The sequence below is a fragment of the Cibotium barometz genome, chromosome 50 (assembly GCF_041138505.1).
Source record: "Cibotium barometz isolate CiBa-2024 chromosome 50, ASM4113850v1, whole genome shotgun sequence".
NCBI lineage: Eukaryota > Viridiplantae > Streptophyta > Polypodiopsida > Cyatheales > Cibotiaceae > Cibotium > Cibotium barometz.
The window spans coordinates 20,916,861-21,061,039 of record NC_141095.1 but is presented as its reverse complement, the minus strand read 5'-3'; the positions used below and the strand labels follow the sequence as shown (position 1 = coordinate 21,061,039).

General features: G+C 43.4%; 2 protein-coding genes across 5 annotated transcripts; one reads left to right on the top strand and one right to left on the bottom strand.

Moving 5' to 3' along the window:
- The first annotated feature begins 30,294 nt into the window (after window positions 1-30,294).
- Window positions 30,295-88,392, top strand: LOC147609925 (hyperosmolality-gated Ca2+ permeable channel 1.5-like). 4 transcript variants are annotated; one of them, XM_086787322.1, is made up of 11 exons: window positions 30,295-31,023; window positions 57,761-57,910; window positions 58,009-58,144; window positions 58,314-58,415; window positions 69,449-69,568; window positions 69,654-69,734; window positions 69,914-70,254; window positions 70,522-70,767; window positions 79,820-80,144; window positions 87,432-87,665; window positions 87,790-88,392. In XM_086787322.1, exons 1-11 carry the CDS (start codon window positions 30,707-30,709, stop codon window positions 88,036-88,038), a joined length of 2,301 nt encoding a protein of 766 aa, XP_086643448.1. In that variant the 5' UTR covers window positions 30,295-30,706; the 3' UTR covers window positions 88,039-88,392. The 4 variants fall into 4 exon arrangements, with proteins under 4 accessions (XP_086643448.1, XP_086643451.1, XP_086643449.1 ...); XM_086787325.1 differs by lacking the exons at window positions 69,654-69,734; window positions 69,914-70,254 and having other exon boundaries at window positions 30,297-31,023; window positions 70,522-70,547; window positions 70,708-70,767; XM_086787323.1 differs by lacking the exon at window positions 69,654-69,734 and having other exon boundaries at window positions 30,297-31,023.
- A 46,630-nt stretch (window positions 88,393-135,022) lies between these two features.
- On the bottom strand, window positions 135,023-137,466 carry LOC147609924 (F-box/kelch-repeat protein At2g44130-like). Its single transcript, XM_086787321.1, has one exon. It carries the CDS (start codon window positions 137,349-137,351, stop codon window positions 136,302-136,304), a length of 1,050 nt encoding a protein of 349 aa, XP_086643447.1. The 5' UTR covers window positions 137,352-137,466; the 3' UTR covers window positions 135,023-136,301.
- Between the last annotated feature and the right edge of the window lie 6,713 nt (window positions 137,467-144,179).

The following is a 144,179-nucleotide window of genomic DNA, read 5'->3' as shown; positions in this document are numbered from 1 at the left end:
ATTGATAAATGGGCTAATGAATACCGAACCTTAGATTGGAAAGAGATTCGGGAACTCACGTGGAAAGGACAACCATTATTCATGGAAGTGTTCTCAACAAATATAGCCAAACCAGGAGAGACAGCCTTTCTTGGAGAAACTGTTGCTCCTCCCCTACGAGAGTTCACTAGAGAGGGACCTTCAACATCTAAGTGGACCACTGCTAGTAGCCCAACTCTAGCACCAAGATATCGTCCTACACCAAATGTGCGACCACAGGTCACACCACACCAACATCTTTCTCACTATAACAATCAGAGGGTAGGGGAGTCAACTCGGCCTCCCATTAATGCACCTCCTGAAATGCGGGTGACAAGATCTTTGGAAGGGTTTGGTGAGGCTGGTAATAGGGTACCCACACCAATTTTGGAAACATGTGGACCATCTTTCCAAAGAGAGGAACAATTCCCACTGAGAGTGAGAGGCCGTAGGCCCTATGACGAGTATTCAAGACAAGTAAGGCCATCAACTCTTCAGAAACTGGTAAAGAAGTATGAAGGGTCGGGAGATCCATACGATCATGTAGCAGCATTTAGGCAAGCAGTTCGAGCTGAGCAAGTGGCTGATAAGCATACTCAAATTGAAGGATTTGGACTCACTCTTGAGGAAAAAGCCCTGGCTTGGTTTCAGGCATTAGAGGCTTCAGACAAATCTTCTTTACGAGTTTTGGAAGAGAGATTCATTGCTGCTTTTTCCTTGATGGGAATACAACATGACACGGTAGCACACATCTACTCTTTCAAGCAAGGCGAGAACGAGAGTGTTAGAGACTGTGTAAATAAAATGAAGCAGTACATTAATCGTTGCCCAGAGGATGAGAAGCCCGCCCAAAGTCGATTAATTTCTCTCTTCTTAAAAGGACTCAAAAATTCAACACTGCATACACATCTCTATGCGAAGAAGCATACAAATTTCAATGAGTGTTGCCATGATGCTATGGATTTCACCGATAACTTCAAGTTCCAAGTTGGTTCTGGCCCAGAGGTGAAACCTAGAGATCAGTGGGGTGATGACCAAAGTTCAGGGTCTAGCGCGCTAGTAAATCCAGACTAGATAGCTAACCTAGTACTACGGAGATTGGGACAGACCTATCGTCCACCCTTGCAGCCACAACAACAGCAGCAGAGAATGAGGAGTGTACTTCCTACAGGTCCTCATCTTTGTGGAGCATGTGGCGGTAACCATAAAACAAAGGATTGTAACACCTTTTCTCCTCTAGTCACAAACCAACCCACAAAAAAGTGGTGCCAAGCCTGTGCTTGGAACTTTACCCATACCACACAGGAATGCACTCGCATTGCGAGAATGAGACAGGAACGTGAGCAGCCAAGGGGTGAAGTGGCTCCACAAATGTATCAACAGTATACTAATTTTGAACGTAAGCCACCGATGGCACAAGAGCAAGCACGACCTGTTCTTGGTGCTCAACCTCCTGCTCCAGGGACTGCTCCTGTGAGGGTTGTCGACTACGACAATTCAAATATGTGTAGAGAATTGGTAAACCCAGGCTATGTGGAGGAGGAATATGTATCATATTCATCCAAAGAAAATATCTTTGAAAGCCCCGCATACCCAAGCCCAGCACTGGACGTTCAACCCCAGGGGAACAAAACTCTTTAATGTTGCTAGGCGGCTACCAACCTAGGACTCCAGGCCCCTCAGGTCAATGGCAGCCAAGGAAAGTAGAGGCCAAACCAATGGGCCCCTGTTATGAGTGCGGAGAACCCCATTGGGCTCGTGATTGTCCACATCGCTCAAGGCAAGCATCTCGACCCAATATAACAGTACAACAGTTTCCACCAATTGAAAGATATTGTCTAGGGTGTTGTGTAGAACACTTCCCAAAGGATTGTCTGCTGAAACCACATGAGGAGGGCATCTCTCAACCAAAGGTCTCACTCAACCTTGTAGGGACAGTTCCATCACCACCTTCATCTGAGAATGAGGATGTCGTGCCACTTAGAGTCATGACTAGATCACAGACACAAAATTCCGAAATGCAGACTGATGAGACACCTCGAACTAGGGATGCAAAGACAAATCTAGTGGTCAAGACCCTACAGTCCAATAGAAAGAAAACCACTCGGAGGAAGAAGAAACGAAACAAGCAAACTAAAAGTACATCCACTAGTTCTCAAGAAGCCTCTAAACAAAACATGAGGGATAAAACTTTTACATCCCAAGAAGTGCATGAGGAACATCAACCTCAACCTGAGCCTAGTGTTAAACAAAATGAGGCTAGTACGACTGAGGATAGTTCTGGGGGTTCTGTTTTTGTGGATAAAGTGAATGAGACTCTAGAGGCCATCATTGATGCTCATAGAAGTCGCATTGCAGCTTTATTTGAGCTACCCAAGAAGCTTCAAGAATACCCAAACCCTCGTGAGGAGAAGATCAATCTAGCTGTACATCAGCAACTTATTAGGGAAGCTCAGTCAATACTTGAGGGACCACCACCACCTATTCCTCGGGGCCCAACCTCTCTTAAGCCAACATTAGAAACCATACCAGAAGTGTCATCAAGTCGGGAAATGAAAAGTGAGCTCATTTCACAAGCTCATAGCGAAAGGTCTGCACCAATTGACACCCAATTGAAAGGGGGTAATATGCCACCACCTACCTTGTCCTCCCATGCAATGATGAAGTTATTGATGCTAATGAGGACATGGCAAATGAGATGTGGGCCGCAGTTCATGAGAAAGTTCATGAGAACATGTCTTCTATTAGTTCGCCTCCATTCTCTGAGGTGGATTTTACCAGGGGCACGGAAAATAAATTTAGACACCCAAGCATCCAGGAGGAAGTTCAAACAATTGTTTCTCCTAGAAGTAAGCAGACAATGAAAACCTTACCATCATATCTGGGAGATTATGAGAACTGTTCTCAAACCTTGAGGATACCCTCCATGCATAAAAGGTTGACAAAGGAGAGGGATATGAGTATGGTGCAAGCTATTTTGTCAGCACCAGTGGCTTGTACCTTACCTTTGCTTGATTTGATTAAAATTCGACCTGAGTTGTGGAATGATATTGCCACATGTTTGTCAGAGCAGGTATTGCTACAAAAGGGTCACCATGAGTGTACTATAAACCCTGAGACAAAACATTTTATGCCAGTTCCTATCAATAAAGTAGGAAAATTTTGTGAAGACGATCAGGGAAATGCTACCCTCCCATTAGAAGTGCGAAAAGTATCTTCAACTGCAATACTTGATAGTGGTGCAGGAGTGGGCATTGTGACAAGGTCCATTTGGGAAAAGTGGGGCAAACCAGCTATTAGGAGTACCAGGATGCGCTTGCAGCTAGCAGATGGAAGCTTAGAACATCCCCTTGGGTTGCTTGAGAACATATTGGTCACCACATGTGGGATTGAATATGAGCACACCTTTGCAGTAGTGGATTTTGGAAAACATCCAAACTACAAAGTGATATTGGGTAGACCATTCATGCGACAATTTAAAATGATTCAAGATTGGGGATACGATTATTTGTACCTCCGACATGATTCTGTCATCACAAGGGTCAACCTAAGGAATCACTCATATCGTGATGTAACAAGGTCTCCAATAGATGAGTTTGATTCTGCTTCATCTGAGGGCTCAAGAGTTACATTGTCCGATGGGTGAGAAGATCTATGGATGTGTGGAGCCTCATGTAGGGATTTCAACACTGAGAGACTTAAGGGTAATCGAAGTGTATCAGATGAGGCATACATTCCACAACCCTTCCCTGAGCATTTAATTGATCCATTAGAATGGAGTCATGTCCTTGCAACATTATCGACATGTGCTTTACCGAAGCCAATTCAATTTTGTGACTCAGATGGATATGATATTATTCCTATACGAATGGTACAACGACGTGCCCTTCTAGATGATTTGTACTATAAAGATACATCCACAACAGCTATGTATGTCGAGGAAGTCTCAGTAGAGGACTTAACACTCGAATCTGCTAATGATGCTGATAAGGAAGATGGATGGGACTCTGATTTTAATAATGAGGTGACAATCCCTGAGGAAGAGTTAGGAAAGGCACGCCTACTCTTGAGAGGAAGGGAGGTTCAAATAGAGATCCCTCGAAGCCGACCTAAACGTAAATGCTGTAAGAGCCATAAAAGAATCCGTAGACAAGATGAGCGTGAACAACAAAAAGAAAAGGAGGAGTCTAAGAGTGAAAACTCTCGACCACCACCTCACTTCTCAGGAAAGAACGGATATCTATACTATGTCCAAGCACAAGATAGTATCAAAGACCAAGTCAAACGATCAGATGGATTCCAAGCAGGGGAAAAGCTAACAACTGTTAGCAAAAATCGTAAAAAAACGAAGAAACAAAAACCAAAACTCACGTCTAAAACTGATTCAAAAAAGAGTGTGGGAAGTGCAAAGACAACGACTGAACAAAAAAATCCGATGCAAGATAGCAAAGGAGAGCTCAAAACCGCATGGTCTTCAATGAGTGAAGACTCAAGTGGACAAGAACAAGGTCTAAATGTTCCTCCTAATTTCACACAGTACACTCTTCAAGATCGGAAGATTGTTCTTCAACAGCCCATGCGAGAAAAACCAAGCGTGCTAGGGGTTTCATACGATGGTCCAGAAGATGCAAAAAAGATTGATATTGCTAAGGCAGGAGAAGAGCCTCGCTATGTGTGGATTGCCACAGACTTGTCCTTAGATGAGGAGAAGTTATTAATACAAACAATAAAGGAGTACCGCAATGTTTTTGCTTGGAGTTATAAAGACCTCAAAGGAGTTGATCCAAGCATATGTCAGCATACAATTCCATTGCGAGAGGATGCAAAACCCTCCAAGCAACATCCTTATACCTACAATGAAAATTTTGCACGGAAGATAAAGGAAGAAATAGACAAGCTCTTAGAGGCAGAATTTATCTATGAGATTGAACACACTGAATGGGTCTCCCCTATTGTAGTGGTGCCCAAGAAAAATGGAAAACTTCGAGTATGTGTAAACCTCAAGAAGGTAAATGCAGCTACTGTGCGTGATCATTACCCACTTCTAATCACGGATCATGTTCTGGAACGAGTTGCAGGGAAAAAGGCATATAGTTTCTTGGATGGATTCTCCGGGTACAATCAAGTGTCAATTGATCCAAAGGATCAACACAAGACAGCCTTTGCTACTGAAGATGGCATCTTTGCCTATCGTGTTATGCCATTTGGTCTAACAAATGTACCAGCAACCTTTCAGCGGTTAATGAGTCATGTATTCAAGGAGTACCTTAGGCAATTTCTTGAGATTTTCATGGATGATTTATGTGTTCACTCACAAGAGCGTGATGATCATATAGAACACCTGAGACTTGTGTTTCAAAAGTGTCAACTTTATCGTATATGCTTGAATCCTGACAAGTGCAAATTCATGGTAAGACAAGGGAAAATTTTGGGCCATATTGTTTCTCGCAATGGGATTTCAACAGATATGGATAAAATTGATGTCATTGTCTCATTACCTCGGCCTATCAACCCTAAAGGGGTACAAACATTCATGGGACATTGTGGCTATTACCGTAGATTCATCTACATGTATGCAGTCCTAGCCAGACCGTTATATGCTCTTCTTGTAAAGTTTAATTGGACTGATGAGTGTGAAGAATCCTTTGAAAAGTTGAAGCAAGCATTAGTGACTGCACCCATTTTACGGGCACCAGATTGGAACCAAATCTTTCATGTCCATATTGATGCTTCAAACTTTGCAATTGGATGTATTTTGGCTCAGTCGGGAGAACACAATAAGGATTTCCCAATCTCATATGCTAGTCGACAGTTGAACAATGCTGAGAAGAATTACACCATAATAGAAAGAGAAGGATTGTCCATGATATATGCAGTGAAAAAGTTTCGCCATTACCTTTTGGCAAACAAATTCGTATTTTTTGTGGACCATCAAGCATTGCTATATTTGGTGAATAAACCTTGTGCAACTGGAAGGATTGTGAGATGGTTTATCATCCTTCTTGAGTTTGATTTTGAAGTGGCAGTTCGAAAAGGAACAACTCATCTAAGGGCAGATCATTTGTCTCGAATAACCTCTGGCGAAGCTCCTGTGGGTGTGGATGATGATATGTTAGATTCAACACTTTTCCTTGTAGAGACAGCTCCTAAATGGTCTGAATCCATTTTAGAAATTTTGACAAGTGGGCAGATACAACTAGCGGGTCCTAATGTGGACCTATGGCGACCATTCACATTAATCTCAGGGAGATTATATCGTCAGGGTAATGATGGAGTGTTGAGGCTTATACCTAACCCCGACCAATATGAGGAGATCTTGGAATGGGCACATGCGGGTATCGATGGAATCCATGCATCAGCTACTACTTGTGTGCGACGTATATCTCAAGATGGGCAATGGTGGCCTACCATGCATGCAGATGTTGAAACATTTGTTCGTAACTGTGCTTCATGTAAAATTCAGAAGCCAATTCATAATGTCACATTATTCCAAATTTCAACTACACCAAGTTGGAGTAAGTATATTGTGGACTATCTTCAGCATGGTCATTTGGATCAAACAATTCCTAAACATCGAAAGCAGGCTATTAAAATTGAAGCGGCAAACTATATGCTGATAGAGGGCCAACTCTACAAGAGGGGCAAGGATGGCAACTTACGCATGTGTGTATGTGAAGCTGACTATCTGAAAATCTTAACTCATGCACATGCAGGTGTTGGGGGTGGACACTTTTCTGGCAATACCACAGCTAAGTTGATTAGGTGGTCTGGGCTTTGGTGGCCAACCTTACAAATGGATGCCGAAGAATATGTGAAACGTTGTGACGATTGTCAAAGGACCAAACCTCCCATCACAAAGGACAATATGCCATTGCGGCCTATGTTAAGCACACGTGCTTTTGCAAAATGGGGTATTGATTTTGTCGGTCCCATTAAACCTCCAGCTCATAACACGCATGCAGAATATATTATAGTCGCAACCGACTATTTGACCAAATGGGTTGAGGCAAAAGCAACAGTCAAAAATGATGCCAGAACCACAGCCAAGTTCTTGTATGAGTACGTGTTTACACGCTATGGCTTACCTATTGAGATCGTTAGTGATCAAGGTGTACACTTTGTAAATGAAGTCATAGAATTTTTGCTTCAAGAATTTATGGTAATTCACAAGCGTTCTGCACCCTATCATCCCCAGACCAATGGACAAGCCGAGAGTACTAACAAGATTCTCTGCACAGCACTCACAAAGATTGTTGAGGGACATAGGACTGATTGGGAGCAAAAGTTGCACTCAGTTCTCTGGGCATATAGGACAGCCTATAAAACATCTGTGGGCACAACCCCATTTGAATGGTCATGAGCTTTCACAATGCGTTGACGAATTGGAAAAGCTTGATGAGACCCGCTTATTGGCGGTAATGGGGATGTATGCCGAGAAGAGGAGACAAAAGCAATGGTATGATAGAAATGTAACAACTGGCCGATTCAAAAAAGGAGACCTGGTGCTCTTGTACACACTTAAGAAACATAAGAGAAAGCTCAAAAAACGTGGCTTAGGACCGTTTGTGATTAATGAGCTTACCCCAAGTGGTGCAGTGCGTTTAGAGACACTAGAAGGTGAGCAAATGCCTAACTTCATTAATGGAAGTCGTCTCAAGAAATACAATGAACCATTAACTGAAGCCATGCTTCAACAGATGCATGCTGCACAAACACGGAAAGAAGCACTTGACCTACTTAAACGTCAGGCTCAAGAGGAGGCTAAAGCTAGAGTTGCAAAAGCCAAGGAGCATCGCAAAGCTTCTATGTTAGCCATACAGTTGGCTACTGATGAGCCATATGTCGATCCATTCAATATTCAAGTGTGCCTTCATCTTCATGAGACTACCTACTTTGTCTCTGCCTTAATTGACTCTGGTGCAGATTATAATGTTCTCTCGTTTGACACCTGGATAGCCTTGGGTCAACCACCACTTGTGCAAATTCCTGTGGACCTACGAAGCTTCTCAAGAGAAGATAACCCTATAGAGGAAAAATGTGTCATTATGATGACCATTCAGGATCACCAGATGTCAGTGCCCTTTTATGTGGCACGTAAGTCCAAGGCAGTAGTAGAGGTTGTTCTCGGTAGATCGTGGTTAAGTGCTACCAATTGCTCATTAGATTGGAAGAATAGACAATACAAGTTGCAAATTGATTCTGATTGCATCTTGGGATCTGCTACACCACGAGCTTTATCGTGTCAAAGGGGTAATGTTTCTACCTTACCCAACCCACAATCCAAATCTGCTCTTGAAGCTCCAAAACAAATGATGTGGATAATTGATGAGTACTCAAGTGAGGGCCATGGCTGGTATGTTCCAACTACTCTAGTTGCTGCTCAAAGAAGGCCAGGTAAGAAGGAATTATCAATGTGGCTACCCAAAGATGCGTACAAACTTGTACCATCTAGTCCAGTTGCTAAGCCTCTTAAGAAGCACATCATTTCCAAGCCTAAGCCTCGGATTGTTAATCGATGGGTCCCAAAACATGTTCTTAAAGCACAAGGCTATTATGAGGGTGCAATAGCAATTTGGCTTCCAAAATGCCATGCTTTGGCAGGGGTTAAAGAGTGTTTTTCAGAAAGATTCCAAAAGCCACCCTTGATTGTCTATATCAGTGGGTGCAAAAGAAATCAAAACAAACTCTTCAAGAAAGGAAAGGTGGCTGTGATAGCACCTACAAAACTACTTGTGTTGATCTTCCTAAAACATGTATTGAAACACCGGTTGTCCCGATTTCTCCTTGTTACACAATTCAACCATCAACTTGTGTACCTACGACAAGTCCAAATGAGTCTCATTTGAGCATAGGTTCTAGCATTTCAATGCCTAAATCCTCTTATCTTGCTCAAATTCCAAGACAATTGCTAAAGTTTCCACCGCTTAAAAAGGATATACCAAAAACTAAAGATAAGGCATTAACACTACAATTAAAGCTCTTTGGTAAATCAATGTTTGAATAATGTAGTTCCTTATGCTTTTAGAAGATGTGTTCTCTTTGAGATAATCTTGTTTTTGATTGAAATTGTCATGATGGATATGAGTGTTCTAAATTTCATTGTTCTACGTCCAGATAACTCCTGATGGATATTTGGCGAGATACATGTCCACCATGCATTGACCCTGATAGTACTCGACCAGATCATCGCGGGGGTTATAGTGCTCCTCCGTTTCAAACACATTCTAGGTACTTCTATGCTCCCTTAGGTGAAAATTGCTGTGGGCATCACTTTGTCACATTATTCTATCAACAGCATCACCCATTTCCACATTGTCAAGAGTGTGCACGGCTTGTATTAGAAGAAGCTTCACATATTTGTTGGATATGCCGCTCTTACTTTAGACGATATGGCACGGGCTTAATGAAGCAAATTGTGGGAATTACACCCCAATGCCATAATCTTCTTAATATGAGAATACCAGAGAGAGGACCAAATCAACGTAGATTACCTGAGGAGGTTCAAGCACAACAATGGAGGGATACAAGCTTAAATGACTTGCAACCACCGATCTTGCAAGCCCTCCTTCCCCAAGCCTCCACATGTCAATATTGGATCAATATGAGTACCTACATTGCGCAGTTCCAAAATCAAAACTGTCTGATTAACCTTCCCATAGAACCAATGCCATATTTTAGTGAGGAAGCACTCCTTCCTCTACCACCTTCTCCAGCAGCCGGTTTTTGTGAAGGGTTGTCTCTGCATCCTGAGGAAATTGATACCATCTTTCCAGAAGACGAGGACACGGATCCACCACCAGCGCAAGGGTAAGTTCAACGACTCCACAATAAGATCGACAAGCCAGGGCACTTTTCTCCCACTGGGTTTTTCCCCTCGGCTATATTCGGTGTTTGGCACCAATGGCAAATTTTAGTCTTTTCTTTTCTTTTCGTGTTTGTTAATAAAAATTTTGCAAAAATCTCCGTAAAAAACAAGAGCATCAAACACGCCCCAATAGTCCACCTATCGTGCACACAAATTAGGAAGGGGAGAGACATGCTACGCCTACAAAAATCAAGCAGGAGCAATCTGCACAAAATTAGCAATTCATCAATGCAAACGAACAACATCAACAGGGCACTACAACAGGTGTATTCAAATCTTAATCTTTATTTCTTTATGTGCTCTTATCTTTCGAATACATGGTTTGCATGTTCACACAATGTTGGCTGCTTGAAGTTTTTGATTAGTTGTTAAAATATGGTGAGTGAATTCTAGAGTCTTAGAAGACTTAGGAAAAGATATTTCTATCTAAAGACAGTGTAGGATATATACCAAGGGAATATGCCAAGTTCTTATGCTTTCAAGGTATATTAGTTATCCCTAGTGGTAGCTACCTCTTAGATATGAGCTAGGTGCTAGGAGTAATAAAAATTTATAAAAAAATTATACCCTAAAAAATATATATATATACAAAGTAAATTGAGACATGATGTGTCTACAGCCATGTGGAATGCTTGGTAGGACCTGGGGTTGTCTTAGCACCTTGGGGCCGATGCCTTGGTTTCCATGGGGTGAACACTGGTGTCTAAGAGCTTCAGAAAAAGACCTTTGAGGAATCTATCACCTTGATAGATGTTGGTAGGACTCTGGGGTACACTATGGGCCCTCGAGACCGATGCCCTCATCTTCATGGGGTACTCCTTAGGTCATAAAAGAAAGAAAAAGGGTCTGTCGCCCTTGAGATACTTAGCGGTCTTTAGATTCTCTTGGTGGCGGAGGTCTCTTGGCCATTGCTTGGGTCTCTTTGGGATGGAACCTTAATCTTTATCACCTTCTACACACACATCAAAGAAAAAAAAAAGAGAGAAAAAAAAAAGAGTTCCAATCACCTTTGCTCATATTTAGGAGTAGGTTTGCCACTTAGGAATAACTTAAATACTAGTAGGACATTGAGACTGCGGTCATAACCGGCGGTGTACAAAGCACACTTGCCTTTGCATAGCATTATCTACCACTTAAGTCTCACTTTGACTAGTCTTTACTCACCTATTTTAGTACTCATTAAAACTTTAATCAGCCTTGCACTTGTATGCTCACGTGTGAAATTATCATTGCTAGTTTTTCTTTTCTTTTCTTTTTTTCAATAAGAGACTTTACTTGTATCCATTGTTTTTTTGTTGCAGCTCTTGCTACTACCGCGCTCGAGGACGTGCGCAAAATAGGAAGGGGGGAGTGTTGCATGACGAATGAAGATCAATACAAGGATGCAACAAAAAAGACACTTAGGGCTCTTGAAAAGAGTTCCAAGTTGTGGATGAGTGTGGGAGTGGGTTTGACAATAATCCCACATGGGAACTTTTGGGAGTTTTAGAGTTTTTGTATAAAAAGTGGCTCATTTGAGAGCTTATGGACACATTGGGAAAACTCATGTTTGAGCTCTCTTGAGACTAGCTCTCCCTCTTCTTCCATAGAGGTGCAAGCTCTTCTCTCTCCCCATCTACATTGTTGTAAGTTCTATTCTTTTGTTAATTCAATGCAATGAGTTGATATTTGTCTCTCTTCTCATGTCAATTCTCTAGTGTGCATGTTTCTTATTGATAGCTTCAAGGATTGTGTGCATGCTAGGGAAATGAGTATTTGAGAATGAAGAATGCTTTGATCTTGTGTAAGCAATAGCTAAGCTTTCTTCTTGTTTGGATGTATGGATGAGTGGAATGTGGAGTTGAGTGAGCAATAGCAAGATTGAGCTTGTGTGTGTGTTAAGTCTATGTCAATAGTAGTAGTATTCCTAGCATTCTCTCCATCAAATGGATAAGCTTTTGTGCACCGGTACGGGTTGAATCCCTAGCTCCGAAAGGGATGCAAATCCCATTGGATTGAGCTAAGTGTGGATCATACTACTCTTGCTACAAGTGAGAGAGTTTTTCCGTCTCTCCAGGTATGGTCTAACTAGTCTCACTTCTGGTCTAGTTGGTCTCAATGTTGGTTCCAAACCGCCTTCTAGTTATGTGAGTGCAACCATGTTTACATGTATAATTTTGTTTTAAAACCTTTGTTTGAGAATTTGCTCGGAAAGCGGGTCAATTATTTAGGTTGACCTGCTTTATCCCTAGGCTATTTTCCTATCCTTGGTTTTTCTTGATTTTTATTTAGTTTCCATTGATGAGGAGGTTCTTCTCGACTTTCTTGATGATCTAAAGGAGCTAGTTTTGGGACTAGCATTGATGCAGATATGCAGGCTCTCCTTTGAGTCTATTTTCATTTAGTTTATTTAGTTTCCATTGATGAGGAGGTTCTTCTCGACTTTCTTGATGATCTAAAGGAGCTAGTTTTGGGGCTAGCATTGATGCAGATATGCAGGCTCTCCTTTGAGTCTATTTTCCAAGTTCTAGATGTTCATGATTCAGATCTACATTGTTCCATGGTTTAGCCTTCTATGTATGATGGTGATGATCACATTCACGTGATCTCATTTGATGGCTCTCCATGTTCTTAGGGTATTAATTGTCATGTTTATCATGTTGATGTTCATGATTCAGATCTACATTGTTCCATGGTTTAGCCTTCTATGTATGATGGTGATGATCACATTCACGTGATCTCATTTGATGGTTCTCCATGTTCTTAGGGTATTAATTGTCATGTTTATCATGTTGATGTTCATGTGGTGATTATGGAGTTTTTGCTTTCTCGAGAAACATGATGGTGCTACTCTTATCGATGATGAGATGGGCACGGTGATATGGTTCTAGTCCTTTATGATCATGTGCAGGATGTACATGAGGAGGATGTTCCAAATACAAGGAATACAATTCTTTATAATAATCATGATGCTTATTTCTTAGATGATTATGGAGTTTTTGCTTTCTCAAGAAACATGATGGTGCTACTCTTATTGGTGATGAGATGGGCATGGTGATATGGTTCTAGTTCTTTATGATCATGTGCAGGATGTACATGAGGAGGATGTTCCAAATACAAGGAATACAATTCTTTATAATAATCATGATGCTTATTTCTTAGATGATGATATGTTTTATGATGTTGTGTGTGAGTTAGAGCAGGATGATGCTCTAAATGATGCTTTAGTGGAGGATCATAATTATGATCTTGTATCTATGGTGGATCATGGTGATTCCATGGTGTTTTCTTTGGAGGATGATCCGACCATCCATGCTTGCTTGTGCAGTGTTGAGATCCTATTATGTGGCATGCTTGCTTGATGCAATGCTGAGATCCTATTTGGCATGGTTTTATGGTGATGGTCTTTCACCATGTGCTTCATTTTTCCACAGTGTTGTGGTGTTGTGCCATATTGGGCACATGTTCCAACCGTTGATAATAGGCTATTTTTGGCGTATAATGTAGATGATGGTACTTCACGCACATTTTTATGTTTCACTTCATGTCTTTGGAGTATGGATCTTCTCATTGATGCATGGTTGACCATATTCGTATTGTCTGATATAGCATGGTGTCATGTGTACATGTTGTGTACACAGCCTTGGCATGACTTTATGCTTTTGGGTTTGAGTCGTTGGATTTTCTATCCAATCCATTGGGGGTGTGCCAAGTGTTAGCCACGTATACACACTCTTGCATGAGCATGGGAACTCGAGTATGGGAGATCTAAAGGGAGATTGACTGGGCTTCACCCAAACCATGTCCATCATTGCTTTGCCACCTCATTCTTCTCCACTTTTGACAATCTATATAGAGGTTTGTTTTATGGGCTAGCGTTAGGCTTAGGTTCTATCCCATGATCAATATCCTACTTAGCATTAGTCTCAAGTTCTATCCCATGATCAATATCCCGGTTGGACAATTAAAATACATCCTTATACTCTTTCAATAATCGGACCATCCCATAATATGTAACTTTTGTCTCTTCAACATTATTCTCATATTTACAAAGGTATATCACATATAAATGTTCCATTTTATTAAGCTCTCTTGAGTTGAGTTCCATTAATCAAGCTCAACTTAGACACTTGATTTCCTTGTAATGTAAGACTTTTGTTACCATGCATAAACTACATGTAACCTTGCTACAAGTTCATGGTACCAAGGCTTAAGAGCCAATCACATCCAAAAATGATGTCAATAGGACCCATGTCAAAATACTAGCAAATTAGCTTTACATATGTAATCTTGTGAGAGCTCCAAATCCACATCACAACACACCATTGTGAAAGTTCCATTTGCCACTTAAATTTCATGCAAATTTGCCAAAGATTTGGGCTGCACATGGAATTTATATTAACAAAGCTATGTGTAATCCCACTATCAACCAAAACATGAGCCACCCTTCCATTAATGCATGCTTTGAGTCTCAAGGTACATGCACCCTTACAACCGGCATACGAATCATGAGATAATGAACATAAAGTGGTCTTCATGCATGGATTATCACTAGTACACATAGGTGTGCGTAAGTCATCATCATAATCACATGGTTTATATAAATCATCATCGGGATCAAAACTCCCCATCTGGCTCATGATCATGATCATCGTTTGACAATGTCTTGGCAAATCATTAAACAATTCTCCACCCTTCTCATTGTCCTCTTCAATTACCTCATAAAGCACCATGTTAAGAGTTACATTCCATGTTTTGTAAGATTTGGCATGACTTTTATACCACTCTTCACCACACTTGTAGCATAAACCTTTGCTCTGTAACTCATTTTTATACGATACTCCTTTATAAAATTGCTCTTATTATTAGCACCATTAGTAGGATTTCCATCACCATAAGAAGGCTTTTGAGAAACATTGCCGAAACTATAATTTGTCTTTCCACCACCAGTACCATAGAACATGAGGGAAACTTATGTATGTAAAAGTAGAATTTTCATTCTTTGTAGACTTTCCATATGTGTTGGAGGGTAAATCAATCTAGTAACTACCTCTATTTGACCATGTGTGTGCATAGTTCTCCTCATATATTTCTATCAATAACATGGCCTCTTTGAGGGAAGTTGGCCTTTGTGCTTTCATGTCAGCCCCAATGTTCATTCTTAGCCCTTCGATGTACTTAACAATCTTGAAGTTCTCACTAAACCCATCCCATCAATATGTAGCACAAGCTTTAAAATTTTGTGGGTATAGCCCTTGACACTACTTTGCCTTTATTCCAAGTCATCCCAATCACACACTAGCAATTGAGAGATAAAAGCCTCTATTATTTAATCTTTGAAGGCATTCCAAGTTGTAATGTCATATCCTTGAGATTATAGGTTCCTCCACCAAGCATGGGCATATCCTTCCAAAAATACAAGGCATCAAAGTAAACCTTTGATTTCTCACATCTTGGATTCATCGTCCAATTTATTTACCCACTCTTCAAATTCCTCATTTGAGGTGGTTTCATCATTGACCTTTGCCAAAACAACTTTTTCCTTTGCTCCTTTGAAGTCCTCTCTCCTATCATGTGCATTGTCCTCATGCAATCTATCATCATGTACACCATCTCCATGAAACCTTGAGAAATGTCCTTTGTGACTCCGATTTTGCCATCATAATGAGAAGATTCCCTTTCCCTTTGGTGATGTGAATTTCCCACCATGGATCATGTGGCAAATGTGGCTAATTTTCCTTATTGCCATAATCAACCTTTTCCGTGTCTCCAAAAACTAAGCTTTTTGATGGCCTAACATTATCTCACATGTCTTGCTTGGGTTGGTGCATCCCAAATTTATGAGAAACTCTCTCCTTATATGAGCCTCGCAAAGGAGTAGCACCTTGGCATGTTGGAAACCTAGCATCTTGGCTTGGTTGTGGCTCCATTATTGAATTCACTTCTTAACCGACATCTCACTCTTAAAGAGCTCAAGAAGTTGATCTTGAAGTTGGGATTTTTGTTGATTGAAGTTCTCCATTATCGAATCCATCATAGATAATATCATTAAAATTATTGTTTACATATCATTGGTAATGGAAGAATCAACATTTGAATTTTGTACACCCGCTTGGTATGTACATTGCCTTCATTTGCATGTTTAGCATTACCCACATTGGCATGGGCATTGCCTTCATTGGTATGCTTAGCATTTATGCATACATTATCACCTTCATTTTAAAAATATTGCACAACCTAACATCATCTTTATACTCTACATTGTAATGTTCCATAAGCTCTTGAAGTATGTTCAGATTCTTGTGAGCTCTACCTATGTCCAGATTCTTATGAGGTCTACCTCGCAACATGGTTGTGCAAATCTAAGATGACCAATGTAAGGTTGTTGGAATTTAGAGATCTAAGGCTTGTTAGAGGCTCTTGGTACCTATTTTCCAAATATGCACTCCTTTTTGTTTCAGTCAATGGTCTATATCCTCTATTTTGACTATAAGGGAAAAGTCAACTATTTTAAGTTGACCCATGAAACGACATAAAAAACAAGAGGTATTTAGCTTGAATGAAATTTCTTTTATGGGATTTTAAACCATGTAAACCATTCAACTTGAGTCCGCAAAGATTTTGATTGAATTAGGGTTTTATGCTCTATCAAACTGTCTCTCGTTGACCTAGAATTCGATTTTCAATTGGCGAGGTTGATGGCTCATCTATAAAACTTCCATACATGAGACCTCTTCAATGCCCATCTTTGCCTTTATTCATGAGCATCGCATGTGAACCAAGTATGTGATGAGGATAAGTTTTGGAGTTTGTTGATGACGAGGTTAATCTTCCTCCATATGTACCTAATCCTCCCATGTGAACCAAGTATGCGATGAGGATAAGTTTTGGAGTTTGTTGATGATGAGGTTAATCCACCTTCCTACAACCCTCTTGGCTGCTCTTTCACCTCTAGCCAAGAGTACCTCACAACAATACTAAATTCTATGAAGTTGGAATTGAAAAATGTGATGTAGAGATCTTGCAAATGAGATTTATAGAGGAATTTCACTTAAAATGCTAAGCATGTACTCATGCTTCTTGAGCAATCCATTCACAAATTTATTTCCAAACTTTTCTTCTTCCAACCATGTAGCTCCCATGTAGCTCCATCGAGGCTTGCAAATGAAAGAAATCAATCTATGGCTATGTATAAACCAAGATCTTATCTAATGCTTACAATGAATGCCTCTTCTTACAAGAAAAATCACATGTAAAACATGCTTAAATCTTGCCAAATCTTGATGATTTAGGCAAACACCAAAATCTCCTTTAATATGTGGATGCCAAGGCTACTATATGAATCCCCAAAACATTGGATGCATACAAGAATTTTCAAGTTTACCCTCTTCCATCTTGGCCCCTTACTTCTCTAGTCAAAACAGTTTGTAGAGTTTGCTCGACACCATTAGAGGCTTTACCTTATCTAAGTGATTCACAACAATAGAGCACTAGTTTCTTTCTATGAGTTATTCATAGTAATGGAGCACTCACCATGCTTGCTTTACTTACCTCAGTAATCTCTTTTGATTACCTCATCATATGGGAATGCAAAGTTATGACATGCATCGCTGCCTACTCTTTAGCTTTCCTAAGATCAGGTAATTGACATTCCTAGGAGTAGGCACTTGGCCTTCTAGGAATGCTAAGGCTATGATATGCGCCATTGATCTCGCCATGGTTATTACTAAACTGGATTTCAAACGAAGGCTACTCGTCTCGCCAATCAATTTATTGTGATGATCCTCTAAAGGTGAGCAAGGGAAGGTGAAAAAGAAGCTTGTCTTCTCACTAAATGCAAAGATTGTGAAAAGAAAAGCCTGCCTTCTCCACTAAATGTAATTATGAACCTAACTCCAAGATCTTGACAAAACTGCATCCATTGATATTTTAAGCAAGGGAAAAATGATCAATACACCATGGAATTTCTATCTAATGGTAGATCTAGGGTTTGGAAGCCTCACACATGAAAATGGGTTGGGTTTGAAGAATCTCAAAAATTTTCAGAAACTTAAAAAATTAAGTAAAAGAAATTGATCATAACATAGATGCTCTGAAACCTCTGCAAGAAAGAGAGGTTACACTCATAGCTTGGATTACACACATACACTGTCTCATGAGGGAGAAGGTCACCATGGAGGCTTGCTTGAGCAAGAAAGTGATTATTAAATAATTAGTGATTTTTAATTAATTTGATTAGGGCTTATACTTATCTTATATACTCTTGCTATTTTTCACACTCACTTATTCTCTTGACCCCATTTGGCCATGCCTATGGCCCCTTTGGCCCTTTATATACTCTTGCTATTTTTCACACTCACTTATTCTCTTGACCCCATTTGGCCATGCCTATGGTCCCTTTGGCCCTTTATTTACAAGGCTTGATCAACTTTACAAAGCATGTGAATTTGCTACATTATAATATCACAAATAATAATTAAAAAATATAGATTTAAAAGGATAAGATTGAACATATTCTTGATATAATCTACTTCTAAATCAAAACATAATCAATAGTCATGGTTCCTTGTAAAATCATATCATAGCTAACTCAAAAACCAAGCAATATATGATTAACGCAAGACTTTATTCTTACTATCATAACCAGCTCAAAAATGTTACACAACTAATGTGCTTAAAATAGAATCCATAACCTTACAGAAACCAAGTAATGTGTGATTAAAGTAAGACTTTATTCTTAGCATAAACAACTTGAAAACATTACACAACTAATGTCATTAAATAGAACCCCTAAAATTAGAGAAACAACAGGAGTACTTGATCAACTAAATGGCATGTAGAATCAACTACAAAACGAAAGCATAGTCAAATTAATAACTGAATATGCAACTAACTAAAGTAGAACTTTATTCTATAGAAACAACATGCAAGCAACATAATGGTTTTTGAAATTAAAAAACAATACCAAGTTTAATCCACTTCTAAACCAAAATGTAATCAACAGTCATGGTTTCTAGTAAAAGAGAAAAACAATAATAGATCCATATAAGGTTTGCACAACAAAGGAGGAAGATAATAACTATTCTTCCTCATCCTCGTGTTGTAACGCTTGCAAGAAACTTTCAAAATTTGAATATCCTTGTCAATGCATAAGCAATGACAATACATTTTCTTGCACATGGAAGATACCAACCTTGATCGGTAACAAACTCATGTGCAAATGTGGTTGCATTATTAGCAAGCTTAGTGGAAAATGTATTCCACTCAGGGCATATGCTAGAACCAATAAGAGCCACTCCAAGAGATGTGAAAAAATCAACCACAACTCATAATAACTTAGCACCAGCTCTTTAGGTGAAAACTAGAAGAGAGAGGAGTAGGTTGTCCTAGAATATAAGATTGGCCACATTCTTAGAGGGCTCACCTCTCAATGTGAGATTTTTGGCATCCACTCTAAAGAAGAATTTTATAACATTGAAGAGATACAAAAAACATTCAAATGATATAAGATTATGTGTATTTGCATAGTGTGTAGTGTAATAGTTATATCTAGTGTAAGTAGTGTGTGTGTGTGTGTGTGTGTGTGTGTGTGTGTGTGTGTGTGGACAATGAATGTAAACAAAGGTACTAATATAATCAAGAGGTCATGTTCATATGGATCAAATAGGCCAACCAAATTAAGGCCATCTACTCTCATCATCAACATCCACATATGTATGGCCATGCATCTCTGTGGCCATGCATCTCTGTGTACATCAAACACAATGTCTTAGTTGAGAAACTCTATGATTAAGAGACAAGTGATAGACAATGAAAATCATTACTTTCCCTACAAATAGATTCATTACCTCCTACATCACCTATCGTGCATCTCCTCCCTCTTCTTCTTGTCTCTAAATCTATATTTTATTTTTGGTGTTTCTTTTGATGTGAAGGTAAGTCAAGTGGGTGTGACTTCTCATCTCTCGAGGTGGTGATGACTCCTATTCCTCACGTGAACATGATTTCTTCATAGTAGATCCCTTTCATGTGACACTTTATAGATTCCTAGTTTTCATAAAATCTATATATATATATACCATATTAGAAATATATATCAAGATACAAGAAAATTACTTAAAGATAAATATCTAGAAACTCTTACGTGCATAGATCTCATCCTCTGCTTCAAGTATCACTTAAATTGGATACTCAATCCATCCATATCTAACTAATCATATATTTCAAATGAGATTTTGGGAATGGCCCAGCATGAAATAGTGAAAGCAACCACCTATTTTATTTTTTATTAGTCACCTGAGTACCAATCATGTGCCATGAAGGAAAGAAGCACATTTAATGCTTATAACCACACTGACACGTATATAGAAAGCTTCATTCACCTACCCATAGACCACCGCTTTGAGCTTTATACAAGCTCATGTTTCTTGTCACGATTTGCAGCACGTTTCATATCTTTTACAAGAATCATGCACCTGCAAACATCTTTGCTCTTTAAAGAAAGTGTCAATGTGGAGCATTAAAGAGAGCAAACAACCCTTTTTGACTGCAATAGTGCTATTGATCTCTCTTGAATTCCACCTTGGTGCCCAACCCACCAAATCATGGACTCATATAATAATGCCATCACTCCATAGATCGTTAGGTGGAAAGTGAAGCTCTTGTAAATAGACACGAAGTTGTGATCTAGGATTAAGTTAAAGGCCATCTAGAAATAATACTTACCACCACCCTACTATGTGTAATGACATGATGGATAACATCCTTATTACAAGAGTCATCTTCAATATACATGTCCACATAGGGACATTGATGATAATTAGTGATATTGTTGGTCACATAGTTTAGGATCTTAAGCACATGCTTGCTTATGTGCCAAAAATCTTTGCATGGATGAATAGAGATGGAGATTATGTTGGGCACATGAGGCTTGATACAATGCTGAGAGGTGGCATTGGTGGAGGAAATCCATGATTGTGTGTGGTATATTTTTCCTAAATCATCTCAGAGTCTTTTGGTTCCTAAGAAACCATTGAGAATATTCTAGTGCATAGATCGTAAGAAAGCTTCATTGTCTACTTACAATGCATCTTTCTGTATCAAACCATGCCCTCACTATGATGAAGTCACATTTCCTTTGGCATCATGCTTTATGCCATCACACCATCACATGGCTGCAAACTACTTCAAGGCATGACGGTAAAATGCTGCGAGGACAAGTTGTATTCATGATAGGCTAGCTAGTAGGAAACATTTGCTAGTACCTAATGTCCTACCACACGCATGTAGGCTAGGTTGGCCTCTGCCAATACAAGCGTTTATGACTCTTAGGACCACACTTGTATCACATGTGGTAGCCTTAGGTGAAAACATTTAGCATATGACGGGGGGACATTGGTTCCTTTTGGCTCATATTCTACATTGAATATCGATACTTAGCCCAGGTACCCCATACATGAGATACTTTATCAATACTTTGTCGATATCACCTTCCATTAGTAAAGTCCTACGTATGTCCCAAACCTTGAATCTCATATTAAATATTCCTTTGATTAGATTTGGCTACTTTAGATTTTACACAAATTCTATTTTACCAAGCTTCTTATGGAGGCCCAGAGAGAGATTGAGGCTAGTTAGAGTCCTAAGTATTCCACAAACTTGTTATCTTTTATGACTTTGATTAGACTTGGCCACATGAGTTGTTACACATCTTTTGATTTTCCATGTACTTGACAAGGTAGCTTGACCTTACACACTTGAAGTCTAGGGTCTCCATATACTGTGCCAACAATGTAGCCTAGTGGTTCACTTGCATTGGTGGCTTTTGTGGTGATGCCCTAAATCATGCTGTATTCACAAGATCTATGTGCACAAGATTGAGGCTAGTTAGAGTCCCAGGTATTCCACAAACTTTTTATCTTTAATGACTTTGATTAGACTTGGCCACATGAGTTCTTACACAACTTTTGATTTTCCATGTACTTGACAAGGTAGCTTGACCTTACACACTTGAAGTCTAGGGTCTCCATATACCATGCCAACAATGTAGCCTAGTAGTTCACTTGCATTGGTGGCTTTTGTGGTGATGCCCTAAATCATGCTGTATTCACAAGATCTATGTGCACACTTGTTCGGTGTTCCAATCTTGTTATAGCTACAAAGTACTCTTTTGATGGAGCATTAGAATCCTTTAACAAGACTCCCTTGGCTCATCTCATCATTCATCACTCTTATGTGCACACACATCTTTCACCTAAACTATGTTATTTACCATCTCATTTTTGGACATTTCTCTTGCCCCATGTGCTTTTATGTCATCAATGTGGCCATGTATAGATAGTGAGGTGCACCATGCATCCTAAACAAACTTTAGAGGACATTGCTGTAGCTGTTGGAGGGAATCCATTGAGGTTGCAACTACACAACGTGCCATAAAGTAGTTGACTACTCTTGAGCATAGGAGCTCATGCGAGCTCTTCTTTGGGTGCTATCTCTTATCCTAGTGTAGTTGTTCCTTTGGTGGTGGCAAATAGCACACTCTCGTGGGATGAGAGCATCACAAGGAAGGATATCAACTAACTTGTGTGTGAGGAGTGGGAGGTACAACTATCGATTGTGGCATAATTGTCATGAGAAGCTCATGCAACAATGTAAAGAGGAGCTAGAGGGGGCCACCTTGAGGATATTTTGACTATAAGGGCAAGCAAGGGTACAATGGCAACTTCTACACATGCACCCATGATGTAGTAGTAGGGAAATAGTATTGATGACCACCTCATTAAGTGATGTAGTAATAGAGAAATAGTATTGATGACCACCTCATTGAATGATGTAGTAATATTCACCTCATTGAGAGGAGGTCTCCATAAGAATGGATATTTCAGCTATGTAGAGTGTCTTGTAGTGATTAAAAGTGGCTTGCATATTTCTTTTTGGCCAAAATCATCCATTGAGTGTTGGCTTGTAGTTTCATTTTTATAATCTTGTTTTGTTTTACTATGTTTTAGCATGGTTATTATACACATTGGCATTTATTATATTAAAGCATGTGCATATTTTTTGGGTTAATCACAAGTTGAGAATGTTTTGCAAGGGTTAGGGTTTTACCAGTAACAATTTAGCCTTTGGGTCTAGGAATCAGGGTCTTGGTATTAGGACTCATGCTTTAGACTTTAGGGTCTATGATCTCAGGTATAAGGTTTCAACGTTTTAGGTTATGTGAGGCTAGGGTCTAGTCTTAGTATTTAGGGTCTAGAATCTAAAGTCAATTCAAGGTCTAGGCATCAAAATTTAGGGTTTATAAAAAAGTAGGATCTAGGTTTGAGGGTTTAAGGCATAGGGTTTAAGGTCTAAGGCATAGGGTTTAGCATTTAAATGTCTAGGGTCAAGGGTTACGATCTAGGTTATAGGGTAAAGTGTTTAGAGAATATGCATTTAGGTCTATGGCTCAGGGCCTACTCATAAGGATTTAGTGTTTAAGTTTTAAGGTTTAATGTCTAGGGTTTATGATCTTGGGTCTAGGGTACAAGATCTAAGATTTAGGGTCTAGGCTTTAGGAACAAGGGTTTAGAGCTTAATGTCTAGGGTCTAGGCTTTATAGTTTAGCCCAAGTTGGGATCATGATGAAATGTGTTTTTATCATTACTAGTTGGGTGACCCGTGCTCCACACATCTCCAACCTCCAAAGTTAAATTCTACCCCAACCTCCTCTTCCCAAACCTCCAAATTTGTGCCACATATGGTAGCTTTGTGAAACTCTTTTCCAGATAATTTAGAGATGCCATGTTGGCATTTTTGAATGCAATGTTAGTACTTTAATAAGAAGCATGTTCAATCACAATCAAAATATGAGTGATTTTTGAATGTTGATATACCTCTCTTATGTGCAATGCAAAAACAGAGTGATTTTAAATGTTGAAATACTATACCTCTCTTATGTGCAATGCAAAAACAAGAGTGATTTTTAATGTTGAAATACTATACCTCTGTTATATGCAATGCAAAAAAGTAAAAAAAAGTATAAGATATATTTTAGCGCTTCAAATAAAGTCTTTAATCTAGATCCTTTACCACTAGTCTCGTAAGGATCTAGTCTTAATGTTAGATCCTTTACAACTAGTCTTATAAGAAAAAAAAATATTTTTGTAACTATATCATCTTAAAGAAATTCCTTCTAGGTAAATACTCTCAAAGAAATTCTTTCTAGGTAAATACTCTCAACACAAGACTCTAGATTGAAAAAAATATCATGAACCAAACACATTTACAAATTATAATCATTGTTAGGCACTTCAAAAGCAACAAAAATGTGCCACATGGCACATTTTAAAGAAAGAAAAAGCTCACTAAGGGATACTCCCCCCAGCCCTCTCCCTCCCAAAAAAGCAAGAAGCATTTTGAAATGTTCAAATGCTATATATCTTGGAAACCATGCGTTGCCACACCTCCCAATGATGTGTCGTGATACCACAACATGAATGGACAAATGGCTAGCCAACATATGTGCTCAGCGTGCTTTCTAGAGCCGCTAGCACCCCTAAAGGCACACACATTTGCATGGATTTGCGGAGGCTTTGCCATCCTTGCCTAACCGACCCACTAGTCTTCCACAAAAGATAAGCTTGGGGGAGTTGAAGGTAGGAGAGGTCTCTTTCGACTATATATACCCTTCCATCTTCCACATTGTCTATGCATGTGGGATTACTTAGCCTCCCTTTTACCGTCTTACAATCCCCACTACCCATGCGGGATTACTTGGCCTCCCTTTTACCGTCTTACAATCCCCACTACCCATGCGAGATTCGCACCTCTGACACCCCCCTCCAATCCCAGTAGCTAGGAAAGTGGCCCGGGACCATGAACTGAGGCTTTGATACCATCTTGGAAACTAAGAGCCCAATGATGTGTCGTGATACCGCACCACGAATGGATATGTGGTTGGCTAACATATGTGCCCAACATGTTTTTTAGAGACACTAGCACCTTTGGAGGCACGCACATCTTTATAGACTTGCGGAGGCTCTAGCATGCTAAGGTAAGTCCCTACTATACCTAACCAACCCTCCAGTCTTCCACAAAAGATACATTTGGGGGAGTTGAAGATAGGAGTCGTCCTTGTGGACTATATATACTCGTTCATCTTCCACACTACCATTGCATGTGGGACTACTAGGCCTCCATTTTCCCATCTAGCAATCCCCACTACCCATGTGTGATTTGTACCTCCAATAGCCCCCTCCAATCTAGCAAGGAGGGAAGTGGCCAGACCATGAACCGGGGCTTTGATACCAACTCTTCGAAACCAAGAGTTGCCACACTGCCCAATGATGTGTCATAATACCACAACGTGAATGGACAGATGGTTGGCCAACATATGTGCCCAACATGCTTTCTAGAGCTGCCACCCCTAGAGGCACACACATCCACATGGACTTGTAGAGGCTTTAGTATGCTAAGGCAAGTCCCCACCCTGCCTCACCAACCCTCTAGTCTTCCACAAAGACATTCTTGGGGGAGCTAAAAATAGGAAGGGTCCCTTTGGACTATATATACCCTTTCATCTTCCACATTGTCTTTGTAAGTGGGATTACTTGGCCTTCCTTTTCTCATCTTGTAATCATCAACAATGTACCCATGCAAGATTTGCACCTCCAAAATAATATACCCTTTATGTGTATTATAGGGAAGTATAAGGTACATTTTAATGCTTTAAACTAAGTCTCAAATCTAGATTTGCACTCATGATGAGAGATTTGCACCTCCAACAATATACCTTTTATGTGTAATAGAGAAAAGTATAAGGCACATTCTAATGCTTTAAACAACTAAGTCTCAAATCTAGATTCTTTTATTCCTATGTAGACCTTTACACTTTTGTTTTAACTTTTTTTTAAAGGGCTTTTGCTCTAATGCTTTAAACAACTAAGTCTCAAATCTAGATTCTTTTATTCCTATGTAGACCTTTACACTTTTGTTTTAACTTTTTTTTAAAGGGCTTTTGCTTTGCCTTTGCACTAGTACAAAAACAAAAGAAGTTTTTAAAACCACCTCACTAAAAGAAAAAAATGATTATGGCTGTGTGCTTCGAGATTATTCCCCAAGTAAGAGATTCTAGGTTCCCAACGTTGCACAACAATGATCTCATATGGATCATGTTGGTTTCCTAGCTTGGCATGCCATCAAGGACCCCCCCCCCCCCCCCCCCCCCTCCCTCAATCTCTCTCTCATGTTTCATGTGCAAGCAAATGGTGTCCAAGTCATGGAAATTAAAAGCTAGCAACCTCTTTACGATTTTTTTTCGTGGCCTTTTTTTGGTTATGAGGAATTTATTTGTCAATTTTGTAACTAGTTTGCTAGTTGAATAGCTAGAAAACCAAACTAGCAACCCCTTTTTTTTTGTTGCAAGAAAATTCGTTTCTTTAAATTGCACCCCTTAGGAGGGGTGAGCTGGGTAGATTCACCCCCGCCCCACCCCACCCCACCCCAACAACTTGAACGTGGAAACAAACCCTTAGAAAAGACAGGAAAAAATCCATCATTAGGTGTGACTACTTGGACAACCGATAGGATCTGTTCTTTATTAAATTAATTAATTAATAGGCGTATTACCGCGTATAGACGGTAATCGAACACTTTCACGAGTCGGCCAAGACCAAACAGAAGGGTCCACGCGTAGCTTTCTCCTTTCCTCGCACATAAAAAAACGGACAACGATGTGCCGTCCAAAAGCTGTGCACAATAAAAACACTAGTTATTTAATGCCTTAGAAATCCTCACAAAAATTTCAAAAAATTTATAAAAACATCCTCGAGGCTCGTTTGGTAGTACCCAAGTACAGCATTAATCTTCATCTTTTATTGAGCCAACGGCAATATTGATGTACCTAAGGTTCACGATTAGAATTAAACATAAATTTTCTTTTTCTTTGTCTATAGAGACGGGTTTTTTTTTTTTTTTTTGGATCTTTGTGTTGTGTGCTTGAGTGTTTTTTCATACCACCCGTCAACAGCCAGTGGGTCTATAGAGACAAGGGTATATTTAAGGTTCACGATTAGACTACTTGTATTAACGTTGACTTCAAAAAAATCTTGATCAAAGAACTCATCGTAAATTTTTAAAATTACTCACACCCCTTTTTAAATTACTCACACACCTAAGTGGGTCTTGCCCCTACCCCCATATTTACATCCTTGATGAGCACTTAGGCAACACATGCCTGACCTTTATTTACATCATTGCTGAGCAATTAAGCAACACATGGGTGTAGAGAGGGAGATTCGAACTCAGGCAATCAAACACTCTACCAACTGCACTACAATGCCCATATTTGAACTCGATCCATCTAGAGCCTTGTAAAATTGCTTACAATCAAATTTTGAAATAACATTGTATGAGTATAATAAGATAACCTTTGATGAAGAGATACCATAGGATCAGTACTCTTGATTATTGAGGTGACCTATAATTAAATGAACTTACATTGTAAAATTATTAATCTATGACTACACACTTGGACCTTGGTGTATCCATTGCAAATAACATAATCTCATCTTAGAGCTGCTATTTTTCTACCTCTGTCTTCTGCAAATAACATAATTTTTGATGGTTTTCAGCAGGCAATACAAAGAAGCAAGTACATCCCATGCACCCTTAGAAGAAGTGCATATACATATACATATATACATATATATATACATACATACATACATACATACATACATACATACATATATGTATGTATATGTATATGTACATACATACATACATATACATATACATATACATATACATATACATACATATACATATATATACATACATACATATATATATATATATATATATATATATATATATATATATATATATATATATATATATATATACATACATACATACATACATACATACATACATACATACATACATAATATATATATATGATACCAAGTGTCACGAGATCGGCGGAAACGGTCCCGCGACGCCTTTGCCGCACGCGGCCTTCCACAGTCCATGCTTCATGAAACGGCTCCATCGGCCCGTCGAGCGCGTCTCGTGCGTTTTCCTTGCGGGTCTCACCGATCACTTGCGTTCATGCCCGGCTCGCCTCCCTCGGCCTCGTCTCGGGTCTTGCCTTCCATCCAAGATCCGCCGGCCCGGCCACGTCTCGGCCCGTCGCGGCACGGCACGGCACGGCACGGCTCGCCGGTCCGCCAACCAGCCATTTTTCCACCGTTTTCGGTCCCATCATCGTCAAGGCGGGGAGGGCAACCCCCGGGGCACTCGGCACCCACGGAACCTCGCCGGCACCCGGGAAGGCATAATGTTTTTCATCACCATTTTCGGTCCAATCATCGTTAAGACGGGGAGGGCAACCCCCGGGGCACTCGGCACCCACGGAACCTCGCCGGCACCCGGGAAGGCATAACGTTTTTTTACATTATGCCTTCCCGGGTGCCGGCGAGGTTCCGTGGGTGCCGAGTGCCCCGGGGGTTGCCCTCCCCGTCTTAACGATGATCGGACCAAAAATGGTGATGAAAAACGTTATGCCTTCCCGGGTGCCGGCGAGGTTCCGTGGGTGCCGAGTGCCCCGGGGGTTTGCCCTCCCTGCCTTGAAGATGATCGGACCGAAAACGGTGATGGGACCGAAAACGGTGGAAAAACGGCCGGCCGGCGGACCAGCGAGCCATGCCGTGCCGCGACGGGCCGAGACGTGGTCGGGCCGACGGATCCTGGATGGAAGGCAAGACCCGAGACGAGGCCGAGGGAGCCGAGCCGGGCATGAACGCAAGTGATCGGTGAGACCCGCAGAGGAAAACGCGCGAGACGCGCTCGACGAGCCGATGGAGCCGTTTCATGAAGCATGGACTCTGGAAGGCCGCGTGCGGCAAAAGCGTCGTGGGACCGTTTTCGCGCCGGTCTTGTGACATATATATATATATATATATGTATGTATGTATGTATGTATGTATGTATGTATGTATATATATATATATATATATATATATATATATATATATATATGTATATGTATGTATGTATGTGTATATGTATGTATATATGTACATACATACATACATACACATGTATGTATGTACATATATATATATATATATATGTACATACATACATGTGTATGTATGTATGTATGTACATATATACATACATATACACATACATACATACATATACATACATACATATATATATATATATATATATATATATATATATATATATATATATCATATAGTTATGTATATGTATGTATGTATGTACATATATATATATATATATATATACATATATATATATATATGTATATATCATATAGTTATATACACATTATACTATTTATAATATATATATATATATATATATATATATATATATATAATTTATATACATACATACATTTATATGAACGGTGTACATATGCGAACGTATATGTCTGTGCGGGCATGTAAATTTTTTTATGCGGACATTTTTGTGTTTATGCGTGTGCACGTGCATGTGCATGTGTGTGAGATTGTGTGCATGTACACGTGCAAATGTGCATGTGCATTTACATCTATGTATGCATGTGTGCCTATCGATGTGTGTGCACGTGTATTTGTGTATTTCAGTGTGTGTATGCTTGTCTATATATGTAAGTTTATATGCATGTATGTGTCAACCTGGTAGTGCCCTATGATGAAGCCAATTAAAAGCTAGCAACCTTTTTTACATTTCCATTACCTTTTTGTGGTTGCAATGGTTTTTGTCAAACTTGTAGTTCGATAGTTGGAATGTCAAATCAACAACTTGGCACCCTGATTTTAGCGTAGCACTCAAGAATTTCTAGTGGGTGGGGAATAATGGTGGTGGATAAGGTGGCACCCTTTCTCTTCCCAAAAGCAGGTTCTGTTGTGGGCGACGCCTCCCCCTCATTCCACAAAAGGGATGAAAAAATTAATGTGTATTGTACTCCTGTGAAAAGAAGGAATTTTCTGTGAAAAGAAGGAATTTTCTAGTGTGCACTTGCCGGAGGGGCTCAACTCATCACAAGCCCTGACACCGTAGGGTTGTGTGTGTGAGTGGCATAGGGTTGTGTGTTGACACCGTAGGGTTGTGTGTGTGAGTGGCATAGGGTTGTGTGTGAGTAGCCCTGACACCGTAGGGTTGTGTGTGTGTGGCATAGGGTTGTGTGTGAGTAGCTCTGCTACATCCCCTTCTGAAAAAAATGCCTTTTTTTTTTCTTCCGATAATTAAACCCGTTTGCCAATTGGACAACACGTGGAAACGAGCCCTTAGAAAGGCGGGCCACTTCGAATTAATTTAGAGAAAAAAAAGGAGAAAATGAGCTGGGTCGGCAAAAGCCAAACAGAAGGGTCCACGTGTAGCTGTCTCCTCGGCCTCGATTATATCATACACGTTCGAAATCCTCACAAAAACACACATTTCAAAAATACTCTCATCAGTTCGGCTGCCCTGCTAGCCGTGTTTCCTCGTATTGAACGCATAAAAAAAAAACAAAAAAGATTAGATTGTACCGAATTAAGGTCTTGAGAGAATTAATCTTCCTGTTTAATTGAGCTTTGATCCACTTCACAAATTATAGCTTGAGCATTAGGATCAAACATCAACTTTTTGTGTCTGATAGAGCTTTGATCAACTTCACAGAAAGTATACCTAAGGTTCAGGCTTAGGTTATGCTTTTATTACATTGTTTTTTTAAGCTTGATCCATCCAGGGCCTTGCAGTATTGATCGCAATCAAATTTTGAGAACTAAGGTTACATTTGATCAAGAGATCCTGCAGTTAATTTCTCGAGATAACCTATGATCAAGGAGCTTAATTTAACCTATGACTACGCTCTCGGACCTGGGTGTGTCTGCTGGAATTAACATAATTTCAGCTATTATTTTTCTGCTATTCTTTGCTATTCTAAGGTTGCAACCGATTAATGATAGGGTTTATTACCCTAAGTGGTACATTAAGCACATCAGGCATGAAGACAAGGGAGGTACTGCGAGGTCTATATCGGCCATAGTGAACTTGGACTGGAGAGTCTACATCCACTTCTTGGACTGGACCAAAGAGGCCCTCAAAATGCCAGAGCCCGAGCTCATCGACCATGCCGGCTTTGATTCTGCCATCTACCTCCGCATCTACCTCCTCGGGTCAGTACAGTCTCTGGTTCAAAAATAAATAAATAAATCTGTATTTAGGAAAAAAAGGATTATCATTATTTTAATCAGGACATTTAATTTTCTTTAAGAAAAAAAAGACAAACTCCCCTGGGCTTGCCTTTACTTTTAAATCATGAAAAACAGAATTTATTTTTCGATTGAGCATTGATATAAATATATAAATAAATATTTAAAAATAAAAATAAAAATGCATTCACAAATTCACAAGCACATCCATGTATGTACGTGCGTACGTACATATGTATGATGTATGTATCCGTATGATGCATGCTGTATAATTTAATTCTTTACTTTTAAATTAAGAAAAACAGAGTTTATGTTACTGAGTGAGTTTCCATATAAATGTTTAAAGAAGTTTTTTTTAAAAAAAGCATTCACAAGTACACACATACACGTATGCTTGCTTGTGCATATACGAACATATGTATGTATGCATGGGATGCACACATGTGTGCATGCTGTATTATTTTATGTACATGCACAAGTGCATGGAGAGAGAGAGAAAGCAATCAAAGCAAAAAATAGATGGAAACTTGGGGGTATGCCGAGAAGACACTGATGGTCAACAATGAAGGCATGATATGTGAAAAGCCTGATAGGGTTGCAAAGCTATCTCATGTGCCGGGAAGAGGGTGGCTTCCTCCTTAGTCTCAACATCATCCATATCCATACTGTGCAGTGTGCATGTTTGCAGCTCTCGGTTCTCACATGAGGCTCTCCCTGCCTTCATGTGGAGCCTATGCGATGACACCCGGAGGCGGCCTATGGAGATCCTTAGTGAATGTGACATGAGTTTAAGGTAACCTGGCATCTGAATAAACCCATCCATTGTCACTTGATTTTTGTAGAGGCTCATCCTTGGCTGATGGCTTTATGGAGTCTGCCAAATGCCATCTCTGATTCTATTGGGTTCTTGCTCGATCATGCATAAGGCTGTCCAAAATCTGAAATGGTGGCAAAGAATCTATTGAGGAGGGGGGGGGGGGGGGGGGGGGGGAGGGGGGGAGGGATGGGTGTGTGTGTTGTTTTGTTGTTTAGGAATTGTTGAAAATGATACAAAATGTCTAGTGCAGAGCCTTGCTAGTAAGTTGTTCATTAGATGGCCCCTTCCTAGCATGAGCCTTGGAAGTATCTCTTCACTCTGCAAATTCAGGTTTGTACCCCTCACAAAGGTGGAAGAACGAGGTGGATATTCATGGATGCCCACATTAGGCTCCCCTTTTCTCCTCTGATGGTAGTAACCATCAAAGCTTGGTGACATACCTGAGCATCCCTCTAAGGGGTTCAAACTTAGGACGAGAGAGATATGCATCCCATCATGTGCCTCTTGGCTGGTTTTTTTTCATTTAACTAATGGAAGGATCTTCTCTTGGGAAAAAAAAGCCAATTAATCACATATTAACGCAAAGATGCTTAACAAACACAGCAGACAAGAGAGAGATTTGGCCTAATCTACTCTGCATTGATATGACTGTAAATTACAATGAATCGAAAAGAAAAACAAGCGCTTTCTTAATGATGATGTGGATGATGCCTTTAATCAAGGCCCTTAAGTCTGCTAGCTGTCTCCGAGCACATGCCTAAACTCTCCATGAATGACTCTTAGCCCCTTGCCCTCTATTTATAGTGTATATGGGATGGTTGGCTGGCCTTTAGGGTTGGTTGGTTACAATGCAAACTAGTGCAATGGGGGTGAGGCATCGGTCTTCGTTCACTGGATCAAAATTTGTGTGATACGTGAAGAGGAAGATCCTTTTAGGACCAAGTGGAAGTGGATTACTGGCCAAAGCCTGGAGAGTGGCTTCTGTGGAGTCAAAGCCTACTTGGCAGAAGCCCCTACCAAGTAGGCGTACATCCTGGAAATGTACGGTCAACTCCGTGGGTAGGGCTGCAAGGATTCAGTCTCGCACTTGAGAGTGGGCAGGTTGGGATCCATAAATCCGACCAATAAGGTTGTGCTTAATTTTTTCAATGTCAATATGCAAGGTGTGGAGTTCGTATTCTGAAAAGTTTAAGGCTCTTCTAGCCAAGGGGGGTAAGGAAAGATTGTTGGCAGAAGCCATAATGCAAATCAAAGATGGAAGGCTCGACTAATGTATTCCATACTGAAGGCTGTGGGCAGGAGGAAGGGTGGGAAAAGGGCTCCGCGCAGAGGAAGGCGAAGCAGGAGGTCGGCAAGAGGAGGGAGGTGGATAGGAGGAAGAGGCAGGCTTGGAGAAGAAAAGTGCAGAAAGGAGGAGGGAGGTGGATAGGAGGAAGAGGCAGGCTTGGAGAAGAAAAGTGCAAAAAGGAGGGGGGCGAGGAGAATGGCAGGCAAGAGAACAAAAGCATAGAGAGGAGGGGGAAGGTGGGTGTTAGCAGTCATCTCTTGTCGGTATATTTACGCCAGGGCCTCTGTCGTGGGTGTGCCTGCCCGATTTAGGTGTTTTCTCATTTTTCCCCACTCTCCATTATTTTCCCTATTTTTTCCCCATTTTTTTCCCATTTTTCTGGTGTGGGAGGCACTATTGGACCTGTCGGCCGTACTAGATGTTGGCCGACTGGTCACTGGCTGCCCCGACTTTCTCTGTGTGCTGGCCGACTGGCAGATCTTGGCTGACTGGAGGAGGATCAGGTCGTGGGCTGATTTGCTGCTGTCGGCTGTCTTTTCATCAGGCCGACTGGTTGTTGGGGCTATATAAAGTGGCCCCTTGGCCTCCCACACTTTGTATTCAGTATTCGGGTTTTCTTGTGTATATAGCAGAGTTATACGCTTCTCTCTCTCTCTCTCTCTCTCTCTTCTCTGCGTTTTTCTTCTGTGCACTTGCTCTAGTATTTTTTTAGATCTTGTCTTCATCTCCGCTGCATATTCTGACATGGTATCAGAGCTCTAGGCTCTTGGAAGATCTTGGGAACTGTGTGAGCAAGAGGGGGGCTGTTTTGTTGCTGATTGGAGGACTGTTTTGGGCCGTACGGGAAGAGGAGAAGCAAGCGGAAGGGCTGATTTGCTGGACAGCCACTTGCAGGTTTAGTTCTTCATTTTTCCCACCCATCCTCCCTTTGCAGTTACACCCCCGCAATGGCAGATTTACTTGAGATGGCTGAGAAGCACGTGAAGATCCCGACACTCCCCACGTTCCTAGTGGACTGTCAGTTGGATGAGAACAACTATGGCATATGGAAGGTAATGATGGAATCTGTTTTGGAGTCTTACGACCTTGCAGATTTCATTGTTGTTGGGGTTCCACGGCCGGAGTTAGAGGAAGGGGAGTTACCCTCTATTCGGAAGGAACATGAGGCATAGGCACAATTATGGGATCATGTCAATGCCAGAGTCCGTTCTTTCATTTTCCTCAATTGCACACCACAGGTAATCAATCATATCAAGCATATAACGTTGGCCATAGGTATTTGGCAGCATTTGGCTTCTCTCTACAACAGGGTATCGCCCATGAAGAGGATCTCTTTGGAAGTTCAGATGCGGGTGATGAATCCTGCAAAGTCGTTGACGATGCAGGAGCACATCAACAAGCTACAGGCTCTTCAACAGGAAGTTCTCCAGGCTGGGAAAGAGATATCATCGGAGGATATGGCCATAACGTTGCTGTCACATTTGCCCTCTCAGTACTCAGCATTTTACTCTTCGTTGATTACCAGTGGTAGGCTCAGCACCATCACATGGGAGGAGCTTGTGCCCTTGGTCTTGGACCGTCTTGGACCAGGAGGAAAGATTTTCGAACCCTCCACAGGGCGGAGGTTCTGAGGCCTTAACTGGCAGCCAATGGTCGAAAGGCCGGCATAACAAAACCAAGGGCAAAGGGAAGGCTTCATCGGAGAAGTCTTCTGAGAAGAAGCCCGACTCAGACCGAGGGAAACTGAAGGCCGAGAGGACCTGCAATGATTGTGGCGAGAAAGGCCACTATTGGAGGAAGTGTCCAAGCGGACTGGAAAGAGTGTTGATTCTTCAGCTTCAGTTGCAAAGACTCCAGCCTTTGTGTACTTAGAGATGATGGACACGGATGCTTCATCTTCTTCGAGCGAGGAGGCAGTTGGCTTCACCGCAAAGATACTTGGGAATGAATTCTCGATAGTGGTGCTCCAGGCACATGACTCCTTCCCGTGACTTCTTTCTAGATATGAAATGGTAGTCAGGTCGCATTTTCATTGGCGACAATTCCACAATTCCGATACACAGTGAGGGCCAGATGGAGATCATTCCTGATGGCAGAGGGGGTAAGCATTCCTCCCGTGTTCTTTATGTCCCAGCACTTGTTTTTCATCTATTGTCAGTGCATGAGGTATGCAAGACTGGCCTCCGGGTGGAGTTTGAGGAGCATTCTGTTGCTCTATGGGACCGCCAGACTGGCCAGGTTGTTTGGGAAGGCGGCGTGGAGAATGGTATATACAAACTCTCCGCACTCTCTTCCGTGACAGGTTCTCAGGTTGGTGAGTTGTGGCACTTTCGGTTTGGCCACTTAAATGTGGATGCGCTGCGGCGAGCTTTCCGGGACCAGATGGTGGTTGGCTTGCCAGATGTTGGAGGCCTCTCTGAAGAAGGACAAATTAGTTGAAGCCGTACGAATGATCGAATGTGATTAAGAGAAGGCAATCATGAAGACTTGTGTGGACCTATGCAGATAGCATCCTTGGGAGGTTCTCTATACTTCATGCTGCTTGTTGACGATTATTCCAGATTCACATGGGTCTATTTCCTTTCTTAGAAGGACCAAGCTTTTTCTCGGTTCAAGGAGTGGCATGTGATGGTGGAGAAAGAGTCTGGCTTGCAGGTGAAGACTCTCCGGGCTGACAAAGGAGGTGAATTTTCTTCTAATGCTTTCGTGAGATTTTGTGCGGAACATGGCATCAAGAGGGAGCTGGCCAATACAGGTTCGCCGTCAGAGAATGGAGTAGTAGAACGAAAGAACAGGACTGTGGTGGAGATGGCGAGGACGATGCTGGAGCATCGTGATCTTCTTCGTCCACTTTGGGGAGAGGCTGTGGCTATGGCTATCCATATCCTTAACCGGTCTCTGACGACTTTAGTACTGAACATGACTCCCTTTGAGGCATATTTTGGCAGGAAACTTGATGTCTCCCATTTCCGTGTGTTTGGGAGCGATGCGTATGTTCACATTCCGAAGAAGCAAAGGGGGAAGCTCGACTCTAAGTCCCAAAAGCTTATATTTGATCCAGAGAGGAACGAGATTGTTGTCAGCAGGGATGTGGTCTTTGATGAGCCGCCACTTCTTGGAGACCTAGAGGATTCTGATGATGATTCCCAGTCTATTGTTGCAGCTGGACGACCTTAGTCAGTTTAGGAGGTTGAGACCGTAGCTGGAGTTGAGTCCCCGCAGCAGCGGGAGGCTCCACGTTGTGTTCGAGTACCCAGGTGGTTAGTGGACACTCTTCGGGAGTGAGGTGTCATGGAGCTTCCCTCCGAATGGACCACAGAGGACGACCTTGAAGATCGCACACAGAGTCCGTGAAAAAAGTCATTCAGCGGAGCTTTTACATGTAAACTATGCTTTGATGTCTCCTATCATGCGGGACAAAGAGCCCACTTCCGTCAAGGAAGCCCTTGCACAGGATACTTGGAGGAAAGCCATGCAAGTGGAACTGGATGCCATCGAGAAGAACAACACTTGGGAGTTGGTACCGAGTGTAACATGCGGAAGCTTTGGAGAAGAATCGGTAACTTCAATACTCAGAATTTAGCACTCTTTTCACGACGGAAATTAACGCACAAACTGAAAGGAGATGTGCAGAAAATAGAGAGAGAGGGAGAGATGGAGAGGACACAGTATTGGGTCCCAATTACCCTCTGTAGGGCCCCCACCACGGATGGTGTATTTGCTTTATTAGAATGATGTGAATCTGAAAAGAAAATACAGAATTCTTGACCTTTCTTGGCTGGGAAATCCTTGCCCTTGACCTTCAGTTCTCCACCTCTTTGCTTAGCAACTCCCTTGGCTTGTCTAGCCCTTGATTTGCTTGAGCTCTTGGTGAATAATGAGATGAATGAATGGGAACATGGGCTCTCCCTTTTATACTAGCCCAACTACAGTAGTTGGCCAGCATAGAACTAGGCGGCCAGCACAAATGTCCCAATACTTGTGAAAATTCAGCAATAAATGCTAAAATAAATCACCTAAAATGCTGCGCATTATTCCAAACTGGCTGGGAGGTGATGCGCCTGCTTCCAGAGTGCTGGGCATAGCCTTTTCCCACATTCCAAGGGCTGGGCAGCCTGTATGGGCTGCCCCATACTTGCCCTACAGCCATGTAAAGGCTGTAAACTCCTGGAATCTGCCTTATTCTTGCCCTAGGGCTGTCCTACAGCCCCTCCATGGCTGGTGGTTTCAGCCTGGGCCTTCCTGGCCCTCATGGGGGTGGTTCCACACCATTCCCATGCCCACACTAAGATCCGGGGTAGCCCTATTGGCTGGCTCCTTGTCCTAAACACTAAGTACTCAGTGATCTGGCATCCGGTACCATACCAGATACACAGAATCATTGACATCATTCTAGAGGGAATTCATTGACATCCATAGAAGGTATGAGAAATGAAGAAAGTGGAATTAATACACAATGGAAAGCGGTATACAAAGAAGAATCCATTATATTTCCAAAATCAACTGTATTTACAAGAGGTCCCTGAGAGGGATGTATACAATCACCTAAGGTACTATACTGGGTGTTCCTATGTTGAAAAGAAAAAATATGACTAGACCAATCTATCTGGACTTGAAGAGTCTTAAACCACTCAATCCCTAATAACAAGTCTACATGTTCTAGGATCTGGATTGGTAGCATCTCCACCTTTCGATCCCATACTTGCCGACCCGCAGGTAGGCGTACCTCATAGGTATGATCGCTGGGTGTCGTATCAAGACCCAATTTCTGCACAAGTTTGTAGTTAACAAAGTTGTGTGAGCTGCCAGGGTCTAGAAGAATGTGGATTCTATGGCCATTCACTTCTCCATAAACTCGGAGAAGATCATGCAAGCCAAAAACTTTAGAGTTGAACAAACAATCAGAACATGTACTAGAGCGAGAAAGTACAGTAACTGATGTACCTTTCAAAGACAACTGGTTAGTTGTCTTTGGCTTGGGTCCTGTGTTGGTCTTTGCACCCTTTTGCTTCGGGCACTCGTTACTACGCATGTGTTCTTTTTCTTCGCAGATGAAACAACGTCCCTCCTTCTTGAGCTTCAAAGCTTTAAGGAGACGTTTCTTCTTCGCTAGTGTCGAACTTGAATTCTTTGAAGGTTGGTCCGAAGACTTTCCTTTAGTCGAGTTAGCTATTGGTGCAGAGAACTTTCTTTTGTGCTTGTTCCCTTGCTCGGTAACGGGGTTAGACTTGGAAGAGACCATTGTATCATCATAGATACGAGCGGAATGAATGGCCTCGTCCAAAGTTTTGCATTTGTTATTTTTAACTTGTAAGCGGTATGAGTTGGATAAACTAGCTACAAAGAACCCCAAAAGAGTTGTGGGATCCATCTTTGTAGCTTTCATCTGCAAGTCCCTAAATTTCTGGAGGTAGACCTCATAAGTGAGGTTCTGCGAGGTCATGATCAAAGCAGTAAACCGGGCAACATCATAGTCATCCTCTTTCTTGAGGAATTCTTTCTTGAAGACGTCTTCGAACTGTGCCCACGTCGTTGGCTTAGGGTTGAGTTCCTTCCACCAAAGCAAAGCTTTGCCTGAGAGGAAACCTGTTGCTAACTGGATCTTTTTCCCATCGTCATATGGATGGAACTGAAAATGGACTTGCGACTTATGTAGCCAAGTGTCCACTATCTCCTTGGTACGCTGCTTTTTCTCGCCCCCAAACTGTTTCGGAGTAATGTTGGGGCAGATGCCAAGGTATCCATACCCGAAAGAGTAGATAGGGTGGTGGTCAAAAGAGAGATGGAGTTCTTCAAAGCCTGCATCTGCGCGGCGATTTGTGCTTGACGTTCCGAAGAAGAAGCTTCGAGAGCAACTTTAAACTCTTGGAAATCTGATTTTGACACATAATCGTCGAAAAGTTCGGCATCGGTATCTTTCGTAGCTGGCAGGCCTTCACGTTCGATAAGGGGCTCCAACTCGGATTCTTGGGTCAACATCGCGAAGAGGGCAAGGGGAGAGAAAATTCGATCTTGCACAAGAAAAGTGCTAGAGAACTTGAGAGCTTGAGAGCTTGAAAACTTGAGAGATGTGTGGCAAGAAGCCCGCTTAAGGGGAATATATAGGCTTCCCCAAAAGCAATCTTGAGCTTTTGCTTTTGTGTTAAAAAAAAAAAATAATAAAAAAATAAAAAAAAATATATATTTTGTTTTCTAAAAAAAAAAACACCTTTAAGCATTAAGTGGGTCTTTAACCCCTTTACTAAGGTTTAATCCAAAGAAAACGAAAGCAAAGCGTATGTTTTGTTTTGTTTTAAAAAAAAAAAAACAAAAGCTAAAATCGGACGCTGGTATGCTTTCGCGTTTTTTCCTTCGCCCACCTGAATTTAGTGCCACCTGTCGCCTGTGTGGGCCTGAAGTCGCCGCCGATTGCTGCGTGTGCCTTCGGCTGCTTGTGCCTGCCTGTGCCTAGGCTTGGCCACGTCGATTGCCCATGTGCGCTTGCGCCCGCCTGGCTGGAGCTGTCGCCTACGCACTGGTCTTTGCACACGATTGTGTGCCTCTGCGTATTCTTGGCCGACTGCAGTATGCCTTTGCCAGCCTGCTATACAGTACCCGCCCAGGCTGCGCATACAAGCATTACACAACACGGCTGGCGACCTTCTCTCTCTCTCTCTCTCACAAAAGCCGACATGCTTTTTGTTTTCTCTCTCTTCAAATTGTTCAAACAGTTGCACAAACACATCCCTTCTTCATTCTAAACAAACAACCCTTTCTAGACCACCATCTCCATCATCACGGGTTTCTTCAATGAAAAAGCAACATACTAATCTGAAAAAATAGCAGTATGCATAGAAAAAACAGCAAGCTTCTTGAACTCATACCTTTTCTTCGACCTCATCTTCTCTACTTACCGACTTGCTCGTTCATGAGGCATGCTCTGATACCACTGTCAAATCCCCATAGGGTCTCAAGGTAGAACGCTCTTGATACGAGACTCGAAACCTACAAACAAAACAAACAAACAAGAAGGGGGTGCAAGCCTGACTCACCTCCCAACCTCGACAGCCGTGGGCAAACCCACAAGACTTGGTTGTCCCCACCGAGCCACGAGTTGAGCTAACTAGATGGACGTACCGACCAATCTCTACCTCGTGACGTCCCATACCGCCACGAAGCTACCCTCGCGGGCCTCGAGACTGTTGCCGGCCTCGGCTGCATGAAGCAGGTGCACGTCTGCACCAGATCCAGGCTCCTGACCATAGAGCTCTCACAAAACACGCGAGACTCTATATGACTAATGACTTACCTTGGCCACCCTTTTATAGGCTCTTGGCCCGTCATCGGGCATCCACACTTGGGTGCCCGCTCGTCCATACTTGGGTGCCCGCCCGTTAGTCTATCCCTAACTCAGCTCGCCAATCAGCTTGCCTAGCTCCAAGCTTCCCCAAGTGTGGATGCCCGTCATTGGGCATCCACACTTGGGCGCCCGCTTGTCCATACTTGGGTGCCCGCCCGTTAGTCTATCCCTAACTCAGCTCGCCAATGAGCTTGCCTAGCTCCAAGCTTCCCCAAACCTCGAAGCTAGTCTTGTGTGCGTGTAGCACACGGTAGATACACACTGTGCACATGACACCACTTCTTCTTGGGATTGGAGATATGGTAGACCCAGAGGGGTTTTTTTGTCTCTCAGCAGTGGTATGTTCATGAGTTGCTTGAGGCCTTTGGGATGGAGAACTGCAAGCCTATTATGTCGCCAATGGATCCAAACACGAAGCTGACAGTGAATGATCCTTGTGAGCCAGTTGATGCCTCTCTGTATTGAAAGTTGGTTGGTTCATTGCTATGGCTGCTGAACACTAGACTGGACTTGAGCTTTTCTGTGGGGCTGTTGAGCTCATTCATGCAGACGCCGTTGAAGTCTCATTGGGACGCAGGATTGCGGATCTTGCGGTATCTGCAGGGGATGAAGGATCTTGGACTCTTTTACAAAGGAGGGGGTTTGATGGATGGAGTCAGACTCCAAGGATGGAGTGACTCAGATTGGGGAGGATATCCAGGCACGAGGAGATCCACATCAGGCTACAGTTTTCTCTCGGCTCAGGAGCGGTTTCATGGAGCAGTAAGAGGCAGCCAACTATTGCCTTGTCATCGGCAGAGGCGGAGTACCGGGCTCCTTGTGGTGCTGCTTGCGAGGTTGTGTGGCTGCGGAGGTTGCTTGGCGAGATTGGGTTCCCGCAAAAGGAGCCCACAGTCATCTAGTGCGATAACCAGAGCTGTATAGCTATTGCTCGGAATGCGGTCTTCCATGCCCGGACCAAGCACATAGAGGTACAATATCACTTTGTTCGTGAGAAGATCTTGGCTGGTGGCATCTTGCTTCTTTATTGTTCGATGGAGGACAATGCGGCGGACCTCTTCACGAAGTCTCTACCTCAGGCTATGCTCCGGCGGCACTCCAGCAGCTCACTGGGGTTGGTTCCACATCCAGGATTTGAGAGGGGGTGTTAGCAGTCATCTCCTGTCTGTGTATTTACACCAGGGCCTTTGTTGTGGGTGTGCCCGCCCGATTTAGGTGTTTTCTCATTTTTCCCCGCTCTCCATATTTTTCCCTATTTTTTTCCCATTTTTCTGGTGTGGGAGGCAGTATTGGACGTGTTGGCTATACCAGATGCTGGCCGACTGGTCACTGGCTGCCCCGACTTTCTCTGTGTGCTGGCCGACTGGCAGATTCTGGCCGACTAGAGGAGGATCAAGTTGTGGGCTGATTTGTTGCTGTCGGCTGTCTTTTCATCAGGCCGACTGGTTGTTGGGGCCATATAAAATGGCCCCTTGGCCCCCCACACTTTGTATTCAGTATTCGGGTTTTCTTGTGTATATAGTAGAGTTATACGCTTCTCTCTCTCTCTCTCTCTCTCTCTCCTCTGCGTTTTTCTACTGTGCACTTGCTCTAGTATTTTTGCAGATCTTGTCTTCATCTCTGTTGCATATTCTGACAGTGGGTATAGTAGGAGAAATGCACAGCAAAGAAGGGAGGGATGGATTACGGCATACAGATAAAAGTGGGGGCGAGTTGAATGGCTGGCAGGAGCTGTTGTGTTAATAAAACGCACAGCTATGAGAGAGAAGAGGATAGAGAGAAACACTTGATTGCATGAACACACACACACTTGCAAAAGAGCACACTTGCACAAGAGAGCGAGATAGAGCACAAGGGAACTTGCTTCAGCTTGATTGCACTTATAAATAATGTTGCATGAGGGTCCTTTTATATAGGCACTAGACCTAGTCTCAAAGTGAGTGCACTAAAGTGTCTTGACACTAGCTTTACACTTATTTAAGAGATTGTTCACATGCCCATAAATATAACACAATACGTGTGTGCTCCGATGTCCCCTCAAGCAGGCTCACAAGTGGAGATGCACCATAAACCCTACATTCAATACTCCCTCTTAGCTCCACTACCAATGACGCGGTAGAAGTGAAAAAACTTTTCCCTCTGCTCTGGAGTTCATGCCTCATTGCACATCATCTCCCAGATGAGCTATCTGAATCTAACCTATTGCCTTAGATCATCATGAATAGCTCCAATCCTCCAAAGAAGACAATGACTGGTTCTTTGGGAGCGAGCCATGACCAAATCCAAGTGTTGCCACCCTTGATCTCCTCAGCACAAACATTGCCAATGAAGACCCCATCCAGATAACAAGGGAGAATCAATCTCCCTCTTCCTTCCACATCTCCTACTGGACCCAAGAGATGTAAAAGGCCAGCTCAAGTGGTGACACATCCATATTTTCACTTCCTTCATGTTGGCTTTGGATATTTTAAAGCATGCAGAAGGGGCCCTTGTCAATTGGTATAAGTCTTGTAGTTTTTGCTCCAATGGCAGGCATGTTTTGTATTGGGGATCACATCTTGTTTTCAGGCAGGATGTCAATGCCATGATGAGGATATAATTCAGGATGTACTGAATGAGCCAGTGATGATTCTGTTGGAAATAAGTGCACACTAGGTGTATTCTTTTCCTAGTCTAGTATAAACTTTTGTCTTGAGTCTTGTGTGTCTGCCATGTGGCATCTTATTTGTCCCACATATCAGCGTGGCTACTATCTCTTGTACTACACACCTATATATTGTGGGTGTCACATCATAAGAAGTATCTAGCTTGTGTCTTGTCTACACTCATCTCAAGGTAACTCTTTATCCTTCAATCTTGTTCTTATTTCACTTCTAGTCTTCTAGTTTCTAGCTCTTGTTTCCATATTTTTACATGGTATCAAAGCGAGGTTCCTCCTAGCCTCTTCAGCCCATTGCCTTCATCTCAGCCATCGGGCTGTCCTTATTCAAAGTTTTCGTGGAGCTGCTACTGTTATCTCTCTTGGAGCTGCTGCTGCCCGTCATATTGGAACTGCTACAGCCTGCTGTACTGATACGACAAGCTCCATATCACTCCCATGAAGGGAGAAGGCTTTGTATTTTCCTCCAATGAAGGGAGGAGGCGTTGTTTTTTGTTTCTTACAGCTTTGTAATAATTTCGTGGAGGTCCCATGGGCCATTTATCGGCTCCCAGAGGACGATAATACATTCTTCTTCTTCTTCTTCTTCTCTCTCTACTTTCTGCACATCTTCATTCAGTTTGTGCGTTAATTCCGTCGCGAAAAGAGTGGTGATTTCTGAGCATTGAAGTTACCGATTCTTCTCCGAAGCTTCCGCATGTTATAGTGGTATCAGAGCCTACTTCAAGTGCAAAGATTCAGCAAAGAAACCAGAATTTTTTCTCGCTCGTGTGGTTGGTTTTCAGGTGCTGGTGGACTACCCCTTTCGGAGTGACTCCTGTCCCTCAAAGGACGGTTGGTTTTCAGCCTCCGGAAGCCTCCGGACGTGTGACTTGGTTGAACACAATGCTAATCAATACACTTAAATACACTAAGATTTGAAGGACACTTGCTCAAATACAAGAAGTAAATTGTTGAATTGACAAGAGACACACAATGAGCCGGAACGGCCGATCCCTCCCTTGAGTAAATTGTATTACTATTGGAGAAATTCAATACATAGCTTCACGGGCATCCATTACCAAATCCTCCATGCCAATGCATATGAAATTCAGCATTTAGAAAACAATGGTATTTCGATGTAGATCACCAAGGAGCTGCCTTGATGCCCGGCCCGACTTCAGTGCCCATATTCTCTACCATTGGCTCTATGTTCTACCAAGCAAGGTAGCAACATCTTCAAGAGCACATAGGACAAGAGAAACACTACACAGGGCGGCTAAACAAGGAGTCCTGCCCTTCTACTGAATAAGTAATGACAACACATTGTCCAATTAGCTTACCAGTCTTCATAGAAGTTGTTGCAAGCGGAAGCCTTCGCGTTGGAAGCTTTAGAAGTGTTGATATCTTCGATTTGCCGCAATCCTTCGCGACAAAAGTCTTCAAGAGGATGAAGGGAACCCTGGGAAAGCTTCCCCTATGGTTCAACTTGAGAAAGGAAGGCTGAAATTAGGGTTTTCAGCAAAAAGACCAGAAATTACAGCAAAAATGAGAGCTGTTTTGCTGAATTTCAATCATTGGGAGTGAGTAGGAGAGTGATTAGCACTTGGAAACACTCTTGGAAGCTTGGAAAAACACCCTAGCAAGTTGGGTATAGCTATGGAGAGCTTGGAAATGGAGAGAAATGGTGGAAAAACAGAGTTTTCAACCTCCAAAAATCCTCATGAAGAGAAAACACGAATTTTCTCTTAATAAGTAAGTGAATTGGGGTCCAATCAGGTGAGGGGACATGGGGAGATGCCCATTTATGAGTAAAAAGGGAGGATCAGGTCCTGGACATTGAGTCTTGTCCGCCTCGGGACTTCAGTGAGTGTGAACTTGGAAGCGGTCATAATTTATAAGTGACTTTTGGGCGCCCAAACTTTAATGAAGTGGGAACGCACTCACTTATAAATATTGGCTAAGTCCTAAGGGCTATTTGAGCCTAGATTGGGTAATACTTACCACCTGTTCACATGCCACACAACCATGTCAGCAGACAGTTTCACATGCACGGTTCACAGGCGGGCGTCCCCTAGCCCGGAACTACACATAGGTCATGCAGGCATGAAAACAGCATGCAATTTCATTTGCAGGCAAGCACATAAAGATGCTATGCAATGCAGCATTGGCATGAGCAATTTCCGTTCATAAAACCATATAAGACCAGGCGTTTCCAGGCAAGTATATGCGATACTAGACCCAGTGGAAAGCCAATCCTCCAGGCGTTTCCGGGCATGTACACAAACGCACAAGTCCCATCGGAAAGCCAAGTCCTCCAGATATTCCGGGCATGATAACGTCAAGTCCCAGCGGAATATCATATCCAACTATACAGCATGACACGTGTCAATCACATGCATAGGCACATTCCATAAGCCATGGACACCAATCCAATATGTACATAGTGTGAAAGCAAGAGTGAACCATTCGGGTGGCCAAATGGTGACATTCCCCAATTAGCATCCGTATGATACAAATCACGCATGGTAGACAAGTCCCCATGAGAGGCACCCGAGATAGCTGCTGCATACGGCTTTCGTGACAATGCATCGGCCACTACATTCTTCTTTCTCGGGGTGTGCAAGATCTGAAAATGAAACATAGAGAGGAAATTGGCCATCCTCATATGCTTCTCTGATAACTTAGTTTGAGTAAGAAAATACCTCAAACTCTGGTGATCTGTCTTCACAGTGAAATCAGCCCCAAGAAGGTAATGTTTCCATATAGTAAGTGCATGAATTACAGCCAAGAGCTCTTTCTCATAAATGCCAAGAGATAGCTCTGCATCATGTGATCTACGACTCTCATAAGCCACGGCATGTCCCTCTTGATTAAGGACAGCCCCTATGCAATCTCCAGATGCATCACATTCCACACAAAAAGGCTTTTGCAAATCCGGAACGATCAACACTGGACCATGAGTAGTTGCATCTTTTAATTTGAGGAATGCATCTCTCTCTACATTAGTCCATTTGAACACGGCCTTCTTCTTTGTCAAATCATGCAAAGGAGAAGCAATCCATGCAAAGTGCCGAATGAACCTGCGGTAGTAAGAGCATAATCCAAGAAAACTACGGATCTCATGCACCGAACTCAATTCGGGCCAATTCCGAATTGCATCAATCTTTGCATGATCCATCCGCACTCCATCTTTGGACACAATATGCCCAAGATAATGTATCTCTGACAAGAAGAAGTCACTCTTCTTTGCACTTATGAAGAGTTTATGCTTATGGAGCTCTTCAAAAACAATAGCCAAATGAGCTTTATGCTCTTCTTCGGTCTTCGAGAAGACTAGGATGTCATCAAAGAAGACACCTGTAAATTTCCTGTACCCACAGAATATGCGATCCATCATTCTATTGAATGTAGCCGGGGCATTTGTAAGACCAAAAGGTATAACAAGATACTCATAAAGCCCAAATGCTGTCCTGAAAGCAGTTTTGTGTACATCCTCAGGCACTACACGCACTTGATGATATCCACTCTTGAGATCAATTCGGCTAAAGCATGCCGATCCATCCAACTTGTCAAGGATGTCGTCTATGCGTGGAATCGGAAACCGATTCTTGATGGTAAGCTTATTCAAAGCTCTATAATCCACACACATACGAAAGGATCCATCCTTCTTTTGAACTAAGAGGACGGGTGAACAATATGGGGAAGAGCTTGGCTGAACCAAACCCTTCTCAAGAAGCTCATTTACTTGCTTCATGATCTCCTCTTTTTGGGATGCACTTACATGATAGGCTGGCCTATTAGGTGGTGAGCTACCCGGCACAAGATTAATGCGATGATCTTCCGGTCGTACAGGTGGTAACTCATTTGGTAACTCATCAGCAAAACAATCATTGTGCTCTTGCAAAAATTTCAGCCTATCATTACAAAGAGTGTTTACATGTACATCATTTTCCTCAACAGGATCTCGTACAAAAATCAAGTACGCAAAAATACTCTTTTTCATTACTTTCTTAATTTGTACATGAGATACAAGGGGAATGGTATCACCCTCTTCACCACCATCAATTACATGTTCTTGGCCTTTATGCATGAAGGTGATCCTGTTAGTCTTGTAAGCCTTGCACGGATCAATACATGTATGCCAAGGCTTTCCAAGCAATACATCACAGCCATTCAAAGGCGCCACAAGAAAATTCTCATGATCCACATATCCTTGAATGTGTATGCGCAACTTGCCAAAAATAGGCATGACTTGCACTTCTCTACCAACAAAGGCAGCCCCTGCTTCAATTTGAGGACCCATGTCCTCCACTTTAATACCCAAAGCAGCTGCCATCTGAGTGGATATGAAATTCTCCGTTGCACAATCATCAAACATAAACAAAGCGGGCTGATTCTTGAGTTGTCCCCAAGCTTTGCATACAACCCTATCTTTGCTATCATGTGAAGTGTTGCCCTGCACATCCGGAACCATATGCACATTAGGCGTCGGTACATTAGCATTTTCAGCTTTGTTCTTCTTATTTGGGCATGCTCTTGCCATGTGCTCAGTGCTGCCACAAGTAAAGCATTTGCCTTCGCGCATATATTGCTTCTTCTTCTCAGCACTAAGACCAAAGTTTGCCGGCTTATAAGGGCGCTTTTTAGCAAACTTATTTTCAGCTTTTGGACCTGATTTGGCTTGGTTTTGGTCCCTTTTAGGTGGCTGTCCATCATTTTGCAGGTTTTGGACAACCCTCTCTTTGCCTTGAAATGAGGGTTTAGCCTTATTGGATCGACTTAATTTGAGTTCCAATTGCTCGGTGGCGGTGGCGGCTGCGATAAATTGGTGTAAGGTATGACCAAGATACATTTGTAATCCCGCTTTGTACACGGGTTGCAATCCCGATTGAAACCTTCTCTTCCTTTCTGCCTCGGTGACATGCATAAATGGAGACACCTCCAAGAGCACTTTCCAAAACTTTTATACATATGCATTTACCGATTCCCCCTCATTTTGCTTTACCCAATCCCACTTCATTGTTATCTCATTCAATGCATTGGGAGGCAAGAATTGAGCATAGAACCTCTCCTTGAACTCTTCCCATGATCTAACAGGATTCGGTGAGAGCTTCTCCGTGAGCCACCAATGGGCAGCAGTGTCTTTCATGAACATGCTTACATGCCGGATCATGGATTTCTGAGTGAAATCCTCAAAAGCAATATCAAACTGGGCAATAAAAGCAAGTGCCTTTGATGCATCATATTCCCCATGATATGTGTCAAGCTTCACAGATTTGTCTCCGGCTTTGAAGTCACGAGACTTTGATGCATGTGTGTGCATCTCAACATGTTTTCCCCCATGTTTGTCCATTGGGACAGCCCCTGTAACTGGCATCATTTTTGGACCAAAAGGTGATGCATAAGGCATAGATACATATGTGCCCTGTAAGCATGAGGCATGGCTGGCCCCTCAACATGCATTGATACATTTTCAGCCATGGCTTCTCCCTCACGAGCACACTCGAAGGCATGAGTGGCATGAGAGATACGCGGAATACCTGCACCAACAGAAAATTGCAGCCCATGTTGCATGTGTTGTGCATGCAACACATGTACATTTTCAGCCGGCAATGGCATTTGACATACATTTTGACCACTGCTATAAACATTGTATCCTTCACGGGCTACATAAGGTATTCCTGCATGGCGTGAAGTCACTGATTGTTCCTCTCCCATAGCATGGAGATTTATCCTCTTAGACATAAGTTCTTGTTCGGGCACTAGTGGGGATTCCAAGGCATGTGGGATGGTTGCCTTTTCTGCATAGGCATCCTCGGTACGAGCCAAGTATGCACGTACTGCATCCCTCGGTTGCATGTGCAACTCTTGAGCCATCATTGCCATAGCATGATCCATATAAGATTCAGCTTTCTTGGCCTTCAAACGATCATGTACCAATGGATCCTCGCGGCGATAGAGATTCAATTGTTCTTGTTGTGCATGGAGAAGAGCCTGCATACGAGTAAGTTTAGCCCTCAAGACTATGGACTCTTCTTCTTGCATCTTTTCTTTGCCACAGGACGGCTGTCCCACATATTCATGTTCCCTGTTGTGCACCACATGAGTTTGCTCATCCTGTAAAGCATTGGAGGCATGCATTTCATTGTCCCTGCCTCTTGTATTAGCATCTCCAACCTTCATTGTATGGCTGTCCATAATGTTCTAAGTGTAGAGATAGCTAGTGTTCACGGTGATCGTCTCTCACGATAGAAGTGAAAGAGAACCGTATGCTCTGATACCAATGTGACTTGGTTGAACACAATGCTAATCAATACACTTAAATACACTAAGATTTGAAGGACACTTGCTCAAATACAAGAAGTAAATTGCTGAATTGACAAGAGACACACAATGAGCCGGAACGGCCGACCCCTCCCTTGAGTAAATTGTATTACTATTGGAGAAATTCAATACATAGCTTCACGGGCATCCATTACCAAATCCTCCATGCCAATGCATATGAAATTCAGCATTTAGAAAACAATGGTATGTCGATGTAGATCACCAAGGAGCTGCCTTGATGCTCGGCCCGACTTCAGTGCCCATATTCTCTACCATTGGCTCTATGTTCTACCAAGCAAGGTAGCAACATCTTCAAGAGCACATAGGACAAGAGAAACACTACACAGGGCGGCTAAACAAGGAGTCCTGCCCTTCTACTGAATAAGTAATGACAACACATTGTCCAATTAGCTTATCAGTCTTCATAGAAGTTGTTGCAAGCGGAAGCCTTCGCGTTGGAAGCTTTAGAAGTGTTGATATCTTCGATTTGCCGCAATCCTTCGCGACAAAAGTCTTCAAGAGGATGAAGGGAACCCTGGGAAAGCTTCCCCTATGGTTCAACTTGAGAAAGGAAGGCTGAAATTAGGGTTTTCAGCAAAAAGACCAGAAATTACAGCAAAAATGAGAGCTGTTTTGCTGAATTTCAATCATTGGGAGTGAGTAGGAGAGTGATTAGCACTTGGAAACACTCTTGGAAGCTTGGAAAAACACCCTAGCAAGTTGGGTATAGCTATGGAGAGCTTGGAAATGGAGAGAAATGGTGGAAAAACAGAGTTTTCAACCTCCAAAAATCCTCATGAAGAGAAAACACGAATTTTCTCTTAATAAGTAAGTGAATTGGGGTCCAATCAGGTGAGGGGACATGGGGAGATGCCCATTTATGAGTAAAAAGGGAGGATCAGGTCCTGGACATTGAGTCTTGTCCGCCTCGGGACTTCAGTGAGTGTGAACTTGGAAGCGGTCATAATTTATAAGTGACTTTTGGGCGCCCAAACTTTAATGAAGTGGGAACGCACTCACTTATAAATATTGGCTAAGTCCTAAGGGCTATTTGAGCCTAGATTGGGTAATACTTACCACCTGTTCACATGCCACACAACCATGTCAGCAGACAGTTTCACACGCACGGTTCACGGGCGGGCGTCCCCTAGCCCGGAACTACACATAGGTCATGCAGGCATGAAAACAGCATGCAATTTCATTTGCAGGCAAGCACATAAAGATGCTATGCAATGCAGCATTGGCATGAGCAATTTCCGTTCATAAAACCATATAAGACCAGGGGTTTCCAGGCAAGTATATGCGATACTAGACCCAGTGGAAAGCCAATCCTCCAGGCGTTTCCGGGCATGTACACAAACGCACAAGTCCCATCGGAAAGCCAAGTCCTCCAGATATTCCGGGCATGATAACGTCAAGTCCCAGCGGAATATTATATCCAACTATACAGCATGACACGTGTCAATCACATGCATAGGCACATTCCATAAGCCATGGACACCAATCCAGTATGTACATAGTGTGAAAGCAAGAGTGAACCATTCGGGTGGCCAAATGGTGACAGGACGTCTCCCACATAGATAGTGGATTGTCAGATTGCGTTCTGAAAAGGAAGTGCATTTTCCTGCTATGGCGAGCTTCGACGACGAGAGAGACCAAGAACCATGGGACCAGAGTGCACCAGGTAGCCCAGCTAGGGCACCAGGCTTGAGTGTTACAGACATGTTCCAGCAAATGATGCGAGCAATCGTAGAACAGACAACCAAGTTGGACGAGCAGAAGGTGCAAATCTTGGCTCTGGAAAAGCGTACCCGTTCTACAGCGTCGCGTTTTCCATCTCCTCCTCCCTCTCCTTCCGTACCCTAGATTCCAGATCCTCGACACAGGGACCCTTTTGCGGGGTCACAACCGCAGCCGAGCTCTTTGCTCGAGTTGCAGATGCGTGCATTGGAGATCCGACAACAAGAAGACGAAGCCATGCGACGCGTGGAACACGAGCGTTACCTCAAAGCTTTGGACGACAGATTGACACTGGCGGCGCCCTCGAATCATTTTCTCGAGAAAATGAACTTCAGTAAGTATAATGGTAAACTCGACCCCACAACTCTTTATTCATGGTTGCATCAGTTTGAAGCTTACTTTGCCAGAGTTAGAAAAATAGATACTGACAGAGTGATCTTAGCCAGTTGGTACTTGGAAGGTGAGGCCATTCCTTGGTGGACTCAGTGGACTCATGCCCACACCAGATTAGGTATGGCAGCTTATGTGTGGGACGAGTCTGTCCGCGCCCTTAAGCAGCGGTTTCTACCGCCCCACTACCTTGAGCGACTCAAAGACGAGTTCAAGGGAGCGCGTCAGAACGCGCAACCAGTCCTTCAGTTTGCTAATATAATTTCGACTTTATGTCTGCAATTAGGTTTATCTGATACGGACAAGAAAGTGCAGTTTTTGTATGGCCTTGACATGCAAATCCAATGGGAGGTGCGTATGTTTAGGCCAACCACCTTTGAAGACGCACTCTCGCTTGCGCAAAGTGCAGAAATGAAACATAATGGTGGCAAGTCCAATACTTCCCAGCCTGCTTCTCCCAGGGCTACCACCTCGGGGGGCAAAGGCCAGAACCAGACGGGGTCTTCCCCAGGACAGAGCGCGGGAGCCTCTAGCTCCAAGAACTCGAACAATGCGTCTAAGCTTACTCCAGACCAGAAAGCGGAGGCAGGCAAGACAGGTAGCAAGTTGAGTGCTAAGGAGCTTTCTCAGTACAAAAAGGGAGGGTAGATGTTTCTTTTGTTATACAAAAGGACATACTTCTCGGGATTGTCCTAAGAAGCCTCCAAAGTCTGCCGCCGCTGCCTCCACAGCTTCCGTGGTGGTGAGCTCAGCTCCCACACAGACCCCAGCGGCTACCCCTTGTTCTTCAAACCCCGGTGCTTCAGTTGGAGCAATTATTAGTCAGGAGCTCGAAGATAAGCAGAAGGGGCCCATGACCAGGAGTATGAGCGCAACGAATTGCTCAAGTCCTTTGGCTACATAGGTGGCCAAAGAGTCGTTGTCTTGTTTGACAGCGGCAGCACGGAGGATGTGGTCACGGAACAGGCCGCTAGGCATGCCCGTTTCGATCTGATTTCGGTGGACAAACAGGTTGAGGGTTTTAGCACAGGCATGACAACGAGCGTCAAGTATGAAGCTCTAGGTGCTAAGTTAGTTATTCAGGGCATAGAGTTTGTGCGCGATTTTATGGTTGCCCCTCTTGTAGGAGCAGACATAATTTTGGGTATTCAGTGGTTTCACAAGTTTCTTCTTGATGTCAAGTGGGACAAGCACACGTTCTAGATCAATCGGAATGTGTCAAACGCCCTAGTGACCATTAAGTGTGAGCCAGATTTTCTGAACTTTCCGCTCGTAAGCCACTTGCAGGCTAAGCGAGCAGTCAAGAAAGGCGCACAGTGTGCGATGATTTACATCCAGACAGCCCAGACGGTGGCCAGTGCCCCTAAGAAGTACTCGGTTCTCCATGAAAAGTTCCAGAAGATTTTTCCTCCCTCCCTAGCCCCCCCTGTCCAAACCGGAGGACCACAAGATTGACCTCCTCCCAGGCTCGGAACGCCCGAGCAAGTTTCCATATCTCCTTTCCAAGGCAATGGAATCGGAGTTGGACCGCCAACTCCAAGAATTGTTGCAATCTGGCTTCATCCGCCCCAGCGTGTCGCCATTTGCAGCATCGATCTTATTTGTCAAGAAGAAAGATGGGTCTTCCCGTTTGTGTGTCGATTATTGTGCACTCAACAAGTTGACTATTAAGAGCAGATTCCCGATGCCTCGAATTGACTATATTCTCGAGAGGCTGAATGGAGCAAAGGTGTTCTCGAAACTGGATTTAAAGAGTGGGCACCACTAGGTGCGGATTGTGGAGGGGGACATCCCCAAGATAGCCTTCCATACGGAACGGGCCCACTATGAATTTGTGGTCATGCCATTTGGCTTGATGAACGCCCCAGCTACATTTAACCGCATGATGATGCGTGTTTTCCGGGATTTGATTGGAAAGTGTGTTCATATTTTTGGACGACATACTGGTATTTTCAGCTACGGTTGAGCAGCATGACGTTGATGTGGAGAAAGTCCTTAGGTTGCTGGAAAGCAACGAGCTCTACGTCAATGGAAAAGAAGTCGGAATTTCATCTGTTCTAGGTGCATTATTTGGGATACATATTTAGTGCTGAAGGCATTTGACTTGATCCGGCTAAAGTGGCCGAGATTGTCAACTGGGAAGTACCTTAGACAGCCTATGACACTAGATCCTTTGTGGGTATATGCCAGGCATACTCCAGCCACATCGACAAGTTTTTTGACCTCTCGGCAGATCTCACTGATGTGCTAAAGGGAGTGAAGACAAGAAGGCAAAAGATTCGAATGACTCCACGAGCGTTGGAGGCATTCTAGAATCTCAAGGTGGCTTTATCAGAAGCGCCTTGTTTAGCACTTGCCTCGTGGGACGAACCATTTCAGGTGATCACCGATGCGAGTAACATCGCAATTGGAGGTGTATTGCAACAGAATGGTCATCCAGTAGCTTACATGTCTCGTAAGTTATTGCCCGCAGAGAGAAACTACTCAGTCTATGATCGTGAACTCCTCTCAGTTATACAGGCCTTGAAACATTGGAAACATTTTTTGTATGGCCGTGACTTTGAGGTTCGCACTGACCATCACGCATTACGCTGGATTCAGACAATGCCAAGTGCACAGTGGAGTGATCGACAACACCGCTGGAGTCAGATATTCCAGCAATTTGGTGGTATGATTGAGTACCTTCCAGGAAAGGCCAATCCAGTGGTCGATGCTTTGAGCAGGAAGGGACAGGTGACTACGATTCAGACCACTAGACTTGATCTTGTTGGTATAGGACTAGATGACATGAAGCACATGTACGCGGATTCCGAGGAATTCTGTACACAGTGGGAACATGCATTGGATGCCACAGGACCATGCCGTTAGTTAGGGTTTGCGTTTAGAACAAGGGGCTAGCCCGGGTCTTTGTGTGGGCATGGGGATAGTGTGGAACCACCCCCATGAGGGCCATGAAGGCCCTGGCTGAGGGGCTGTAGGACAGCCCTAGGGGCAAAGCTAAAGGCAGATTTCAGGAGATGCAGCCTTTGTGTGGCTGTAGGGCAGGTATGGGGCAGCCCATACAGGCTACCCAGTCCTCAAGAGGTTTGCAAAAGCATTGTCCAGCCATCCAGAAGCAGGCGCATGATGCCTAGCCAGTTAGGAAAAAAACGCTTCTTTCAAATTTACATCATTCTAATAAAGCAAATACATTGTGTCCTCTCCATCTCTCTCTCTCTCTCTCTCTCTCTCTCTCTCTCTCTCTATTTTCTGCACATCTTCATTCAGTTTTGTGCGTTAATTCCATCGCAAAAAGAGTGCTGATTTCTGAGCATTGAAGTTACCGATTCTTCTCCGAAGCTTCCGCATGTTACAAGATGGGGAGATGAGCATGTGGGCGAGAGGCGAGGAGATGCAGGTGGGTGTTGTTGGGACTCCTTGTGCCCTCCTTTTTAAAAGTGTGCTTCTTCTTTCTTTAAAAAAAATTCCCCAATGATCTAGAGTTTAAAAAAAGCTTGTAAATTTTTTAAAAAGCTTGCACACGGAAGCTTGGGCTCTCTCGTGCTTGCTCTCGCTAGAGGGATCACACTCGTACGACCGAGGACACCATTCGAGGTCTTCAGATGCCATTGAGTGACATCGAGTGGTACGAGTGCGAAGACCAAGTGTCCTTCATTGTATTGTTACATTCGAGGTCTTCGCACTCGTACCACCGACTCCACTCAAGAGCAGTGCTGCAGGAAGCGGCAGATTGACGTGGCGGCAGTCATTCAACCTCCCCATGCTATCTGAATGGATGCACCTCACCCTTCCACTGGGCCAACAGGGACTGGACCAATGTGATCTCGAATTAGAGCTCACTCACCTCCCCACCTTATCTTCCCACAACACAGAGGAGGTGATCGAGTTACGTGACCGGGTGGCGTAGCAGACCAAGGATCTTGTCTCTTTACGAAGCAGCGAACGTGGATGCCCTTGTATAGTCTCTCCATCATCTCCAGTCACTTCTCAGTGGATCTGAGACTTCTTCATCCACTGGGGTACCTAGTTTTACATCGGGTAGCACTCAGAGCTTTCCTCCCACATGAGGAGGATCTTTAGTTTTTTATTATTATCATTGTATATACCATCTTTTCATGATGTCACTATTTTTATTATTGTACCCATCATCTTTTTTGATGTATTAACAACATAGTGCATCTTTTCATGCAGTAACACTCTCTTAGTTCACAGTGCTTTTGTATCCTCCTCACCGAGGACGGTGAGCATTCTAGTGGTGGGCTGTTGCTCCCTTTTGATGCTTTTGATTTGATCACCAAAGTCCTCCTTTGATGTGTTGCAGCTAACGGCAAAAGTTCAACCTAGAGGAGTAGTCCTTGACACTAAGAGCACACACATGAATAAGCAGATTAGAATGGAACATAACACAGTTACAAGATTGACAAGAATGACAAGAATACTGGAACAACACTTGTATCACTCCAAGACATTGTTACATGTCCTTCATTGTATTGTGCGCACCCAGCAGTGAGTCGGACGACACGGGCTGAAATAGACAAGTGACTACAGCACTCGAGGTTAAGGATAGGATGTAACATGAAGGATGAAGCATGAAGGACATCCTCAAAGATGAGCTGAGAGGCCATTTAAATGATTCTTACAAGACGTGGTGCCTTCAATGTCGGTGCGTGCCTTCAATGTCGGTGCGTGCACCTCTCGTGGTGAGCTTCTATTTCTGGATAAGTCCAACGAATGCTCCGGGATGGTTCCTCTAGCATTGTGGTGATCCACTGTGGCAGTGTGATGATGTGACAGTGATCTAGTGTGATACCTTGAGATGGTCTGGTCCAGCCAAAAGAGTAGTGTGGGCACACCCTTGGTGGCTACAGGTCGCCCCTTGAGATGATATACCAGCTTCAAGTTGTGCTTCTTTGAAGAGAATGAATCAAAAAGTGCATTTGCCCCTAGGCATTTGTCCCTAGGAAGAGCCGTCAAGGGTCTTGGTGCTCTGCTGCTTGAGGGCCTGCATCCCTCCTAGCCAGCGTGCGGACAACTCAGAGATCTTTTACAGGTTAGCCTCGTCATCTCTTCCTTGCCTTCGAGGAGACCCCATTTTGGTGAGATTGGAGTACTCTGGCCTCCCAAGCCAATGTTTCATATGCAGGCAGATGGGACATCTGGCTAGAGCTTGTCCTTGTCACCAGTCCAAGCGACCACCTTTGGTGGTCCCCAGCTCAGTTTATCCTCAGGGTGTGGCATTGTCTCCGGCGAGGCAACACAAATGCTAAGGGATGGAATACCGGCCGCACAAGCGAGGGCCAAAGTGGCAGTGGGCGGGGGGGGGGGGGGGGGGGGGGGGGGGCATTCCATCACTCTCCCAATGGCTCCACCAATCACCGGGAGAAGAGGAAGGTATTCCTTCTTGAGGCCTGGGAAGCACACTGTCACGGGAAAGATTGAAACGCCAGCCATTCCTTGGAGCACCTGTAAAGATTACTGATATTCATCCTTCGGGGCATGGCTACTACTAGGTTGAGTTTGACTCACCAGCATCAAATAAAGTCATGCAGTTGAGCCCCGTTGGACTGCGTACGGACCAGACCTTCTTAGTGAGGAGGCAGCACAGCTTCGACCCCATATCCGACCCAGGCGGCTACCAACAATCTTGCACACCAGAGTGGAGGCCTCTAGGGATGCAACTGTTGAAGCGAGGAGCTGGAGGTCTACTTCCGAGAAGGGTAGGCAAGGGACGGCGGCCTCGTTCGGGGATGACGGAGCGGCTGCCATGGAGTCCTCCTAAGGGGTGAAGACCAGAAGAGGCCGAAGCTTGCCGAAAGGTAAAATGCCCAAGAACTGGAAAAAACTGCCTGATGAGAACGGAGGGGACTAGGTGGGAATGGAGAGGTGAAGCCGAAAGGGAGATGGGGGCCCGCCCAGGGGGGGGGTGTGCACCAATGGCAGGCGCAGTTCGAGGGGGGGCTCTCACAGCTCAAAGCTCCTCGACTGGTCAATTTTACCTCTTTGCACTTTTGAACTTCTATTTTCTTTAAGCTTTCCAAACCTTAGAAATTCTTTGATGGCTGTGGTACCTTTTGTGTGCAAGAACTCTTTCTGGATTCAAGTTATTGAAAGAAACCAGTGTAGCATGAATTATGTTACAAATTGTGTTTTTTCCTCTTATAGGCTCAAATTGTTCACTCCCATGTTCCTATTGGGAGCTATAGTCTTCTTTCCTGTTAATGGAACTGGGGGCAATCTTGAAGATCCGAACAAGTTCCTCTTCAGTGACATTGACAAACTGTCTATCAGCAATGTGAAAGATGGGTCTCAAAGGTATCGTTCACAAATAATTTATTCTCTTCCATTTCAAAGCCATTTTATTGTGTTTATGTGTTCTAAGATGTTCTTTCCCTTTACAAATATAAGAGAAGATTATGGGCCCATGTATGTATATCATACATATTCACGGCATGGATTTGTGGAGTGCTTTACAAGGAGTATAAGAAGGTAATGCTAATGCGGCTACGCTACAATGATGCCCAACGCCGACGACCAGACCAATTTACTGTATGTCAAACTCTGGAGCCTTTGTCTTCTGTTTAGCCTTTAAGGTTTAGATAGATGACTAAGAGTAATGCCCCATGATCTATGTTGTTTTTTGTGAGTTTGTAAGCTGTTTATACTGAACTTAAGACGTACTATCCTTTGTTTGATTCACAGTGTTCATGTTTTGCAGGTGTTAGTGAAGAATATACCTGTGGATCCTGATGAGTCTGTCAGCCTCCATGTTGAGCACTTTTTCAGGGTTAACCACCCTGACTACTACTTATCACATCAGGTTTTCTACCAATTAAGTTTTATCTATAAAAAATATCTGATTCTTGCATTCACGTCAAGGACGTCTTATTGTATGCGTTTGTTTGTCTTTGTTTGAGCACTTTTTCAGGGTTAACCACCCTGACTACTACTTATCACATCAGGTTTTCTACCAATTAAGTTTTATCTATAAAAAATATCTGATTCTTGCATTCACGTCAAGGACGTCTTATTGTATGCGTTTGTTTGTCTTTGTTTGTGGTCTATGAATGACAACCTTCAAGCTTCCATCAAAAATTCATTGCTTTGTCTAGAAGAAAGCTTGCATGGCTCTAGTAAACAGACGATTCTTCCAATGGGACATTGTGGTGGAGACCTGATTGAAAGCTATAAGATGCTTTTGTCGATCACTCTTGACCATATTGTCAAAGAAGGGGGTGGTCAAAAAGGCCTTTGGATAACAATCCATCGGGGATCCACTACAAGTTTGTTGAGTGGTGATAGGAAGCAGGACACAAGACAGCTCATGGTGCTCTCCAGACAGATCCCCAGGTAGTTAGACAGATGGCTGTTGACTTGTACTTCTCTCTATACGGCTGACCCCCTACCTGATCCAGATGTAGAGCTCAGTACAGAATTTGGGAGTACATAGTAACATCAGAGATGAGGAGACACTTGGAAGCCCCATCACGACACTGGATCTCAGGATGACACTTTTTGCTTTGCCAAGAGGCGAGTGCCCAAGTGACGATGGCTCCTTTTATCAATACTGATTGGGATTCCATTGGGGATACCATTATTTCATCCGTTCAAAAGATTTGGGACAGCAATGTCATGCCTCCCTCTCACTCAGAGATTCATTTATCTCATCCCCAGAAGGGTGGGGGGGGGTGCGGATAGGATCCTCATTTTCTAGTGGAGGTCTATTACCCTTCTTGGCCTTTCCTACAAAATTCCAGCCAAGGCAGTAAGCCTTAGACTTCAGCCCTCCTTCTTGATCTCCTACAAGACACTTAGACAAGATTTGTACAGGGAAGAAGCATATTTGACAATATCTTCACTTTAGGAAGAGTTGAATGGGTGGGGGAGAGTCATCAACACTTGGTCATTATCCTACTTGACTATTAGAAGGTCTATGACAAGGTGGACTAGAGTTTTTTGCAGGGAACTCTATGGGCTTCCTTTTTCCCCCCCAAGAAAAGATCCTTCCATGAGTACCAAAAATGCAGCCAAATTGGCTTAAGTACATGACCCAGTCTCAATCATGGAAGACAAGAAAAACAACAGGGGACAGAGAGGGGCTCTTCTTCGCTGGCTGGCTGCTCTCGGAGGAAGGCTATCTCATACACAATGAGGGGGAGGGGGGAACAACTAAACAGGTGGGCTGTGATGCCTAGTAACCTCATTGCCTCTGATCCTGAGAAAAGGACCGTTGCTCCAAATCCAAAGCCTCTTGGCTGGAAGCTGTCAATAGTTGCTTCCAAAAACCATGGAGGAAGCATGTGGGGATGTTGTGTCTGTCAGTGTGTTGCTACTGTTGCTGGCATACTGTCAGGAGCATCCTTGGGGGTGAAGTGATCATGCCATTGCCACGCACTAGGATCCCACTGTAGACACATCAGTGGTGAGCCCTCCCATAACCATAATCTCCAAGATCTCTCTTTGGCCACTTTGGTCGGAGAGAGATCGATGTGCCATCTGTGGTCATGAAACCCAATCACTCTCACCCTCTATAAAGTGCAGTTGTTGAGGTTCTCTGCCGAGGTGGGGGATTGGCTCAATGGCCCTATAGAAAAAGTCATGAGGGTGCCTCCATTTGCACCATGGACTGCCATTGGGATATCCTCCTCTCACTTGGGGGGAGGCGGGTCCTAGACTAGTGCGACCCAATGGCAGAGGTGATGTCGAGGGTGAGTCTGTCTTTGCCTCGGATCCCAGCTAGGCTCCTCTCCTGCCACACTCCGAGTGACTGGGCCGGTCCCTGAGGTCCGAGCTAGGCTCCTCTCTTGAGCCTCTAACGGGAGCTGCCTGAAAGTGAGCCACTCTGTAAGTCCAACGGGGCATGCAGTGACAGATTCAACCACTTGTCCAAGAGATAAAAATAGAGAGAGGGGGGAGAGAGAAGGGAATAGGGATCTTGCACAGTACACCACACTGAGTGGGGAACAAGCCCTGCCCCCTTTCAAGAATTTATTCAGGAACAATCCACGGGCACGTTGGCCAGGATCAATACAATCAATGAATACAAAACAAACAAATATGCCGATGTAGGATATCCAAGTCGAGTCGATGTCGAGACACGAGATCTCTGATGTCGAGCACACCATGGGGATGACCCACAAGTATCTCTCACTCGGCTAGTACCAGATCCAATATCCAAATCCAATGAATCCGAGTCCGAGAGAGTCCGAGTCCGAATCCCAAATCTCAAAGACGTCCAAGAAAACTCAACACCCAATCTGTAGGAAGATCCTCACGAAGCTCTCCGAAAAAGCAAACACCAAGGTGGCAGATATACGAGTCTAATAGTCAATTCCCCCTATTCAGGATCGGAGGAAATGCTGGCAGCGCTGGTGGCTATGGGCGGCTCTGCACAGGCGACGAGCGGCACTGCACAGAGGCGGCTCTGGGTGGCCGAGCTAGGCGGAAACAGGGCGGAGTGGATGATGATGACGAACTTTCTTCTTCCCACAACTTTGTTTATGATGAAAAGTTCCATCCTTGGTGATGAGCCCCACAATGGATGAGAAGGGGAGGATTCATGCTAGTTTTATAGCCAAAAGGGAGGGGGGGTGGCTGGGAGAGGCGGGTCTTGCTTTTTTGCAAAAAGTTACCGTGCTTTGCTTTTCTCTTTTTGCTTTAATATTTTAGTAATAATAAAATATTGCTCATCTTTTGCCAAAGTTCTTGATTTATTTCCTTTCTAGCTTCAGGGCCTTGCTTTTTGGCCCTGGAGCTGCTTTTTGAAAAAGCGGCTTTTAGCTTTTTGATCCGGCTTAGTCTCCTCTTTCCAATGGTGCCCTTAGCTCGCGGTCAACTTAGTTTGATTTTTTGTTTTTTCTTGCTTTTTGTCCAAAATTGGTGCTTTTGCTGAGCCAACTTCGTGATCACTGTTCCCATGCTTTCATCAACATTGAGATGCTTTGGATACATTTTACAGGGAGAGAGACCTTACGATCAATTTCGGCAAAACCAAAATAATGGTATTTAACACCAACCGCCTGACCACCTTAGGACTATCCTTCCTATTCAGAGGGGCATGAGTAGAGATTGTGATAGATTAGCACGAGGGCATGCCTCCTTGGCCCGTTTGGAGAGAGAGTGCTCTCAGGCACATTATCAAGAATCCCGCACTAAGTATTGGCTCTTTGACACCTTAGTGCGCCTAGCAGCTATGTATGGAGCAGCCGTTTGGGGACCACGATTGGGGGAGGATGTGTGGAGTATTGAGAGGCTTCAGGTGCTGATGCTATCACACATGATCAGGAATAAACCGTGGTTGTTCTATGACATAATACATGCAGAGTTGGGGGTAGCCCCATTAGTCACAGATGCTCTCTTCTAGACCATTACTTACATTCATTCAGCATGTATACTCCCTCGGCTAGAACCAGAGTGCCAATTATCCTCCACCCCTATCGGCCAGGAGAACAATCCATTTCTCCGACGACAGGCTTATGGCCAAGAAGTACAATTGCCGATTGTAGATGAGCGATTGCTCTTCACAACGATTGCACTGGCCAGCGATTGGAGATCTAGAAGATTGGTGAAGCACGATTGCATTGTCTGTGATTGCTCAGTTGAGCGATTGGAGAAGTGCACCGATTACAGATGCTGCGATTGCTTAGATTGATGGTTGCTCATCCGGGCGATTGCATAGTTTTATCAGCCACGTGGTGGATTATTTGCCACGCGTTAGAAGCTCGTGAAGCGGTGGAAATGAACGGAGTTGACTGACGGAGTTGGTTGGACGTCGACGTCCGTCGATTGATTGACGGAGTGCAGTGATGGTAACTGAGAATTCTCTGCTGTTGCTGACGAATTGAGCTATCTGTGCGAGAATTGAGTCGCCTGAGTGAAGCTGTAGACGACTGCTTGCTGCCGACTGTTATCTGCTGCCTATAGCCATGCACCGACTGGCTGCCGTATGATTTAACCGACTGTAGACTGATGGAAAACACCTACAATGAAACATGGAAAGCTTGAACAATGAAACAACTTGCTCCACCAAAGCTATGAGAGCTTCAACTAGTTGAAATCCACATTGTTTTGCAATAGAATGGAAGCTATGGAAAGCTTGAACAAATAAGCTATGGAAAGCTTGGAAGCTTGAACAGAAAACCAAGCTATGGAGAACGTGGCTTTGATACCAGTGTTAGCTTTGATGAAAGCAAAGCTGCCAACACTCACTCACTCAATGTCCACAAATTTAAAAAAACGGGGGGAGAGAGAGAATGTAGAAAGCTAGTTCACTAGGAGCAAGAGCTCAAGGTACAATGAAGTACAAAATGAACAACCCCCCTAAATTGAGGACGAGGTTGTTCACTTTGTAAGGTGTCCGTTCACACCTGGATGACCATGAGGAAAAGCCCAGTGAGACAAAAGTGCCCATGGCATAAGTGCATGACCTCACAGTGTAGTACTACCAGATATCTAACGTTATTTAGATGTACACGCCTTGCAACATCTTGGTGATGATGTCCATGTTGACTATGATGTTTTATTGCCATCACAACTTAGAACCTTTTGCCTCTTATAGGGGTAGTGTAAACCTATGAGGGGAGTCAAACTAGATCTGGTGCCATATTTTTTGCCTCTTTACCATGATTGTTGTCCCATGGAATGTGCAGGCCTTGGTGGCGTCTTTCCTTGCTGCCAGAAGCAGGTCATGAGGATCCAGCTTCACCTTGCATGGATATTCTGCTCGTGCACGAGCATAAGCTTGATGCCAGCCAGTTCACTAGATCTAGCAAGCTTTTATCTTGGCACACTTTCTTTCTGCTGCAAATGGAACTAAAGGTGGCGTATGTACTTTAGTGACAACTACATTTAGGCCTATGATTGGTTGTGGAGTTATTATCCCTGCTACAGCACAGTGGATCATGCTTGTGCAGGGTGGATTGAAAATTGGTGTGCTGAATGTGTATGCTCCTAGCCTCAGAGGAGAAAGAATTCTTTTTTGGGAATGCCATCATGGACTGTTACTCTTAAGCAGATCATTGGATCATTGGAGGTGACTTCAACATGGTCGAGCAACCGGCAGATAAGAAGTGGGGACATGAAGGCATCATTCACCTGCTTGAACGGGCAGCCTGGGAGAGATTTATCTTTTCCTTGCATGGCAGGGACTGTTTGTTAGAGGATGGCTTCCATAGGAAGAGAGACGGACTCCTCTTTTCTTGGAGTAATCGGAGGAGTGATGTAGGTTGCATTTATGCCCGATTGGACCACTATTATGTTGATGATTGGGAACTTGATAGAGGTGGCACTATCTTCATTGCTACATGCACCTCAATGTCAAACTATTGTCGTGTAGTTTTGTGCATCAGAGATCTGGGGAGCCATAACTTTCCTCCTCGGTTACGCATACCAGAGTCTCTTTACTCAGATGCAGAGTTATCACGATAGGTGATGGATGTTTGGAGAGCTTGTGATACTCTCTCTCTTGCCTTAGAGAGTGTCAGTGATCTTCGATGTGATGAAACTCTAAGCTGACCAATAGCCACTCGGGAGCCGTGTGGTAAAAAGCCCTCCATGTATCTAGGCCTCTCTATAAATCCATCATCAGTGATACTCATGAAGTGATCTCTGTAGTATAGCATCTTCGGTGGAAGAGGCTGTGTAGGCGATATCCATGTCTCTCATGTATAGAGCTGCCATAGGTCCTGTCTCAATACTCTGTTCCTCTCACTATGAGAGAGACGGATATGTGGTGCATCCCTGTCATACTGGAATGGTGGTAGATGATCCATGTCTAGGCCATGCTGTGAGAACCAATGTGTGACCTGTGCATACCATGATCCTCTGTCTCCTGCCTCAGCCAGCTGTCTAGATGCCTCAAAAGCTCTGTATGACAATCTGTCTTGTGGCATCTCTCTGAATCTGTCTAGCAGGCATATAGTCAGGAATATGGCCTCTACCATCATAGGAGGCGCAGCAAACTCTGCTTGGATAATGTCATGAGGTATTGACGGTTTGCTGCGTATCATGCGTGCCATCATGAGGGCCTGTGGTCTCTCTATCTGTGTCCACCAATGGGTAGCAAGGCCTGGCGCCCATACCGCTGCTCCATACATCAGTGCCGGTGTGACTAATGTGTCAAATAGCCACCCCTTCATCCGGGGCTCCTGAAAATGCGCCTGGTGGCACTGTCTCTCTAGCATAGCCAATGTTGCATATCCCCGTGTCAATCTAGCTCTGGCTGCTGAACCCATGGTGAAGCGCGTGGCTGCTGCAGAGAAGGTAACCCCTAGGTACACGTATGATGTCACCACCTCCACCTGGTGTCCTGCGAGAGTGAATGTGAGCTGACTCCTGCCCTGTCTCGATGTATGAAAGACCATAACCTTGGTCTTCCCAAGGTTCACAGTAAGACCCCTCTGTGTGTAGAAATCATCGAGTGCGTGTAGATGCTGCTGTAGATCTCCTGGAGACTCAGACACTAATACAATATCATCAGCATAAAGCATAATATGTACTGAGGTACCTGCTAGATCGACTCCATCTCCGGCTCCCCCTGTAATGAAGTCAGCCACCTCATTGATGTATAACCCAAATAGCGTGGGGGAAAGTGGGCATCCTTGCTTCACACCAATGGTGCTAGCAATAGTCTTGGACATACCTCCTCGGCATCTGACTTGCCCAAAAACCTGCTCATACAATGCATAGATGCCCCATGTCATATCTGCTGGTATGCCAAGAGACTGCAGGCAATGAAAGAGCCTCTCTCGTGGTACTATGTCAAATGCCTTGCGGAAATCCACAAAGCAGCAATAGAGCTTTCTCTTCCTCACTCTGGCCTGATCAATCATACATCTCAAAGTGAATACATGGTCAGTGGTAGAGAAAGCTCTCCTGAAGCCTGCCTGCCTTGATGAGCGTAAACTTACTCGCTCAGCATATAAGCTAAGCTCTTGCTCCAACACTGCACCATAGAGTTTGGCCAACACGTGGCCAACCATAACCGTCCTGTAGTTGCTCGGATCGAGCATATCCCTTGTTTTGTGGATCGGCACAATGGTGTGCATTGTCCACTCCGCAGGCAAACCCTCTGCTAGTGCCCTGTTAAATAGATGTGCAAGAAAAGGAGCCAAAGAATCTACTGCATATATGAGATGCTCACCTTGTAGGCCCATATGGTCGGCGGCCCGTCCATGCTGTAGGCGGCGGATAGCTTCCTTTACCATCGAGTGGGTAAAGAAGCTAGCTGTGGTAGGTCGAGGCTCCCGTGGCTGAGGTATAGGTGGCTGTTGTGGGGCGTGGTATAGGCCCTCTGCATATGTGTGCCATGTCTGTGGGTCTGCAATGGGTGTTGGTGTCCGGGGCTCTCTGAAGTGCCGCCATGAGATAGGGCTATCTCTACTCATGAAGAAATGGAAGATCTCTAGCTCCTGTATCTCTGCGAAGGCTCCACTTTTGCGGCGAGTAAGTCTCCTCATCTCTCTCCTCGACTTCTGCTCTGTGATGGCTCCCAAGGCTCTCTGTATGCGGAGCCGTGAGTATAGGGCTCTGCACTCGTCATCATACCATCTGTTCTGGGGCATAGTCCCAGATCTCGCAGGCTCTCCCCGTGTGTAGGAGTGATGCCAGCTGGGCTATAATGGTATCCATAGGTGCCAGGGGATCCATGAGTAGGAGCCCATCCTCTACTCTGCCAGTGTATATGTCTACCATGTCATGTGTGAAGTAGATGGTAGTGTGTGGCGTCGGTATGTGGGGAGCTGGTGATACCGGCGATCCGGCTAGTGAAAATGCCAAGTATGTATGATCTGCCCCAATAGGACGAGGTGGGATGGAGAATGAGGTGACAAGCTGGGATGCCTCCAAAGACCCCATAATGTAGTCTACCACTGTGCCTCCGGTCCGTGTATGACCCCCATGTGGAAAGCATGTCAGCCCTCCTGATCCCGGCCACTGTAGCATCCCGTTATAAATAACGAGACGATGCCTGGCTCCCAACTCTAGTAAGTGGTCCCCATAATGTCCTCTGTCTAGTCCAGTGTCCTCTGATGCCCGACTAGCCCTTATCTCCTCTGGATCAACAGGGTGGAGGATCTCCATGTCATCATAGTCATACACCTCACACTGTTTGCTCTGTGTGTGGGCATTGAAGTCACCCGTAAGAAATACTTTCCCTAGTGTAGAATAATGCATAATCTCCTCTGACAGACAAGTGTATGGCGAGGCTCCTGTCTCCTCCTCCTGTGGCATGTCCTCTGTAATGACATAGGAGGATCCTGATGGAGGAAAGTAACATAGGGCTATGTATATAACCCTGTCCTGTGAGAGCTGTAAGCTGATCCACATGTATCTGGCCTCTGGATCGTGTGCTACCACTCTCAGTCTCCCCTGTAGCTCCCGTCTGAATAGAACCGCTACTCCCCCCGACCCGAGGTACTTTGGCGTGTGGTCCTCCTGTATGCGTATGCTGACTCCCACTGGAATCCCTCTACTCGAGGTAGCCCTCTCTCTGGGCTATGATGTGTCTCTGTCAGAAGTATGATGTCTCTCCCCACCATAACATGCTCTAGTCGTCCAGGCTACACCCATAGTGAACCATTACAGTTCCATACTGCCATGTGTATCTCTGTTAGTGGCCTGGTTTGTGTCCCATAGGCCCCAAACTGCTAATCCATGGGCCGGCCATCAATGATGACCCGACCATCTCGATAGAAGGCCTTCTTGCCTTCTCTCCTCGCGTGTAAGACTCGTGGCATGCAAGCTCTCCTATGCTCTAGCTGCATCCTCGTGAGATCATCATCCAAGAAAATAGGAGCTCCCTCTAAGCCTCGTAGTATGACCCTCTTCCTCATGAAGGTGACCCTCTCCGTCTCTCATGCAAACTGTAGGATGAGGGCTCGCTTGCGTGTTGAGTCTTTCCCGGCTCTCCATGCTTTGGTGAAGGGGAGAGGGTCCTCTTCCCTGTAGCCTAGCTTCATGCATAGAAGCTGTCCATCTTTCTCGGGAGTGGAGTTGGGTGTCTCGGCTATACCTGACTCAAATGTTGAGGCGGCGCGCATGCCTCATCTTCTCCAGTGGTGTGAATGATTTGATGTTCTTCCCTTTGAGTCTCCTCTCACTTCTTTGCGGATGTTCTTCTTCACCACCTCAACCCATCCTGACTACTTGGCTTCGAGTTTTCCCTCCATGTCCTTTGTGATCTCCTTGGAGATCTCTTCTTTGATGGCCGTGAGAGTGTTCTCATTGATCTCCCCTTCTTCCTTCTCGGTGTTCTTGACGGCTACTAGTTTCACTTTCAATGCACTCACCTCCTCCTTGAGTGCTGTGTTCTCTTGTTCAAGGCCTGTGACCCGTGCTTCGAGGGCCATGATGTGCCGGTGTAGTTTGTTCTCCACCTCATTGAGGTTGGAATCGGATGTCTTCTTGTTCTCCTTGATTAGTGCCTTCATTGCCGTCTCGAGGGCCTCGAGTTTCTCTTGGAGACTTGGGGCCATTCCTCAAGATTACTCTGCAGCCCTTCCCACAGGCAGGGAGGAGAGAGAGAGAGAGAGAGTTATGTTGCTGCCTTGGGCCTGAGCAAGGGTGGCTGGAGAAACGGCAGTACAGGGCCTACCGGACAGGCAAGCGGGCCAGCATAGCGCCAGGGAGGCGGAAGGGCTACTGGGCGGCAGTAGCGAACAGGGAACAGAAGCAGCGAAGCGGGCGGCAGTGGGCGGCTACGCACAGAGGCGCGAAGCGAGCAGGGAACAGAAGCGGCGAAGCGGGCGGTAGTGGGCGGCTACGCATAGAGGCACAAAGCAAGCAGGGAACAGAAGCGGCGAAGCGGGCGGTAGTGCTAGAGAGAGAGAGAGAGAGAGAGAGAGAGAGAGAGAGAGAGAGAGAGAGAGAAAGTTATATTAAACGTCTTCAAAAGACCCAGTGGGTCTATGAGACCAAAAGTGATACAATAGTGTCCATGTAATCTCATCATGGTACAAAAGAAAACAAAGACTGTTCCCTATGGGGGTAAAAAACAAAGGACACCACCACCTCCACAGACTGTGTTGTGCTAGTTGAATTTTTTTCATGAGGAGAGGAAAAACTCCTCAAGCAAAGCATTGCAAATTCCCCTAAGGTAATTAATTATATAATTTGCGAACCTTAAGCGCGAGAGCTAACTTGGCTTTGGTGATACTCTTGCTAGACTTTGAGAAGGGCTATGACTGGGTAGATTGGGCCTTCTTGGGGCCCTATGGTCCTTAAATTTGAAGCCACCTAGGTGAGACGAGTGTGAGCTCTTTATTCCTCAGCACACAGCCAGGTCCTAATTCAGGCCGGTTGGGGAGAGGGTTCTCCATCTCTTGCTGGGTCTGCCATGTTTGTGGCAGAGGCAATGAGCTACTACCTAGGGGCACGCAGCATGCAGCCTTCCTCTGCACTTGGAGCCTGGGACCTTTTTTCTCTTGAGACAATGGCGGTAAACTATTGCACCATAGGGCCCTCCACCCCACGGATGTAGTCTCCATGTGAGAATGGAGGGAGCCCCTCAATCTTTGCTTATTTTACCTCTTTGGGGAGGTGCAATTTGTCCGAAGAAGATTTAAAAAAAAAAACTAATGGATCTTTAATCCTTTTGGGTGTGGCTGACGAGCTAGCAGAAACCAATGAAGCACAGGTCTTCATGATGATGAAGCCAAAGACCTAAAAGTAAACTATGGCCACTTTTCCCTGTCACATTGTCTATGAGCTAGATCTTTTTCAATCCAAACTTCACTAGCCAAATTTGTTGTCAGTATTTTTTTGGGGGTGCTAATATGTGATTTTTTTTCTGCATCAACTTTTCTTCGCTGGCATGTAATGCTCCCTGCATCATCTTTATTATCATTGTTCTTCTAGATTGTTCGTAATGCAAACCGACTTGCAAAGCTTGTGAACAAGGAGGAGGGTTTGCAAAACTGGATGGACTTCTATCACATCAAGCAATTGAAAAATCCAGAATTTCGGCCAACTCTGAAGGTAAATCTTTTAATCCTCTGAGTGTCTGATAGCATGGTTATACAAACAAAACAAAAACCCATATGTGGATTTTATATTGTTGCAGAAAGGTTTCCTTGGGTTGTGGGGGGAGCAAGTGGACGCTGTAGACTACTACACTAAAGAACTTGAAAAAATAACAGAAGAGGTAGAATTTCTCAAATTTAGGTGTTGTACACATGCCCCTGGCTGACCTGACTTGCGTGGTGCAATAGCTGCTTAGGCAAAGCCCTCCCAACATCTCTATGTTTTCCTTTATACATCAATAAATTTTTCTTTTCCCTTTCCCTAAACAACTTCCATGTTTCAAATGTGTGAGCATAACAGATAAACATGGAACGCACACGAGTTCTAGAGGATCCCAAGGCATTGCTCCCAGTAGCTTTTGTGTCCTTTAAGGGGAGATGGGGAGCTGCTGTTGCTGCTCAAACACAGCAGACAAAGAATCCTACCGCCTGGTTGACAGAATGGGCTCCAGAGCCCCGTGATGTGTACTGGCGTAACCTCGCTATCCCATTTGTGGAGCTCACCATTCGCAAACTGGTGATAGCAATTGCATTATTTTTCTTGGTTTTCTTCTTCATGATACCCATCACCTTTGTTCAGTCTCTGGCAAACCTGGATGGACTTTCAAAAAAATTCCCCTTCTTGAAACCAGTACTGAATTTGTGAGTAATCTCAGCCTGACTGATTGCTGTGTGGAGTGTGAGTGACTCATCTACATCAAAACTTCAACTCAAAGAACTGATTTTGTCCTAATGTCTTAACAAGTTGTTTGAACACTATTATTTGAAGTCACATCTGCACCTGTCCGCCCTTCTTTCACAAGGGCCAAACACACCTAGGCTCGTTTTGGATGAGTGCTCTTTTTATCATGTGGAAATTGCTGCTGCTTATCATCCAAACTAACACATATTTTCTTCTTATTGTTTCAGGCGGGTTGTCAGTTCTTTCCTTCAAGGTTTTCTTCCTGGATTGGCATTAAAGATATTTCTTCTATTGCTTCCAATGCTTCTGATGTTTATGTCCAAAATTGAGGGTTACACATCCTTATCGTCATTGGAAAGGAGATCAGCAGGAAAGTACTTCATTTTTATGGTAGTCGCGGTTTTTTTTGGCAGTATTTTCACTGGAACAGCGTCAGAGCAGCTCAGTGAAATCATCAACAAGCCCCCCACAGAGTATGACCCAACATTATTTGCATCAACCTAAAGGACAAAGCATGTTGTTTTTTTTTTTTCATTTCATCACCCCCTTGTAATCTCTATCACAGCTGCATGGATTACCATAGGTGCATGATCAAAAAACAAGTTCTCAGTCTTCTTTCTCCAACCCTCTTTGGGCTGTACGTTGATAGGTGGCTGAATTTTAAGAGCAATCCGGTGGACCGTGGATCTGGATCCCCCTTAGTGCATGCCATTGTTGCAATCCTTCCTTTTGTAGATGATATCGTATTGATTTCATCTTCAACTGAAGGGCTGCAAATGCATTTAAAAATCATTGAGACCTTCTTTGACTCAAAGAGCTGAGGGTCAGCCTTGGTAAAACCAAGGCCATGATTTCCTTAACATCCATTGAGTGACTTGCATAGACATAAGGTCACTTACAAAGGGGAGTCTGAGGAAGTGGTTAACGTACACTTATGTGGGAGATCTTTTTTCTAGTTCATGGTTCACCATGAGGAGAGCTACAGAGGATCTTTAACTCTTTTTATATTCCTATTAAGTATGACTGAAAATGGAATGGAAAATCCTCATCCCAGAATATAGGAAGATCTCAACAAATCTGGCTGCCATGTACAGAAAGAATAAATCTCTCCCAAGCTGCCCTCTCAAGGGGTTAACAATGCCCACATGCCCCCCCTGTTTTATCAGCAGGTTGCTCAACCATTCTGAAGTCTCCTCCAACAATCCAATGGTCTACCTGAGGGAGAGAGTCCATGATGGCATTCCAAAAAGATATCCTCTCCCCTCTAAGATTAGGGGCATACACAATTTAAATTCTGAGTGTGGGAAAAATAGTGGCTATCATTGATATATATACACCACCTTTGAGCACCTGACCAAAAGGTGTGCCCTGATAAGGTCTTTATACCGACCAGAGACCAGAAGCAAGTCTGTTCCTGCAGGATGTCCATAGGACCTTCCGTGACTGCAGGGTGTCCATAGGACCTTCCATGACTGCAGGGTGAAGCTGGTTCCTAATGAATTGCTTCTGGTGGCGAGGAAGAATAGCACCAAGACCCTGCTAATGGCATGAGACAACTTTCATGGTTCGTGAGCCCGAGGCCTGGTGCGCCCGACCTAATTTCATATCTGCATAGCCTCTCCGGAGATGTGCCGCATGCTATATCTCTTCCTTGCCTGTGGGGAGCCTCTATTCTGTAGAGAGTGGAGTACTCTGGCCTCCGAGGCCAATGCTTCATATGCAGGCATACGGGGCATTGCGCTAGAGCTTGTCCTTGTCGTCAGTCCAAGAGACCCCGCCCCGAGTGCCCGCCCCCCCCCCCCCCCCCACACACACACACACCTTAGATCCTCTTCAGGGGGGGTGGGAGAGAAGCTGGCCCTCAGGCAGCAGAGCACCAGGATCCGGCCATGGCTAACATTGATGCTGGAGAGTGGCAGACCGTTGGGCCGAGACAGAGCTGCCAACCGTCTTCCAACGTTGAGTGGCACTGCTGAGCACACCAGGCTCGCACAAGAGGATGCGGTTTCGTCAAAGAACTGTTTCGAGCATTTATCTCAGCAGCCACCTGACGGCAATGACCTCCTCCCCCCCCCAAGTTACCTCAGGGAACCCACCTCTGGCCCCTCCTGTTTGGAGGCCGTTACCTCGCCGAGATTCCTCTCCAGGTTCCTAGATTCTAGTGAGGCCCTCTGGCCGCACCGAGCCTTCAGCGGACCCTTCTTCTCAGTAGGATTCCTCCCTTCCGCTTCCTTCTCCCACCCCACAACTACCCCCCTCCCCCCCCTGTCTTCCCCAACCTTCATCTCCGGCTCTCCCCTTAGCAGCTCCCCGTGACCGGTCTCCTTCGGAGCCCACTCTCCCCCCTCCCTCTGCCTCTCTTGAGCATTCCTGCCACCCTTCGGCCGCGCCAGATCTGAAGTGGAGGCAACCGACGAGTTCAGTTCGCCACTTGATTCATTGCTTCTCGGAGCCGGTTGAGATGACCATCGCCGCCTCTCGAGTGAGGGCTCTCTCGCCAGAGTCGCCATGCAGCCTCCCCAGGGTTCTCGGGCAGCCAGCGGATTATAGTTTCTTCCGATGTCTCCCTTTCGAAGGAACTGGTATTTTCGAGGAGACGGTGGCCGGGTACTCCATTTTTTGCATACACCGCACGACTTGGCCGTAGGATCCAGATGCCTAAGGTCGAGGGCACTTCGGCAGCAGCAGCAGGACACTGGCAGTCTCAAGGCCTCTCACCGCGCTTTCTCTCCGGTTTCTGGAAGAGGCTCCGGGATAGTTTTTTACCTCAGAAGAATACTCTACTTTTGTGGCTGTTGGCACATAGGAGTTTGGCGGTTGGCCATTGGAGGTAGACAAGCAGCATGTTCGAGATGCGGCCATCCCCAAGAGTCTCAACGACATTGTCTTTGGGATTTCCCGAAGGTTTGGCAGCGGATTCTCTGCATCTTCACTATGGACAGGGCCTCTTCCCATACTATTACATGGGGCACTGTCTCTTGGGCCACTGAGACCGAGGTCCTCATGGTTTATGAGGAGGAAAGTGGGGGGCTAGTCCTTCAGGTCTCTCACCTTCTCATCTCGACAGTGCCTCTACTCGTCATTGGACTCCTGGCTCGAGCCAGAGACGGGAGATTTGTAGCAGCATTGCCACATGGTACATTTGGAGAGCTTGATGCAACGAAGCCATCCAAGGCGCCCACACTGCGCCCGCAGAGTCCATCAGGAGCATTTGGCTCAACATCATTCATACCCTCTGCGTCAAGTGGGGGAAGCTTCAGGGTGGTTTTGACTGTATGCGGAAGCATCGGGAAGCCTACTTGAGGCTTTGGCGACCTAATCCTTTTCTCACAGATAGTGGTGGTGAGTCCACTTGGCACTACCTGTGTGATTATTCCCTCCCCCACCCCTTGTATGAGATAGCTTTCTCCTCATAGAGCGGCCAGTAGAATCTTTTTGTTCTTTGATCCTCACTTCGTACATGAGGGCGAGTTTGTATCTAGCCAGCCTTTTGGTGCCAAGCCCTCTGAGTATCTAGTCTCACAATGTCCTTCCTGATGACCCTGTTTAGCTCTGTGTGGCTGAGAGCAAAGGAGGGCGCCTCTATGCTATACCGGAATGGAGGGAGTGCCTCCATCTGCATGCCATGCATACCAAACCAAGTGCTCACGTGGGCATACCAACACTTAGTGTCTCCGTCTAGTGCCAGCTGTCTTGAGGACTCTAGGGTGAGCCTGGGGTATCTGTTTGGTGGGAGCTCCCATAATCTGTGCTAGTATGTCACTGTCTAGAAAATAGCCTTTGTCACAATCGGTGCAGCTCCTATGTCCGCTCGCACAATCTCGTGTGGCATTGATGGCTTACTTCTAATCATGCGTGCGATCATCATCACTAGTGGCCTCTCCATTGGCTTCCACCCATCATGTACATCCTCTGGGTCTGTCTCAGTTGGCTTCTCCCTCTGTCTCCTCCTGTGTATAAACTAGGACCCAGATGGGAGCTCCATATAGTAGTGCGGGTGTGACTAGTGTGTCAAATAGCCAGAGCCTCGTCCTCGGCTCTTGAAACTGTATCTATGAGCATTGCCTCTCAAGTGAGCCCAAGTGGCAAGGTTGCGTAGCCGCGCATCAATCTGGTTTCGGCTGCCATCTGCATAGAGAAACATAGTCCGGTAAAAGTGATCCCAAGGCATACATAAGAGGTCACATGCTCCACTGGCTCTCCACTATATGTAAACGGTTGTGCAGATTTGCGTATCCACTGCAAGGAGGTGTTAAAGATCATAACCTTGGTCTTCCCAAGGTTTACGGTGAGGTCTCGATCCTCGCAAAAGGCCTGTAATGCATCCAAGTGTCTCTGCAGCCCCTTTGGTGAGTCAAAAATGAGGACAATTTCATATGAATACAATAGAATGGGTATCAAAACTCATGCCAAAAGTGCTCCTGGACCTCTATGTGTGTTTGAAAGAAAGATAGAAAGATATATTAAGCGTCTACTAAAGACCCAATGGGCATAGGAGACCAAACTGATACAATAATGTCCATGGCATATCTCATCATGGAATGGAAAATAAAACAAAAACAAAACATAAACATAGCTATCTCACTGGGGTGATGGTATACCACTCTCCAAAATATTAAGCATGGGGCTAATGAGTATGGCTGAGAGGTCTCCCTCACCTATGTCTCGTGGAAAGGTAGCTAGATGGCGGTGGAGCATGTCTTGGATTTGGAGCTGATGAGGGGATCGTGGCCGATGGCCGGGGTCTAGGGATCTCGTAGTATACTGGGCAGCGACATATGTAATGCTCCTCCATCTCAACCTATGTGTGGCATAATCGGCATATCCTCTCCTCTGCGTCTCCGTATGAGCTTCTTGGCTTTGAAGATGCGCTCAGCTCTACGTGTCTCTCCACACTGAGGTGGTGGGATGAAACCCATATCTGGCCAATCGCAATACGCATGGCATGGGACATCTGAACACTTAGGTAGCCCGACTGTTGGATGAATCCATCCTCAGTGAGTGTGAGGAAGTGATCTTTGTAGAAGTGCATCTTCGTTGGGAGCTTCGGAGGTGTGATCCATGTGCAATGGGTGTAGAGGTTGAGAAGATCTAATCGGATAACCCGGTTGGTATCCTCGTGAGAGAGCCGGAGAAAAGGGGAGTCCAAACTGTACTGAAGGGGTGGTAGGCGGTCCATGTGGAGCCCATATACTGAGAACCAAGTGGAAACTAATGCATACCATACTCCAGAGTGGCCCTCGAGTGCTAGCTGTCTCGAGGACTCTAGGGCAAGCCTCAGGTACTTGTGGGGATCCATGTGACTGATGCGGTGGAGGTATGTGTCTGGAACAGTGCATCCACTACCATCGGGGCTGCAGCAAACTCTGCCTGGATAATCTGGTGTGGGACTTGTGGTTTGCTGCGGATCATGCGGGAGAACATCATGACCTTGGGGCCTCTCAACTCGCTGCCAATCCTCATCGGATAAATATGGCTCCTCCCAGAAGATTGCTCCATACATCAAGGCTGGTGTGACAAGGGAGTCAAAAAGCCAACCCTTCGTCCTAGGCTCCTAGAAATGTGCTTGGAAGCACTGCCGCTCAAGTAAGCTCAAGGCTGCATATCCCATGTCACTGTGGCATGTGCTGCGGGAAGCATGGGCCATTGAATGTGACACCAAGGTAGACATAGGATGAGGCAATCTCCACAGGATCCCCTCTATATGTGAAGCTCAATCTGGATGTGAAGGGGCGAGAAGTATTGAAGACCATGGTCCATTACCTTGGTTTTACCAAGGGTAACAACAGAGAGGTCCTACTGAGTGTAGAAATCCTGTAAGGCATCTAACTGTCTCTAAATCCCTCGGCTGAATTTGAGAGGAGGACGATGTCATCTGCATAAATTAGTATGGGGATCAATATGCCTGCCAGTGTGGGACTAGCCTCGCCTAATCCATCAATGAAGCTCGAGATCTCATCAATGTAGAGGCCAAAAAGAGTGGGTAATAAGAGGGAAGTCCTGTTTCACCCCAATAGTGCTGGAAATCTCCTATGATGTACCTCCTAGGGCTCTCACTCGTTCAGTGACGGACTCATAGAGGGTGATGATGCTTCAAACCATGTCAGCTGGGACTCCCATCTCCTGTAGACGGTGTAGGAGGCGGGCTCGGGGTACAATATCAAAAGCTTTGCGGAAATCCGCAAAGCAATAGTAAATCATCTGATGTCGTGTTATGCCCTCCTCGATGATGGCACGGAGGGTGAAGATGTGGTCAAGGGTAGAATAGCTCCTCTGAAAGCTTGCCTGTCTTGAGGTTCTGCATCCTTGGCTCTCTGCACATGAACTGAGCTCCACCTCTAGCACCGATCCATAGAGTTTGGCCAATGTGTGGCCAATCATGATCGTCCTGTAGGATCAAGTGGATTTCGGTCTTTGAGGATAGGGGTGATGGTGTTGGTGGACCAAGAGGGTGGAAATCCTTCACAAAGGGCTGTATTGAACATGTAGGCTAGTAGGGGCACCAAGGTATCATTGGAATGCGAGATGTACTCGGCAGTGAGTCCCTCATGATCTTGGGCTCGCCCATTATGTAGTCTATGAATGGCCTTGAGGACCATGCCCTTTGTGAAGAAGGTGGAGGTGGTGGGGGTAGGGTGGCTGATGGGGGATATGATAGAGGGAGCGTCCATAGGAGTGCCATGTGTCCAGGCAGGTGATAGGTGTGGGGGGGCGATGTTCTCGGAGTTTCTTCTGGGCCTCTTTGCAGTTGGGCCCTAAGAAGAGTCGGTATAACTCATCCTCTTTCCGAGCATAGAACTCCTGTTTCTTGTGTTGGGTCATGGGTGAGCCGTTGAGAAATCCGTTGCACTTGGCGCTGCGTGATTTGCCCAATACGTACCTCATGCTTAATATGGGAGCGTGTGGCTCGACATTCGTCATCATACCAACAGTTCTGGGGCATGGAACCGCAAGGTGGCTTGGTGGTAGACCGCCGCATGCAGATGAAAGAAGTGGTGGCGGATGTGTGGAGTATGGTGGTGAGCTGTGATGTGCGGGTGTATAGGGGGACAGTAGGCTCGACATCCTAGAGTTGGCAGTAGATGTGGTTGGAGTAAACACGGTCAAGCTCGTGATCAAAAAGGATCTGGGTGTAATGTGAGATGGGGGGTGGTGGTGGAGGGACGGGTGGTGTGTAGGTAAGACTGAAAGAGAGGTAGGCATGGTCAGCTTCAAAGGGGGGTGGCGGGATGTAGAAGTCGGGGAGAAGGTGTTCCAAAGCCGGAGATCCCATAAGGTAGTCCACGGTGCTAGTACCTCCTGAGTGAGGGAAGGAGGTGAGGGCGTCGGAGGAGGGCCATCAGGACATCCCGTTATATAGGCATACGGCGTGCTAGTGTCTTGTTGCTATTGGAGTGCCCTCAACCGTCATCCTATGACCCAGCCGTGTAGAGTATGCACTATCAGGTACATGAGTCCTGGATTCAGATGGAATGTAGATGTAACTTGCATTTCGTTGCTGCCCATAGCCTCTCCATAACAGGGAATGCATTAGACAGCTACAAAACACACACGGAGTGCTCCCTCTGAGTTTTACTACTGCTTGTTTATTTGCAGAGACTCACTCCTCTCAAAGGGATAGGGCATAACAAAAGGTTTGGGAGTCCCTGCCTAGGCTGATTTCAGATGACGTGCATTACTTGACACCCCTTGTTTGGCAGATGAGCTTAGACATACAATTCAGGCATTACCACATGGTAAATGTCTTGGGGGTGGTGGTTTCTCTTATGAGTTTTTGGGATGACATTGGGGATGGGATCAATGTGGCATTACAAGATATGTGGAACGTGAGCTCTGTGCCTCCTTTTCTTACCGAGGGTCTTTTCCACCTCACCCTAAGGGTGGTGATAAGACTAACTTTGCCCTGTGGCGGAGGACTATCGCATTACTTGGGACTGCATGCAAAATTCTCTCCAAGGGAATGAGCATGAGATTGCAGCTAGTGTTACTGATAGTCATTCATGACGCACAAAATGGATTCCTCCAAGAAGAAGAATCTTTGGTAACATCTTTTCTTTTTGAAGGTGGTAGAGTGGGGCAAGGCAACTAATCAGCCTTTGGCAATCTTACTACTTGATTTTGAGAAAGCCTATGTGACAGAGTGGATTGGGACTTCTTAAAGGGTACTCTCACAAGCATGGGATTTTCTCAAGATTGGATGAGAGGTGTCTCTTGCCCTGATCAGGAGGCTCACATCACTGTGCTTGCTTGTGGAGGCTCACATCACTGTGCTTGCTTGTGGAGGCCGAGGTGAGCGCTTCCACATCTCTCGTTCCATATGGCAGGGCTGAGTGCCTCACAGGTGTCACATCACTGTGCTTGCTTGTGGAGGCCGAGGTGAGCGCTTCCACATCTCTCGTTCCATATGGCAGGGCTGAGTGCCTCACAGGTGACTCAGATTGGATGCAGCAGTGTCATGGAGCCTTCTTGTGCTGCGCGGACTCTGGGCCCCTTCCTCACTAGTGTGGCCTTTTCCAGCCCCTCAACCGTTGTAGCCTCTTTCAGAGAATGGTCAGCTGGAAAGGGAGCTCCCCCTCCCTATGTTTTTTGGTTTTCTAGACCTTACATCAGGGTTCTTTGTACTTTTTTAGCCTTTTTGGAGGGTTTTTATTTGTGTTATATGAATGTTTTCTTTTGACTAATGATCTATCTTTTCTTGAAAGGGGAAAAAAAAAGGAACGAACGCCCGACTATGTGACAGAACCAATACCATTGTATGCCATTGTCACAATTGCTGCTGCCTTTTCTCTAGGCTCCCGTTACCTCCGATGCGAGACCACATGTTGGCACTGGGGGATCCGAGTGACATAGGACCTGCAAAGTTTACCTCCTTCGGGTGCGAGAGAGCAGAATACCTTGTTGGCTAGCCCTTACTATGATTCCATCCATGCAAGCTTCCCACGCATCTTTGTTGTTTCCATGTCACCCTGCCCCGCCCCGCCCCGCCCCGCCCCTCCCCCCCCCCCCCCCCCCCACACACACACACACAAGGAGACTTTAGCTTTGAGACGTAGCAGGAAATCCTCCCAAGCTGTCTCCTCTCTCTCTCTCTCTCCTTTCACCTGTGGATTGCTCAGGTAGGAGAAGAATTCTAACCAAAGACTGATGTACAAGTTCCCTTTCCTGAACTAAACGTTGCTGGAGCTCCTGCAGACCTCAACGTTTGATAGATGTTTCAAAATATTAAACCAACTTCAAATAATGTAAAGATGGTGTAAGTAGTTTTGATACGGTGGATTGGATGAGGAGTTGTTGCTCCATTGTTGCAGAATGAAATCACCAGAAAAAAAAGGTTTGAAGTTAACTTTCTCTCTTTTCTTATCTTCTTTTTGTTTTGTTTTTTTTGTGTGTGTGTGTGTGTGTTGGGGGGGGGGGGGGGGGGGTGAGTTGTGGTTGGCATGATCTTCTCCATGTACTTGCGATGTAAGATATTCTAACATCTAGTATGAGTATTCTCACGTCAAGCTTGGTGATTTCAAAATGCAGCATTCCCGATATAATTGGCAATTCAGTGGCTCAAAAAGCTTTGTTCTTTATGACATATATAATGATTGATGGATGGGCTGGTATTGCGGCAGAAATACTCCGTTTGAAACCCCTCATCGTCTACCATCTGAAGAACACTTTTCTAGTCAAGACAGATAAGGATAGAGACAAAGCTATGGACCCTGGCAGTATTGGTCTGGATCAATCCCTTCCAAAAATAGAGCTTTACTTTTTATTGGGCATTATGTATGCTGAAATAGCTCCCATTCTTCTTCCATTCATCATCATCTACTTTGCATTTGCCTACTTGGTTTATCGATATCAGGTATTGTGATCCTTGCCCATCCAAATGTGAGCAATCAATTCTAGTAGTAAGGGAGTGCATTATTCTGTCTGATATGGTGGTCCATATTGATTTAGTTAGAAAATTCAAAGTGAAGCATTATGAGGCCCAAGTTTAACACATTCAAGTGCATTGCTGCCAATGAGTAGGGGTGGATTCAACCCCTGCCTCTACATGTAAGTGTGTGCTAAAAAAAACTCCTTACCATCATGTTTGTCTTTCAATTTGTTTTATCAACAAGTTTATATCAAGCGCGTATAGCTGAAGCCTTTTGCATTCCTGCAACCCTTAGGTGATCTTCTGGACCCTGGGAGGGGGCTGACTCCAATATTCCATTAGGTTGATGCAGACAATGGGTGCCGTCACACCAGCTCAAATGTTGGTGACCGAATCACCTACATAAGTCCAGAAGGTGGCACAAGCATGGTATCAATGCTCAAGCTTGAAGTCTTGATTGCCTTCAAAGTTGTGTGGGTGGCATGGATTTGCAACAGTACCGAAGGACTGGCTTAGGATTGGCTCCTAGGAGATATGTAAGAAGCAAGAATCCAGAGTGAAGCTGCACATGACCAACTGTTCACTGCAGATGAAACGGTACCTCCTTTAGACAAAGGCTTGCTGTACAGGAGGGGACTTCAACATGATTGAGCCTCCTTAGGATAGATAGGGAGGGAACATAGCTGCCACCAAGTTAGGATATGAGAACTCCCCCCTGGGAGGAGATTTTATTTGTAGTCCATGGGTAGGAAACATGGTACTGGCTGTGATTTCTCCAAACCCCTGAGAGCCTGTTGTTTTCTGCTTCAATCCATTCCTAGCATGCCAAGCTTGACACGTTTAAAATGAATGAGCATGATATGAATTGAGGGGGATACCTCCGCACTCTTGCTTGCCTTGCCCTATTCTTATTTCGCTTGATGATTCATGGCATAACAGCAGACATCAATCCTACAAGAGCTACACAGCCTTTCCTAAACGTGAAGGGACAAGAGAAAAATAAAGAAAGATATATTAATGTCTACAAGAGGCCAAAGTGGCCTAAGTACCAATACGTCCACAACTCAAGGAAACTAAATGTGTGGAGTAGAAAATGAAAAGCATAAACTGAAAAACAACTAGCTATAACATGTGGCCAAAGAGGAACTAGTGGCCTGATACAACTGCCAGAAAAAGGCATATCTGATAAGAGTGTGGAACTAGAAAAATGGTAGGCTATGGGAAGCAGCTGAGATAGACTCATTCCATAATGTCTCGCATAGGTCGATCCAGCATAGACAGGCTGAAGCGCTGAGGTTGTGCCGCACGACGTCGTGCCAATATCGCATGTATCCTTTGATAATGTCTCGGCTGGGGCCGCGGGTCGTGGACGCTGCCTAGTTGACTCGTGGTCAACGGTGCGCGGGGTCGCTGCTACTCTAAAGAAGTCGGTAAGGGTGCGTTGGCCTGTGTCTCGGACATGTCCCCCCTGTCTGGAGTGAAGGATGTGGTCTTGGTGTTTGTGCAGCTCGAGGAGAAAAAGCCCAAGGCAACGCTGGTCTGAGTAGTCCATCACTCTAGACAATGGCCCAAATCCATCTCGGAAGAGGCAATGAAAGTGCCCCCGGATCTCGTAGTACACTAGGCACCGACATATGTAGTGCTCCTCAGTCTCTGGCTCCAGCTGATAGAGTTGGCAAATTCGATCCTCAGGGGCAAGGGAGATGGCTCCATATCGACCGGTCTCTATCCTCAGCTGATGTGAAGACGTGCGGATCTGGCCAATAGCACATCTGACTCCATGAGAGAGGTGAGTGTCCATGTACTTTAAGCGGACAACAAAACCATCAGGGGATAAGTGGAGAAGATGCTCTCGGTAGAAAGCCATCTTTGTCCCTAGTGGCTTTGCGTGTGTGATCCATGTGCGTGCTATGTGTAGCTGAATGATATCCATCCTGATGATCTTGTTGAGCTCATTCCGGCTCAACTCTAGGAAGGGGGAGTCCAGGCTGTACTATAAAGGTGGAAGGCGTTCCATATGCATACCATGTAGCTGTAACCATGTGCTAGTCTGGGCATACCAGCACTCCATGTCGCCCTGTGATGCGAGCTGTCTGGACGACTCAAGCACACAGATGTAACAAATATTTCTTTGCTTCTCACGGCCTATCTCATGCCAGAGATAGTGTCAGGCAGTTGCAGGATTCACATGGCACTCTTCACTCAGATCCTCTCATGGTTAGACAGAGGAAGGTTTGGAATGCATTGCCACATTTGATCACCGAGGAGATGTGTGCTGCTCTGGATGCCCCTTTTTCTATGCAGGAGTTCAGTCATGCTCTTCATGCCTTACCTCATGGTAAGTGTCCAGGGGAGGATGGCCTCTCCCCTATTTTTTTCACTACTTTTTGGGATGAGATTGGGGCTGAGATAACATCGGCTTTGCAGGAGATGTGGGACACAGGTTCTATGCCTTCTTCTCTCACTGAGGGGCTTATTTATCTTATTCCTAAGAGCGGGGATAAGACATTGATTGGCCAGTGGAGACCTATCACCTTACTTGGGAGTGCCTATAAGATTCTTGCTAGGCAGTGAGCATTAGATTGCAGCCAATTTTGTAGGATGTTATTCATGATACCCAGAATGGATTCTTACACGGCAGGAGCATCTTTGATAACATTTTCTCGTTTTGGGAGGCCGTCGAATGGGCTAAAGCGAGCAATCAGCCCTTAGCAATTCTGCTCTTGGATTTTGAGAAGGCCTATGATAGAGTGGATTGGGACTTTCTTGGGGGTACTCTTAGTCATATGGGCTTCTCTCAGAGATGGATCAAGGGAGTTTCATGCATGTATCGTGATGCCCACAGTAGAGTTCTTGCTTGCGGTGATAGAGGAGAGCGGTTTCAGATTTCTCGCTCAGCACGACAGGGCTGCCCATTAGTCCCTTTATTATATATCATAGTTGCAGAGGCCATGAGCATCTTTCTCCGCTCCACTGCTGGTATTTCAGGATTGAGGTTGCCTCTTCGTAGTCATGAGGAGTTGGTTGACTCTGAGTTAGCTACTGACACACCCCTGTTTTTGGAGGCTTCACATATATGCTTATGTTCCTTCCGGGTAGCACTAGAGGAGTTCTGTTTGGCAGCAAGGGCACTCATTAATTGGCACAAATCTGTTGGTTTTTGGGTTAGTGATTCACCGAGAGTTGATTGGGGTGCAGAGCTTGGTTTTACTTGGATCAGCAGAGGATGTACTGCTAGATATTTGGGATGCCAAGTTGGGATTGATATTTCTCCTGCACAGCAGTTTGCTCCGGTACTTATAAGTATCCGGAAGAAGCTCCTCCATTGGAGCTCTAGGAGATTAGATTTAGCCTCCAGAGCTTTGGTGGCTAATCAGGTTTTGCTTGCCTCAGCTTGGTTTATTGCCTCTTGTTGGTGCTTCTCTCGTGCGTGCGTTGGCCAATTGCGGAGATTGATCCGAAATTTTCTCTGGTCGGGCTTGGATGGCACCTCAAACACTCGTGCCAGGGTAGCTTGGCTCACAGTTATTCAGCCCAAAAGAGGGGGGGCTTGAATATTATCAATCCGGATGTTCAATGCAAGGCGTTGCTTTGCAAACTTGTGGTCAGAGGTTTCCTACCAGGCACTGAGCCTTGGAAGGATTTTTTCTTGTTTCAGATTTCCAAATGTAGACCCAGGGTCGGGAGAGACTGGATGCCCAACATACGTTTTTTGTTCACAGAGGCTGATATTAGGGCACCATCTTCCCCTCTTATTGCAGCCATTGTCAGAGCATGGAAAAGCATGAGATGTTTTTTGCGACAAAGGCTTCCTAGGTCTTTGGACAAGGCTGACCGACAACCTATTATGTGGAACGAGTTCATTAGGGATGAGGCTGGTCGGCCACTTGGTGCATCTCGTTATATGCAATGGTTAGGATGGGAGAGATGCGCGTACACAGTTCTTGCTTGGAAGACCTTTAAGAGTCTTTCGGAGGATCGGAGAGTTGCATCCACTCAGCATCCTAGGGGCTCTCGCATTCGTATTGATCAGATTGATGCACCTATTCGGCATGAGTGGCTTTCTGGGACCTTTCACGGAGACTATCATCCGAGTTGGGTGGGAGTTTTTTCGAGGATAGGCATACCTCTGCAGGTCATTGCTCTGCCAGGCTAGGAGGATACAGATTTCCTCATGTATTCTATGATCTATCATGCCTGGTGGGAGATTGAGGAGATGTAGTATAGAGGAGATCATACCAAACACTAGGCTTAGTCCAGTGAGGATTGTTGGTCGCTCGGGGAAGCACTGGTTCATTGACCCTTCTCCTCAGATAGTGACTCATGGCTCTTGGTGTTTGTGGCTATATGGTGGCAGTCCTATCAGATATCTTCAGTGGGATCCAGGAGAGTGGAAGTGGATTGATGCCTTCGATCTTTTGAAAAGCCTTCCTTTTTTCAGTTTCACTGTTCGGAATGCCGGGCTTCTCCTCACTCGACAGATGCATAGGATCCCTACTCTCAGGCCTCATTGGGAGAGCTATGATATTTCTCCAGTGTGATATAGCGCAGATATTGGCATAGACTTTGGCACTCATATAGAAGGAGCCAGATCTCTCATTTCTTTTGGTTATTCTTACATGGTGGTATCCCCACCAATCAGTGGAGATCAGTTTTCGGTGTAGCACCTTCCTGTCCTAGATGTGCGGCAGATTCTGAGTCCGTACAACATTGTCTATGGGGGTGCAGCATTGCACAACAGATTTGGGGTCCTATAGCCCAACTTATGGACAAATTGAGTGGTCGAGCCATGCATGTGACTTGGGGGGCAGTTGCTTGACTCTCCTAGTCCGGTCCGCAACTTTTTTATGAGGGCAGTGGTACAGATTCTGTTTTTTTCATTCGTAGAGGTATTGCCCAGCATGGTTTATAGCAGGATGTTCCTCACTCTGATTATACACCCCCTAGACAGAGGATTGACACCAGTTGGGAGATTATTGCCAATATTACAGCATGGCAGATCTGGAGAGCTAGATGCACGGAGGCTATTGAGGGTGTCCAGATTTTTGGGTCTCAGTGCATTAGTACTATATGGGGTGATATCATCCACACTCTTATGGCTACTTGGGCTCGCATTCAGGGGCCCTCTCATTCTGCGCAGGCAAAGCGTGTGATATTTATGCGGGAATGGGACCATGGCATCTTCTTTTCCTCTAGTACCACAGGTCTTACATGGCATCATGATGCTCCTCAGTGGTTGAAATCACCTTACATATTGGGGTGATTCTATTCTCTTCCGGCTTATAGCTGTGATTGTTGTATGTTTTTCTCATACTTAATAGAAGTCTCTTTCTGAAGAAAAAAAAAATCCTCCGGCATGGATGGCTAGGCACTAGACCTCGCAGTTACCAAGGTGACCCACGATTTTCAAGAGGTGGTGGGAGATCATACAAAGAGAAATCTCAACCAATCGGGGGCACTATGCTGCTATAAAAGCCCAGTAGGAGTGGAGGAGAAGAAAATACCATGGTTCCACTTTCATAGATCTGTTGTGTTTTGTTTGCGCACCTCTAGAAGATCCCTGTATACGGGCCCAGGTGGCCAAAAGAGTATGAATGATGTCACGCCATAGATTGCAAATTCACTGGGTGTCATAAACATGAATACCCTCCAAGGAGATATGCCACACAGTGACACTAGCAATAATCTCCCAGGTGATGTCAATACTCAGCGGACGTGGTGTATCATAGCTGGTGTTCGTGCTTTTTGATCCAGCTAGTAGGAGGGATTCAATCAAAATACTCAAAGACAAGACCACAAGGGTGTACAGACTGTGACGAAGATTGGCAAGCTCAAAGGAGAGAGATGGAAGATCTCTATAAGTACAAAGAGAAAGTACAAATGAGTAGGCGATTCTAAATTGTGAATGAGATTGCTTATATACTAGCTAACCCTGAGGTGCTTGTTTACACCTAGGGTGAGCTTGCCAAGGATGCATCCTTCATAAACATACCTGGGTGGGGGATAAGTTGAGAAAGGTCCTCTAACATCTTTTGTTTTTGCAAAAGTACTAATCTACTAATCGATGTATGGCCAAACCTAGCATGCCACAACTGGACATCTTTCCTTGCATTTGAAGTGTCTGCCAGACAAGTATCACCACACTTAAATCATACAATACCAATTTGAACAAACCATGGTTAAGAGTTCTAAAGCATAATTTGCCTATCTTGTTCTCTATCACGAACAATGCATTTATCATCCAGCAAATTCAACATTCAAACCCCCCTTGCTAGATTGGGCACTAAAAGCGGATTCTTCTTTATACTTGGAACAAAAAATACATTTTGAAGACAAAGATCTTTACTATAGTAGAAGTAAGGTAAATCTTACCAATATCTTTGATTGGATAGGAGGCATTGTTAGCACAGTGTGATCATCCTACACAGATTCCATATTATTGGCCAAATTTTTTTGAGAAATAATGTGCTTGGAAGCAGCACTGTCAAGATACCCAACTGTTTGAAGCAGTTACACTAAGACATGAATTTTGGTCACTGCAAACAGCCATAAGTGAGAAGTCTTCAAGGACAACATTCGCAGAGTCCTCTTTCTTAGCTCTAGTTGTCTAGGGGAGAACTAGTAGAACCTTTCTTAGATTTCTTTTTCTGCTAATCCTTATTCTAAATTTTAAAGCAATTTTCAATTACATGGCCGGGCTTTTTTGCAATACCGACAAGTAACCTTCTTTGGCTTGGAATCATCCTTAGTCCTGAGAAGATTGGTTTAAATTGTTCTTCCGTTGGAACTTCTTGCCTTTGGTGATAAGAGAGTGATCACTGCAGTGCTAGAACTAATAGATGCATTTCTTTCTCCTGCAACAATAAGCTAGCAAGCTCTTGGTAGGTAAAAGGGACTCCATTGCCTCTCAAAGAAAGCCAGAGGAAGTATTGAAACCTAGATAAGATTCATGCAAAGTTTTAAGGGTGATGTTAACCAATTTCAATAATGGTAGTGCAAAAAACTCAGTTGACCACAGCCACCGCCGGAGTTCATAGTTTATCAGGTGCTTTCTTAGGCGGTTACACAAATTCCCCACATAGAGCTCTAGAAGCATGGCTGGATAGATTGATGCAGATTACATCGTCTCCTTCAGCTGAACTCAATATAATTTTCAGAAACTTTCGTGTGTTGACTCCTTTAACTATATCTAAATTTCATAAAGTTCATGCATAAGTATAACCCAGTCATCAGTTGGGACTTAATAGAAGGTTGGTTAAACTTGTTGTGCAGGTGATAAACGTATATGATCAGCAATATGAGAGTGCAGGTGCCTTTTGGCCACATCTACATACCCGTATCATAGCATGTCTCATCATACGGCAAATCTCTTTGATGGGCCTACTAGCCACAAAGGCAGCCAAGAATTCTACACCCATTTTGCTCTTCCTACCTGTCTTGACCATTGCATTTCATGTGTATTGTAAGAATCGGTTCGAACCCGCCTTCCGCAAGTATCCATTGGAGGTTAGTATTGCAGCATACATCATGCTGCTAGATCTCTCTTGCATTAGGGTCCAGTTCCACCAGCTATTGTGTATGTTAATTGCAATATATTTGATCTTTAAAGTGGACTTTAATGTCGTTTCAGGAAGCTATGGCCAAGGACACACTAGAGAGGGCAACTGAGCCGAATCTGAATCTAGAAAGCTACTTGGAAGACACTTACATGCATCCTATCTTTAAAGAAGAAGAGGAGGACGAGGAGTATGGCATTGGCCGAGGCGATTGGACTCAAGAGCCTCCTTTAGTACCACTCAAGCGTCCTTCACAAGAGAGCACTCCACCCTTAAGTGTAAACAGTGAGACCCGCATGGTAACTCATTCATTAGACAGATGAAGTGATGCACCTCGGGATATATTTAGCACTGTGAGATCAACCGGATCAGCAAAAAGTCACATGATAACTCATTATAGAGGGATGAATTATACCCATTAGACATGTGATTCTTGGGCTTTCATATATACGAGTTCTAGAGTTAGTATTCTTAATCAAGCCTATTTTTTATTGCAATGCTCCATCATTATTTTAAATCTTAATAAGAGTAGTAAGGTTTATAGACAAAAGACTTGTACATTTATCCATGAACTGTCAGATAGCAAGGAGCAAACTTGAGCAAACCTTTTGTCATATTCAGGTACAAGTTTTTCCAAGCATGCTGCAAGCTTAATGAAATCAAATGATGGTTTATGGTAATAGGGTGACCCCTTCTATTGGCACAGATATAATTTTGCTACTCAAATTCACATTCATCATTGCTTGGTTAAGTGGGCATGGCAATGTTGCTGAGATCACACACTTGCCAGGAACTCAAGCAACTAAGAAAAGCACTGTTTCAGGCATTAAATTTAAGTTGAATGACGATCCAATGAATTACACAGTTTCCTTGAATCCTCTCTCTCTCTCTCTCTCTCTCTCTCTCTCTCTCTCTCTCTCTCGCGCACGAGCACACATTCCTAAAGAAGGCATCCAATTGTACCAGGGCACTTAAAAGTTCAAACTTTGCTATATATTAAGTAAAATAAAATCATTCAAAGGGAGATCTCAAACCAAAAGGTAGGGAGATGGGATACGATGCTGCCATAAAAGCCCCATAAATAAGAGTGGAGGAGAAAGGTATGGTCCTCATGGGGTTAGTGGGCACGAGTCCATTTGCAACTCATGTAAAGATTTAGGGGATCTACCTTGTAGCTGAAGAAAGGTATGGTCCTCATAGAGTTAGTGGCATCAGTCCATTCCCAAATGTAAATATCTAGGGGATCTATCATATAGACATAGGCACCATGAAGCACTGAATAACCATTCATTGGGGAAGAGTAAATATACCAATGCTTCCAAGAGCAACCCACTACTCTCATTGGATGGACCACAAAGCCAAGTGTGATCGGACTATTTGGATTGAGATTGTCTTTGCACGCACAGAGGAGCTTCAAGATTCTTGAGTTAGTTGACGATGCAACATTTCTTGAGGCATCCTACTCATTTCTTTGCTTATTTCACACTACCTTGGAAGAGATTAGCAAGGCCTTTTATAAATCGCCAAAAGTCTATAAGATTTTGGTTCAGTGACTCTAACAGGATTGATTGGGGCACATATGTTGGCTTCACATGGATTGAGAGGAGACACACTACCATATATATCTTGGATGTCAGGTTGGAATAGACATTGCACCTGCTTAGTAGTTTTCCCCTGTGCTCATATGAGCATAAAGAAAAAGCTCTTTTATTTGAGCTTTAAGAAGCTTGATCTAGCACTAGAATGTTGATGGTAAATTAGGTGTTGCTTGCCATAGCTTGGTATGTCACTTCTTGTTGGTTCTATGACTGTGGATGTATTAGATAGTTGTAGAGGGTGATCCATAACTTCTTATGCTTGGTGTTTGATGGCCCATCAGCTACCAAGACTAGAGTTGCTTGGGAAACTATTATCCTTCCCAACTATGAAGGGGGATTGAACGTCATTGATCTAGAGATCCAGTGCAAAGCTTTGCTTTGCAAGCTAGTGGTTAGGGAATCCCTTCATGGTACTGAGCCCCAGAAGGATTTCTTCACGTGCCATATTCTTAGATGCCTCCTTTTGAGAGCAGTGGTGATTGGAGGAAGATTACCACCCCCTGTCCTTCCCATTGGTAGTATGCAATTATTTTATGTGAAAGCCAACCCAGATCAGTAGATGAGGTTGACAGATAGCCCATTATGTGGAACGGTCTTATCAGAGATGATCTTGGCAGACCTCTGGGGGAATAGGATATATGCCCACAATGGCACTAGGAGAGATGTGTAATGACAGTACTTGACTAGAAGAACATAGAGAGTGCTATCTACCTAGAATCTCACAAGAGTCACCGATGGAGAGCCACTGATAAATTGCACATATTGATGTAGCTATATCTAACCACTGTATTGCTGGTATTACATTCTTGTACTACATTCTTGGATGAGTATCACAACTTGTGGTTGACATTTTTTCTAGGACAAGCATGCCCCTTCAGCAGATGATGGGATTCCCAAAACCAAAAGAGGAAAAGAGGCTATTGTCTTCTATTCCATTTAGCCTGGATGGTGGATTAAGAGATGTAATGTACATGTAGCGAAGGAAAATACCCATAGTTTCTGCAACAATGAAACACATTAGGAGAGTTAAGGGACAACCTTGTTGTATGAAGCGAGAGATGTAATGTACATGTAGTGAAGGAAAATGCTCATAGTTTTTGCAACAGTGAAACACATTAGGAGAAAGCCTTGCTGTACGAAGCGATCTATCATTGACATGGACACATCATTGATATAAGGGACATAGCTGTAGTGCACAATGAATGCCAATCATCCTATGCATGGTTCCCTAAATCCTCCTTTTTAGCACTTGGTGCTAATGCATCAGCCAACTACCATTCTTGACTCTCCATTCTACTCCTTCTCCAATGTTTTTCTACATTCCATTGATATAGTGGCTTGGGAGTCTTACCATAACATTGATCATTCCATAATCCATTCCCAATCAGTTTTGTAAATCATATCAAAATTTCATAACATTCATTTTTTATTGAGTTTTACCTTAATTACTACAGGACCAAGTTTCGATTTCATTTCAGGATCCATTCTCGGCCATAGTCATTTCTCAATTTAGACCTTATTTCTTAATAATTTCTTCTTGCTTAAACCAAGACTGTTAAATTTACACACTAGAGGTCTCATTTTTTAAGGGGATTGATTCGGAGGTCGATTCCCGGGAGTGGAATGAACTGCATTCTTTTTCATGAATCCATCATTGTTACATTGTTACATTCTCTTTGCTAGGTGTTGCCTATTTAAGACTTCCCTGGGATCAAATTTTCTTGACAACTTAGTTATCTTTCACTGACAACTTGTTTTCTTTTTTAGCTCAGTGAGCTTGGGAGTCTACCTTGATAGTAAGGTGAGAGATGGAGAGAGCTATCACTTATTAGTATAAATTTGAGTGTATTTGTTAGGCACACTTTTCTATTACTGTAAATTTAATTGTATTAGACACGCTTTTCTACTAGTGTGAATTTGATTGTATTTGTTAGACACACTTTTCTATTATAAATTTCTCTAATAATTACATTATGCATTCTAATGTGCGGATTCTATCATTGAGAGTAGGGTCACAACAAAGAAAGGTGAGAGACAGAGAGAGATTATCACTTATTAGTGTAAATTGATTGTATTTGTTAGACACACTTTTCTATTATAAATTTCTCTAATAATTACATTATGTTTGCTAATGTGCGGAGTCTATCCTTGAGAGTAAGGTCATATGTGTGATATACATGCCAAGATCATATGTGAGGATAATGGCACTTGAAGTAGAATAAATGTAAAAAGAGAATTAGTACTTGTTTTTTTGTTTTTCAAAGGAGTTTGAAGATGGTTAGGAGATGTATATACCTAAGCTTAAACCAAGTTCGTTGACTTCGAGTTTTGGATGTAAAACGTGTATCTTGCTATATAAGCATTTGAAAACAAATTCATGCTAGTTTAATGGAGTACTTCAATGTAAATGAAATTGAAACATTTCGAAAGGTTGAAGATGAGGAGCATAGATTATATGCTGGAATCCACTTGGATTTGGATAACAAATCCAAATCCAAGTGGTTGAAGATGAGGAGCATAGATTATATGCTGGAATCCACTTGGATTTGGATAACAAAGCAACTCTTACTGCTACGGTTCTTAAAGAACCTATTAATAAACATCAGAATGTTCGGGCACATAGAGATATGGTAGGAGGCCCTATTTATTTTGATTTAAATGAGCCACCTATAGATGATATTGGTCATGTTTGATAGTTTTTAATCTATTTCCAATTCTATTTGGTGATGTGAAAGGTATTAAAGCCAGATGTCATTCTATAAGGCTTGTGTTTTCATTTTCTTAGAATGTTAAGTACCCAACAACCATGGTGTTATGTTCTAGAGATTGTACTCCACTCTTTAGGAACCATTGCTTTACAAGTGCCATTTTTGTGGGGCACAAATTTGGAAATGTGAGGCATCAAGAAAGCTTCGATAATATGTGGAAAAACTTTGTTGTGCAAGTGGGAACATCTCTTTACTGCCTTTGGAAAATCCTCCTTCTACATTGGTTGATCTGTTACTTGGTAATGATAATGCAAGTAAGGAATACAAGAAGAATATATGCTCTTATAACAATGCCTTAGCATTCGTTTCACTGGGTACTCACTTGGATACTCAGTTCACTAGGGGGAAGGTGTATTTAATTTTCGAATCCACATTGGTACTACCTATCATCGTGTTGGCTCTGTAATACCTGATAAAGCATGACATGTAGCTCCTTAATTCACCCAATTGTATGTGCATAATACGGAGCATGAATTGGAGAATAGACTTCATGGGATACCTTCTTTAAATCATAATGTGCTTGAAAGGTTACAAACAATGATGTATGAACACAATCCGTATGCTGGTGCATTTCATACAATGAGAGAAATGGTACAGTCGAGTCGACATGCAGATTTAAGAATGGTCATCACTGAAGCTCGATCAACCTCAAGGCAATACTTGGTTCCTCTATGGGTAGTAAGGTAGTTGCTATCATGCCGAGTCAAGGGGATGATTTTCATGTAGGTCATAGAGATATTAAAATAATGTCTCGCATAGGTGCTATAAGAAGAATATCTAACTTGCATCGTTCATATATGCCTCTATTATATGTTCTTTTGGTTTCTCGAGGAGAGGATGGTTGGCATGTTGGAATTCCACCCCATGGTAGGAATAGACAAGGTTCAAATGAGGAAACAAAGGCTATAACTCAATGGCAATATTATGCACATAGATTAAAAATAAGCGAAGATATACAAATGTTTGCTTTTTACGTGGTGGTTGACTTTTGCAACAATACATTGTTAATGCATATAGCCGCGCATGGAAGAATCAAGATAAGTACGGATACACAATAACCAGAAAGCATGTGTACTGAAGTATACCAAGGGCTTGCATATATGGTTAATATAAGTGATGGGGTCAATAGAGTCTTTGGGGGCATTGCTGGATGGAGCATAGTTCTACCATCTACATATACTGGGGTGCCTCAATATATGCACCAATTGTATCAGGATTCAATGGCAATTGTTAGGAAGATGGGTATGTCATGGGATCCTTAGGTACTTCTTCAAGAAATAATTAAAAACTCACAAAATACATCAAAAATTAAAACAAAGACTTGAATTAAATTGAAATCAAAGGGCATAGAATATCATAAGACAAGAGAGATAGAACAACATCACCATCAAGACAAGAGAGATAGAACAACATCACCATCAAGACACGATTGGGTGCAATCTCCCCCCCCCCATGCATGTAGCTCCACTTCCACGATATGATTATTTAGAGAATTGTATTCATAAAACTAGCCCAAGGAGCTAATAATGGATGTGCGTACACTTTGGGCTTGCTTTTCCCACTTTTGGGTATTACTTTACATATTATTAACTATATGAAAGTTCCTAAGGTTTGTACATATAAAAGCCTTTGCCCAAATATAAATGTTATTGGGTCTTTAAACATGAAATAACTTAGTACAAATTTACACATATATGATAACCTTGTGCACATTCACACATTCCATTAAGCTGGTTCCTACACACATTAAATTAGGCATATTTTTCTATGATTATTAATTCATCAAAAATATGATAAAATATATACTTGCAACATAATGTTTGTTTATTTTAAAAAAAATAAAGCTTTAAGCCTTAGATCTTTATATTATTAAAAAAAAGCTTTTAAAAGCTTTCATTCTTTTCAAAACCTCTTATCCCATTTATAAGCTTTGAAAAATAAAAGCTCTAAAAGCTTACAAGCTTATGTACTCTTTACTCTACACAAAAAGAAAGGAAGGAAGGTATTCAATTAGCAAAAAATTCTATCATGTGACCTTAGGAACAAACCTCTTACACCGATAAAAGAATTGAGCTTAGTCTAAAGCTTATAGAGTTTAGGTTTAAACCTTACATAAGACTTTAGTTAAAGCTATAAAAAGCTTTAATTTTTGGGTGTTTTTAAGAGAGAGAGAGAGAGAGAGAGAGAGAGAGAGAGAGAGAGAGAGAGAGAGAGAGAGAGAGACTTATGCACTCCTTTATTTTGGAAGCTTTTATGAAATCTTAAACAAGTCTTGATTAAGCTTAAGGGGGGGCAGGGGGGTCGCCTACTAAGGGTAACCCCTCTCCCCCCCTTAAACCCACTTAAGGGCGATGATCGCCCTTAAGTGGGTGCGGGGGATTCCCCTTACTTGGCAAACCCCCCACCCACCAACTTAAGGGTGGGGGACCCACCCACTCACTTAAGTGGGTGGGTGGGTAGCACCCACTTAAGTGAGTGGGTGGGTAGCACCCACCCACCCACTTAAGGGCGATTAAGTGGGTGGGTGGGCTACCCACCCACCCACCCACTTAAGGGCGATCGCCCTTAAGTGGGTGCAGGGGATTTCCCTTAGTTGGCAAACCCCCCACCCACCGACCCACTTAAGGGTGGGGGGCCCACCCAGTCTACTTAAGGGCGATCGTCGCCCTTAGTGGGCTACCCACCCACCCACCTACTTAAGGGCGATCGCCCTTAAGTGGGTGGGGTTGCCAACTAAGGGTGACTGTCACCCTTAGTTGGAGACCCCCCCCACCTACTAAGGGTGATGGTCGCCCTTAGTAGGTGTGGGGGGGTCGCCCTTAGTTGGTGACCCCCCTCCCCTCCACCAACTAAGGGAAACCATCGCCCTTAGTGGGGGGCGCATGCACACATTTGACACATAATTATTACATATCTTTTTAGGGGACATTCGAGGCAGGGACCCACAAGACACACATGAAAACACCAAGGCCAATGGGAGAGAGCAAGGCGATTAGCAGTGGGCCGCTACAATCGGGAAAGCTTGGGATATCCAATTCAAGGGGAAAGGTACCTCATGACAGCCATGTGGCAACAATGTTGATGTGGTAGAAGAACATGTAGCTTCTTCTTCTACACCAACTTCTAATCACTCAACTCAGAAGAACACTCCAGCAGCAAACAAAGCCTGTTGATTCCAAGAAGGCAAAGCCTATCAAGTCTGCCAAAACTTGTTGTACTAAGAAAGCTAAAGTTATTGCAAAGTGAGACGAGTGTAATTAAAAAAGTTGAAGTATAAACTAGCTATAGCGAAGGGAACAAAGGAAAGGGGTTTTGGCTCTGATACCAATCATGGATCGGGACCAGCTTGAAGGTGAGAGATGAAGCCATGGGGGCTCATATATAAAAGCCACGATCAATAATTGAAATTAATAGAGAAAGAAGAGAGAGAAAAACACAAGATTAGAGAGAAGAAATACATGACTCAATGATTGTGATGCATTCTTTGTTTCTTCAATGAAAGTATAAGACCTTTATAGGCCGAACGATTCTTCTCCTCACATCATTGCTTATGTCACACCACACATAAATATCTAGATATTATTGTGACCCCTCTAAGAGATGGTTCACACACACACATAACTACTAGATCAAGTACATACATACAAATCAAAGATATGGCCTTGCTTCCAACAAACCCCCCTCAAGGGGTATCTCTCCTACTATGTCAAGGATAGATCTTGGACTCATTGTCCAGTTTCATAGGCCTGTCAAGGGTGCCACTTGGGTAGGAAACCCCCTCAAGAGATATCTCTCCTCACCTATGTCATGAGTTTTTCTCATGTTGACAAGGGACTTTGCATGAGTAGGGACAACCAAACAGGAAGAAAGACCAAACAACCATATACATTCCACATGGCCTACAACATAGGTGACAACCATAGAAATTACTTGATCTAGAGTACCAAAAAGACAAATAGATAACCAAACACAAGTTGGACTTTAATAAGCATGACATACACACATTTGACACATGATTATTACATATCTTTTCAGGGGACATTCGAGGCAGAGGACCCACAATACATACATGAAAACATAGATTTGTGCTTTGAAGCACCCCATTTATCAGCTCCCTTTTTGATTCCAACGTGGCCTACTCATTCGGTGGCTTAGAGGTTGAACCATTACATGTAACATATTTTTCATCTTAACCCCTTGGGAAAATTTAGGGTTTTTAAAAAATTAGGGTTTTAAAAAATTGATGTTATAGTAGGCTATATCACCCCTTTAATGGTTGTAATGCACCCTCAATTTTTAAAAATGATGAAAATTTTGAGATTAATGCTTCAATTTGCCTAGTCTACAGAAAAAAGTGAAAAGACCATAATTGATTTTTTTTTGGTACCTCTTAATGATTACTTGCAAGTGCTTTTTGCTGATCTTTTTAGCTCTTCAGAGAGCTTGTACGATAGCTTCTCTTGCACCAACTTCTTCTTGCACTCTTGCTATTGTTGACTCTGAACGCTTTTTCTACCTCTTCTATATTAAAGAGTGGCTTCAACAATTGACAGCTCACAATCAAGGAGATTAAAAGTCACACAATAGCCTATATGAGATGCTCTTGGAGACAATCATCCCTACTCAGAGAAGTTCCTTGATATCTCTATAATACACATACGTCTATAGCACAGGATAGGCTGCCTTGAGACCACACCGAGGCCAAGGCGATTAGCAGTGGGCCGCTATATAATCGGGAAAGCATGGGACGTCCAATTCAAGGCGGCCAAAGGTACCTGATGGGCTTCGTCTTCTACACCAACTTCTCCTGACTCTACTGAGAAGAAGGCTCCAGTAGCAACAAAGCCTGTTGCTCCCAAGAAGGCAAAGCCTATCAAGTCCGCCCCAAGACTTGCTATACGAAGAAAGCCAAAGCTGTTGCAAAGTGATGAGTGCAATAAAAATTTTTTTTGAGTATAAACTGGCTATAACGAAGGGAATAAAGAAGAGAGAAAAACACAAGACTAGAGAGAAGAAATACATGACTCAATGATGTGATGCATTCTTTGTTTCTTCAATGAAAGTACAAGTCCTTTATAGGCCAAAAGATTCTTCTCCTCACATCATTGCTTATTTCACACCACACACAAATACCTAGATATTATTGTGACCCCTCTAAGAGGTGGTTCACACACACACATAACTACTAGATCAAGTACACACATACAAACCAAAGATATGGCCTTGCTTCCAACAAACCCCCCTCAAGGGGTATCTCTCCTACTATGTCAAGGATAAATCTTGGACTCATTGTCCAATTTTATAGGCCAGTCAAGGGTGCCACTTGGGTAGGAACCCCCCTCAAGAGATATCTCTCCTCACCTATGTCATGAGTTTTTCTCATGCTGATGAGGAGGGACTCTGCATGAGTATGGACAACCAAACAGGAAGAAAGACCAAACAACCATATACATTCCACATGGCCGACATCATAGGTGAGAACCATAGAAATTACTTGATCTAGAGTACCAAAAACACAAATAAATAACCAAACACAACTTGGACTTTAATAATCCTCGACATACACACATTTGACACATGATTATTACATATCTTTTCAAAGGACATTCGGGCAGAGGACCCACAATACACACATGAAACATAGATTTGTGCTTTGAAGCACTTAGCTCCTTTTTTATATTCCAACTTGGCCTAGTCATTTCATGGCTCAAAGGTTGAACATTCATGTAATAGATTTTTCATCTTAACCCCTTGGGAAAAATTAGGGTTTCCTAAAATATAGGGTTATTTCAAAAATTAGAGTTTTAAAAAAATGATGCTATAGGAGGTTGTAGCACCCCTTTAATGCTTATAATACAACCTCAATTTTTAAAAATGATGAAAATTTTGAGATTAATGCTTCAATTTGTCTGGCCTGCAAAAAAAATTTGAAAAGCCCCAAATTGATTTTTTTTATACCACTTGATGATTACCTGCAAACAAGTGCTTGTTGCTGATCTTTTTAGCTCTTCTTTAGAGAGCTTGTATGAGGGCTGCACTCTTGCTTTGTTGACTCTAAAACGCTTTTTCTACCTTTTCTGTATTTAAAGAGTGGCTTTAGCAATTGATAGCTCACAATCAAGGAGAGAAGAAGACATAATAGTCACACAATAGCCTACATGAGCTGCTCTTGGAGATAATCATCCCTACTCTAAGAAGTTCCTTGATATCTCTACAATACACATAGGTCTATATCACAGGATAGGCTGCCTTGAGAGCACACCGAGGCCAACGGGAGAGAGCAATGCAATTAGCAGTGGGCCACTACAATCGAGAAAACATGGGACATCCAATTCAAGGCCAAAGGTACTTGATGGCACAACCATGTGGCAACAATGTTGATGTGGTAGCAGAATGTGCAGCTTCTTCTTCTACACCAACTTCTCCTGAATCTACTGATGAGAAGAAGGCTCCAATAGCAAAGCCTGTTTCTCCCAAGAAGGCAAAGCCTATCAAGTCTGCCAAGACTTGCTATACGAAGAAAGCCAAAGTTGTTGCAGAGCGACGACACCAGTGCAATAAAAAACACTTGAGTATAAACTACTTATAGAGCGAAGGGAACAAAGGAAAGGGGTTTTGGCTCTGATACCAATAAATGAGTAGGCCAAGTTGGAATTAAAAAAAGGAGCTGTTAAATGGGGTGCTTCAAAGCACAAATCTATGTTTTTCATGTGTGCAATAAAAAAAGCTCGAGTAAAAATTGGCTATAGCGAAGGGAACAATGGAAAGGGGTTTTGGCTCTGATACTAATAAATGAGTAGGCCAAGTTGGAATTAAAAAAAGGAGTTAATAAATGGGGTGCTTCAAAAACACAAATCTTTATAATAATCATGTGTCAAATGTGTGTATGTCTAGGCTTATTAAAGTCCAAGTTGTGTTTGGTTATCTATTTGTGTTTTTGGTACTCTAGACCAAGTAATTTCTATGGTTGTCACCTATGACGTAGGCCATGTGGAATGTATATGGTTGTTTGGTCTTTCTTCCTGTTTGGTTGTCCCTACTCATGCAGAATTCCTCGTCAGCATGAGAGAAACTCATGACATAGGTGAGGAGAGATATCTCTTGAGGGGGGTTCCTACCCAAGTGGCACCCCTGACTCGGGCCTGTGAAACTGGACAATGAGTCCAAGATTTATCCTTGACACACCAGGAGAGATATAGCAAGGCCATATCTTTGGTTTGTATGTGTGTACTTGATCTAGTAGTTATGTGTGTGTGTGAACCACCTCTTAGAGGGGTCACAATCATATCTAGATATTTGTGTGTGGTGTGACATAAGCAATGATGTGAGGAGAAGAATATTTTTTCCTATAAAGGTCTTATACTTTCATTGAAGAAACAAAGAATGTATTACATCATTGAGTCGTGTATTTCTTCTCTCTAGTCTTGTGTTTTTCTCTCTCTTCTTTCTTTGCTGATTTCAACAAAAAATCATGGCTTTTATATATGAGCCCCCATAGCTTTATCTCTCACCTTCGAGCTGCTAGGCCTGATCCATCACTGGTATCAGAGCCAAAACCCCTTTCCTTTATTCCCTTGGCTATAGCTAGTTTATACTTGAGCTTTTTTAATTGCACTCGTTTCTCTGCAACAACTTTGTCTTTCTTCGTATAGCAAGTGTTGGCAGACTTGATAGGCTTTGCCTTCTTGGCACAGCAACATGCTTTGTTGCTCTTGGAGCATTCTTCTCAGTAGAGTCAGGAGAAGTTGGTGTAGAAGAAGAAGTTGCATGTTCTTTTGCCACATCAACATTATTGCCACATGGCTGCCATCAAGTACCTTTGGCCTTGAATTGGACGTCCCATGCTTTCTTGATTAAAGTGGCCCACTACTAATCGCCTTGCTCTCTCCTATTGGCCTCGATGTGCTCTCAAGGTAGCCTATCCTCTTGTGCTATAGACCTATGTGTATTGTAGAGATATCAAGTAACTTCTCTAAGTAGGGATGATTGTCTCCAAGAGTAGCTCATGTAGGCTATTGTGTGACTATTAAGTCTTCTTCTCTCCTTGATTGTGAGCTGTCAATTGTTGCTGAAGCCACTCTTTAAATACAGAAAAGGTAGAAAAAGCATTTCAGAGTCAACAATAGTAAGAGTGCAAGAAGAAGCTAGTGCAAGAGAAGCCCCGTACAAGCTCTCTAAAGAGCTAAAAAGATTAGCAAGCACTTGCAGGTAATCATCAAGAGGTACAAAAAAAAAATCAATATGGAGCTTTTCACTTTTTTCTACAGGCCAGACAAATTGAAGCATTAATCTCAAAATTGTCATCATTTTTAAAAATTGAGGGTGCATTACAGGCATTAAAGGGGTGCTACAGTGTCATATAACATCAATTTTTGAAAACCCTGATTTTTGGAAAACCTGATATTTTGGAAAACCCTAATTTTTTAAAAAACCTAATTTTTCCCAAGGGGTTAAGATGAAAAATCTGTTACATGTAATGGTTTAACCTCTAAGCCAACGAATGAGTAGGCTAAGTTGTAATAAAAAAAAGGAGCTGATAAAGGGGGTGCTTCAAAGCACAAATCTATGTTTTCATGTGTGTATTGTGTGGGTCCTCTGCCTTGAATGTCCCCTCTGAAAAGATATGTAATAATCATGTGTCAAATGTGTGTATGTCTAGGCTTATTAAATTCCAAGTTGTGTTTGGTTATCTATTTGTGTTTTTGTTACTCTAGATCAAGTAATTTCTATGGTTGTCACCTATGACGTAGGCTATGCGGAATGTATATGGTTGTTTGGTCTTTCTTCCTATTTGGTTGTCCCTACTCATGCAAAATCCCTTGTCAATATGAGAAAAACTTATGATATAGGTGAGGAGAGATATCTCTTGAGGGGGGTTCCTACCCAAGTAGCACCCCTGACTGGCCTGTGAAACTGGACTATGAATCCAAGATTTATCGTTGACCACAGTAAGAGGGATAGACGAGGGGGGTTTGTTGGAAGCAACGCCATATATTTGGTTTGTATGTGTGTACTTGATCTAGTAGTTATGTGTGTGCGTGAACCGCCTCTTAGAGGGGTCACAATAATATCTAGATATTTGTGTGTGGTGTGACATAAGCAATGATGTGAGGAGAAGAATCTTTTGGCCTATAAAGGTCTTGTACTTTCATTGAAGAAATAATGAATGCATCACATCATTTAGTCGTGTATTTCTTCTCTCTAGTCTTGTGTTTTTCTCTCTTCTTTCTGTGTTGATTTCAACACGTAATCATGGCTTTTATATATGAGCCCCCATAGCTTCATCTCTCACCTTCGAGAGCTTGATCCATCATACCATGAGAGAGGTACACTCAATGTGACTTGATACATTCCTGGGGATGACATCACAGCTTATGGAATTTGGTGGTGGATTTCATCTTTGATCTTAGACTATAAGATATCCTATGCAAGATAATTTAAAAGGCTAGGGACTACAAGTTGGGCATCGACTACTACTGGTGATTTGCTAGATGATCTCTTCTTTGGTGGTGGTAGAGATATTTTCTCTGCAAATGCATCAAAAAATATGTCGAAACTAGAATGGTATATAGTTAACTTATACAATGGACTTGATTACAATAGCCCTATGATCAAGGGGCCATAGGGTGTCTATTTAAACTTTGTTATAACACCTTCTATAGGACTTGATTACAAGAGGCTTGTGATCGGGGGGCCATAGGGTGTCTATTCAAATGGACTTGTCACCAAGTAAATAATGAGGACAAGTCCATGATGATAGAGGGGCCATAGGGTGTCTAATTACATGGACTTATCAAGTAAAGCATGATAGTAAGGCCTATGATTGAGGGGCCATAGGATGTCTATTCAAACTTGATTATAAGGCCTCCAGGACTTGATTATAAGGCCTCCATGACTTGATTATAAGGCCTCCAGGACTTGATTATAGGGCCATAGGTTGCTTATTATCATGAGGTCAAGGCCTATGACCGAGTGGCCATAGGGTGTTTGTTCAATTGGACTTGTCAAGTAAATCATGAGGGCAAGGCCTATGACCGAGTAGCCATAGGGTGTCTGTTCACTTGGACTTGTCAAGTAAATAATGAGGCCAAGGCCTTTGACTAAGCGGTCATCATAGGGTGTCTGTTCACATGGACTTGTCAAGTAAATAATGAGGCCAAGGCCTTTGACTAAGCGGTCATCATAGGGTGTCTGTTCACATGGACTTGTCAAGTAAAGAATGAGGATAAGGTCTATGACCGAGGGGCCATAGGGTGCCTATTCACATCAACTTCTCAAGTAAAGCATGAGGGCAAGGCCTATGACCAATGGGGCCATAGGTCATCTATTCAAACTTGATGATAAGGCCTACATGAATTGGTTACTAGGGGCCTATAATCGGGAGGCCATAGGGTGTGTATTAACATAGACTTGTCAAGTAAAGAATGAAGGCAAAACCTATGACCACGGAGCCATATGGTGTCTAGATAGACTTGATAATAATCTATATAAGACTTGATGAGGCATATGACCAAGGGGCCATAGGGTGTCTATTAAGACTTCATTATAAGGCCTATAGGACTTGACTACAAGAGGCCTATGACCGGGGGGGCCATAGGGCGTTTATTCAAATAGACTTGTCAAATAAATAATGAGGACAAGGCCTATGACCGAGGGGCCATATGGTGTCTAATTACATGGACTTGTGAAGTAAAGCATGATGGCAAGGCCTACGGTTGAGAGGCCATAGGATGTCTATTCAGACTTGATTATAAGACTCCAGAACTTGATTAAAAGATGTATATGATCAAGGGGCACATGGTGACATTTCAATTAGACTTGATTTCAAGAGGCCTATGACTAGGGAGCCATATGGTGTATATTCAAGTGAACTTGTCAAGTAAATCATGAGGACAAGGCCTATGGCCGAGCAGCCATAGGAGAGTGTTTGTTCACTTGGACTTATTAAGTAAATAATGAAGGTAAGACAAGTGACTAATGGGGCCATATGGTGTCCATTAACATGGACTTATCAAGTAATCATAAGGATAAGACATATGACCGAGAGGGGCCATATGGTGCCTATTCACACCGACTTACCAAAAAGTACATACCAAAAAGTACAGCATGAGTGCAAGGCCTATGACCAATGGGGCCATAAATCATCTATTTAGATTACTGGTGATTTGCTAGATGATCTCTTCTTTGGTGGTGGTGGTGGAGACATTTTCTCCGCAAATGCATTAAAAATTTCTTAAAACTTGAATGGTATATAATTAACTTATAGAATGGACTTGATTACTGTAAGATTCCTCCCACCAGCTTTTTAGGTGTGCAGGTACAAGAACCTCCCCTTCTGATCTTATAATTATTCCCCTCTCTCAAATAAAAGAAAGATCCTGTTTTACCCTGTTTTGGTCTAGAGAGAGAAAATGTCTAGAGGGAGGTAATTCAAAATTGAGATATTTTTGGATATAAAAATCCTCCTAGTGTCTAAAATGGTTTCCCCTGAGATAAAAATTCAAAAAGAACTTTCCAATGTACAAGTGGAATTAACTGAAAATAGGTATAAAGGACCTTAGCCTAAGGGTCCAGATTTTTAGAAATTTTTGGATTATGGTCCAATTAAGGTTCCTATGGACCAATAAGATTAATCCAAGTGTAGGGAGGAGATAAATTGAAGAATAAAAGAAACCCCCCCCCCCCCCCCCAAAAAAAAGAGTAAATGCTCACATAAGATGAAGAGTGGACTAAGGACCTCTCTCCTATTTCAAAACTAGATCCTAAAAGTAAGCTGAACTGACCCAAAAATGGTCAAAAATTGACCAAACTGATCTGGAAAATTCTAGAATTAGTTTGTTTGGTTAGAGGCTCACTTTTTCCTATAAATAGAAGCCTCCCCCTTTGTAAAAGCTTAATGGTGTTTATGCACTGTTACTGTGCTTCTGCCCTGAGCCATCTACATTGAATTTTTTTAATAATTCAATTGTTTTTGGCATAAACTGAATTGGTGGCCACTCTTGCTTCAAACAAGAGTAGAACCCTCAATCCCTCAAGCCAAAGGAGAGCTTACAAGCTCTATGAAAGTTAATTTTCTTACTTGTTTAATTTTAAATCTATGGGTTTTTTTATTTTCATGTTTTTCAGTTGATTGAATTAAATTCAAATGCTATGCCTTTGAGAAAAAGGCCACCCCCTTCTCTTCTTTGCATTCCAGCCCTTCTTAATCTTAGAAAGATTAACTAAGAGATTAATTAAACTTTTCTTATTATCTAATCTCTTGAATTTAGAAAATTATGTAGATTAGAATTTTATGAATCTAATTTGGGTTAATTTAAGCTAATTAAAGAATGATAAAAAATGAGAAATGGTCAGCCATACAAAGGAGGTTATGGTAAAAAATTTTAGAATTTTGTGGAAAAGAAAGTTTGTTTTTATGTTATTCCAAAAGAGTAATTCCTACCATTTTTGCATCTAAAAGAAATATTCTAATTACTCCATGTACATATTCACCTACAAATATGGATGGATATCACTGATATTAATTTTTAAATTTGATTTTTATATATAGAAAGATACATAAAGGAATTCTTTTATTTCAAAAGTGTTATTCTCATTAAATTTGATTTTTATGCATAGAAAGATGCATAAAAGAATTCTTTTTATTTTAAAAGTGTTATTCTCATTAAATTTGATTAGGAAGATGCATAAAGGAATTTTTTTTAATTTCAAAAGTGTTATTCTCATTAAATTTGATTTTTATGCATAGAAAGATGCATAAAGAAATTTTGTTTATTTCAAAAGTGTTATTCTCATTAAATTTAATTTTTATGCATCAAAAGATGCATAAAGGAATAATTTTTATTTCAAAAGTGTTATTCTCATTAAATTTGATTTTTATGCATAAAAAGATGCATAAAGGAATTATTTTTATCTCAAAAGTGTTATTCTCATTAAATTTGATTTTTATGCATAGAAAGATGCATAAAGGAATTATTTTTATTTTAAAAGTGTTATTCCTATTAAATTTGATTTTATGCATAAATAGATGTATAAAATGATTTTTTTATAAAAGTGTTATTCCCATTGAAGTTGATTTTTATGCATAAATAGATGCATAAAGAATTTTTATATCAAAATTAAAATCCTCTTAAATTCCATGTTTAAATTCTATGAGTATTTGGTAAATGAATAATTAAATACTCTAAGAGAGAAATTTCTATCGTTTTATATTCACACGGATTGTAAAAAAAGAATTCAGAAAATCGATCAAAATATTCAGATAAATGATAAATCTATTCCTCATTGGAATTTGTAACTAATTCAGAAATCAGTTAAGTGAATATTCAAAGAAAGAAATTCAGTAAAATAGTAAGTGAATTATCAAACCTTTTCGAGAAAGATAGATCAAGAAAAATCTTATCCGAACTCGAACCTTGAATCAGACTATGATCAAGATCAAACTCTTTTGTCAATTTTGAGGAAAGAAGGTGTGACCAGTTTAGAAAAATACACTCAAAGCTCCCACCAAATCTAAAGCTAAGTTTGAGACCTTTCGAATTAATCTGTGGATAAAGGTTATAGAATTCGAGGAATTCTGGTATGAAATTCAAAATTTCGATAAAAAAGTTTTGGGGATATTGATTCAAGAAATACTCCTTGTATTCAAAAGAAAATCAAACTGAAAACTTGTACAGAAACCCTGTTTTCTTAAAGGACTTTCTTCTACCAGAATGTTGGAGGGAGCATAGATGTAAAGAGATGTGATATGAATAGATGTGATGTCATGTGAATCAAAAAGATGTGAATGAATGGATGGATGGGATGTGATGTGAATACATGTGATGTGAATAGATGTGATGAGATGCGATGTGAATCAGATAGATGTGAATGAATGAATGAGATGTGATGTCATGGGAATCGGGATGTAAATGAATTATATGGAAGGTGAATGGATGTGAATGTGTATGTGAAAATGGATGTGATGTGAATAGATGTGATGACATGTGATGTGAATAGATGTGATGAGATGCAATGTGAATCAAATAGATGTGAATGAATGAATGAGATGTGATGTCATGGGAATCGGGATGTAAATGAATGATATGGAAGGTGAATGGATGTGAATGTGTATGTGAAAATGGATGTGAATGTGTAAGTGAAGAATGGATGTAAATGTGTATGTGAAGAATGGATATGGATGTGTATGTGAAGAATGAATGTGAATGTGTATGTGAAAGGATGGATGTGGATGTATGTGAAAGAATGGATGTGGATGTGTATGTGTATGTGAAAGAATGGATGTGGATGTGTATGTGAAAGAATGTTATGTGATGTAAAGAGATGTGATGTGACATGAATATATGTGGATGTGAAGTGATAGACATGAATGTATGCATAGATGTGAGTAGTCGTACATGTGAACGATTGGATGGATGTGGATGAATGAGATGAGATGTGTATGAATGAGATATGATGTGGATAGAAGTGATGTGATATAATGTGGATAGAATGCATGTGATGGGATTGTTATGAAAATGAATGTGGTGGATATGAATGAATGAATGTGATGTAATGGATGTGATGTAAATGAATGTGATGGACGTGAATAGATGTGATGTGATGTGAATCGGGATGTGAATGAATGAGATGTGATGTCATGTGAATCGGGATGTGAGTGAATGAGGTGTGTTATGTGATGTGAACGAATATGATGTGATGAGATGTGGATATGGGGTAGATGCGAGTGGATGAGATCTGATGCGGATAAATGAGGAAAGATATGATGAGATGGAAAATGATGTGATGAGAATGGGAATACATATGAAATAAATGAGGATTGATGTGGAACAATGTGGAAAGACGAGAGTTCATTATAGAAATTGTATTTATGACCTCTTTTTAAATGACTGTTTTATGTCAAAAATGTTAGGGAAGCATTTTGATCGTCTTGTGAATGAGGTCGTGGAGACCTATCTAATAAAGTTGCAACAGCCGGAGAGTCAACGAGGACGTCTCGCGTAGCAAGGTCGGCTGAGGTCTTGACCACCCTCGGTTTGATTTTAATGGTTAGCTTCCGATACAGTGGATGAGGGATGCAGAAAGCGGCCTATGAGTGAAGTGCTAGGTGACTTGCGAAGGATCCTAGAGGGTGCTGACCATACGGTGCTCGGACTCTGGGTCACCGAATATACCCACACGTGCGTCGTGGAAGATATTGGAACAAGGAGTAAGAGTTGTTTTCTGAATTCGGGCATGGATCTGGTTGATTGACCTTGCTGGTCCTCAATGGATGAGTACATGGCTCTTTTATACGGATCTCTTGGTTGATCTTACTGATCTTCGACGGAGATTCCATTTTGATTTTTATAAGTGAATATATTGCTGGATAACTCTATGAGCTAGGTACTATTGAAAAGGCCCCTAATAAGTGGATAGGTGGTGGTGAGTGTTCTAGTTTTGCCAATGATGCCATAGGTACACCGATGAAAAATTGGGAATTAGGATTCAACAGGATATTTTGGAAGATAATGATCAATGATACTATAGTTTCACTAAAAGATTGTTTTAAAGACAGCTGCATCTGTGAGAAAGGCAATTTCATATTGGTGGGTGTGTAAGTGGTGTGACAGCTGTATCTATGAAAAAGGCAATTTCATATTGGGGGTGTGTAATACTCATAGAATTTCAATATGGAATTTAAACATGGAATTTAAGAGATTTTTAATTTTGTTATAAAAATTATTTATGCATTTTTTTATGCATAAAAATCAACTTAAATGGGAATAACACTTTTATAAAAAAAATCCGTTTATGCATCTATTTATGCATAAAATCAAATTTAATAGGAATAACACTTTTGAAATAAAAATAATTCCTTTATGCATCTTTCTATGCATAAAAATCAAATTTAATGAGAATAACACTTTTGAAATAAAAATAATTCTTTTATGCATCTTTCTATGCATAAAAATCAAATTTAATGAGAATAACACTTTTAAAATAAAAATAATTCCTTTATGCATCTTTCTATGCATAAAAATCAAATTTAATAATTAATATCAGTGATATCCATGCATATTCATAGGTGAATATGTACATGGAGTAATTTTGAATTTAATTCAATCAACTGAAAAACATGAAAATAAAAAAAACCATAGATTTAAAATTAAACAAGTAAGAAAATTAACTTACATAGAGCTTGTAAGCTCTCCTTTGGCTTGAGGGAATGAGGGTTCTACTCTTGTTTGTAGCAAGAGTGGCCACCAATTCAACAATTGAATTATTAAAAATTTCAATGTAGATGGCTCAAGGTAGGAGCAAAGTAACATTGCATAAACACCATTAAGCTTTTACAAAGGGGGAGGCTTCTATTTATAGGAAAAGTGAGCCTCTAACTAAGCAAACTGATTCTAGAATTTTCGAGATCAGGTTTGTCAATTTTTGACCATTTTTGGGTCTGTTCAGCTTACTTTTGGGATCTAGTTTTGATATAGGAGAGATGAGAGATGAAAATATCTCATTTAATTGATTAAAAATTGGGGGTAATGATGAGAAAAAAGGTGCCTCCTTCATGAGGGGAGATCCCCACTCTGAGGTGTCAAAATTCAAATTTTTAAATTATTTTCTTTGGTCCTTAGTCCGCTCTTCATCTTATGTGAGAATTTACTCATTTTTTTTGGGGGGGGGGTTTCTTTTATTCTTCAATTTATCTCCTCCCTACACTTGGATTAATATTATTGGTCCATAGGAACCTTAATTGGACCGTAATCTAATTTTTTTTGAAAATCTAGACCCTTAGGCTAAGGTCCTTTATACCTATTTTCAGTTAATTCCACTTGCACATTGGAAAGTTCTTTTTGAATTTCTATTTTAGGACAAACCATTTTAGACACTAGGAGGATTTTTATATCCAAAAATATCTCAATTTTAAATTACCTCCCTCTAGACATTTTCTCTCTCCAGGCCAAAACAGGGTAAAACAAGATCTTTCTTTTATTTCAGAGAGGGGAATAATTATAAGATCAGAAGGGGAGGTTCTTATACCTACACACCTAAAAAGCTGGTGGGAGGAATCTTGCATCCTACCCCACTTAAAAAACGCGAGATGTCCTCATCTCGCAAACTAGAGGACAACTCTTTCCCTTAAGATCCAACTGATTCTGGGGTTCCTTATAGTCTAGTGAACCCAACAGAATCTTGGGATAAAGTTCCCTTATATAGAACTCATCATCAAATAACAATTCATTCAGATCATATCATTCATATCCTTAACACTATAATGGTCCATTAGACCGAGTTTTCCATCTGAACATTCCTCCATGGGAATTTCAATTATACAGGTTTTTAATTTGTCATCTCTTAACTTGATCCACTGGGTCAAGTGTTAACAGTAGCAATCTGTCATCACAATCCACTAATCTCATAGTGTTTTGCTGAAGTCATTATTGTCATTCGAGTTACGAACATCATCACATGGACTCGTCCCATTCATCCTTATTGTGGTTTTGCTTAGCTTATCGCTTTTCAACCAAAATTTAGGAATCATCATTTTTCATTCAGAATCCAAATCAATTCATTAGTTCTCAACCAGAATTTTAAAATCATATCAACCACATTCAAATTAATCATCTGGATATTATTTTTGCTTATAATTTCAGGTCTTAGATTTACTTGTATATAAGAACTACAATTATACCCTCGGTATATACGGGTACTCACGGTCCTTGGAATTTTAAGGTAAATATCATCATGTCTAGGCCTCAGCAAGTGAGGGTTTCCATACAATTGTGGTACTTCCATTTGAAGACCCAATTACCTATTTATGAATCTTCATTCTGAATATCAATTTGTATGAATTTCATCATACAATTACAACCTTTTTCTGCTACTTCATAAATTTTTGACATTTCTGGTTTCTCAGTTGATCCACTTTAGCCAATTTGCTCTGATACCAGCTGAAATCCCCATAGCGCAAGGAATTCAGGGGTGCTAGCGGTGGAAGTAGCACTTCTTGCACGGGGCAGGGTCCCTTACTCGGGGCCTCACCCATGTATATCCGGACAAGAGACTAATCTATTGGTTCTTTCAAAACTGAACCCGGAAAAACTTGTGTGAATAATTAAATACTCTAAGAGAGAAATTTCTATCGTTTTATATTCACACGGATTGTAAAAAGAGAATTCAGAAAATCTATCGAGATCAAAATATTCAGATAAATGATAAATCTATTCCTCATTGAAATTTGTAACTAATTTAGAAATCAGTAAGTGAATATTCAAAGAAAGAAATTTAGTAAAATAGTAACTGAATTATCACACCTTTTCGAGAAAGATAGATCAAGAAAAATCTTATCCGACTCGAACCCCTTGAATCAGACTATGATCAAGACCAAACTCTTTTGTTAGTTTCGAGGAAAGAAGGTATGACCAATTTAGAAAAATACACTCAAAACTCGCGCCAAATCTGAAACTAAGTTTGAGACCCTTCAAATTAATCTGTGGATAAAGGTTATAGAATTCGAGGAAGTCTGGTATGAAATTTAGAATTCCGATCAAAAAGTTTTGGGGATACTGATTCAAGAAATACTCCTTGTATTCAAAAGAAAATCAAATTGAAAACTTGTATAATAGAAACCCTGTTTTCTTAAAGGACTGTCTTACGCGCCAGAATACTAGAGGGAGCATAGATGTGAAGAGATGTGATGTGAATAGATGTGATGTCATGTGAATCAAATAGATGTGAATGAATGGATGGATGGGATGTGATGAGATGTGATGTGAATAGATGTGATGAGATGCGATGTGAATCCGATAGATGTGAATGAATGAATGAGAAGTGACGTCATGGGAATCGGGATGTAAATGAATGATATGAAAGTTGAATGGATGTGAATGTGTATGTGAAAATGGATGTGAACGTGTATGTGAAGAATGGATATGGATGGGTATGTGAAGAATGGAAGTGAATGTGTATGTGAAAGGATGGATGTGGATGTATAAGAAAGAATGGATGTGGATGTGTATGTGAAAGAATGGATGTGGATGTAAAGAAATGTTATGTGACATGAAAGAATGTATATGGATGTAAAGAATGGATGTGAAAGAATGGATGTGGATGTGTATGTGAAAGAATGTTATGTGATGTAAAGAGATGTGATGTGACATGAACATATGTTGATGTGAAGTGATAGACATGAATGTATGGATAGATGTGAAGTGATAGACATGAATGTATGGATAGATGTGAGTAGTCGTACATGTGAACGATTGGATGGATGTGGATGAATGAGATGAGATGTGTATGAATGAGATATGATGTGGATAGAAGTGATGTGATATATTGTGGATAGAATGCATGTGATGGGATGGTTATGAGAATGAATGTGGTGGATATGAATGAATGAATGTGATGGATATGAATGAATGTGATGTGATGGATGTGATGGACGTGAATAGATGTGATGTGATGTGAATCGGGATGTGAGTGAATGAGATGTGATGTGAATCGGGATGTGAGTGAATGAGATGTGATGTAAATTGGGATAGATGTGTTATGTGATGTGAACGAATATGAAGTGATGAGATGTGGATATGGGTAGATGCGAGTGGATGAGATCTGATGCGGATAAATGAGAAAAGATGTGATGAGATGGAAAATGATGTGATGAGAATGGGAATACATATGAAATAAATGAGGATTGATGTGGAACAATGTGGAAAGACGAGAGTTCGTTATAGAAATTGTATTTATGACCTGTTTTTAAATGATTGTTTTATGTCAAAAATGTTGGGGAAGCATTTTGACCGTCTTGTGAATGAGGTCGTGGTGGAGACCTATTTGATAAAGTTGCAACAACTGACGTAGAGTCAACGAAGGACGTCTCGCATAGCAAGGTCGGCCGAAGGTCTTGACCAGCCTCGGTTTGATTTTAATGGTGAGCTTCCGGTACGGTGGATGAGGGACCAAGGAAGCGGCCTATGAGTGAAGCGCTAGGTGACCTGCGAAGGATCCTAGAGGGTGCTGACCATATGGTGCTCAGGCTCTGTGTCGCCGAAGATACCCACACGTGTGTCGTGGAAGATATTGGAACAAGGAGTAAGAGTTGTTTTCTGAATTCGGGCATGGATCTGGTTGATTAACCTTGCTGGTCCTCAACGGGGATGAGTCCATGGCTCTTTTATATGGATCTGTTAGCTGATCTTACTGACCTTCTACGGAGATTCCATTTTGATTTTTATAAGTGAATATATTACCGGGTACTATGAGCTAGGAACTATTGAAAAGACCCCTGAGTGGATAGGTGGTGAGCGTTCTGGTTGCCAATGATGCCATGAGTATACCGATGAAGGAAAAATTGGGAATTAGGATTCAACCGGATATTTTGGAAGATTATAATCAATGATACTATAGTTTCATTAAAAGATTGTTTTAAAGACAGCTGCATCTGTGAAAAAGGCAATTTCATATTGGGTGTGTAAGTGGTGTGACTAGTTTTAAGTTTGCATGAATATCCAGCTAGGGGGCCTGGGAACTCTTTTCCCTGGTACCTAGGATAAAACCTAACCAAATTCTTAAATGGATCCCATCACTACAGTGGTTGGTGGGCGGTTGGCTAACCCATGGGACTGGATGAGGTTAGAGGCTGGACTGATGGATCCCTAAAATAAGACTCAATTCTTATGGTACGATAGATGAAGTAAATCCCCGATAAAAATTATTCTATAGAAAAGAATCAACGGCTGTGCCTCTCAATGAGAAAAAAAGCATTGGTCTCTATGATCCAAGTGCAAGTCTTTTCCATGATTTGACTATGATACTTATTACGGGTTAGGTCAGATCAGTTCAGTTAATTAAGACTCTTGACTACGTTAGAGTAAATTTATCCTGGAGGAATCGCCTGTGCTTTCCGGGTGAGGGAAGTTTTTCCGGGTTCGGTTTTGGAAGAACCGATGGATTAGTCTCTTGTCCGGATATCCGTGGGCGAGGCTTCGAGTAAGGGACCCTGCCCCGTGCAAGAAGTGCTACTTCCACGGCTAGCACCCCACCCTGAATTCGTTGTGCTATGGGGACAGGGATCTTTCAGCTGGTATCAGAGAAAATTGGCTAAAGTGGATCAATTGAGAAACCAAAAATGTCAAAAATTTATGAAGTAGCAGAAAAAGGTTGTAATTGTATGATGAAATTCATACAAATTAATATTCAGAATGAAGATTCATAAATAGGTAATTGGGTCTTCAAATAGAAGTACCGCAATTGTATGGAATCCCTGACTTGTTGAGGCCTAGATATGATGATATTTACCTTAAAATTTCAAGGACTGTGACTACCCGTATATACCGAGGGTATAACTGCAGCTCTTATATACAAGTAGATCTAAGACCTTAAAATTATAAGCAAAAATGCTATTCAAATGATGAATTTGAATGTGGTTGGTATGATTTTAAAATTCTGGTTGAGAACTGATGAGTTGATTTGGATTTTGAATGAAAAATGATGATTCCTGAGTTTTGGTTGAAAAGCGATAAGCTAAGCAAAACCACAATGAGGATGAATGGGACGAGTCCCTGTGATGATGTTCGTAACTCGAATGACGATAATGACTTCAACAAAACATAATGAGATTAGTGGATTGTGCTGACAGATTGCTATTGTTAACACTTGACCCAGTGGATCAAGTCAAGGGATGACAAATTAAAAACCTGTATAATTGAAATTCCCATGGAGGAATGTTCAGATGGAAAACTCGGTCTAATGGACCATTATAGTGTTAAGGATATGAATGATATGATCTGAATGAATTGTTATTTGATGATGAGTTCTATATAAGGGATCTTTATCCCAAGATTCTGTTGGGTTCACTAGACTATAAGGAGCCCAAGAATCAGTTGGATCTTAAGGGAAAGAGTTGTCCTCTAGTTTGCAAGATGAGGACATCTCGCATTTTTTAAGTGGGGTAGGATGCAAGATTCCTCCCACCAGCTTTTTAGGTGTGTAGCTATAAGAACCTCCCCTTCTGATCTTATAATTATTCCCCTCTCTCAAATAAGAGAAAGATCTTGTTTTACCCTGTGGTTTTGCCCTGGAGAGAGAAAATGTCTAGAGGGAGGTAATTCAAAATTGAGATATTTTTGGATATAAAAATCCTCCTAGTGTCTAAAATGGTTTCCCCTGAAACAGAAATTCAAAAAGAACTTTCCAATATGCAAGTGGAATTAACTGAAAATAGGTATAAAGGACCTTAGCCTAAGGGTCCAGATTTTCAAAAAAATTTAGATTATGGTCCAATTAAGGTTCCTATGAACCAATAATATTAATCCAAGTGTAGGGAGGAGATAAATTGAAGAATAAAAGAAACCCCTCCCCCAAAAAATGAGTAAATTCTCACATAAGATGAAGAGTGGACTAAGGACCAAAGAAAATAATTTAAAAGCTGAATTTTGACACCTCAGAGTGGGGATCTCCCCTCATGAAGGAGGCACCTTTTTTCTCATCATTACCCCCAATTTTTAATCAATTAAATGAGATATTTTCATCTCTCATCTGTCTTATATCAAAACTCAATCCCAAAAGTAAGCTGAACTGACCCAAAAATGGTCAAAAAAGAGTAATTCCCACCATTTTTGCATCTAAAAGAAATATTCTAATTACTCCATGTACATATTCACCTATGAATATGCATGGATATCACTAATATTAATTATTAAATTTGATTTTTATGCATAGAAAGATGCATAAAGGAATTATTTTTATTTCAAAAGTGTTATTCTCATTAAATTTGATTTTTATGCATAGAAAGATGCATAAAGGAATTATTTTTATTTCAAAAGTGTTATTCTCATTAAATTTGATTTTTATGCATAGAAAGATGCATAAAGGAATTATTTTTATTTCAAAAGTGTTATTCCTATTAAATTTGATTTTATGCATAAAAGGATTTTTTTATAAAAGTGTTATTCCCATTGAAGTTGATTTTTATGCATAAAAAGATGCATAAATAATTTTTATATCAAAATTAAAATTCTCTTAAATTCCATGTTTAAATTCTATGCGTATTTCGTAAATGAATAATTAAATACTCTAAGAGAGAAATTTCTATCGTTTTATATTCACACAGATTGTAAAAAGAGAATTCAGGAAATCTATCGAGATCAAAATATTCAGATAGATGATAAATCTATTCCTCATTGGAATTTGTAACTAATTTAGAAATCAGTTAAGTGAATATTCAAAGAAAGAAATTTAGTAAAATAGTAACTAAATTATCAAACCTTTTCGAGAAAGATAGATCAGGAAAAATATTATCCGACTCGAGCCACTTGAATCAGACTATGATCAAGACCAAACTCTTTTGTTAGTTTCGAGGAAAGAAGGTGTGACCAATTTAGAAAAATACACTTAAAACTCGCGCCAAATCTGAAACTAAGTTTGAGACCCTTCGAATTAATCTGTCGATAAAGGTTATAGAATTCGAGGAAGTTTGGTATGAAATTCAGAATTTCGATCAAAAAGTTTTGGGGATACTGATTCAAGAAATACTCCTTGTATTCAAAAGAAAATCAAACTGAAAACTTGTATAATAGAAACCTTGTTTTCTTAAAGGATTGTCTTACGCCAGAATGCTGGAGGGAGCATAGATGTGAAGAGATGTGATGTGAATAGATGTGATGTCATGTGAATCAAATAGATGTGAATGAATGGATGGATGGGATGGGATGTGGTGTGAATAGATGTGATGAAATGTGATGTGAATAGATGTGATGAGATGTGATGTGAATAGATGTGATGAGATGCAATGTGAATCCGATAGATGTGAATGAATGAATGAGATGTGATGTCATGGAAATTGGGATGTAAATGAATGATATGGAATGTCATGGAAATCGGGTTGTAAATGAATGATATGGAAGGTGAATGGATGTGAATGTGTATGTGAAAATGGATGTGAATGTGTATGTGAAAATGGATGTGAAAATGGATGTGAATGTGTATGTGAAGAATGGATGTGAATGTGTATGTGAAGAACGGATATGGATGTGTATGTGAAGAATGGAAGTGAATGTGTATGTGAAAGGATGGATGTGGATGTATGTGAAAGAATGGATATGAATATGTATGTGAAAGAATGGATGTGGATGTGTATGTGAAAGAATGTTATGTGATGTGACATGAACATATGTGGATGTGAAGTGATAGACATGAATGTATGGATAGATGTGAAGTGATAGACATGAATGTATGGATAGATGTGAGTAGTTGTACATGTGAACGATTGGATGGATGTGGATGAATGAGATGAGATGTGTATGAATGAGATATGATGTGTATAGAATGAGATATGATGTGGATAGAAGTGATGTGATATATTGTGGATAGAATGCATGTGATGGGATGGTTATGAGAATGAATGTGGTGGATATGAATGAATGAATGTGATGGATATGAATGAATGTGATATGATGGATGTGATGTAAATGAATGTGATGGACGTGAATAGATGTGATGTGATGTGAATCGGGATGTGAATGAATGAGATGTGATGTCATGTGAATCGGGATGTGAGTGAATAAGATGTGATGTAAATTGGGATAGATGTGTTATGTGATGTGATGAGATGTGGATATGGGTAGATGTGGATGAGATGTGGATATGGGTAGATGCGAGTGGATGAGATCTGATACGGATAAATGAGGAAAGATGTGATGAGATGAAAAATGATGTAATGAGAATGGGAATACATATGAAATAAATGAGGATTGATGTGGAACAATGTGGAAAGACGAGAGTTCGTTATAGAAATTGTATTTATGACATGTTTTTAAATGACTGTTCTATGTCAAAAATGCTGGGGAAGTATTTCGACCGTCTTGTGAATGAGGTCATGGTGGAGACCTATTTGATAAAGTTGCAACAACTAACGCAAAGTCAACGGAGGACATCTCGCGCAGCAAGGTCTCGGCCGAGGTCTTAATGACTAGCCTCGGTTTGATTTTAATGGTGAGCTTCCGGTACGGTGGATGAGGGACCAAGGAAGCGGCCTATGAGTGAAGCGCTAGGTGACCTGCGAAGGATCCTAGAGGGTGCTGACCATATGGTGCTCAGGCTCTGTGTCGCCGAAGATACCCACACGTGTGTCGTGGAAGATATTGGAACAAGGAGTAAGAGTTGTTTTCTGAATTCGGGCATGGATCTAGTTGATTAACCTTGCTGGTCCTCAATGGGGATGAGTCCATGGCTCTTTTATATGGATCTGTTAGTTGATCTTACTGATCTTCTACGGAGATTCCATTTTGATTTTTATAAGTGAATATATTACCGGGTACTATGAGCTAGGAACTATTGAAAAGACCCCTGAGTGGATAGGTGGTGAGCGTTCTGGTTGCCAATGATGCCATGAGTATACCGATGAAGGAAAAATTGGGAATTAGGATTCAACCGGATATTTTGGAAGATTATGATCAATGATACTATAGTTTCATTAAAAGATAGTTTTAAAGACAGCTGCATCTGTGAAAAAGGCAATTTCATATTGGGTGTGTAAGTGGTGTGACTAGTTTTAAGTTTGCATGAATATCCGGCTAGGGGGCCTGGGAACTCTTTTCCCTGGTACCCGGGATAAAACCTAACCAAATTCTTAAATGGATCCCATCACTACAGTGGTTGGGCGGTTGGCTAACCCATGGGACTGGATGGGGTTAGAGGCTAGACTGATAGATCCCTAAAATAAGACTCAATTCTGTTATGGCACGATAGATGAAGTAAATCTCGGATAAAAATTATTCTATGGAAAAGAATCAACGGTTGTGCCTCTCAATGAGGAAAAAAGTGTTGGTCTCTATGATCCAAGTGCAAGTCTTTTCCATGATCTGACTATGATACTTACGGGTTCGGTCAGATCAGTTCAGTTAGTTTAGACTCTTGACTAAGTTAGACTCTTGACTAAGTGTTGGTCTCTATGATCCAAGTGCAAGTCTTTTCCATGATCTGACTATGATACTTACGGGTTTGGTCAGATCAGTTCAGTTAGTTTAGACTCTTGACTAAGTTAGAGTAAATTTATCCTTGAGGAATCGCCCGTGCTTTCCAGGCGAGGGAAGTTTTTCCGGGCTCGGTTTTGGAAGAACCGATGGATTAGTCTCTTGTCCGAATATCCGTGGGCGAGGCCCCGTGTGAGAGACCCTGCTCCGTGCAAGAAGTGCTACTTCCGTTGCTAGCACCCCTGAATTCGTTGTGCAGTGGGGATAGGGATCTTTCAATTACAACAGGCCTATAACCAAGTGGCCATACGATGTTTATTTAAACTTCATTATAAGACATATAGGACTTGATTACAAGAGACTTTTGACTAGGGAGCCTTAGGGTTTCTATTCAAATGGACTTGTCAAGTAAATAATGAGGGTTTCTATTCAAATGGACTTGTCAAGTAAATAATGAGGACAAGTCTTATGATAGAGGGGCCATAGGGTGTCTAATTACATGGACTTGTCAAGTAAGCATGATAGCAAGGCCTATGAATGAGGGGCCATAGGATATCTATTCAAACTTGATTATAAGACCTATAGGACTTGATTATAAGGCCACAGGGTGCTTATTAACATGGAATTTAAAGTAACAAATAGGAGAAGGCCTATGACCAACTGGCTATAGGGCGTCTGTTCAAAAATGAGTATAATGCCTATCTTGATTTACAAGTGGCGGGTCATAGTGTGTATATTCATTTGGACTTGTCAAGTAAATCATGAGGGCAAGGCCTATGACCAAGCGGCCATAGGGTGTCAGTTCACTTGGTCTTGTCAAGTAAATCATGAGGGCAAGGCCTATGACCAAGAGTGTCTATTCACTTAGACTTTTCAAGTAAATAATGAGGATAAGGCCTATGACCGAGGGGCCATAGGGTTCCTATTCACACCGACTTGTCAATCAAGCATGAGGGCAAGGCCTATGACCAATGGGACCATAGATCATCTATTCAGACTTGATGATAAGGCCTACAATGAATTGGTTACTAGGGGCCTATGACCAGGAGGCCATAGGGTGTGTATTAACATAGACTTGTTAAGTAAAGAACAAAGACAAAGCACAAGGGTGCTTATTCACATGGAATTGACAAGTAAAAAATGGGGAAAGGCCCATTGACCAAGGGGTCATAGGGTGTCTATTCATGTGGAATCGGCAAGTAAAAAATGGGGAAAGGCCCATTGACCAAGGGGCCATAGGGTGTCTATTCAGAATTGATTATAAGGCCTATCTTGATTACAAGAGAAATATGACCAAGGGGACCATAGGGTGTATATTCAATTGGACTTGTCCCATAAATCATGAGGGCAAGGCCTATGATCGAGCAGCCATAAGGTCTCTATTCACTTGGACCTGTCAAGTAAAAAATTGAGGGTAAGGCAAGTGACCAAGGGGCCATAGAGTGTCTATTCACATGGACTTGTCAAATAAAGAAAGAGAATAAGGCCTATGACCAAGGGGCCATAGGGTTCCTATTCACATTGACTTGTCAAGTAAAGAATGAGGGCAAGGCCTATGACCAATGGGGCCATAAGTCATCTATTCAGACCTGATTATTTATAAGGCCTACAAGAATTGGTTACTAGGTGCCTATGAGGGCAAAGCCTATGACCGAGGGCCATATAGTGGCTATTCACATGAACTTGTCAAGTAGAGACTAAGGTTAAGGCCTGCAAATAAGGGGCCATAGGGTGTCTATTCAGACTTGATAATAAGCCATGTAAGACTTGATTACAAGAGGACAAAGGGTCCATAGGGTGTCTATGTAGAATTCATTATAAGGCCTATAGGACTTAACTACAAGAGGCCTATGATTGGGGGGCATAGGGTGTCTATTCAAATGGAGTTATCAAATAAATAATGAGGACAAGGCCCATGATGGAGGGTCCATAGGGTGTTTAATTAAATGGATTTGTCAAGTAAAGCATTCAGATGGTAAGGACTACGACTAAGGGACCATAGGATTTCTATTCAAACTTATTTAAAAGTCCTCTAGAACTTGATTACAAGATGCATATGATTAGGAGGCACAGGGTGACCGTTCAATTGGACTTGTCAGGTCCTTAAGGCATCAAGACAAGGACTTGTCAGGTCCTTAAGGCATCAAGACAAGGGCTATGACTGAGGGGGCATAAGGTGTGTACTCAAACTTGATCACATGGGCTTGCCAAGTAAAGAAGGAGGGTAAGGCTTGTGAACAAGGGGCCATAGGGTGTCTACTCACATGGAATTGTCAGGTAAAGAATGAGGTCAAGGCCTGTGCCTAATGGGCCACATGGTGCTTATTCACATGGAATTGACAAATAAAGAATGGGAGAAGGCCTATGACCAAGGGGCCATAGGGTGTCTATTCAGAATTGATTTATAAGCCTATCTTGATTACAAGAGAACTATGACAAAGGGGACCATATGGTGTATATTCAATTGGACTTGACAAGTAATCATGAAGGCAAGGCCTATGATCGAGCAGCCATAGGGTGTTTGTTCACTTGGACTTGTCAAGTAAATAATGAGGGTAAGTCAAGTGACCAAAAGAGGCCATAGGGTGTCTATTCACATGGACTTGTTAAGTAAAGAATGAGGATAAGGCCTATGACCGAGGGGCCATAGGGTGCCTATTCACACCGACTTGTCAAGTAAAGAATGAGGATAAGGCCAATGACTGAGGGGCCATAGGGTGTTTATTCACATTGACTTGTCAAGTAAAGAATGAGGGCAAGGGACAAAGGGACCATAGGGTGTCTATTGAAAGTTGGACTTGTCAAGTACATGATGAGGGCAAGGCCTCTATATTTCCTCTCATTAGAGGAAATATAGACTACAAAAAGGGTCCTGTAAGGATTAGCTTAAGTTGCTAATTTTTGGGGTTTAGAATGCTAAACTTAGCTCCATAGTAGGGGACATGCTAATGAATACCCTACTTTTGGGTCCCTTTTTAAACTAGTAACTCCTAGATCTTCTTTTATTGTTACTCTAGGGTCCACTCACTTTTTAAAAAAGTTACCACTATTTCTAGAGTTCATTCTCATTTTTGAAATTTTTATGTGTGATATTCCTTGTACCACTTGCCTTTTTTATGTGGTCCCACACTTCTCTCTTCCACAAATTTGAAAAACACGGATAAAAGGGACCTTAAAATTAGGTTTTTTTAAAATTTAAAATTTTAACATTTTTAAATCAACAAAAGGGTCCCTCAATCATATGTAAACTCTAAAAGTACCTTTTCAAGGTCACTTTCAGTCAATAACTACCTCTTCAAGCCCCATACCTTTTCCATCATATCTCATGCATTTATATGTGGTCCCACACCTCTCTCTTTCCCAAATATGTGAAAAACGTGGGTATAAGGGATCCTAAAATTAGGGTTTTTTTTAAGTTTTTAAATTTTAACACTTTTAATTAAAAAAGGGTCCCTCAATCATATGTCACCCTCAGAAGTACCTTTTCAAGGTCATTTTCAACAATAATTACCTCATTTTCCTTTAATCATCCTTTCATCTTACTCTAATCCTTCTTTCATGCTGACCTTAGTCTAAACCATGCCTCCTGTAGAAGATATTACTAACACAAGAAAATGTAAGATAGATCTTCATATTCGTGTAGAAGAGGAATATGCATCAATGAAACATCCTTAGGGTAAGAAAACCATTGGATAATGCATCCACTTCTTTACTTAGGGCTCAAGGAAAGAAACATGTAGACTTATGGGTTGATGGTGTGCTCTATACACGTGACCCATTAACCTTAGATAACCCACCATTCACTGATTTGACTAGTTTAGTACTACGTCACATTGGTGATGGGAAAAATGGGCTTCTTGGATATTGTAAACGTCTAACAGTCTGTGGTGGGGCGTACATGCAACATATATACACATCAAATTTGCATCTTTAATCAAATATTGAAGATTTAACAAAACAAGTACAAAAATTAGAGAATAAAAATAAAGACAAGGAGATACAAATCAAGGAACAAGAGAAAGAATTAAATAAGCTTAGACTCAAATTAGATCATTTGAAGAAAACCCCAGTTGGTGCAAGGGAACGCCAAAGAGAGCTATCAAAAATTGATAGGCTTGCAATAGAGGTAGTGGTGCTAGGAAAAGGTAAATCATGGCAACAAGGTGATTAAAAATAATTAAGTGTTGAATAATTTTAATAAGAGTTCTACAACTAACACTTTTCTTCAACATTTATATTTTGAGAACTTTTTGATTGATGCATCAGCGGGAATTCACAAACACATACCCAGAGTCTTTGAAAGCTTACATTAGGAAGCAGGACATGTTGGCTAGTATTGACTCCAATTACAAGGGATTTCATGATGTTTTGATGAAAGATATCATGGACATTAAGAGGATTCTGAGTGCAAATGATAGTCAAAGTGCTTGTGATGAAGTAGGTATAAGTCACAAAGGCTGTGAGTCCATCCATGCCATCACAAAGGGGGCTCTTCACAAGCAAGGAATCAAAAGCCACTTACTTCCACCTCCATACAAAGTTGCATTGGCAAAGAAGACAAACAATGCACATGTAAGATCACTTGTCGGTGAGTATTTCCATGTGGAGGGAACAAAGGTATTGAAGGACAAATCAAAGGGTGATATCAAAGTAGATTATGATGCCTTCAACAACATTTTCATGGATTTAAAGAGACTTTAATAAGCAATGATCAAATTTTATAAAGGCTCTCATGAAGGTTAGTATGAATGAAACTTTCTTATTCATGGTGGTGAAAAATCAAATAGCATATATATCTATCATGTGTTGCTTCATGATTGAAGAGTCTATGGGAGTGGTATCTTTCGTATTGAAGCTAGATGAGTGTCAAATTGTCAAAGGGTTCATATTGGAAAGAATGGGACTTACACTCATGAATGAGGCAATGACACATGCAAAGGACAAAGGCAAGGCACCTTTTTCAATCTGAAAAAGATAACTGGTGGTTAGGAGCTTTTGAGGTGCCAAAGGAGAACCATGAAATGCTAAATTGGATGCTTCAAAGATGTCCTTGGATTGTTGAGGTCATCAAGCAACAAATAAATGGTGAACAACTTGAAGTTACATGTGTGGGTACCTTTGTAGTGGATTGGCATTTAGGAGGAGATTTGAAAACAATAAAATGTATGCTTGGTTGTGAAACAAGTGTTACCTCTTTACTTCCTTTCCCTCTATGCATGAAGAAATTAAAGTAAGAAGGAATATGAATTGTGATGGATTGATGGAGTCATGTCATGCAACTTGGAAGCAATGCCAGACAGGAATGCGAAGGATCCTACATGGAATCTCATTATTTCATTCCCATGAGTGGAGCAAAGGCTAGGCGTTTTTTGCACAACATGTTGGGGAAAAAGTCCAAAGAAAGATGGGAGTTGTGGAAAGAGTTATGGAAGTAGTACATTGATTATGACAAGGATGCAAGTCTTTGTAATAAGCAGGAAAAGGTTTGGGCTTGTTTTGACAAGATGGTGTCGATCATGCTGTTGAGTACTACCAACGCTGAACAAAAAAGCATATTCAAGACAACAGTCATCGAGTTTATTCATCATTGACAGTTGCGGGGAAACATCAATCACTCATTACATGGTTCTTTTTTGTTATTATCAAGTTGTTACAATCTATATGTATTTATAATCACTCATGCAATTGCTTTTTTCCAACATATTGTTTATGCTCATGGATCATATTACTTGAAAAATTATGGTTTCCTCGACATGTGGAGGACCCAAGGGATGGAGAAGTCACATTATAGGGCAAAGGGAATCTATTTCAAGAACACTCCTCATTGTGGAGGGGTGACACAAACAAATTACCTTGATTGGTTTTTCTAATACACATTGAGTAGAAGCTTATTGAAGGAGAAAGCAAGGCATCTCAAATTCCAAAAGTAGTCCAACTTCACATGAAGGAGACCAATAAGGCTAAATGGAACCAAAGAAGTGGGCCAACACGCCATGTTGCATGGCATGCTACAATGGTTAGAAATGGCAAATTATGGGTGAAACAACATTAAATTGTAAAGGACATTAATTTTTTTTTGTTTCACACTAAATTTTCATTTTTAAAAATTTGACCTAATCTTGAAGTGCCTATAATAAGACTCTATGGCCTCATTTTTATCATTTCACTTTCACCCTCCTCACTTTCTCATCCATGGCTCAAACTAAGAATACTGCACGTAAAGTACCTCCTTGTCCTGCCAATGGTGCTACTGGTAGCAAAAAGCGTCCTCGTGATTCCGATAGCACGGAATCAACTGACAGCAACGAGCAGGAGCAGGAGCAGGAGCAAGAGCAGGAGCAGGGTCCTCCACCATGGAAAGGAAAAAATGTTCAACCTCCACGAGGACAACGTGCTAGGAAGACCCTCCCTACCAATATGGGTCCCCTTCCAACATGAGAGGAAGTCCAAGCAGTAGGTGGAGGACAATAAGGCTCTACAAGTGAGGGGAGCACGCCTGGTATTTTATATTTACAAGCATCACCACAACATCAGGTAGCAGAATCTCCACCATAACCTCGTCATGGCCGCCCCAAGGGACCTGCTGGAAGAAGGCTCCTCGTTATCCAAGGCCTCTAAACCCGAATGTGCCTCCACGTGCACCAAGGAGGAGGAGGAAATATGGAGTCAAGGCACTCCAGGAGATACACAGATTTTAAAAATCTGTGGATCTCCTTATTTCATACACACCTTTCACACGTCTTGTAAAAGAAATCCTATATAGTTACTCTCAAGACTATCGTGTGCAAAGCCTTGCCTTGGGAGCTTTACAAGCAGCTGCATAATCTTTTTTGGTGACCTTTTTTGAGGATGCAAACCTCTGTGCTATCCATGCCAAGAGGGTTACTATAATGATGAAGGATCTTAAATTAGCTAAAATTTTGCATCGTCAAGTCTTGTAATCATCAGTACTGCTATGTAAGAACTTATCTTCATCAATAGAAAGCTCAAATTTTTTGTCTTGTCTCATTTTAAGCATGTATAGTCATGGATTTTTATTTTGGGACACATTTTGAAATCTATAAGTTTGAAATATATTTTATTAATGTACCATGTGTAAAATTGAACTCGATTGCACCATGTTTCTCACAGCAAGTTAAAAACACATGTGTAATTTTTTTGTAAAATCTTCTATAAAGAGTTTACAGATTTACAATTTTTTTTGCTCATTTGAATTGCAAATTTGAATTCTAAATGTGTTTAAAAAAAATCAGGATAAACTAGATTTTCTTTTTCAAAATATCCAAAAAAAAATTTGAGCCTATGTGCACCCCGTGCTGGCCTAGGGCCTTCTAGGTCCATGCAGCCCCCCTAAGGCTTGGGGGAGGGCTTGGAAGGCCTGTACAAGCTAAGCAAAATGTTTTGAATTAGTTATTTTTTGTAATTGATTTTAAAAATAATTACAAAAATTTAGTTAGTTAGTATAAACTCAACTACAAAATTAAACTCACTCCATTCAACTACACAGTCAACTGCAAATTCATAATCAACTGCACAGTTAAAAAATTCACTTCATGTAAAGATCAACTACAAAAATTAAAATTGGCCCCAACGGAGATACTTCAAAAAAAGCGTATTTGTATTACCAAAACAGGGGATTACATGATAAGCATTACAATTTACATCCCAGTTTTTTTAGTCTTTTGAGGCCTTGCGCCTTCTGTTGGTTGAGGGGAAGAGTGCTCGACATGATGGAATCTATAATACACTCGACATCTCTCTCTCCTACACTTTTGGCGATGGTTGTATTCATCACAAGGACCTTTTTTTTTTTCTTTTTTTTTTCCGAAAAAAAGATCCTTCTATTAGTTAATGAGAAAACGCCATATGGCTACAAAGCTCACCTCGCAAGGAGGGATAAAACACAATGAACACCTGAGCTCCCCCCCGTGGCTGGCCGCTCTCTGGGGGGGGCTACCTAGTAATACATGAAGGAGGTGAGAAAAGCCAAACTGGCGGCCGATAGTGCCAAATGACATCCTCGTCCCTCGCGGTGAGGAAAGGGCCAGGCTGCCAAGTGCGGAGGAAAGCCTTGCGGCGCCCTCTCATGCGATCCGAGTCTCCCTGGAGTTTTCCCCAGTGTCCTCTCAAGGTGTGGATGATGTCCACCCAGAGGGCCTGTATGACCTCCGCCGGTGGAGTCGTCTGGTGGTCAATGGCCTCCCTGCATCGGGCTCTCCATATGTGCCAGGCCGTCATGCTGCTGATCAACTCCCATCTCTGCCCGACCCCCTCCTGAGAGGCTGCCGAGGAGAAGTCTGGTGTCGGAACCACCGCCATCGCCCTGTCAGAGACCTGGATGGTCACACTGCCAGGAGCGTCCTCATATCCAAGTGCAGGGCCGCTATCCGTGGCCCAAGCTACCGCACCCCATGTCACCAACATCTCCCCTGGAGAACCTGCAAAAACCATCCTGAGAGCGCGCTGCCAGACCTGCTGTGCCTGTGGGCAATCCCATAAGCAGTGCCGCTGTGACTCCTGTGCATGATTGCACCGAGGGCAGGACGCTGGGTGTCTACCAAAAGCAAGCCAAGCCCCCACAGCCAATCCTCTATGCGCTGTGAGCCAGAGAAAAAGCGTCACCTTCCGGGGACGGAAGCTGGCCCAAAGGCGCTGCCAGAAGTCCCTAAGAAAGGCAGGGGAGAGCCCCTGTCGCCGCCAATGCTCGGCCGCTGCCGGGGTGCTCTCTATCCTGTGTCTCTGAATCCGCCGCCCCAGCCTCGCTGTGTACTGAAAAAAGGGAATGGCAGGGCTGGTAGGGGCCGAGTAGGGATCTCGCCAAAACCACTCCCCTGGGTCCCACTGAAGGCGAATAAGAGGCTTGCTGTCCCAAGCCCAGAGTCTCCAAGAACAATCCTCCCCTATCGAGGCCGGTGAGGGGTCTACATACCACTGTCTCTGATGAAAGCCGACCACCCGAACCCTCTGAAGGATACAACCCTGGAACCCATCCAAATCTAGTCGTGACCTCTGAAGCTGGCCACCCTCTCCCACCTCGAAAGTGAGTGGGGCGACTCTCTCCGCTGTGCCGCAGACCGCTAGGAGGATCTCATGCCGAGTAAAGACACCCATCCACTGTGGAGGTGAAGGGTCCTGTACTGGGGTCCGCCACTCCCGGGGGATGGCCGCCTCAATATCCTGTCTCATCAACTCTCTGCCCCTCATCCCACTGAGTCTCCTCTCCTGAGCCTCTGGAGGCAGCTGCTGAAAACATATCCAGTCGTCTAGGGACTGGGCTGGGCCGGAGCTCAACGGGCCCCACGACACGTGAGACCGCGAGCCAACCATATGGCCACTGGGGAGACGAATCAAGGGGTTCCAGATCAATGGCTGCCTCAGGCGCTCCTCATCGGTGCCCGGGGGAGTCTGGAAGAGTGCCGGCCTCAGATGCGCCCAGGCCCTCAGAAGGCTGGCTGCAAAACGCTCCTCGAAGCCAAGGCCCACTCCTCTGGAGCGCTGCTCCGTAAAGATCCACCTGATGCTGGGGTTCCAGGGGCCGCTAAGAGACGGAGTGCGGCTGAGCATCCTGGAAACAAGAAGCTCCTTCCACGGCTCAACACCTGGCAGGAGACCACGAACTACCAGCTTGCCAAGCAAAGCTCGGCTTTGGCAAATAGGATCTACAATGCCCAAGCCGCCTCTCTCCCTCGGCTGAGTGATCACAGCCCATGCCACCTTTGCCCTAGCGGGTCGCCCATCGCCTCCGGACCAAAGAAAGTTCCTGATGAGCCTCTGCACCTGGCCAATGCACGCCCAAGAGAAGGCCCAACAGGAAGTGATGTACCACATGGTAGCGAGCAGAACCTGGTTGGCCACCACTACGCGGCCAGCCAGAGATAAACGAGCAGTACTCCAATACAGAAGCTTCTTCCGAATGCTCAGAAGAAGGGGGGCTATCTGCTGCTCCGGAGATATATCAATGCCCACATAGCAGCCCAAATAACGCACTGTAGTGCCGGGGGGCAGCCACTGAAAACCATCAACTGGCCTCCAAGTCGGGGGGGGCATAGAACTGACCCACAGCCCACACGACTTGTGCCAGTTGATCAAAGCGCCCGAGGCTCTGCAAAACCTGTCCATGGCTGAGGCGAAGCGGCGGAGGTTCTCCTCACCTCCCTGAAGATAGACAGCAGTGTCATCCGCAAACTCCGAGTCTAGGAGCTCCTCCGGGGTGCGGATGGGAAGCTGGAGGCCCCTCAAACCTGTATCCTGTGCCGTCAAGAAGGTGCTCATGGCCTCCGCCACAAAAAGAAAAAGAAAGGGCGCCAAGGGGCACCCCTGCCGCACCGAGCGCGAAAGCTGGAACCTCTCTCCGCGCACACCCTGTATCAGCACCTGGCTATGAGCCGAAGTGTAGAGTGCAGATACCCCACGGATCCACTGAGGGGGGAAGCCCATCCTCTCCATAGTGCCTTCCAAGAAGGCCCAGTCCACCCGATCATATGCCTTCTCGAAGTCGAGAAGGAGCACCGCCAAATCCTCCTGCCGCAATCTAGCCAAGGCCGTAGCCTCCCAGAAAGAGAAAATGTTATCCAGAATGCTCCGATCCTGGATGAAGCCTGTCTGCGTGGAGTGGATGATGTCCGGAAGGTGAGGCTGAAGCCGCCTGCTGATCGCCTTAGCTAGGACCTTGTAGGCCGTGCCTAGCAAGGTGATCGGTCTCCACTGTCTAATCTCCAGTCTGTCTCCGCCCTCTTTGGGGATCAAGTGAATCAACCCCTCTGCAATGCTGTCCGGCATGACTCCCGTCTCCATAATCTCCTGGAATGCCAATCTGAAGCCCCTATGAAGGAGGCCCCAGTACCTCTGGAAGAAAGCCACTGAAAGACCGTCCTCTCCTGGGCATTTGCCCCGCGGTAATGCCTGAAGAGCCTCCTCCAGTTCCGTATCCGAGAAGGGGGAGAGAAGGGAGTGCTGCAGATGGGCCGGCACAACCGGTCTCGTGAAGCTCCAGACTGCCTCCCTAGCCTCTCGCACCCTGTCGTCTGCCGGCTCAGCAGAGAGAAGAACCCTGTAAAAATCTGTGGCTATCGCCCGCACCCTGGGGGGGATCCACCACAACCTGGCCATCAGCCTGACGAAGCCGCCTGAGACCCTCTCGTCTGAAGCGAGGCCCAGTCGCCTCAAAGAAATCCCGAGTCACTCTATCTCCAGCCTGAGTCCAAAAAGAAGACCGAGCATGGAATCGGAACTCCACCCGCCTCTCCTCGATGGATCTGATCTCAGTGCGAGCTGTCTCCATCTGCTCAGAGATCCAAGGGCTCAGAGGATCTCTCTCCTGGAGTCTCTGGAGGGACGCTAAACTCCTCCGTAGGCTCCTCTCCTGCTCCCTGAAGGCCTCCAGACGGTCCAAGGCTGCCAGTCTGAGCATCCGACTAATCTCCTGCAAGCCACTGGCAAGATCACTGGCTGCCGAGCCTCTCCTGAACTGTAGCTCCTGCCAGACCTGCTCAACTCTGAGCGCGATCTCAGGCTCCTCTATGAGACAATCAGGAATCCGGACGCTCTGGCCCCGCTCTCCTCTCGTAGGGTCCTCAATCTGGAGAAGCACTGGGAAGTGGTCTGAAAAGGAGGAGCCAGCAAGTATGCCCACAGTGCCGCCTCTATCACAGGCCCACTCATCAATGTAGAATCTGTCGATGCGGGAAAGGTTAACGCCTGTGGCTCGTCTATCCGAGCGCGAGAAAGATAGACTCCCCTGCAACCTGCCAAACTCCGGGAGAGTCCACGGATCCTGGCCTCTCACCTGTAGCACTAGCTCCTCCTAGGCAGCTAGCTCTGGCCCATGAATGGTCTCCTGGCTGCCCCCCATCCTATCCTCTGCGTCCTCCAGCATGTTGCAATCCCCTCCTAGGCACCAGTGGTCTGCCAAGGGGAGGGACTGCCTGATGGTGCTCCAGAACTCGGCTCTCCCGGACGCCCCGTTAGGGGCGTAGAAGTTGAGGAAGCCAATGCGGTCTTCCCCAACCCGAAGGATGACCCACTGCGCTCGACCCTGAACCAGAGTGCCAGAGTCCACAACCTCAGAAAGAAGCTGCTCGCTGACTGAGATGCATACTCCGCCCTGGTTCCCCTGGGGGCCATATGCCGGGGACCAAAAAGTGTGACTCCTGCCTGGCAAGATCTTCCCGCAGATGCGGGTACGCCCGGCAGAAAAGTGGTGCTCCTGGATGAAAAGAATATCTATGGGTCCTCCAACGAGAGCCCTCTGGATCTCCTGACGAAGTCTGCCCCGACCAATGTGGCAGCGATGTCCACCGAGACCCTGGATGTTCCATGAGAGGATCCTCATGGATGAGCTGAGGCAAGTGAAGAAGCCGCCACTGGCTCACCCCTCTCAGCCGGCCCGGAAGATCTGCCCTCCACTCTAGGAGTCTTGGGCGCCGGCTTGGAGGGAGAATAATCACTGTCTGTCCGGGTGCGGAGTCTCTCCAGAAAGAGGGTGACCTGTGTCTGAGTCCAGCCCCACTCCGCCTTCGCCCTATCCAGAGCATAGGCGTGAGACCAATCCTCTGCATATAAGTACCTAAAGGAAGGCTGCACCCTCGGGGCGGCATGGAGGAGAATCAGTAGCACCGCCTCAACTGATGTGTGGACCGGATCCACCCGCCAATCTCCTATACCAAACAGGCTCATGCGGGCTGAGTGAAGTCGGGTCTGCAGTAGATCCGTGAGCCCCAGGTCGCTGAAGTGGTGAGAAAACTCCAGTATCTGGTCACGCAGAACTTCCTCTACAGAGCTGCAATCCCAGGCTGTGTCTGGGGCAACGCTGAGAGGAAAGGAGAAGGCCACCATGCTGCTCACCACTGAAGGAGACCGCGAGGGATGGCACACCACGCAAACTCGCAGGGGCGCGACCAGAGTCTCGAATGGGCCAGCATCCAGCTGGAGGCACCTGAAAAAACTGTAATCCACTGGTAGCCCCATCACTCGCGGGGGCCCCCCAGGGGAGGCTGGAGCGAACTCTGTGGCGGGTGAAGCGATGATCGCCATCTCCACCGGCCCGGAGTGGCGGTGAAACAGCCGCTGGACTGAACTCTGGCCTACCCAGCTGCGCTGCCCCGGGGCAGTGGGTGGTCTGGCGAAGTATCCTGGAGAGGCTGAAGGAGGGATGGGGGCGCGCGGCGAGGAGGGGGGAGAGCGAGGGGAGGATGGAAAGGCATCTGCCAGAGGATAGGAGTCAGGGGGGGCCGCCGGGGGAGGAGGGAGGGGGGGGGCGGGGGGGGGAGGGGGGGAGGAGGGAAGAGTGCTCTCCGGGTGGGGGGGAGGGGAGCCGGGGGTCGCAGAGTGCGGCCGGGGATCCTCAGGGAACTGCTCCAAGGAGGGGGCGGGGCCCCCCGCGGGGGGAGGCGGGAGTGGGGTCTCCACGTGGGAGACTCCTCCATCGGCCTCAGCAACGGGCACTGAGACTGAATCCTCGTCCATCGGGGTGGGACCTACCGGCCGCCTATCCCTGACTGGAGCATAAATGCGGGTAGGTGCCTGTGGGCCAGCCGGAGTCGCCCGTCCACCATCCTGTTCGCCAGCCTGCGCTGCCTGCTGGCGTCTGCGACGGTCCCTGCGAGCCGGGCGTTTCCGCCGGCGAACCTCCTGCCAGCCTCCAGCCTCCTGAGTCTGTGCAGCATCCTCCGCCGAAGCCTGCTCGTCCGATGGTGGCGCCTGCTGTGACGAGCCAGAGATGTCCGGTCTCGGAGGTGGATGGCCACCTCTCGGGTCTCCCGCAGGGGGTCCAGAGGCAGCAAAGCGTGAAGGATTAGCCCCCTTGCGGGGACAGGAGCGTGCGAGATGGCCCATCTCCCGACATATGAAGCACTGACCGGGGAGGCCCGAATACTCCACGCGCTGAATCAGATGTCCTCCAGAAAGACAAGGGAGGAGGATCGTCTTCGGGAGGGACTCCGGTGACGAAACAACAACACGAATGGCCGGGAGTCCTGCTGCCTGAGCAACCACTGAAGCCGCGGTCTGTGGCACCTCCACCACCTGCCCGAAAGCCTTGCCTATGGCCGGCAGGAGGGGCAAGTACTCCCTTCGGAGACCTGGAAAGCAGACGGTGATGGGGAATCCAGTCGCGCCTGCCAGTGGATCAGACGATGGGTCGAAACCGTGTGTCCATCGCGCCAAGAACGCCCGAGAGGAGCGTAGGGCAATGGGGCTCCGAGCCAGCACCCTCTGAGCTGCTGGTGGGGACTCGAACTCCACCTGGTAGTAGCCGCGGCCTAAAAAATCCACGCTGACGATTCTGGCAGTCTCGCCGATGAGGCTACCCTGAAGTAGGTCGCGTAACTCTCTCCGCATTGGGCGGCTACCCACCACCTTGCAAACCAAGGAGGAGGCCTCCAAAGAAGAAACGGAGGACGCGAGAAGCTGCTGCTCTGCATCTGAGAAGTCTAGTCGAAGACCTGTATCGGTCGGGGCTGACGGAGAGGCTGCCATGGAGTCCTCCTAGGGGAAAAAGACCAGGTACTGGCTGAATCGACGAGACGAACCCAAGAAAGACCACGCCACTCCGCTGAAGACGCCGAAAAAAACAAAAAGGGGGGGGGGGATGGGGGGGCTGAGGCAGGGAGATAGGGAGAGGCAGGGACGGGGGGCGGAGAAGCCGACGACGCAAGGAGGGGGAGGAAAGGAGGTGGAAAAAGGGGGGCGGGGGGGAGGGAGAGAGGCGGAGGAAGAAAGATGGCGAGGGGGGGGCTGCGCAGAGAAGGCGAGAAAAGGGGGGGGAAGTGGAGGGCGGCGCGGAAGAGGGAGGCCGGGGGCGGAAGGGTCTGGCTCAGGCGGGGGGCAGAGGGGGGCAGGCGGGATGAAGGCGAAGGGGAGGAAGGGCTGCGGGGACAGGCGGGTGAAGGCGGAGGGGAGGAAGGGCTGCGGGGACAGGCGAGTGAAGGAGGAGGGGGAGGCGGCGGCGGCGACTGCGAAGGGGAAGGCGCAGGGGGCAGCGGGCTACACGCGCTGCAGCGATTCCTTGTAAGAGAATTAATCACCTACATCTTACAGACCGTGATGGAGATGCAATCCACACTTCTAGAGAGGACCAGCTCACGTGGTGAGACTGGGTTTGAATCTTGGCAAGTTGAGGTTTCTACAAACTGGATTACTGGAGGTCACCTAACACCTTAAGGTTATGGGGTCTGGATGGCTAGACCAATTTGTGGAGCACCTCAGTCAAGCGCGCTTGCGCAGGAACACAACTGGGATGGGTGACCTCCCGAGAAGTGGGAGGATCCCCGTTTTAAACATTGGTATCAGAGCTAGCTTCCTTGACACTTGATTTAGTAGTCTGCCTCCCTCCTCACGACCCTATTTTTTTGTCTCCGATTGAGATACCCTCTTAGGAGAAGAAGGGTATATACTGTAGTGTACAGTATACAAAGTATACCACGTTTTGGGATCCACGACGGCACGATTCGGGTGCGTTTCAGTCACATTTTGGACACCGCAAGGTTTCTACAGATGTTCTGGAGAGAGCGTCATTTTGGATTGATTCTGTTCGATTTTAAGTGTTTGGGTTGTGCAGCGGCAAAGATTTGGTGTGTAGCAACACCTATAGTGTCTTCATCAACAACATCGACCATCATACTTTTGTGCCAATAACACTATATTCTCTACTCTGTGTTATTTTTCATACACTTTGCAGGTGATTCAGTCAGACAGTTACAGTCTATTTATTTTGTGTGAAGATGATGTCTTCAGAAAGCTAACACTATTACTTGTACAATATCTATTTGAATGTAATTCCTCACAAGGCTCAAAGTCTAGTTTGAGCCTCTCATAGTGATGGGAAATAGGCTTCACACATGATAAAATAGGAGACGGAATTTCCTTCATGTAACATAGACTATGAATTGCTCAAGTGTAAGTTTGGGCCTCAAGGAACATTGCCTTCACATAGACTATGAATAGCTCAAGTGTAATTTTGGACCTTAAGAAACATTGCCTTCACAAATGAGAGGCTCAAACTTTAGTTCGGACCTCAAGGGACTTGAGTTTTAGAATTGTGCTAAAATCGTGAATATTTTCAAATTTCCTAAATTGGTGTTTTAGTTACAAACCTAATAATTTCAAGTGTGTACAAATTCAAATTTTGGCCAGTTAAAACCATTTCATGCACTTAAGGTTTGGAAGGCTTGTTGGTGATGACATCGCTCGAGAGAACAATGCATTTAACCGACTAGGATTCTCCTACTAGAGAAAATTAGGGTCATCTCGCATGGCCAGCACACAAAGGAGTGTGTTTGCTTTGCATAAGCAACACTTTTTTAAATTGTCAACAAGTAGTGAGTAATCCATGGATAATCCTCTTAGTGGGGGAGAAGGGCACTTCCTCTCCAACACTATCTGGAGGGTTCATGGGCTTAGCCCAGGGACTCCTAGGATACTGTCATGAGTGTTAAAGAGAAGCTCTACAAGCTACCAAGGGATAGCCACCATCGAGCTCTAACAGAGAAGTGAGCACAAAAGACTTGAAAGTATAGGGCAACAAATAAGGGAGGAACCATTTTCAAGGGGAGCAATCCTCAACCCCCGGTACAACATAGTTTGATAATATGAAGGGTTTCTATAAAAGAACGGAGCAGTTTACTTCCCCACTTCTAGAGAACTAGAGATCAAGGAAAGCATGAGGGAAGCACAATCCCAACTTAAAAGGCTTGAACAAGAGAAGACCAGCTTAGATCTCCGTAGACAAATTGAATAAGCATTCCCTATATCATATACCTCACATACAGTCGCATGAAATGCAGAAACATCATCATCATCAATATGGCGGCCACCATCATCACATCCAACCACAATAACACGATTTCCGAGTGTGGCCACAAGAAGCTTGCAGCAGGGGCATGGTTTTGCTTACATCAACAGATAAAATAAACACATGCTCTTGGTGAGAACTTCAAACAAGCCTTCTGCAACATCTGAATCTTTCAGGCATCGTTACATCTAGAATCTTTGAAAAAGGGAAAAACTTTATGATAGAAAGAGAGCCAACAGGCTGGAAGTTGCAACTAAAATCCAAGCTGTATGATCTTCAAGGTTGTGAACACCATGCTGCTACAACGTAATACCATAGTGCAGAAAACCATATCATAGTGCAAAACTGCAACTCACCAGGGTTTACTGTAATGTCCTAAGAACAAAACACTAGATATCGATCAACATGGCCAGAGCAAGCTCTTGACTAGCGACATAAATGCATGTGAAACCATGGGGGAGAGGAATTGGCAGGATCCTCCAGGAAACTACCGTAGATTTGGTGTCTGGGATGACCAGAACAATTTGCTGGTTTTTATGGAGGAAGAAATTGGCTCTTGATTTCAAAGGAAATTTCATTACAGAGATCCATTCAATCTTCCCTTGTTGTTTCAGAGCTAGCGAATTGCCAGAATCCTGCATGGCAGCAAGAAGGGTTCCATCAGGCCTTGCTGCAACCTTGCTGCCATGTGTTACATGGACAAGCCGGTTCCTCATCTCCACGTCATCTTCCCATCTGTTCTTTACGGTATCCATGATATAGCAGAATCCAACGTGGTCCTGTCCCCTTACAAAAACCTTACTCCGGCATGTCAAGCAGAGATCGCAATAGAGAGCTTCCGGCATACCCTGACAGAATTCACTGGTCGTTGCCTATATCATATACCTCACATACAATTGCATGAAATGCAGAAACATCATCATCATCAACACGGCCGCCACGAGCATCACATCCGAACACAATAACGTGATTTTCCGAGTGTGGCCACGAGAAGCTTGCAGCAAGGGGGTATGGTTTTGCTTATATCAACACATAAAAGAAACACATGCTCTTGGTGAGACCTTCAAACAAGCCTTCTGCAACATCTGAATCTTTCAGGCATCATCACATCTGGAATCGTTGAAAAGGGGAAAAACCTTATGATAGCAAGATAGCCAACAGGCTGGAACTAAAATCCAAGCTTTAGGATCTTTAAAGTTGAGAAAGATAGCCAACAGGAATCCAAGCTGTATGATCTTTAAAGCCTTCTGCAGCATCTGGAATCTTTCAGGCATCATCACATCTGGAATCTTTGAAAAAGGGAATAACCTTATGATAGAAAAATAACCAACAGGATGGAACTAAAATCCAAGCTGTATGATCTTTAAAGTTGAGAACCCCATGCTGCTACAATGTAACACCATAGTGCAGAAAACCATATTGTAGTGAAAAACTGCAACTCACCGGGGTTCACTGTAATCTCTTAAAAACAAAACACTAGACATCGATCAACGTGGCCAGAGCAAGCTCTTGACTAGCGACAAAAATGCATGTGAGACCATGGAAGAGAGGGATTGGCCGGATCCTCCATGAAACTCCGTTAGAATTGGTGTCTGGGATGACCAGAACAATCTGCTTCTTTTTATGGAGGAGGGAGAAATTGGCTCTTGATTTCAAAGGAAATTTCATTACAGTGATCCATTCAATCTTTCCTACTCGTTGTTGTTTCAGAGCTTGCGAATCGCCAAAATCCTGCATGGTAGCAAGAAGGGTTCCATCAGGCCTCGCCACAACCTTGCTGCCGTGTGTTACATGGGCAAGCCTGCCCCTCATCTCCACATCCTCTTCCCATCTGTTCTTTGCGGGATCCAAGACATAGACACAATCCAACGAACCGTGGTCCTGCCCCCTTACAAAAACCTTACCCTGGCATGTAAAGCAGAGATCGCAATGGAGAAATTCGGGCAGACCCCCGACAGAATCCCACTGATCGTTGCCTACATTATATACCCCACATACAGTCGCATGAAATGCAGAAACATCATCATCATCAATATGGCGGCCGCGATCATGACATCCGACCACAATAACACGATTTCTGAGTGTGGCCACGAGAAGCTTGCAGCAAGGAGGTATTATGGATTTGCTTACCGGAGTCCACCGCCGCGTTAGAAGGCTGAACCTTCGTACATCGCTGCCGGCCGACAGGGCGAGGACAGCATTTCCGGCAGAAGCATAGATAAAGCTGGGCGGGAAGAGTTTCTGTCCGGCCTCTAGATCGCAGGAGAAGAGCAGGCGGGGAACAGAGGAGAGGTCTGCAATGTCAGAGTCGAGGCACTCGAATCGGTCGTGGATGCGCCGGACGACGAAGACGGAAGCGAACGGAAATCTCTGCCGTCGCTCGACATAGAAGCGATCGCTGGTGAGGGCAATCCTCCACAGCGAGCTCACCATCATCATGCGAGACAGCTCCTCCGCAGGTAGACGCAGCAGGCACTGAATGGCCAGGTCGTTTGGGATGCCTGGTATGAGCTGCGAGAACGCCATAGCCGTTTAGGATTAGGATTGGGGCAAGGCCTGTGTCATTAGGGTTTTGAGAGAGAGACTGGTGCTTTTCAAGCAACCAAAACTATTGGACCACTTAAATTCATACTTTTCTTCTTCTACTACTACTATATTTGGCTTCCGCCAGCCTCCGTACTGCCCTCTTGGTACTACAATATTGCCATGTGGCACGTGGCGAGAGAGGAGTTCTCATACCTGCCACGTGGTAGATATGAGATTAGTTTCCCGCATTGTTGCTCGAGCTGCTCCACATGGTAGCTCTCCCTCTCTCTTGCCGACATGCACCCCCAAGCCGTGCTCTCCTCCTGCCATGTGGTAGAAGAGAGCATGTGGCAAGAAAGAGCATGCAAGTCATGGACCCGCACGTAGAAACAATACTCAGCAATCACCTCAAAATAATATTTCAATTATTGTGAGCTTATATTCGAATGTGAGTGAATACACTCATATTCAAATGTGAGTGACTATATGTGTGAATACACTCATAGCGTGAGATGAGCTTATATTCGAATGTGAGTGACTATATGTGTGAATACACTCATAGCGTGAGATGTGTATATGTTTTGTTGGGATGAACACTACTATAAATATGCATGTGTGCATGTGTACATGTGTGCACATTCATGTGTGTAGGTTCACACATCTCTCTCTCTCTCTCTCTCTCTCTCTCTCTCTCGCTCTCTCGCACACACACACACACCCACACCCACACACAACACATGTATGCACCCGCACGTGCACCCTCTCACACACGCACACTCTGCAGGTATAGACCCTCGCGCTCAAGCAATGTGTGTGTGTGTGTGTGTGTGTGTGTGTGCGCAAGTGGATGTGTGTATATATATGTGCATGTGTGTGTCAATTGTGTGCATGCCAACTTTGTGTGTGTGCACGTGCATGCAAGTGTGCATCTTTATGTATCAATAACGGTGTGCACGTGTCTGTGTGAGTGCACCGTCATATAGTAAAGGCTTAATGAAGGCGGCTCATGCTACCCTCACGCTCAGACTGTGTGTGTTGACTGTATGTGTGCGCCTTTGTGTACACACATTTGCAATTATGTGTGTCGCCCCGTGTGTGTGTCCGTGCATGCACCGATGTGTATCCACATGTATGTCTCTATGTGCGTGTGCTAATGTGTGTGGATGCATGTATATGTGCGTGTGCACAACAAAGTGTGGGTGTGCATCTATGTGCTAATGTGTATGGATGCATGTATATGTATATATGTGCATGTGTGTGTGCATGTGGAAGTGTATACATGTGCACGAACACTTGTGTGTGCATGCATGCATGCACACGTGTGTGTGTGTGTGTGTGTGTGTGTGTTTGCATGCTCAAGTGTGTGCATGCACGTATGTGTGTGTGTGCAAGTCTATGCATGCAAGTATACAAGTGTGTGTATACGTGTGCACATCATGTACCTCAATATACGCATGTCTGTGGGTGTGTGTACACGCATATGCATGTATGTGTAAATTCTATGTGCACTTGTAAGTATGTGTGACTGTGCGTGCGTTAATGCTATGTGCTTATGTATGTGCACACACATGGAAGTGTATGTGTGTATATGTATGCATATGTGTGTCATGTGTGTGCACACCAACTCTGTGTGTGCACACACATGCGTGTGCACACACATATGTGTATATGTGTGTCTTTATGTGTCGATAATGTGTGCGTGCACATACGTGTGTGAGTGCACCTTTATGTAGTAAAGCCTTAATGAAGGCGGCTCTCATGTTAACCTCACGTGGAGACTGTGTGTATTGACTCTGTGTGTGCACGCATATAATTGTGTGTATTGACAAAAATCGCATGTACGTATGTTGTTATGTGAGTGAACTTTCTTGAGAATTTAATTATATTTATTCAATAAAAATTATAGTTAGAGATGAGAGTACATGAATATCTCTAAACAATTAGAGAAATATAGAGAAAATAAATTTATAATAAAAATAGCATATTTATGATAAAGATCCCCAAAAAGTAGGTCGATTTTTGCATACGATTGAATTTAGCGAAACAGCCCGCCCTGGTGAGTGCCCTGGTGAGTTGTAGACCAGGCCTATTCCCGTAATTTTAAGTACCAACTCGACTATATTCTAAAACGAAAAACCAGAGAGATACAATGGTTGCAAGTTGCAGGCTTGTACTTGTATACAAGGAGTCAAGATAGGCAGAGACATGCAAACGTCTACAGGGAGTGTTAATTCTCTTATTGTTTTCCTTATATGGTTTAATTATTTCATGAGTGAGTGAGAGAGAGAGAGAGAGAGAGAGAGAGCGAGAGAGATTAAACATGGTTTGTAAGAATTGTAGGTTCCTTGGATGAAGCTCTCTTTTCTTTCTATGTTCGCTTTTCTCCTTTGATGAGAAGATGTATGATTATATCAAATTACTTCATACCTAAATACTCATATGTGAGACTGCGGGTCTTGCATATGGGGGGGGCAGATTGGATCCAATGCTTTTGTCTTGTGTTCATAAATATTTTTTTCGTTTAAGTTTTCCATTTAATTCTTCTTCTAAGATTGATGTATTAACTTGTAGTTAACTTATTTAAAGTAATTTGTAAAATTTGTTGAAATCTTGTACTTGGAGAAAAGGTCCTGTAAAATATGTAGCACTCTGTGTGCGCTTGTGTGTGCATCAGCTTATGTGTATGCACGTGTATGTGTCTTGATTGTGCGCATACGCAAAAGAGTGTGTGTGCCTATGTGTGTGGATACATGCGTATATATACGTGCATGTGTGTGTATATACATGCGTATATATACGTGCATGTGTGTGTGTGCATGTGTGCACGTACATGTGCACTTGTGTTTTCTACATACATACATGTACACGCGTGTGTGCACATTCAACCGTGTGTATGCACGTGTATTTGCATGTGTATGTATGTGTGTGTGGTGCGTGTGTACAAGCATGCGTGTGTGTATGTACGTTATGTGTGTGTGTGTGCACGCATGTGTGGGTGTGTGTGCATACACGTGCATGTGTGTGATTGGGTGTGTCGATTTTATGTGCACGCATGAGTGTGTGTGTGTGCACCTATATGTATTCACGTGTATGTCTGCGTGCACAAGAGAGTGTGGGTGTGCATTTGTATGCCTATGTGGATGCATGTGTGTATGTACGTGCATGTGTACATGCATGTGTACATGTGTGTCCATGTACATGCACTTGTGTGTGCATACATACGTGTACATGTGTGTATATGTGCACGCTTGAGTGTGCATGCATGTGTACGTATATGTGTTGTGCGTGTGTGCACGTGTGTGTGTGTGTGTGTGTGAAAGTGTGTGCGTGCAAGCACTTGATCTTCAATTTTCCTTGTAATTACATAGGGTCCACTAGCATTAGTAATAAATAGTAATAACTTCAAATGGCTTGCCAAACTCTAGCAATTTGAGCACTTGATTGGTCACCAAAGCAACCTTCGGGTTATCAAAAGCACCTTGACACATTGCAGACCAACAAAACATAATATCCTTCTTAAGAAGTGTTGTCGATGGAGAAGCTATCTTGGTATATCGGGGAGTAAAAGCCCAATACTACCCTATTAATCCTAGGAATCTTGTGACTTCCTTTACTGTCTTCGGTTCTGGCCAATCGATGATAGCTTACACCTTTGTGGGATCAATTGATATACTATCTTTTGACATTATGAACCCTAAATAGCTTACACCTTTGTGGGATCAATTGATATACCATCTTTTGACACTATGAACCCTAAATATTCAATCTGGATGGTAAAGAAGATACACGTACTCTTCTTGGCAAAAAGTTTGTGCTTTCTAAGAGTTTTCAAGAACTTACGCACATTTTGCTCATAATCAACAACCTTCTTGGAGTAAGCCAGATTTCCAAGTATGCAAGAGGATGTGTTCCTAAGGTATGTGTTTGAACTCTTTTGCCCACTTTTAAAAAAAATCATTTCTCTTTTACTATTTTCAAGAATCCATAATGTGAACACATTAAAGTGGAGTGGGTAGGTGTGGACTAGTCGGTGTAGTCCAGTTGTAGAATCTGTGACGAAGATATGTCGATGCTAGCTGCCAAACCCGCTAGTGATGTAAATGTCGAACGGTCACGCAGGTGCCTCGTGAGTGTTAGCTCATGTTGAGCTTAACATCTCAACATGCAACCCCAAATTAGCAAGTAGCTTGGGTAACTAAGCTACCTCACACGCTGCCACCACAGCTCCTCTGTACTCGACAAGGCAACTGTGGGCTGCTTCTTACTACTCTATGTCATAGCAACACTCTCTAATGAAAACATAAATCCACAGGTAAATCTCTTGTTTGAGATGCTACTTGCCCAATCTGCATCTGTGTACCCATATAGCTTACGCAATACATCCAAAAACTTTCAAGTGAGACAAATCAAGTTTCTTGCCACTGAATTTCTCCTATGGCATCACATCATGTATGGCTACAGTAGAAGTCCTGTTCATGATATAAACTACTGTAGAAACAGCTTCATCCCAATAGCTATGCGGCATATTCTTCTCTATCATCAATGCTCGTGCTCTCTCTACAATATGCTTGTTTTTTCGCTCAGCAACTCCATTTTGCTACGGAGTGTATCTACATGTAAACTGTCTCTAAATGCCATTCTTCCGCAAGAAATCAGAGAACTCATTGGAGAAGTATTCTCCCCCTCCATCTGACCTTAGGCACTTCACATGCTTTTATGTCTGCTTTTTAGCCATCACTCTAAAATTCCGAAAATGGGTGAAAACTTCACTCTTCTCCTTCATGAAATACACCCACACTTTCCTCATGTGGTCATCAATGAATGTTACATAGTACCTGCAGCCACCCATAGACATAGTCTTCGCAGTATCCCATACATCTGAATGCACAACATCTAGTACATTCCTACTCACATTCCTATGACATGGAAATACATGCTTTGTCTGCTTCCTAAATTGACATGCTTCACAAATTTTCTGCATACCATCAACTTTAAACTTAGGCAGTCTGCCCAATTCTTTGCACATTTACATGCCCAATTCTCTTATGCCAAATGTCTGTATTTGCAACAACTCCTGAACCCTGTTGTGCAAACATTGCAGCTTTCACTTCAGGCATATTTACATCTAGTGTAAACATTTTGCCCACTCTATTGCCTTTTGCAACCAACCTGCACTTGTCTTTAAATTCTTTGACATAACACCTGCAAACCTTGCTCAATCATCTGACCAATAGAAACCAGATTCTTTATAATGTTCAGAACATGAAGTACATCTGCAAGGTACTTCACCTTACCATCCTGCATAGACAATGGCACATCTCCAACATGGGTAATCGGATGAGTAGTGTTATCCCCTGTTTCAACAAAAGCTAGTCTTTCAAGACTCTTTATTTCCTTGAACCATTCACTATGACTTGTCATATGGTTTAAAGCACTTGAATCAACATACCATACATCATCCTTACATGCTGCTACATCATTCCCAAACACAGCATTAACTACATGTTGCATAACGAACAACCTCTCATTATCCTCATTATTTCTGCTAGAGGACGCATATTTATTTTGCTGCACTTTTCTATTTTGCATGTCATTTTTCCTCTTATAGAAATCTCCGTGCACATGTCCAAGTTTACCACAGTAAAAATAGCTTCGTGTATCATTATGCTGCCTTTGCCAATTACCACAATATCTTTGACTCCCCTGCCTCTACATTGGCCTCTTCCACCTGTATGTTGTTGTTGTGATTCATGGGACTATTGTTGCTAACCATAATTTTGATTACCTGTTTGGCCACCACCTTGGCCATGGTCTCCGCCTCTACTTGTCCTCTATTTGCACTTGTGTAGAAGGCCTGTTGCTCCGAATTGCCTTTGTTTTGTGAAGACTGGTCTTCACCCAAACTCTTTTCTTCAATGATCAGCATTGACACTAAATCTGTAAAGTTGGGAATGTTCTCCCGAGTTTGAATAGACGTCTTGAATGCCTTGTATTGTGGCCCGATACCACATAGACATACTTCCACCTTATCATCATCATCAACAAAAACACCAATAAATGCAAGGGATTCCAAAATGCCCTTAATCTTCAAGGCATAATCATTCACAGACATGTTTTTCTTCTCCACAGTATGAAGCTCATTCTTCAACTGAATCTTTCGTGCCTTAGTGTTAGTTTCATACAACTTCACCAAGGTGTCCCATGCCTCCTTGGGTGACTTGGCATCTTGTATATGCCCAATCATGGTGTCCTGTATACTAATAGAAAGACAATACATGACTTTTCTTGCTTCTTGATTCCAACCCTTGTATTATTTTACATTTGTAGTAGTTGGATTAATCTCCGGTATCTCTGGTGCCTTCTCATGTTCACCTTCAATATAGTCCCAATAGCCTTTTCCCATCAAAAAATTTGTGAATCTAAACCTCCAAGCATGGAAGTTGTTCTTGTCAAAGCTTCTCTATAATAATCTAGTTAATTCCATCTTGTTTGCAACATAAACTCACCAAAAACAACACTCTTCTTTGTCCTGCACAAATCGTTTGTATTCTCTGCAAAGCGGTACTATAGTGCACCCAAACTATCACAACCAGTTAATTCTATCATTCGACATCTTGTTTGCAACATAAACTCACCAAAAACAACACTCTTCTTTGTCCTGCACAAATCGTTTGTATTCTGCACAAATCGTTTGTATTCTTCAGAGCGGTACTATAGTGCACCCAAACTGTCACAACCGGTACTATAGTGCACCCAAACTATCACAATCGATGACCTCAATTCACATACATACACCCAATGGTAATTGTAAGACCTCTTTATATTACG

Excerpts from the sequence above, each read along its gene's own strand:
- LOC147609925 (XM_086787322.1), top strand. The coding sequence starts at position 30,707 with ATGACTACGCTCTCGGACCTGGGTGTGTCTGCTGGAATTAACATAATT. Across the intron at positions 69,569-69,653 it reads AATTTCGGCCAACTCTGAAG|AAAGGTTTCCTTGGGTTGTG; the intron begins GTAAATCTTTTA and ends ATATTGTTGCAG. Across the intron at positions 69,735-69,913 it reads TTGAAAAAATAACAGAAGAG|ATAAACATGGAACGCACACG; the intron begins GTAGAATTTCTC and ends TGAGCATAACAG.
- LOC147609924 (XM_086787321.1), bottom strand. The coding sequence starts at position 137,351 with ATGGCGTTCTCGCAGCTCATACCAGGCATCCCAAACGACCTGGCCATT.